Source organism: Rhinopithecus roxellana, chromosome 11, assembly GCF_007565055.1.
Source record: "Rhinopithecus roxellana isolate Shanxi Qingling chromosome 11, ASM756505v1, whole genome shotgun sequence".
NCBI lineage: Eukaryota > Metazoa > Chordata > Mammalia > Primates > Cercopithecidae > Rhinopithecus > Rhinopithecus roxellana.
In genome coordinates this window covers 83396535-83539992 of record NC_044559.1, presented here as the reverse complement: position 1 = coordinate 83539992, position 143458 = coordinate 83396535, and the positions used below count along the sequence as shown (strand labels likewise).

General features: G+C 44.4%; 1 protein-coding gene across 2 annotated transcripts; it reads left to right on the top strand.

Moving 5' to 3' along the window:
* The first annotated feature begins 21768 nt into the window (after nucleotides 1–21768).
* Nucleotides 21769–124756, top strand: ITIH5 (inter-alpha-trypsin inhibitor heavy chain 5). Of its 2 annotated transcripts, XM_010389373.2 has the most exons (14): nucleotides 21769–21958; nucleotides 33211–33255; nucleotides 46958–47121; nucleotides 48176–48277; nucleotides 51519–51769; nucleotides 70542–70711; nucleotides 71729–71845; nucleotides 101918–102086; nucleotides 108314–108623; nucleotides 111341–111900; nucleotides 114809–114862; nucleotides 118301–118417; nucleotides 121182–121559; nucleotides 123786–124756. In XM_010389373.2, the coding sequence occupies exons 1-14, from the start codon at nucleotides 21869–21871 to the stop codon at nucleotides 124085–124087; spliced, it is 2829 nt and encodes a 942-aa protein (XP_010387675.2). In that variant the 5' UTR covers nucleotides 21769–21868; the 3' UTR covers nucleotides 124088–124756. The 2 variants fall into 2 exon arrangements, with proteins under 2 accessions (XP_010387675.2, XP_010387676.2); XM_010389374.2 differs by lacking the exons at nucleotides 118301–118417; nucleotides 121182–121559; nucleotides 123786–124756 and adding an exon at nucleotides 115563–116548.
* The last annotated feature ends 18702 nt before the right edge of the window (nucleotides 124757–143458 follow it).

Sequence of the window (143458 nt, the reverse complement as noted above, 5' to 3'; positions counted from 1 at the left end):
ACCAGACAGACTGAGTTTGTATTATTTATTAGCTGTGACCTTGGGCACGTTGCTGCACCTCTCTGGGCATCAGTTTCCTTGTCTGTAAAACAGAAATAGTCATACCTATCTCATAGGGTTATTTTAAACAGTCTTTGTGAAGCATTTCAAATATAGACTGGAACACAGTAAGTGCTACACAAGTGTCAGTCATCATTATAATTGTTTATTATGACATGGCTCTTCACTTTACAAAGGAACTCATTCATTGTAGGGTTCAATAAAACAAAAATGTGTCAAGTACCTATTATGTGCGAGACAAGGCATTGTGGACAGATCAAAGGACTATGAGAATGGCTAAGGTGTGGCTCCTGCCTTACAGGATCTAGGACTCTCACAGGGGAGAGGGATCACACAATTAACTAACCATGAAGAAATGCAAAGGGTGATGGTACTGATACAAATGACTGTGACAATCTGGAAAGGAGGAAATAGCGTTTGAGTAGAGCTTGCAAAAATGGGCAGGGTTCAGTGAGCGGAGGTGCCAGGAAGCATTTTCAGTGGGAGCAGCATGAGCAAAGGCTCCCAGGCTGGGCCATGTGGGTACTTGTGTAAGGTCTGCAGAAAGCTGGAATGACTCAAGTGTGGAGACGTGTGGGAAGATATGACTGAAAGCATGTCTCCGTAATGACCACTTCAATCATCTTCAACATTTTGAAATCTTTTTTTAATTTCGTTTATTCCGCCTACATTTTATTTCCTGGATTATTTTTATTTATTTAAATTTTTAATCATTAATTGTTTTAGAGATGGGATCTTGCTGTGTCACCTAGGCTGGAGTACAGTGGCATGAGCATAGCTCACTGCAGCCTCAAATTCCTGGGCTCCAGTGATCCTCCTGCCTCAGCCTCCTGAGTATCTGGGACTACAGGTGCATATCACCACAACTGGCTAAATTTTTGTTGCTGTTGAGACAGGGTCTTGCTATGTTGTCCAGGCTGGTCTCCAACTCCTGGCCTCAAGCAGTCCTGACTCCACCTCCCTTGGACCTGGGTCTATATGTGTGAGCCTCTGTGCCCAGCTTTTCCTGAAGTCTGTTAAAGCAAATTCCAGATATTGAGTCATTGCACTTATAAACACTCAAGATGCACCCTCAGCCGAGAATATCTTTTTATGTAACCACAACGTCATTATTACAGCTTACATAATGAATCATATTTCCTTAATATTACCTATTTCAAGTGGTTTTTGATTTGCTTTTAAGACCAAGAAGACAATCCTAGTGACATTGTGAAAAGATTAGAGAGGAGAAAAATTGGAAGAGAAACTAGTTAGGAGGTTATTGTGATAGTTGTTAAAAGCTTTGGTTTTAGACTTTGGCAGTGCACGAAGCAAAAGAGATGGTGGAAAAGCAGCAAGAAGTCAAGATTGTGTGGGAGGGAGTTTTTTTTTTTTAGGTTGAGTCTCACTCTGTCGCCTAGGCTGGAGTACAGTGGCGGGATCTCGGCTCACTGCAACCTCCGCCTGAGCCCCCTGAGTAGCTGGGATTATAGATGTGCACCACCATGCCCAGCTAATTTTTGTATTTTTAGTAGAGATGGGGTTTCGCCATGTTGGCCAGGGTGGTCTCGAACTCCTAACCTCAGGTGATCCACCCGCCTCGGCCTCCCAAAGTGCTGGGATTACAAGTGTGAGCCTCCACGCCCAGCCAGGAGGGAGTTTTAAGAGCGAGGGAGTATAAACTGAGGAACAGAGAGGGGCAAGAGGTGGGCAGGAAGATTTAATGGACTTTATTGGGAATTTAAATTGTATGTCTCCATTTAGACAGAATTGTCATATGCATTATTAGGGACATAGATGCATTGTTTAATTTCAACTTTTATCTTCAGTGGGTACAGGTGCATGTTGGTTACCTCGATATATTGTGTGACACTGAGGTTTGGTATATGAATGATCCCATCACCAAGGTACTGAGCATAGGTAGTTTTTGGGTCCTAGTTCCCCTCCTTCTCTCCTGCCTCTAGTGGTCCCCCGTGTCTATTGTGTCCACAATGTTTAGCTCCCACTTATAAGTGAGAACATGTGATATTTGGTTTTCTGTTCCTATGTTAGTTTGCTTAGGATAATGGCCTCCAGCTCCATCCACGTTGCTGCAAAGAACATGATTTATCTCTTTTTTATGGCTGTGTAGTATTCCATGGGGTGTATGTACCACATTTTCTTTATCCAATCCACTACTGATGGGTACATAAGTTGATTCTGTCTTTGCGTCTCTGAATAACACTTTGATAAGCATATGTCTTTTTGGTAGAACGATTTATTTTCCTTTGGATATATACCTGTTAATGGGATTGCTGGGCTGAATGGAGATTCTGTTTTAAGCTCTTTGAGAAATCTCCAAAATGCTTTCCACAGTGGCTGAACTAATTTACATTTCTGCCAATAGTGTATCCCTTTTCTCCACAACCTCACCAACATCTGTAATTTTTGAACTTGTTATCAAAAGTCATTCTGACTGGTGTGAGACGGTATCTCATTGTGGCTTTAATTTGCATCTCTCTAAAGATCAGTGATATCGAGCCTTTTTTTCATGTTTCTTAGCTGCTTGTGTATCTTCTTCTGAGAAGTGTTTGTTCATGTCCTTTTCTCGCTTTTAAATGGGATTATTTGGATTTTGCTTGTTGAATTGTTTAAGTTCCTTATAGATTTGAGATATTAGACCTTTGTCAGATGTACAGGTTGTGAATATTCCCTCTCATTCTGTAGATTGTCCGTTTCCTCTGTTGATAGTTTCTTTTGCTGTGTGGAAGCTCTTTAGTTTAACCAGGTCCCAATGTCAATTTTTGTTTTCACTGAATTGCTTCTGAGGACTTAGTCATAAATTCTTTGACAACGCTGATGTCCAGAATAATATTCCCTAGGTTTTCTTCTAGGATTTTAAGAGTTTTTGGCCTTACATTTAAGTCTTTAATCCATCTAGAGTTAATTTTTGTATATGGTGAAAGGTAAGGGTCCAGTTTCAATCTTCTGCATGTGACTAGAAAGTTATCCCAACACCATTTGTTAAATAGGGAGTTTTTTTTCTCATTGCTTGTTTTTGTCAACTCTGTTGAAGATCAGGCAGTTTTAGGTGTGTGGCTTTATCTCTGTGTTCCCTATTCTGTTCCACTGGTCTATTTGTCTATTTTTACACCAGCACTGTGCTGTTTTGGTTACTGTAGCCCTGTAGTATAGTTTGAAGTTGGGTAATGTGATGCCTCCAGCTTTATTTGTTTTGCTTAGGGTCGCCTTGGCTATTTGGACTCTTTTTTTGGTTCCATATGAATTTTAGAACACTTTTTTCTATTTCGGTGAAAAATGATCTTGGTAGTTTCATAGGAACAGTGTTGACTCTATATCTTGCTTTGGGCAGTATGGCATTTTAATGATATTGATTCTACCATTCCATTGAGCGTGGAATGTTTTTGCATTTCTTAATATCATCTACGATTTCTTTCAGCAGTGTTTTGTAGTTCTCCTTGTAGACACCTTTCACCTCCTTGATTAAATGTATTCCTAGGTATTTTGTGTGTGTGTGTGTGTGTGTGTGTGTGTGTGTGTGTGTGTGGCTACTGTAAATGGGACGTGTTCTTGCTTTGGCTCTCAGCTGGAATATTATTGGTGTATAGAAGTGCTACTGATTTTTGTACACTGATTTTGTATCCTGAAACTTTACTGAAGTTGCTTATCAGTTCTAGGAGCCTTTTGGTGGAGTTGTGAGCATTTTCTAGGTATAGAATTGTATCATTGGCAAAGAGAAATCATTTGACTTCTTTTCCTATTTTGATGTCTTTTATTTCTTTCTCATGCCTTATTGCTCTGGCTAGGACTTCCAGTACTATGTGGAACAGGAGTGCTGAGAGTGATATCCTTGTGCGAGAGTGGGTGTCCCAGTTCGCAAGGGGAATGTTTCCAGGTTTTACCCATGCGGCATGATGTTGGTTGTGGATTTGTCATAGATGGCTCTTATTATTGAGGTATGTTCCTTCAGTGCCTACTTTGTTGAGGGCTTTTAATCATGAGAGGATGCTGGATTGTATTGAAAGCTTTTTCCACATCTATATAGACAATCATATGATTTTTGTTTCTAATTCTGTTTGTGTGGTGAATCACACTTACTAATTTCCACATGTTGAACCAACACTGCATCCCAGGAATAAACCATACTTGATCATGGTGAATTAACTTTTTGATGTGTTCTTGGATTTGGTTCACTAGCATTTTGTGGAGAATTTTTTTGGCATCCATGTTCATCAGGGATATCTGCTTATACTTTTCTTTTTTGTGTGTGTCTTTTGCCAGATTTTGGTATGAGAATGATGCTGGCTTTGTAGAATGTGTTTTATAATAGTTTCAGTTGAATAGGTACCAACTCTTTGTAGAATTCTTCTACGTCTGGCAGAATTCAGCTGTGAGTCCATCAGATTCAGGGCTGTTTTTTGTTGGTAGGTTTTTTATTACAGATTCAATTTGGGAGCTTGATCTTGGTCTGTTCAGGGTTTCAATTCCTGATCCAGTTTTGGAAGGTTGTATTTCCAGGAATTTATCAATTTCTTCAAAACTTTTCAGTTTGTGTGCATGCAGATATTCATAATAGTTCATAATAGTCCCTGGGGACTTCCTTCCTTCCTTCTTTCCTTCCTCCCTCCCTCCCTCCTTCCCTCCCTTTTCTTCCTTTCTTCCTTCCTTCCTTTCTCTCTCTCTCTCTTTCTTTCTCTTTCCTTTCTTTCTCTCTCTTTCCTTTTCTTTCTCTTTCCCTTCCTTCCTCCCTCCCTCCTTCCCTCCCTTTTCCCTTTCTTTCTTTCTTTCTTTCTTTCTTTCTTTCTTTCTTTCTTTCTTTCTTTCTTTCTTTCTTTCTTTCTTTTTTTTCTTTCTTCTCTCCTCTCTCTCTCCTCCTTTCTCTCTTTTCTTTCTTCTTTCTCTCTCTTTTCCTTTCTTCCTTCCTTCCTTTCCTTCCTTTCCTTCCCTTTTCCTTCCTTCCCTTCCTTCCTTCCTTCCTTCCTTCCTTCCTTCCTTCTTTCTCTTTCTCTGTTGCCCAGGCTGGAGTTCAGTGGCAAGACCTTGGCTCCCTACAACCTCAGTCTCCTGTGCTCAGGCAATCCTCTTACCTCAACCTCCCAAATAACTAGGACAACAGACATGCACCACCATGCCAAACTAATTTTTTTTTTTTTTTTTGGTAGAGATGGGGCCTCATTTTGTTGCCCAGACTGGTCTTGAACTCCTGGGCTCAAGTGATCCTCCCAAAGCACTGGAATTACCAGCATGAGCCAACATGCCCACTGGGATCTTTTGTATTTTTTGAACACAGCCACATTGAAAAGGATCGTGTCATGTCACAAATTCTGAAACCTGACATTAAACAAATGCATGGATGTGCACACACACACAGGCTTAAATTCATAGGGCTTAAATAGTATTTTGGGTAGGAGAAGAAAAACAAAGTAAGCCTACCTTGGACTTCCACTTATTAGCCATGTGAGCTTGGGCAAGTTCTTAACCTCTCGTTGTCTCTGCTCATCTGTAAAGTCAGGATAATCACAGCCTCTACCTTGTAGGGTTGTTGAGAGGATCAAGTGAGATAATGTTAATAAAGCACTTAGAATGATACCTTGTACACGTAAGCAAAATAGAAGTGTTTGCTATCATTAGCATGCAAACTCTCGCTGCCTTTATTCTGCATTGTGGACTTAATTGATGTACGCATTTAATTTCAGTTAAAGTCCCTGGATGCAGCCATATAGACCTCTGTTAGAGTTTCTATACATCTTAGGAATTAACATCATCAACAAGACATTTAAGATATTTTAGTAGAATTACACATTTGCACCTGGGAATTGCAGGGGTAAATATCTTCAATAAATTAAAAAATCTTGAACTGCTTTGAAGATTTCATTCCACAAAAGAACTGTCCTCATTTAAAGAATGTTCATGCCATTGAAGCTCATTATTGGCTGCTGCAAGCCGCTAATAGACGGGCCGCCACTGTGGAGCTCCACCGTCAGATTGTCTCAGAAAACACACTCTTCTGTTATTTTCCATTTATCTCTGTATCTCCATCCCAGCCTACTTGCAACTGTTGCAAATTTTAAAATCCGAATTGCTGTGTCCGTTCACTGTATTAGTACTATTAGAGTATGAAAGGTTGGTTTTTGTTTTAAAAATAATTTTTAAACATTGAGGCAAAATTTATATAACATAAAGTTAGCCATTTTATTTATTTTCATTTTTTATTTTAAAAGTATGATTTTTTTTTTGAGACAGGGTCTTGCTCTGTCACCCAGGCTGGGGTGTAGTGGCACTATCTCAGCTCACTGCAACCTCTGCTTCCCAGGTTTAAACGATTCTCCTCCCCCAGCCTCCTGAATAGCTGGAATTACAGGTGCCTGCCACAATGCCTGGCTAATTTCTTTTTCTTTTTTAAGTAGAGAAAGGATTTCACTATATATTGACCAGGCTGGCCTCGAACTCCTGACCTCAGGTGATCTGCCTGCCTCGGCCTGCCAAAGTGCTGGGATTACAGGCATGAGCCATAGCACCCAGGCAACAAGTTACTCATTTTAAAGTGAACGATTCAGTGGCATTTAGTACCTTCACAGTGTAGTGCAGCCACCACCTCTATTGAGAATGGAGAAATTTAACACAGAATTCAGAAGAAGCGTTGTGGTTCCCAGAGTCCTTGGCTTATACACTGACCAGTGTTAGGCTGGGAGCCCTCAGCGGGGGTGGGTGCATCTCTTCTTTTTGTTCTCCTCACTCTGAGTCCTCCTCCCTTTTACTAGGTGATATGTTTTGGATGTGTCCCCACCCAAATCTCATGTTGAAATGTAATCCTCAGTGTTGGAGTTGGGGCCTGGTGGGAGGTGATTGGATCATTGGGGTGGATTTCTGATGAATAGTTTAGTGCCATCCCATTGGTACTGTCCTAGCTCCTGCTCTGCCCGTGTGACTCACCTGCTCCCCCTTTGCCTGCCACCATGGTTTTAAGTCTCCGGGAGCCTCCTTAGAAGCCAAGCAGATGCCAGCACCACGCTTCCTGTACAGGCTGCAGACCATGAGCCAATTAAATCTCTTTTCTTTATAAATTACCCCGTCTCATAGCAGTGTGAGAATGGGCTAATACATCAGACACATTCTGTCGAGAAAGAGAGGAAGGTGAGGACTGAGAAAGAACAGACACAACCCAGCATTGGGGGTGAGATAGTTAATTTTATGTGTCAACTTGACTGGGCCGCAGTGCCCAGATATTTGGTCAAATACTATTCTGTTTCTGTGAGGCTGGCTTTTGGGTGTGATTTACATTGAAATGAGATGAGGAAAGCAGATTTTCCTTCATAATGTGGGTGGGCCTCATCCCACCAGTTGAAGGTCTGAATAAGACAAAGACTGAACTCCCCAGAGCAAGAGGAAATTCTCCAGCAGATGGATGGCATTTGGACAATACACATGGCTGCCAAAAACACCAGGGACAGCAGGCAAAGACCTTTGTCTCCCCTCCCTGCCCCACCTCCACATAGACTCCCATCTTCCACAAAGATGTAGACATGAAAAACTTTACTTTTTAAAAATTTTATTTTGAGATGATTCTAGATTCATAGGAAGTTGCGAGAGTACTCTCTAGAGGTTTCCTTACCATTTACTCAGTTTCCCCCGGTAACATCTTGCACAACTATAGCACAATACGAAAATCAGAGAGATTGACATTGTACAATCCACAGACTTACTCAGGCTTCAGCACCCTCTGGTGCACTCCTGCCTCTGTGTGTGTGTGTGTGTGTGTGTGTGTGTGTGTGTGGAGGGGGGTGTAGTTCTAGGCAATCTTATCACATGTGTAGTTTTGTGTATCTAACGCCACAGTCAAGCAACATTTCATCATCTCAGAGATCTCCTTCATGCAAATAATGCTTGATAGCTTCACCAATCCTCCCTCCCTTCCCCCTCCCTGGCAAACACTACTCTTATTTCTATAATTTTGTCATTTCGAGAGTGGTGTACAAATGGAATCCCACAGTAGATAACCTTCTGGGACTGGCTTTTTCTTTTCTTCTTTTCTCTTATTTTTATTTTCATTTTTTTGTTGGAGTCTGGCTCTGTTACCCAGGCTGGAGTGCAGTGGTTCAATCTTTGGCTCACTGCAACATCCGCCTCTCGGGTTCAAGCAATTCTCCTGCCTCAGCCTCCTGAGTAGCTTGGATTACAGGCGCCTGCCACCACGCCCAGCTAATTTTTGTATATTTAGTAGAGATGGGGTTTCACCATATTGGCCAGGCTGGTCTCGAACTCCTGACCTCGTGATCCACCTGCCTCAGCCTCCCAAAGTGCTAGGATTACAGGCATGAGCCACCACGTCCAGCGGATTGGCTTTTTCACTCAGCATAATGCCCTTGAGATGCATTCAAGTTGCCACACACGTCGATGGTTTGTTCTTTTTTAATGCTGTGTAGTAGTCCACGGGCTTGATGTACTCAGTTTGTTTTTGTTTTTGTTTTTGTTTTTTTTTTTGAGGCGGAGTCTCGCTCTGTCGCCCGGACTGGAGTGCAGTGGCCGGATCTCAGCTCACTGCAAGCTCCGCCTCTCGGGTTTACGCCATTCTCCTGCCTCAGCCTCCCGAGTAGCTGGGACTACAGGAGCCCGCCACCTCGCCCGGCTAGTTTTTGTATTTTTAGTAGAGACGGGGTTTCACTGTGTTAGCCAGGATGGTCTCGATCTCCTGACCTTGTGATCCGCCCGTCTCGGCCTCCCAAAGTGCTGGGATTACAGGCTTGAGCCACTGCGCCCGGCCGATGTACTCAGTTTGTTTAACCATTTACCTACTGAAGAACATTTCAGTTATTTCAAATTTGGGACTATTACAAATAAAGCTCCTATAAATATTTTTGAACAGGAGAGGTGCGTTGTCTCACACCTGTAATCCAGTACTTTGGGAGGCCAAGCGAGGAGGACTCCTTGAGTTCAGGAATTGGAGACCAGCCTGGGCAACAGAGGGAGACTTCATCTCTACAAATAACAAAAAGTTATCTGGGCATGGTGACATGCGCCTGTGGTCCCAGTTACTTGGTAGACTAAGGCAGGAGGATTACTTGAACCTTGGAGGTCAAGGCTGCAGTGAACTGTGATTGCACCACTGCACTCCAGCCTGGGCAACAGAGCAAGACCTTGTCTCAGAAAAAAAAATTATGTACAAGTTTTTATGTAGACATGTTTTTATTTCTCTGGGATAAATGCCTAGGATTGGGATACCTGGGTCATATAGTATGCATATGTTGAATTTTTAGGATTGTTTTCCTTAAAGAAACTATTTTCCAAACTATTTTCCAAACTATTTTCCAAAATGGCTGTTCCATTTTACATTTCCACCCTCAATTCTGAGAGATCCAACTTTTGGTACCCTTGCCAGCTTTTGCTATTGTCACTGCTTTTTGTTTTAGTGATTCTAACAGGTGTGTAGTGATATTTTCACTGCTGTTTGAATTTACATTTCCCTAACAGCTAATAAGATTCACCATCTTTTCATGTCTTTATTTGCCATCTGCCTATCCCCTCTGGTGAAATATCTGTTTATGTCTGTTGCCTATTTACTAATCAGATTGTTTATTTACAGTTGAATTTAGAGTTTTTTTTTTTTTTTTTTTTTTTTTTTTTTTTTTTTTTTTTTTGATGGAGTTTCGCTCTTTTTGCCCAGGCTGGAGTGCAATGGCACAATCTCAGCTCACTGCAACCTCCACCTCCCGATTTCAAGTGATTCTCCTGCTTCAGTCTCCCAAGTAGCTGGGATTACAGGTGCACGCCACCATGCCTGGCTAAATTTTTTTTAATTTTAATTTTTTTAATAGAGACAGGGTTTCACCATGTTGGCCAGGCTGGTCTCGAACTCCTGACCTCATGTGATCCACCCGTCTTGAACTCCCAAGGTGCTGGGATTACAGGCGTGAGCCACCGCGCCTGGCCTAGAGAGTTCTTTATAGTTTCTTCATGGGAATCTTTTGTTAGATACATGGTTGGCAAATATTTTCTTCTGGTTTGTAGCTTATGTTTTCATCCTTTTAGCAGGGACGTTTATAAGCAAAAGTTTTAGATTTTGGTGAAGTCCAATTTATTGATTGTTTTCTTCTATACATTGTGCTTTTGATGTCATGTCTATGGACTCTACAACAAGCCCTCACTCCTGATGGAGAAGGAAGGAGCCCAGGTTCTCCTAGGTGACCAAGGAGGTGGGATGTGATATAGAAAATTAGTCATCCTAGAGAGGTCCTGCAGGTGGGAGAAGGGGTCTTGGGTGGACAGGGATAATCCTTATAACTGGTGGCCAGATGGGCACTTGTGCCACTGTGTGGAGTCCAGCACAGAGGCAGACATGGTTCTAAACCAGATGGGATGGTGCCCAGACCAGCCTGGACGGATCGTATTGGCCAGTTCAGCCTTCTATAACAAAACTCCACAGGCCAGTGGCTTAAATAATAGACATTTATGGCTCACAGTTTTGGAGGTTGGAAGTCCAAGATCAAGGCCCCAGCTAATTTTGTTACTAGTGAGGTCTCTCTTCCAGGCTGGCAGACGGCAACCTTCTCTCAGTGGTGGGGGAATGGGGGAGGGAACAAAGGGAGACAGAGACAGAGAGTGTGAGAATGACAGAGAAAGTGTGCAGACAAGAGAGGCTGAGAGAGAGAGAGCGAGAGAGAGAAAGAGAGAGAGAGAGAGAGAGAGAGAAACGAGCTCTTTGGTCCTCTCTTCCTCTTCTTATTAGGATGCTCATCCTATCATGAGGTCTCCATCCTCCTGACCTCATCTAAGCCTAATCACCTCCCCAGAGCCCCACCTCCTAACACCATCGCAGTGGGGGTTAGAGCTTCAACACAGGAATTTGGAGAGGACACAAACATTCAGTCCATTAACACAGGTGATGACAAGACCAGTGGCTCCTCCCTCACCCCCACCCTATTCCCTGATGACTTCATGGAACTTAGAACCAACTCCATGGATAGGTGGGAAGGCGAGGAACCCTGAATTGATTAAGAAAGCAACACTCTGATTTTTGAGAAAACCCATATTGATGGTTTATCATGCATTGGGCAAGAGTAAATTTTGTTCTGCTCAAGGGAATGGGAACGCAGTATGGAGATAGCTCTGATATGTAGGGGAAAAAGGATTACATATTTTGTTCAACATATTTGTTCCTGGGAGATGCAAACTTGCCACATGTATGGCAGCAAGAAGAAGCTTTCCTCCCTGCCAGCTGGGCAGCCTGCCCATCAGTACCACCTAAAGAACCCGATGATGCCTCATTGTTAGGGTTTGGTATCTCTCAGCATCAACCACAAAACCAGCACTGCCTGACGTTAGCCAAAACCCTTCCAAAGACATGCCTGCGGCTTTTGGCAAAAACTCTCTGGAGATTCCCCAACATCTGTCTGAAACACATCTGGCAACTCTTCAGGGAGAAAACACACCCTGGGGGTTAGCTTTATGTTTTTCTGGCTTCTCTGTCTTCATGCCTTGGAGTAAAAGAAAGTACAAGGGTGGGGGACTAGCATGGGGTGTGGAGACAGGTGGAACTGAAGCTCTATCTTATTCCATAGTGTTAGCACATCCTCTGTCCTATCCCCGGTGTTCTGTGATCCCAGGTTAAAGCCCAGAAAACTAGGATGCAACTTGTTGCTCTGGCATCTTCCCCAAAGAAAATAAAAAGGGTCCTTGAGTTTGGACTAAGATTTTTTTTTTTTTTTCAGTATTTAAGTATTTCTGTAGAAAGAAATCATCTCTCAGCTGATAAATATTTCTTCAGAACTGTTTGCCTGGCACCGAATTACACATTAATTCAGAACAGCAAAGATGAACCCAAGTGCTGGCTTTTTGTGTGTGTATGTGTGGGTGCACTTTTAGGAAATAAGACAAAATTAATGCTAATTGTGCCTTCTGATGACTTCAGGAACATAATAAACATATTAGTACATATTATGAACCCTAAATTTTTTCAATGGAAAAGTATTTTTAGTGTGTTTGGAGGATGGTTATACCAGTTTTTAAGAGCAGATTTTTCAAAACGGGGAGAACCTTGAAGAGGCGAGGGTTTGGGATAGAGAAATAGAGATGAGGAAGGGGAAATGCATGGATTGGAACTTGCTTCTTCTGCCACAGAGGATTCAAGACCATGGGAATCCAGTGTTCTAAGAAAAGATTGAGCATCAATATAGTATTATATCTAGTGTCTAAAATTTAGTTGCTTTTTTTCAGTTTTCGTAATTATAATTCCCACAAAATGAATAAATAAAAAAGAGAGATGATTGTGTCCTAACATGTTTTTGGCAATGGAGGAGTCAATATTCTGCTGCTCTTTAAAAATACTCCCCTTTAGAGAGGTGCACACTTGGTCTAAGGTCTCGCATCCAGTCAATGCCTTTGCAGACTGATGTTACAGGAATTTCAAAGGAAATCACAACATGAAAAGCATACTAAGTAAACTAAGTCTAAGTCTACCATACTAACTAAGTTTCCTTTATTCATTCAACAAACATTTCCCAAGCTCAGGTACATGCCGAATGTGGACAAAGCACACAAAGATGAAAAGAAGATAGCTAGGCGTATTGGCTCATGTCTATAATCCCAGCACTTTGGGAGGCCGAGGCAGGTGGATCAGGAGGTCAGGAGATTGAGACCATCCTGGCTAACATAGTGAAACCCTGTCTCTACTAAAAATACAAAAATTAGCCGGGCATGGTGGTAGGCGCCTGTAGTCCCAGCTACTCAGGAGGCTGAGGCAGGAGAATCACTTGAACCCAGCAGGTGGAGATACAGTGAGCCGAGATCTGGCCACTGCACTCCAGCCTGGGCGACAGAGCGAAACTCCGTCTCAAAAAAAAAAAAAAAGAAGAAGAAGAAGAAGAAGAAGACAGAGCCGTCTGCTGGGTCTTGGTTTAGTGAGAGAGACACATAAACAAACAGCTGGGTGCTCTATTGGAGGCATTTATCAACCTGATGAGATCTGGGAGACACCGTGCTGGAGGAGGTGACATTTGCAGGGTGGGGTGGGGAGGTAGAGGCAGACATTCCAGAAAAGAGAAGAATCCATGCAAAACAAGGGGCAAGAAGGAATGGGGGTGCTGAGGAAACCAGAAGGAGTTGAGCATGGCTGGCGTGTGTGTGTGTGTGTGTGTGTGTGTGTGTGTGTGCACAACTGAGCCCAGGAGGGGAAGCTAGAAGAGGATAGTGCAGTTCCTTCCCACCGTGAGCCACTGAGTTTTGTATCTACCCAGCAAGCCCAGGAGAGATAAAGTCTTCAATAAGAGAGACCTGAGGGGTCAGCCGTTCTCCTCTGCCTCCTCCTCCGCCTCCTCCTCTTCCTCCTCTTCTGCCTCCTCCTCTTCCTCCTCTTTCTCCTCTTCTTCCTCCTTGTCCTCCTCCTCCTCTTCTTTTGGCTGTAGTTTTAAATTAATTTATTAACCCTGAATATGTAGTACATTCACTGTGGTCAAAAATAATCAAATATTTTAAAAATACCATAAATATATAATACAGTAACACAACAAAACCCATCCCTTCCTGAGATCAAATCTGTCCTGTTCCCATCCTTTAGCACCCTGTCCCCACAAATAATTTTCTTCATGGTTCATGTTTCCTAGAATTTCCTTATGCAAAACATGCAAGCAAATATGACTATGCTTTCTTATTTTCTTTCTTTCTTACACTAAAGGCAGCCTGCACTTGGCTCTTTCTTCCCTCACTGCATGACGTTTTCTCTTCTCCACTTGGCTTTCAAAATCAAATTCATGCAAATATTAACTTCCACATCCTTCGTGAAGCCTTCCAGACCACAACTACAATCACCATCTTGTCCCTTCTCCTCTTAGGAAATCACTATTGAGTTCCAATTTTGTCCATTTTGTTAGCTCCATCTTTCTGTAGCAAGACATAGAAGCCTTCCTCATTCTTTCGTACAGCTTCACAGTACCACATTGTATCTAATCAGACTTCATAGTACCAAACTGTATCTAACCCGGCTTCATAGTACCACGTTGTATCTAACCAGACTTCATAGTACCAAACTGTGTCTAATCAGACTTCATAGTACCACGTTGTATCTAACCAGACTTCATAGTACCAAACTGTATCTAATCAGACTTCATAGTATCACGTTGTATCTAACCAGACTTCATAGTACCAAACTGTATCTAACCCGGCTTCATAGTACCACGTTGTATCTAACCAGACTTCATAGTACCAAACTGTATCTAATCAGACTTCATAGTACCACGTTGTATCTAACCAGACTTCATAGTACCAAACTGTAACTAATCAGACTTCATAGTACCACGTTGTATCTAACCAGACTTCATAGTACCAAACTGTATCTAATCAGACTTCATAGTATCACGTTGTATCTAACCAGACTTCATAGTACCAAACTGTATCTAATCAGACTTCATAGTACCACGTTGTATCTAACCAGACTTCATAGTACCAAACTGTATCTAATCAGACTTCATAGTATCACGTTGTATCTAACCAGACTTCATAGTACCAAACTGTATCTAATCAGACTTCATAGTACCACGTTGTATCTAACCAGACTTCATAGTACCAAACTGTAACTAATCAGACTTCATAGTACCACGTTGTATCTAACCAGACTTCATAGTACCAAACTGTATCTAATCAGACTTCATAGTATCACGTTGTATCTAACCAGACTTCATAGTACCAAACTGTATCTAATCAGACTTCATAGTATCACGTTGTATCTAACCAGACTTCATAGTACCAAACTGTATCTAATCAGACTTCATAGTACCACGTTGTATCTAACCAGACTTCATAGTACCAAACTGTATCTAATCAGACTTCATAGTATCACGTTGTATCTAACCAGACTTCATAGTACCAAACTGTATCTAATCAGACTTCATAGTACCACGTTGTATCTAACCAGACTTCATAGTACCAAACTGTAACTAATCAGACTTCATAGTACCACGTTGTATCTAACCAGACTTCATAGTACCAAACTGTATCTAATCAGACTTCATAGTATCACGTTGTATCTAACCAGACTTCATAGTACCAAACTGTATCTAATCAGACTTCATAGTACCACGTTGTATCTAACCAGACTTCATAGTACCAAACTGTATCTAATCAGACTTCATAGTATCACGTTGTATCTAACCAGACTTCATAGTACCAAACTGTATCTAACCCGGCTTCATAGTACCACGTTGTATCTAACCAGACTTCATAGTACCAAACTGTATCTAATCAGACTTCATAGTACCACGTTGTATCTAACCAGACTTCATAGTACCAAACTGTAACTAATCAGACTTCATAGTACCACGTTGTATCTAACCAGACTTCATAGTACCAAACTGTATCTAATCAGACTTCATAGTATCACGTTGTATCTAACCAGACTTCATAGTACCAAACTGTATCTAATCAGACTTCATAGTACCACGTTGTATCTAACCAGACTTCATAGTACCAAACTGTATCTAATCAGACTTCATAGTATCACGTTGTATCTAACCAGACTTCATAGTACCAAACTGTATCTAATCAGACTTCATAGTACCACGTTGTATCTAACCAGACTTCATAGTACCAAACTGTAACTAATCAGACTTCATAGTACCACGTTGTATCTAACCAGACTTCATAGTACCAAACTGTATCTAATCAGACTTCATAGTATCACGTTGTATCTAACCAGACTTCATAGTACCAAACTGTATCTAATCAGACTTCATAGTACCACGTTGTATCTAACCAGACTTCATAGTACCAAACTGTATCTAATCAGACTTCATAGTATCACGTTGTATCTAACCAGACTTCATAGTACCAAACTGTATCTAATCAGACTTCATAGTATCACGTTGTATCTAACCAGACTTCATAGTACCAAACTGTAACTAATCAGACTTCATAGTACCACGTTGTATCTAACCAGACTTCATAGTACCAAACTGTATCTAATCAGACTTCATAGTACCACGTTGTATCTAACCAGACTTCATAGTACCAAACTGTATCTAATCAGACTTCATAGTATCACGTTGTATCTAACCAGACTTCATAGTACCAAACTGTATCTAATCAGACTTCATAGTACCACGTTGTATCTAACCAGACTTCATAGTACCAAACTGTATCTAATCAGACTTCATAGTACCACGTTGTATCTAACCAGACTCTTGTTAATGGACTTTTTAGGTTGTTTCCAATCTCTGGACATTACTAACGAATTCACGCTGTAATGTGTAATCTCGTACCTACACCTTTCTGTACGTGAGCAGGTTTGTTCATATGATAAATTCTCCAAAGTGGGTTTGGTGGATCAAACAGTAGATGCACGTGCAGTTTTGATGAGATTGCTGCCAGAGGCTAGAGTTTCTTTGGCATTTCATGTTAGGCATATCACATAATCGTATAGAGCTCTTGACGTATATGACTCTGGACAGGTGTCACAGTCTGGATGAATGCTGGATAGAGAGCCAACAGCACTGATGTCATTGGAAAAGTACTCGTGTTCAACTCCTCACTTTATAGTATTGGTAGTGGCAACCAGCATGGGGAACAGAAATAGTAATAATTGTTATAAGTTGCATGTGTATGCTACTGCATCTGTGGGATATGTTAGCAGGATTTCTATATTATCAAGAACGTTATTCTTTTCTGCTTTCTTTTTCTTCCTTCCTTACCTTCCTCCCCCTTTCTCTCTTTGTCTTTCCCTCTCTTTCCCCCTCCCCTTCCTTCCTTCCTTCCTTCCCTCCTTCCTTCTTTCCTTCCTCCTTCCCTCCTTCCTGCTTTCCTTCCCTCTCTCTTTCCCTCCCTCCCTCCCTTCCTTTTTTCTTTTCTTCCCTCCCTCCTTCTCTCTTTCTTTCTCTTTCCATGCCTCCCTCCCTCTTCCCCTCCTTCCTTCCCCCTCCCTCCCTCCCTCCCTCCCTCCCTCCCTCCCTCCCTCCCTTCCTTCCTTCTTCCTCCTTCCTTCCTTCCTTCCTTCCTTCTTTCCTTCCTTCATGTTTTTCTTTCTTGTTAGTGGTCTTGCTATGTTGCTCAGACTGGTTTCAAAATCCTGGTCTCAAGTGATCCTCCTGCCTCAGCCTCCCTAGTAGCTAGGATTACAGGAATGAGCCACCATGCCCAGCTAAGCAGGTTTTCCACTGTCTTCCTGAGATCCTGCTTTACCATCCCCTTTCCAACATACATACCTCCCATGGGGACATACATTTTTCACTCTCTACCCCACAGGCTCACAGTGAGGCAGTGTTATCAATATTGTTATTGATCAAGGAGTAACAAAAACCTTAGAGCACAGCAAAGGACAGTTCTTTAAAGTAAGAAGTTGGTGGGGCACGGTGGCTCACATATGTAATCCCAGTACTTTGGGAGGCTGAGGTGGGTGGATCACCTGAGCTCAGGAGTTTGAGACCAGCCTGGGCAACATGGTGAAACCCCATCTCTACTAAAAATACAAAAATTAGCTGGGCATGGTTGAGGCTGAGGTGGGAGAATTGCTTGACTTCGTGAAGCAGAGGTTGCAGTGAGCTGAGATCGCACAACTGCATTCCAGCCTGGGAGACAGAGATCTTGTCTCCAAAAAAAAAAAAAAAAAAAAAGAAATACCACATGATGACTTCAGTTTTCTCCTTCCACAAGCAGATGGAGAAAATGGGGTCAGGCATCTGCACTGGCTGGCAGATTTGTGTTTGGGATCACTGTGTTACACTTTCCCATTTTTCAGCCCCCACCCTCCACCAAATTCCACAGGCAACTGCCCAGACTTGAACCTCAGAATTTTATATTGTTCCTTCCCCAATGTCAAAGCCTTTTCCACTCGTGTTCCCCCTCCTTCTCTGTCTCCTTGATGTTTTCTCTTCTGCACTTGGCTTTCAAAATCAAATTCATGCAAACATTAACTTCCACATCCTTCGTGAAGCCTTCCAGACCACAACTACAATCACCATCTTGTCCCTTCTCCTCTTAGGAAATCACTATTGAGTTCCAATTTTGTCCATTTTGTTAGCTTCATCTTCATATCTAAATGGTAACTTCTTCAAGGTCATGGACTCTGTCTAAAACTTGTCATATCATACACAACTAGCACAGGGTAACATAATGGCAGATATACATTTTTTCATTCATTCATCAAACATACAGCACGTCTTCTCTATTCCGGGATGTCAACACAAGAATGACATAATCCTTGACCATGAAGAAATCAGAGTCTAATTTGGGTCTCAAATCTGCAAGCCAATAATTAAAACATGGTAAGTGTTACATTTTGTGAACAGTTGATGAGTTCAGCAATCACCAAGCATAAATTTGAAAACTGCATTCCCTATTTCTTCCTTCACAAATCTCTGTGGACAAAACTCAGTGCTTGGTGAAGCAGATGAAAAGTGGGTGTATCTAGACTCCTGACAGGCTGTAACTGGGCTTCTGAGAAATCATCAAGTCAAAGTCAAAAGGAACCCATTTCCTCCCTAGTAGTCCCCTCTAATCAAGAAAAAAAAAAAAAGCCAAGGTTGTAAAAAACTGTAGCGATTCTACATAGTTGTCAGGGGGCCAAGAGAAACACACAAGGCCATATAAGTAGATAAAAAAGGAGCAGACCAAGGATGGGGAGAAAGAGCTGGCCCAGAACAGAACAATGGCCTTACAGAGGCTCAGAAGGGAGGATGGGAGAGGGGAAGAGGGAGAGGAGGTGGAGACCAAAGGACTGGGTGGTGGCTTGACTCTAACCATAGCTGGATTTAGGAGCTATGGGGTGTCAGGATGTAAAATCAAGGGAGAGGTTTAAAAGAAGAGAAATATGCAGCCTGCTTTCAACTCTTTAATCTCTTTAAGTCATGGTTGTTTTGACCATGATTTTGGGCCCATCCATTGGTAGTCTCCAGTAGGAGACCAGGATAAAGGGATAAAGCTCAGAAGTGTGATTCGACAATTCTGGAATACTTTGGCCCATCGTTCAGTTACTTGTGGGAATCATTTCCTAGAAGTGGCGTGGACAGAGCAGCATCTCTGGCCCAGGAGAAACAGCTCCTATTCATTTTTGGACTCTGAATTCCTTGTCACTGAGCTCTGCATCTAGATCCTGTCCGTGAACACCAGGGCCCTTCCCTGTGATTTGTCACTCATGGCACGTGGACCTGGTGAATGAATTGAGCTAGACATCCTGTAGGGTCTTTTCTAGCTTTGAGATTTTATGTGTTCAGTAACCGGAAATTCAGCTCCTCCTGGAGGTAAAATGAGAAACGTGGAATCAAACGACAAATGTATGTGGGGACACCTTGGCCCTTATTTATAAGACTGATATAAATCACTGCCTTTGCTTGTTGGCAATCTTGGAAAACTTTCACTAGGTCTTATTTTTATCACACCTACCTAGATTTTACAGATCATCATACAGATACACAAATGTCACATAGAGTACTGAACTATTACAGCTTGAAAATAATAGAAAGTTCAGAAACTCTAACAAGTCATACAGCTCAGTAGCGGTCAAGTTTGCACTCTAGCCCAGCCCCACCTCCCTGGCACAGCCTGGCTCTACCCTCCACACTCATTCCTCCCATCTACTAATCTCATTCATCAAAAGGCCGTTAAGTGCTAACCATATATTTAGTACAGTACTAGAAGTTGGGGGAGATGCTTGTCCTCAAAGAACTGATACAATTGGAGAAACTGGCTTTATATTAAACAAACAACACATTAGCAGCACAGTCTAGGGTAGAATCAGAGGGTCCTCCGAGGTGAAGAAAATAAAACTCACTTTTCTGAATGTTAGACTGCTGTAAAACCCAATTAGTATGAATTTGAAAAAAAAAAAAAAAAGAGAGAGAGATCAGCTATAAAGGCAAAAATAGTTTAATACGGGCCCTTTCAACATTTCAAGAGAGAGGGACGGTAGGGCAGGAAAGACGGTGGAGTCTGTTCTGTTGCAATCATGGATTGAAATAATGGTGGCTCTACGGTTCCCCACTGCAAATAACCTGGCTTTGTCCAGTCAACTTCTGGTTCACAAATAGTTACTTTCCTCTCCCGGGAAAAATAACCAGCTACGGTTGTTTCCTATTGGTTGCATGCTGACTAGTGGTTAGGCTACTAAAGGGTTAACTGCTGATGACAATAATTTTCCTTCCATTTATTTCATAGTAGCAAGGTGTTTGCTTTTAACCTCTCCTAATTTGTTAAACAAACAGCATTTCAACAAGAATAAATGTTTTCGAGGATCTCACCACAAACTCACCTACCCACTGTTTTCATGTTTCATGTTTTTTCTGGCTATGTCCATTCATATGTATTTCTACCTAATTGAAATCACACTGTTGATACGATTTGGTGATGTGATTTTCTCTTTAGATCACACTATCAACATTCTCCATGTTTCTGGAGACGTCGCAATGATTATTTAACGGCCCCATAGTTACCCTACACGGAATAATATTCTCTATTCCATGGTCCAAAGTTAGCTACTTCTCTGTTTTTGGTCCTTAAGGTCTGTCACTCACCTCATCCGTTTAGATGAAAGTGTCACAGAGACATAAAAAACATCCTTTGCAAGATGAAATGAACAAGTAGCCCCAACTGCAATGTGTATCACCAGATAAAAAGGACGCACTCAGCCTACAGAAGGCCAGGTGTAGACGACTTGTGGATAAGAATTCTTCCAAAGGCAGGATGGAAGTATCACCAATAGTTTGTAACTAAGATACATAATGGCACTCACTTTCATGATTAATAACCAGAAACTCAGAAACACTACACGCTGCCAAGACGCTTCCCTCGTCTCGTCTTTTTCTCCTTGGTCCAGAACGTAAAGGACGGCAGCCTTGCCAGTCCCTCCTGCGCTAGACTGCAGGTAGCATCCTTTGTCCTGCCTGCTAAGCGTCGGTGGCCAGTGCAGAGGGGACGATCTGCCGGCTTCAGGCTGGCAGGTGCGGGGTGGGCTGTGTGCTGAGGGCCAGGCTGGCCTTCCCGCGTCCTCTGGCGACAGAAATTAAGCAAGTCCACAAAGAAGCGTCTTGCACCTTGAGGCAGAGGAAGGAAGAGTTGTGGGGCGGGGGAGGCAAGAAACGGAGTAGGAGGCTCGACAGAGGAGACTGGTCCTTAGCAAAGTGTCACAGCCGCAGGATGGGAGGGTGTGTGTGTAGCGGGGGGTCTGTGGGGACAGCACAGGTGGCCTCTGCTGTGCGCGGCGAGGCAGGCTTGGAGTGCCTTCTCTCCGAACAGAGCTAGCCCGGCGTTGGGGGCTGGGGAGGCGCGGCCTCTGGTGGGACGCAGGCGGGGAAGGCGGCGCCCGGGGCGGGGTGGGGGCTAGGGAGGCGGGGCCTGGCGTGCGGGCGCGCAGGGAGGCGGGGACTGGTTTACGGGGGTGGCGGTAGGTGGGGTCCGGGAAGTTGGCCTCGGTGGGGACGGGGACGGGAGAGGTGGGGCCGGGACGGGGGAGGTGGGGGGAAATGGGGGCGTGGAGAGGCGGGGCTTGGGGCTGGGGACCTGGGGAAACTGGGTCCTGACTGGGGCCCAGGGAGGCGAGGCCCGGGCCAGGTGGGGGTCCAGGGAGGCAGGGTCTGGTCAGCGGGCGGGAAATGAGGGGCCTGGATTGGGAATGGGCGAGGAGAAGGCGGGGCCCGGATTAGAGGGGCGGGGAGTGGGGTCTGGGCTGGGGGTGGGAGAGTTGAGTCCAGGAGGGGACTGCGGGGTGGGCGGGGTCCGGACTGGGACCGGGGTAGGCGGGGTCCAGGAGGGGACCGCGGGGTGGGCGGCCCTGAGCGCGTCCCGCAGTGGCAGGAGCCCTGGGCGCTGCAAAGCGCGTCCCGCCGGGTCCCCGAGAGTCCCGCGCCCTCGCCCCGCCATGCTCCTGCTGCTGGGGCTGTGCCTGGGGGTGTCCCTGAGTGTGGGGTCGCAGGAAGAGGCGCAGAGCTGGGGCCACTCAACGGAGCAAGTAAGTGGAGCCGCTGGGAGCCGGGGCCCGGGCGCGGCCGCCCCTTCCCTCCGCCGCCCCGGCCTCGGGGCTTCTGCCCGGGCCCCCTTCGGCCGTAGCCCAGGCCCCCACCAAAGGCCCAGGGGTCCCCCTCTGTGGGTCACTTGTGGGTCACCTCTGTGTGAGCCGCGGTGCCTGATCTGGCCTGAGGCTTCCTGCAGAACTGTGCCCGGGACTTGTCATGCGGAGCCGCGTTTTTCTTCTTGGCTCCTGTTCATTGTGCAGATTTCTGTTCGTCGTTGTTAATTTCTGAGGCAGCTCCAAAAGTTATTATAATTACAAGTTTTTTTCCTTACCACGCGTGGGGGGCAGTCTGCTGTTATCATCATTCCTGGTTGATCCAGGGAGAAAGGCAATCTGAGAGGAGTTCTAGACTCCTGGAAGCCTCAGCTTTTCCCATCTGAAGACGGGGAGAACACGACTTTCCCATTTAGTGACTACCGGTGGTTTAGCATTTAAAGGTGGCCAGCACCGAGAACCAAAGCGTCTGAGTTCTTTGAGTTGCTGGTCTGTGCGTTTGTCAGGATTTGTGTTTTAAATGTCTTAACCTTACAGGCGAATAAAACCTGCAAATATGAAATGTCAATAAAATGATGACTAGACAGGCAATTTGTCTTTGAAAAGTATGAAACGGGTTCACACAAATAGCATTGAGATCTAATGCGCAACATGACCCTGTCATAAAGTAGAAGTGCTGTTCACACGCATGCCATTTAGATATTTAAGCCGTTTAGCTTCCAGCGTGTTCCTGCAGGGTGGGAGGAAGATACAAGTAGGCGGACCTTTTCTCCCTTTTCCAGGCCCTGTTTTGAAGAGCAGTTTTGAAGACCAACTGCCTAAACATGAAGATAGTGATCTTCATGCTCTCTGTCTTGTGAATGTGCTTAACAGTAAAGTGGTAGTAATGATGCTTCCCTCTAGGGAGGGAATAGCTAATGAAAATCCCAGGAGGCATCGTAGTGGTGTTGGAAAAGTGCAGGCTTTGGATGCAAAGAGACAGGCTGGGCTCTACTTAGTTGTGTGTTCTGGGCAAGACCTTTAATCTCTCAGAGCCTTCATGTCCTTGTTGGTCAGGGCAGGGAATGCAGCTCTTTTTGAGCAAACTTGCAAGGACTCAGCTAGTTTGTGTTAAGCACCTGGTATACAGTGGGTACTCAGTAACTGAGGGATGTTTTAGTAGATGGCTGAAGGCATGGGCTTGGTGCCAGGATGTCTGCGACCACTTGATTCTTGATCCTGTCACTTATCAGCTCTGGGACCCTGGGCAATGTCCTTTCGGCCTTACATTCCTCTTCTGTGAAATGTGGAGAAATGATAGGGTTGTGAGGACTGAATGAATTATGACACCCCAGTGCTTAAAACGTTGTTAGCACTTAATGCTGGCCGTGGTCTTAGACTCCTGCTGCTGAAGTGCTGAGTGAAGGAATTTAGGCTAAAGATCTTGAAACTTTTTTGGGGGTGTGGAGACAGGAGAGTGTGGGATGGACTGAAACAAAGATTCTGTGTCTAAACTAGGAAGACTGTTTAAACTCTAACATCTACAGGCTCAAGTAGGCTTCACAGTCTCTGGGCTTTCCGTCATAGAAAAACATGGCTTGGACTTATTTTAGTGATTTCATGCTGTCTTCAACCCAGCACAATATCTATTTATCTTGAAAATGACTAAATCAGGAAAAAAAATCCAAGGTATAAAATTTTATGGACTTGCAATTTTACCTTTTATCCCTAATCCATTCTTTTTTATATTTAGTTTTTGTGATATAGGGTTTGAGGGCATGGGCTTTGGCACCAGATTTCTGGGTTCAAATCTTGGGTCTGCACTTACTGAAGAGTCACTTAACATTTGCGAGCCTCTATGTCTGTATGGGGACGATGCAATAACTTAGTTAGGATTTTGAAAGGTGAAACAATTATATACTTACATCTTAGAACAGAACCTGAGAATGTAATGAACACTCTATTCTCAATCATTATGGTCTTAAAAATTGTATGTAAACTTAATTTTAAAAATGTAAGTCTATGCAAATCTTATGCAAATTTTAATATAGCTGAATATGACTATTAACTTGCATTGCAGTTATTTGTCATTCACCTGTAATTGGAAATATACCAGTAACACCTTAGATTCAAGTTCCTTCACCTCTCACCCTCCACCCCATCTGTAGACAATGGGCACTTAGTCAGCCGTAGTGGAATGACTCCTAAAAGCAATGGTTTTCACCCTTCCGGTGGAAAAAGTCATTTGGGGTGTTCATTAAACTCAGCTTCCTGAGTTCCACTTCCACTGGTTTAGATCCATTAGGTTTGGGATGGGGCGCAAATGATTCTGAAGCAGGTGGTCCATGGACCACACTTTTTTTTTTTTTTTTTTTTTTTTTTTTTGAGACAGAATCTCGCTGTGTCACCCAGGCTGGAGAGCAGTGGTGGGCTCTCTGCTTTCTGCAACCTTTGGCTCCCGGATTCAAGTGATTCTCATGCCTCGACCTCCCAAGCAGATGGGATTACAGGTGCACTCCACCACGCCTGGCTAACTTTTGTATTTTTAATAGAGACGGGGTTTCATCATGAGACGTTGACCAGGCTGGTCTCAAACTCCTGAGCTCAAGTGATCTGCTTGCCGTGGCCTCTCAAAGTGCTGGAATGACAGACATAAACCATTGTGCCCAGCCGCACACTTTGAACCGTAGTATTTTTAAAGGATATTTTGGGAAATTAGTATTTAAAAGAAAGTCCCTTGTATAAACATTGTCTGCTACAGAGTTATCTGTTTTGTTAGCTGACATTTATATGGTGTCTTTAAATAAAGATAGTTATATTCCCATTATTATCAAAGCAGCTTTAGATTGACAAAATAGCAAAAGCTACCACTTATTGAGTATCTGTAATGTCCCAGTGTCTCAGGGAGCTTGCTAGGAGCTTTATGTGAAAATAATAAGAGGCGATAATGTATTCTGGTTGAGTACTCCATGTGGTGCCAGACTGCTTGGGTTCTAATCTGGGTGTCATCACTTACAGGCTGTGTGTACCTGGGCAAGTCACTTAACCTCTCTGGGCCTCAGTTTCATCATCTGCAAGACAGAATTGTTAATAATTCCTACTGCATAGGCAGGGGTGGATCTAGGCTTTGGGAAAAGGGTAAAGTACACAATCTGCAGGGCCGTCTTGAAGGAAAAAAGTATCAAATTATGACTACAAAATTAGGTGCTTAAAGGACCATTTATTTAGAATGATAAAGAAAGCACCACAAATTACACATTTTGACAATCTGACAGGCACCACAAATACCACTCATTTTTAGAGGCTTGCACAAGTGAGGGGTCCTGGAGCTTATGTTTTATTAGCGTCTAAATAATAATTACATTTTTATAAAAATAACACACTTCTGGATTGGAGTGCAGGTGTGCCGAACACCAAAGCTGGTGCTCTCAGCAAATCCTTCAAAGAACAAGCCACGTTCACTTTTATAATTTAGTTGAACTTGTTTAAATGTGATTTGTATTTAAATCACCCATGGCACACCGGTGAGGTGCAAAACATGCTAGTTGTAATTCAAACATCTATTGTGGTGATACATTTCTCATTCCCTGAATTGGACATTTCCAGATTTTTAATTTCTTATAAATTCTCACTCGGAAGCAAATCTTTGCATTTTTTGGGGGGGAAAAAAAGCAACAAAAATCAAGACAGCTATTTTTTTTTAACTCTTTAAAAAACAAAGCCAGTGAAAGATTTTGTAAGCTTCAGGCCACTCAATAATGCCTCCCTTATGTGCAGGGCTGGATTGTTGAAATGAGTTTATAGGGCAGAGTGCGGAAGGAGTATGCTGTGGGAGAAATTCCAGAGATTTGGTCACTCCCAAAGCAGCCATTTGCCATTTCTTGAGGGTGGAAAGGAAGGGTGGGGAAGTCCTGAGAACTGGGTGATGAGCTGTGTGTGACTTGGTGTTCGTAACTAGCACTTTCCCCAGTCCTTGGATGCTCAAATATAAGGAGATCTCGCTTATCATGTCCTCAGGGTGGCTGCTGGGAATGCCAGCCGGGTGTTTCTGGATGTGAGGAACAGTAGAGTAGGTCGATTTAGGAAGATGGGGGCCAGAGGATGAAGACCTGAAGTTTTTTTTTAGGAGGAGGGTTCCGAATGACTCACTATTTTCCCACAAGCAACATCCAGTTCCCTGATTTTTCTTCTCTCTCTCTCTCTCTTTTTTTTTTTTTTTTTTTTGAGACGGAGTCTCACTCTGTTGCCCAGGCTGGAGTGCGGTGGCGCAATCTCTGCTCACTGCAAGCTCCGCGGCCTCCCGGGTTCACGCCATTCTCCTGCCTCAGCTTCCCTAGAAGCTGGGACTACAGGCACCTGCCACCACGCCCGGCTAATTTTTTTGTATTTTTAGTAGAGACGGGGTTTCACTGTGTTCACCAGGATGGTCTTGATCTCCTGACCTCCTGATTCGCCCGCCTCGGCCTCCCAAAGTGCTGGGATTACAGGCGTGAGCCACCGCGCCTGGCCTCTTTTTTTTTTTTTTTTTTTTTTTTTTAGACAGTCTCACTTTGTTGCCTGGGCTGGAGTGCAGTGGTGTGATCTTGGCTCACTGCAACCCCTGCCTCCTGGGTTCAAGTGATTCTCCTGCCTCAGCCTCCCAAGTAGCTGGGACTCCAGGCATGCACCACCACGCCTGGATAAGTTTTATATTTTTGTAGAGATGGGGTTTTACCATGTTGGCCAGGCTGGTCTCGAACTCCTGATCTCAGATGATCAGCCTGCCTTGACCTCCCAAAGTGCTGGGGTTACAGGCATGAGCCACCATGCCCGGCTCCTGATATTTTATAGGTAAAGAAAACAAACAGGGTGACTTGTCTAATGGCAGTTGCTTTTAAAAAATTTTAATCGGTCGGGCACAGTGGTTCACACCTGTAATTCCAGCAGTTTGGGAGGTTGAGGTGGGCAGATGGCTTGAGCCCAGGAGTTCAAGACCAGCCTGGATTACATGGTTGAAACCCCACGTCTACTAAAAATACAAAAACATGGTGGCATGCACCTGTCATCCCAGGTACTTGGGAGGCTGAGGTGGGAGGATCACCTGAGCCCGGGTAGTCAAGGCTGCAGTGAGCCATGATCACACCACTGCACTCCAGCCTGGGTGGTGTGAGTTGAAACTCTCTCAAAACTACTTAAAAAAAAATCTTCCTGGAAATTGGAATTTTAGCTGGAATATCAAGTTTCTTCTTCCATTACCAAGGTGATAGGCACCCCAAATTGCAAATGGTTAATAGCTAAACAACTGACAGCAACATTACTTTCAAGGAAGAAAAATTTTGGGTGAGTGATATAGAATTACCCAAACGGGAATATTCTCAGACTGACTGTTCTCAGCCCACACGATAAATGGCATCTCAGTGACTTTCCAACATCTAGCCCTTGGTTCTGTTCCAGGTCCTGTAGCAGATCTCTAAGGTAATTGGCTCTTCAGTTTCTCGGTTTGGTTTCAGCATTTCAGAATGTCCTCAGAAGAATGGGGCCAGGTGGTGGATAAATTCCTCACACAGACCCCTCTAGGAACTCATGACTTCAGTCAGTTGAAGGTGTTTGGCTGAAGCTGGCCTCAGTGTAATGGCTCTTGAATCCGCTACGGCAGCAGTCCCCAACCTTTTTAGCACCAGGGACTGGTTTCGTGGAAAACAAGTTTTCCATGGACTGGGGTTGGGAGGGATGGTTTTAGGATGAAATTGTTCCACCTAAAATCATCAGGCATTAGTAAGAATCTCATAAGGAGCACGCAACCTAGATCCCTTGTGTACACAGTTCACATTAGGGTTTGCCTCCTATGAGAATTTAGTGCCTGAAGCATTAGGAGGCAGAGCTCAGGGGAAATGCGGGCTCACCCACTGCTCACCTGCTCTGTGGCCGATTCCTAACAGGCCACCAACCAGCACCTGTCCACGCCCCGGGGACGCCTGTGTTATTGGACCTAGACTCACAGATACAATGTCACAGCTCAAAAGGAAGAGTGGATGATGTGAACCTTGCCTTTACATCTCTCTTTAAGTCAGCTGGGTCATTAAAGCATCCATACCAAAGGTGGAGTGTCTATACTCAAGAATTAGGTTTTGTTTCTCTCCTCCTGCCTCCCATTCTTTCCCGTGGATGGACTCTTGAGATGACTCAAGTACCTATCTCTCTTCCTCCCTCAGTCATGATCTGATGCTCTGATGGATTCTGGGACAAAGAACAGAACTTCTATCAGTCAAATTATAAACACTTAAGCAGCACTGGCAGGTTTTTTTTTCCACCTATAGTTGCACTAATTGATAATGGGGTAGGTTTGGAGATTCCACCCTCCACAGCTCTGTTGATGTTACTGCCACATGCTTGTGCTAAGGAAGCCTTTACCTCACCTTCTGTTTCCTGGTGGTAATGTTGCTGGGTCCATTTGTGGTAGAGGCAGGTGCAGGTCTATGAAGCTGATTTTCTGAGGATTGTTCCTGTGTTGAATCTGATTCTCTTTAACGTTCTTCTTCCCTTTCATCCCACTCCAAGACACATCTCCACAGCTAAGCTCTAGCCCTATCTCCTTCATAAATCCTTCCATGGTCACTCAAGAGCATAGTGATCTCTTCTTTCATCTATTTCTTTTGTAACTTATAAAACTCACTTCGTCTATGGTGCTTTTGTGAGTATATATATTTTTGAAAATTAGAAATCTCTGCCCTAATGGCAGAGATGGTGGCTTACGTTTTTCTTAATAAATGCTGTAGTCTGGATATCTTCTGTTCTGATGCTGGAGAAATAACCACAGCTGGGTAGCACCATGTCTTAAGTCCGTGATTTGGGGCCTCCAGGAAGTCAGTGGAAGCTCTAAGATGATTATTTACGGTAGTTTTGCCCTGAAGCTGAGAGTCAGTTACTTTTCTGTATCCAGACTCCACCCCTAGTTTCTCAAAAGGCACCGGGAAAACACTCAAACAATAAAAAGGATCAGGAATTCTTAACTGAAAACAATGATGATATTAATGTCATTTGCACTTCCAATCCTAGCCTGCACCAGCAACATATGTGTACTGGGAAGTTTTGATTCTGGGTCAAGCTGAGTTGAAACTTGGACTGAAGTGTGGCCGTAGTGATACCCTGGGACATGAGATAGTCATCTCAAAAATGAAAAACCAACTTCTCTTGTTCTCCTTGAAGCATGCTTATTTTCTTGGAAAACTTATTTTACAAAAGAGAAAACTTCAAAGAAAATACTTTAGATCAATCAGGGAACTTAATACCTGAGAGGGGCTGGGCTTTCCTTCTGACCATGGTTATTTTAAGTGGTCCCCAGGCTATTCTATAATTTAGGGAGGGAAGGGCCAGAGACGATCCTACAGGACTGATAAAGAACTTGCCCAGGGTCCCTATTATGGCCTTCCTTTCACAGTCTCTTGTACATCTCACCTCATTTTATTTTATTTTATTAATTAATTTACTTTTACTTTTTATTTTTTTTTGAAATGGACTCTCACACATTGTTGCCCAGGCTGGAGTGCAGTGGCATGATCTCGGCTCACTGCAACCTCCACCTCCCGGGTTCAAACGATTCTCCTGCCTCAGCCTCCTGAGTAGCTGGGACTACAGGCGTGCACCACCACGCCCAGCTAATTTTTGTCTTTTTAAAGCAGAGATGGGGTTTTGCCATGTTGGCCAGGTTCGTTTTGAACTCCTGACTTCAGGTGATCCACTCGCCTCAGCCTCCCAGAGTGCTGGGATTACAGGCGTGAGCCACCGTGCCCAGCCTCACCTCGTTTTAGAATTCCAAAATCAATATACTCCTAGGAAGTGTTTGGTTTGTAAACCAAGAATAAAATTTGAAGGCCCGACAACCATCTGGATGGATTTCCTCCTCTAGGCCAGGGCCCTCTAAGTTTAACCTGAAAGACTAGTTCAGACCATCATGGGAAGTGGGGGTCCGGGAAGTGGGGGTTCCACATGCCTCCTCGTACCCCTCCAGCATGAACATCAACACAGACCTTTAGTCTGATAAGAAACATTCACAGTCGACTCTCCCTGAAGCCTGCTACCTGGGGGCTTCATCTGCCTGATAAAATTTTGATCTTCACAACCTCTTATTATAACCCAGAGATTCCTTTCTGTTGATAATAACTCTTCCAACCAATTGCCAATCAGAAAACTTTTACATCTAAGTATAACCTGGAAGCCCCCACCACCTTCAAGATGTCCCGCCTTTCTGGACAGAACCAATGTATATCTTACATGTATTTGATTGATGTCTCATGTCTCTCTAAAATGTATAAAACCAAGCAGCTCCACCCCGACAGCTTGGGCATTTTTCTCGGGATCTTCTGAGGGCTGTGTCATGGGCTGTGGTCACTGCTATTTGGATCAGAAAAAATCTCTTCAAATATTTTACAGAGTTTGACTCTTTCATCGATAGGTTCTTACTTGGAGTCAGGGTGGATGTCAGCCTAAATCCTGTACTATTTTTCTCCATCCCATGTTTATTGAAGAGTAGACTCTACAGTGGCTTAGAATGGCAACTTACAATGTATGTATATTTTTGGGTGGGGAGATAAATCAGGGAATGAGGTTAAAAGAGTTTCTCTTATACTTTTAGTCTTCAAGATGGAAGTATCTGCATTTTGTTAAGACTTGAGGTAATACAGAAAAGTTTAAAGAACAAGATGTCAGTCAAAGTAACAGCCATTGATTAGTACTTTGATGCACATTCTATGCATAAAAACACTTACACTCACAAAAATGGGATCGTGTTACATATAGTGTTTTGTTACCTGATTTCGTCACTTGAAATTGTGTCAGGAACATATCTCTCAGGATAGACTAGGTTATGCTGTGGTGCCCAACAATCCCCAATTCTCAGTGTCTTAAATAACAAACTCTATGTCTTGCTTATACACCTTGTCCATCTTGGGTCAGCAATGGGGCAGCTCTGCACCTGTTGGTCACTGTGAACTTGGGCTTCATGGAGCAGCCATTACCCCAAACATTACTAATTACTGTGCTGAAGAAAAGGCAGCTCTGGAACACTGAACATTAACTTAATGCTTGGCTCAGAAGGGACTAAAGTTACTTACATTCATAACTTATTGGCCAGAACTAGTCACATGACCCTATCTAGCCATAACGACTAATCCCTCTGGCAGAGAGCTAGGAAGATATTTGGAGAACAACATTGAAGTCCAGTAAAGTGAATGTTGATTCATGTTAGTAAATATAGGTGCAGTTCCTTATTTTCAGTAGCTGTGTGGTAATTAATCAATGTATCATAGTCTACTTAACTGAACCACATTTTCAGGGCATTTTAGGCTATTTGTAATTATGAGCAATTGTTTTAGAAGTTGCCAAGAATTTTCTTTTGTGTTCATTTTTTTTTTTTCTATCAGTATTTTCCTCCCTTATGATGCTATTATGTAAGTAGAATTTATAAATTAGAAGATTGCATACTGGTGGGAATGCAAAATGTTACAGCCACTTTGGAAGACAGTTTGGCAGTATCGTAAAAAGTTAAACTTGGCCGGGCACGGTGGCTCATGCCTGTAATTCCAGCACTTTGGGAGGCAGAGGCGGGTGGATCATGAGGTCAGGAAATCCAGACCATCCTGGCCAACATGGTGACACTCCGTCTCTACTAAAATACAAAAATAAAATTAACCAGGCGTGGTGGTGCGCATCTGTGGTCCAGCTACTCAGGAGGCTAAGGCAGGGGAATTGCTTGAACCTGGGAGGCGGAGATTGCAGTGAGCCAAGATGGTGTCACTGCACTCCAGTCTGGGCAACAGAGCAAGACTCTGTCTCAAAAAAGGAAAAAAAAAACAAAAAAACAAAAATAAACCCAGCCAGGCACAGTGGCTCACACCTGTAATCCCAGCACTTTGGGAGGCCGAGGCAGGCGAATCACGAGGTCAAGAGTTCGAGACCAGCCTGGCCAACATGGTGAAACCCCATCGCTACTAAAAATACAAAAAATTAGTGGGGCATGGTGGCAGACACCTGTAATCCCAGCTATATGGGAGGCTGAGACAGGAGAATTGCTTGAACCTGGGAGGCGGAGGTTGCAGTGAGCCGAGACTGTGCCACAGCACTCCAGCCTGGGCAACAGAGGGAGACTCTGTCTCAAAAAACAAACAAAAAACATAGACATGAAGTCTAGGCATGTTTCTTACGTTTTTGATCTACATTGTAAAACTGCCCTCCAGAAAGGAAGGAAAACTTATTACTCCCAGCAATAATAGTTTACACTTCTATTAGTTAATGAGATTTGCCATGAGTGATGTCCATATAACCAGCTAAGACCTTTAAATTAGTCCAGAGGGGCTAGTTAATTAATTATTAATGAGTTTTTTAAAATATAATTTTTGGCTGGGCACAGTGGCTCATGCCTATAATCTCAGCACTTTGAGAGGCTGAGGTGAGAAGTTTGCTTGAACCCAGGAGTTTGAGACCAGCCTGGGCAACATAGCGAGACCCTGTCTCTACAAAAAATACAAAAGTGAGCCTAACGTGGTGACTCATGCCTGTAGTCCCAGCTGCTTGGAGTCGGGGGATGGCTTGAGCCAGGGAGGTTGGGGCTGCAGTGAGCTATGATCGCATCACTGTACTCCAACTTGAGCTGTAGAGCGGGGCCATGTCAAAAAAAAAAAAAAAAAAAAAGATGATTTTTATCACTTTCCCACATCCCTCCCCTGCATGCGGAAGAATATAAGAAATCATCCAGAAAAGACACAATGAAGAAAATTCAAGCTAAGTTCAGTTTTGCTTGCAGAGTTTCCTGGAGTTTTAAGTTGAATAGTGAGCCCATTGGAATTAAGACTGAATACCTGTACTTATTGTAATAGACACAGTAGCAAAGAGTTTAACTTGAAGCCCTAAATAAAATGAAGCAGAATACAAATACTCTATCTTTTTGTTCCTGTCATTTCATCCATCTCCTCTTACAGATAGAAGAATGAGGTGACGAGGTACAATGACGTTATGGGTTAAGAGTCAACCAGATCTGACAGGGCTGAATTCTAATTCTGGTCTGGAAACAAACTCCCTGATAAAAAGTCAAAACTGCTTTTCAGGACAGATAGGGCTTTTGGTGAATCTGAATAGGGTTTAACCCCCTTGTATAACTCATGTAAGAATGACCTCACAATCATATTTCATGTCTCTTCTCTTTTTTTTAGATCACCTTTTTAACAGTCTCTTCTTTTTTACAGGATGGACTCAGGGTCCCGAGGCAAGTCAGACTGTTGCAGAGGCTGGTAGGTATATTCATGGTGCATCTTGAAAGTCCATTCCCTCATTCTTCTATTTATTTTGAACCAGGTATCCACTTTGCCTGCAGATCCTCCAAAACATATAAAGTTGCTTGTAGAAAAATTCTGAGATGAAGCAGCATAGCTGAGTCTTCTATAAGGCTTTCTTTAAGTGGATTTTTGTTTTTCTTTTTTCTGGAAGGAGACCTGATTATTTTGGTAGGACTATAAACACAAAGGTCTTTGCAGGCTTATTTTTTTTAAAGCCTAAATATAACTTTTATTTATTTTTCTGACATCCTTACCCAGGAAGTAAGAGCTTTGTTGCGAAGTAAACAACTAAAGCAACCAAAGAATTCACATTTGTAGGCTAAAGCATCACGTGATGAAAGTTGGACAGGCTCTCAATGCATGCTGGAGGCTAAGAGATTGGGACTTGGGCAAATGGTCAGTAACTCTAAGAGCTTATTTGAAACGACCTCAGTTCTTCCTTACTACTGTGCGTGGAGCGAAATATCAAAATGTAGAGACATGCCTTTAGACTCTGCTGAGGCATTTATCCTAGCTCTCTCTGCACCTGGCTGGTGTTTGAGTGAATTCAGATTTCTTGTCATTACCAATATCACGATCATGACCATCTTTGTTTGGATTGAGATTTTGGATTTCAAAAAAAAATTTTTTGTTTGGCTTTCTTATCTCCTTTCCTTCTTCTGATCCTCCCAATCTTGCCTCCTGTTACCCCAAATTCATTAGCCTAGTATTCCTTCTTTCACATGTTCTCCATGTTCACATAATCCTAGACAATCATATATGTACATAAACATGTCAAGAATTGTTAAGGGGCTGAGATTAAAGCTACTTACAAGCTAATAAGCTAGTTTGTTACCATTTCATGGATGCTAGCAGAAAACAGGAGACTCCTGGGTCAGAGACAAAGGGCAATTTATTACTCACAGTAATAGCAGTAGTCAAAGCATGTGTGCCATTCCCCCAGCCCAGTTCCCAGAAGGTGATGGAGATGGCCAGATGACACCTGCCATGCAGTGGGTTTGCATTGTGTGAAAGGAGCCCTTAACTTAGGGAACTTGACTCTTTAATAATGAGCACTAAGCCTGTCTGGGCTTTGCTCCTCAAGGGAGATATTTTCTGTACTATTCTGCACATTAAGCCAATCTGTCTTCTTCCCTGAAGGGGGAGCCTGTCTTCTGAGGCTGTTCACTATATGTTTGTAATGTAAAGGTAGTTTCCAGCAAAGGCAGCTAGAGTCTCTGTTTGCAAATTGTGCGGAAACACCAGAGATTCATGGAGAATAGCCTCCCAGCAATATGTACATACATGTAAATTGTAAGCATACTGATAATTGAGACGATGACAAGTACCACTGAGAAACAGAATGCAGCAGGGGAACCCGAGGTACATTTGCACACGGGAAACCTCTGATCATTGCTCTAAAACCATGGGTGCATGTGACAGCTCATGTCGACTGAATGCTTACGGAGTCTCACTCTTGTCGCCCAGGCTGGAGTGCAGTGGCGTGATCTCGGCTCACTGCAACCTCTGCCTCCCGGGTTCAAGAGATCCTCCTGCCTCAGTCTCCCGAGTAGCTGGGATTACAGGCATGCGCCACCACACTTGGCTAATTTTTGTATTTTTAGTAGAGACGGGGTTTCACCATGTTGGCCAGGTTGGTCTTGAACTCCTGACCTCAGATGATCCCCCCGCCTTGGCCTCCCAAAGTGCTGGGATTACAGGCGTGAGCCACTGTGCCCGCCCCTCAATTACTCTTATAACAAGTACTTGAGGCATTTTACAGGTGAGAAAACAGAGTCAGAGAGAGTGAGTAACTTTCCCAAGATGACACAGCTGGGAAGAGGTGGTAGAGCCAGGATCTGAGTGCAGTTCAGTGTCTGAGTCCATGCTCTTAACTAATACACCAAATGGGCCTCTCAGTTGTATGTATTTAAATCTCTATTTATATTTATATATTTTATAATTTACTAAACATTCTGCTATTGATGAACTCTCAATTTATTTCCAGGTTTTTTCACCCTGTATACAATGCTTCAAAAAACACTTTCATTTCTTCTTTTATGTGGGTACTTTTAATTGTATGACTTTTATTTTCAATAGGAGGATTACTGATTCAAAGTGCATATACATTTTAAATTTTACCGGGCTCAGTGGCTCACGCCTGTAATCTCAGCAGTTTGGGAGGCCAAGGAGGGTGAATCACCTGAGGTCTGGAGTTCGGTACCAGCCTGGCTAACATGGTGAAACCCCGTCTCTACTAAAAAATACCCAAATGTGCCAAATGTGGTAGCGCATGCCTGTAATCTCAGATACGCGGGAGGCTGAGGCAGGAGGATTGCTTGAACCTGGGAGGCGTAGGTTGCAGTGAGTTGAGATTGCGCCACTGCACTCCAGCTTGGGCAACAGAGCAAGACTCTGTCTCAAAAACAACCTGTTTTTTTCTTTTTTGATAGATGTCAGATTAATTTTTGAATACAATTTCTCTTAACACTATCTGTATTCATACCATATCTATCAGCAATGATGAATACACACATTTCTGCAAGCAATTGATATAATTACTCTTTTTTTTTTTGAGATGGAGTCTTGCTCTGCCACCCAGGCTGGAGTGCAGTGGTGCGATCTCGGCTCACTGCAAGCTCCGCCTCCCGGATTCATGCCATTCTCCTGCTTCAGCCTCCTGAGTAGTTGGGACTACAAGTGCCCACCACCACGCCCGGCTAATTTTTTGTGTTTTTAGTAGAGATGGGGTTTCACTGTGTTAGCCAGGATGGTCTCGATCTCTTGACCTCGTGATCCACCCGCCTCAGCCTCCCAAAGTGCTGGGATTACAGGCGTGAGCCACGGCGCCCGGCCGGTATAATTACTCTTTTTAATTTGTCAGTCTCTTACTTAGGAAGTGATATCTCATTGTTCCTTTAACTTGCCTTTCCCTGACTATGTACGAATTTGGAATTTTTTTCTTTTATTGCTCAAACCATTCTCCACAACAAGGATTTGGACATGTTAAATTGTACTTGTTAGCCATTCAGAGTTGTTTTGTGAATTGCTTTTTTTTTTTTTTTTCAGGTCCTTTGCCCATGTTTCTATTGTGTTTTTTTATCTACCTCATTGTCAATTTATCAGAGACCTTTGTATGTTATAGATACATTCTGTCTTCTAAACTGGAAGATTTCCTCTCTAAATCTTTCTGTCTTCTAAACTGGAGGATTTCCTCTCTAAATCTGTCATTTATTAACTTGCTTTCTGGTATGTTTGCCACGTAAAAGTGCTCAGTTCCTAAGTAATAAGCAGTTTATGTTTTCCTTTCAAAGGAAAGGAAAAAGAGGCTTTGCACATTTAGCCTCTAAGTGTACAAAGATTTTCTTAACTCCTTGGCTTAGACCATTTATACAACCTCTTAGGTTTTTCTTAGAAATTTCTTAGAATTTTGAAAGTCTTACTTTTACAAGTATCATAAATTTTTAACATGAAACTTATTGACCATCCAGTCGGTACTAGAATGATCTTTCCAGTGGTAGACCTGGCGCATCGCTCTCTTGCGTGCATGTCTCCAGCGACTCCACGTCACCCGTGGGATAAGCTCCAAGGACGTGTGTGACCCTGCGTGATGCTCCTCCTGCTTGCCTCTGGAGCTCAGTTCATCCTATGAGTCTCCTTCTAGCCTGCATTCTTGCCATCTCCCTCCAGTTGTCATTCTCTGAGTATTCTGTGCTTGAATTAATGAATAGAATGTGGATGGCAACAGCTGGTACTCCCGTGACATTGCCAGGACCGCAGGAATTTGTTTGATTTTATTCTGAATTAATTAGATACCCTTTTTATGAAGCTCCCTGGCATCGCATACACACAAAATATTTACTCTTTGGACAGCAGGGGGATCTTTGTGTATGAGTTTCCACGGTGCTGAACGGATCCTGGCCTGGGTTTCTGAAGATGATTCTCTGCCATCATTTAACCTCCTGACTGCAGGGTCTGTCTTGGTGTCTGCTTTGCAGCTGGTGTTCTACAGTTTGAGCTCAGGGTTTGTTTCTATCGAGTGTGGTAAGATACACAGACACAGAAATGACTGGCGTGAAGGAGGAATTTCATACTCACAGATCCCTGGAGGCAGGGGCGGCAGCATACCATGCCAGGACACATGGGGAGGCGCCAGGGTGGGCCAGAAGCAGAAGGTGCAGAGGAAAGTGTGTGTCTCAGAGCCTACGTTGGGGTTTTCATGGGAAGAAACGGGCAAGGTGGGTAGTAGGTAGGCTGAGGAGGTTTAGGATTGGCTGTAGGGATGGTCCCTAGTTGTCAGGTACTTCGTCCTGGAGAGATTTAGGAGAGGAGGAGTATTGGCTTTGTATATGAGTTTTATTTTTTATTATTATTGTTTTTTTGAGACAGAGACTCACTCTGTGACCCAGGCTGGAGTGCAGTGGCACAATCTCGGTTCACTGCACCCTCTACCTCCTGGGTTCAAGTGAGTCTCGTGCCTCAGCCTCCCGAGTACCTGGGATTAGAGGCCTCCTGAGTACCTGGGATTCCAGGCGCACATCACTGCGCTGGGCTAATTTTCACATTCTCAGTAGAGATGGGTTTTGCCATGTTGGCCAGGCTGGTCTCAAACTCCTGACCTCGGGTGATTCACCTGCCCTGCCCTCCCAAAGTGCTGGGAATACAGGCGTGAGCCACCGCGCCCAGCCGAGGTGCGTGAGTTTGTTATGGGAGATGGTTGGATGTGTGACTCTGGATTGGTCAGTTTATGTATCAAAGGTGTGCTTGCAGCAGGGTTGTCTGCTGTTCCTAGGAAGGAGCCAGCCCTGGGAGGGACGATCTTTCCAGGATCAAAGCCCCAAATGTCAGAGCATCAAGAATATAGACAACAAGAAAATATGGTCAATACAGCAGGTAGCATGACTCTGGGCGTCATACCTCACTGAGAACTAGTCATATGTGTGTCTGTGCCTGTGCCCAACTCTGACCATTGTGGGGCCTCCTGTTCAGGAAGTGCATGGAATGGGGTGGGGGTGGGGGGCGTCTTTCTTATACAATAATAAAAATGGCATTTTGTTTTCCTTCTCCTCTAAATATAATGAAATATCACTAAGTAGACTTTATTAGCACAAATAGGTGATTCAGAACCGATGCCATTTCCTGTCTACAGAGGGGTAAAATGATTTCCCCGAGGTGGTAAATCCAGCAGTCAGGGAAGTGCCTTTGTCTCCTGTTTCATTCAAAAACAACATGGGCTGTATTTTTTTTTTTTTTTTTTTTTTTTTTTTTTTTTTTGAGATGGAGTTTTGCCCCTGTCACCCAGGCTGGAGTGCAATGGCATGATCTCGGCTCACTGCAACTTTCTCTTCCCGGGTTCAAGTGATTCTCCTGCCTTAGCCTCCTGAGTAGCTGGGATTACGGGTTCCTGTCACCACACCCGGCTAATTTTTTGCATTTTTAGTAGAGATGGGATTTCACCATGTTGGCCAGGCTGGTCTCAAACTCCTGACCTCCGGTGATCCACCAACCTCAGTCTCCCAAAGTGTTGGGATTATAGGCATGAGCCACCACGCCTGGCCCTGTATTGTTCTTCTTAGAAAGGAGAAGCATTAAGGGTTAGTAGAGATTTGGTGTGTGGAGTCAGCCAACTGCCACACTCCAGCCTTCTCTCTAAAACCAAGGAGAGCAAAGTTAGATGAGTTCTAGAGTTCTCTCCCACCTCCATAATGACTTTTTTTTTTTTTTTGAGGCGGAGTCTGTCGCCGGGGCTGGAGTGCAGTGGCCGGATCTCAGCTCACTGCAAGCTCCGCCTCCCGGGTTTACGCCATTCTCCTGCCTCAGCCTCCCGAGTAGCTGGGACTACAGGCGCCGCCACCTCCCCCGGCTAGTTTTTGTATTTTTAATAGAGACGAGGTTTCACCGTGTAGACCAGGATGGTCTCGATCTCCTGACCTCATGATCCGCCCGCCTCGGCCTCCCAAAGTGCTGGGATTACAGGCTTGAGCCCCCGCGCCCGGCCGGATATTCCTAGAATATTAACCTTTCATGGTTTTCTTTCAGTCTAGCCACTCTTTAGCAACCATTAGACGTCATTGGCCGGGCGCGGTGGCTCAAGCCTGTAATCCCAGCACTTTGGGAGGCCGAGACGGGCGGATCACGAGGTCAGGAGATCGAGACCATCCTGGCTAACACGGGGAAACCCCGTCTCTACTAAAAATACAAAAAACTAGCCGGGCGAGGTGGCGGGCGCCTGTAGTCCCAGCTACTCGGGAGGCTGAGGCAGGAGAATGGCGTAAACCCGGGAGGCGGAGCTTGCAGTGAGCTGAGATCCGGCCACAGCACTCCAGTCGGGGCGACAAAGCGAGACTCCGCCTCAAAAAAAAAAAAAAAAAGGAAGAGGCGCTGTGGCCTGAGCGCTGGCAAAGGCTGTCCCAACCGTTCCTCCACCACATTTCCAGATGGCATCTTGGGTGACTCAGGACGTCCTCGGGTGGCTTGATTTTAAGTGCCTCACATGAGTCATACCCAAAGCTTAGGTCCCTTGAGCAATTAAGACACTCCTTGCCTCAAATGACTTTTCTATCTGGATTGCCTTTGTAGGAAAAAGTCATGAAGAAATTATCTTATGTCACAGGAAGATTTTTTTTGCCGCTATTTTCCAGCGGACATCCCAAAACAAAGTTCTGCCTTAAATAGAAATATGGAAAGCATGTTGGACTTTTAAGAACCGTGTACTGGGAAAAAGTGAGGCCACTGTTTTATATCCTTCCTTTCATGACACATTTTCATGAGCCTCTGCCGTGCAAAGGCCTCGCTTGTTTTTCAGTGTTGGCCATTTCCTGTGTTACCTGCCTGTCCAATATTCTTCTCACAGCATGCTCTCCTTTCTAGTCATTGATTTGGGAATGTGCTGTGATTCATTTCCACTTCCATGTCTTCCGTGTTCTTAGAATGTTCTTTCTGTTCTTTCACCACATGTAAATACTACATCTGTTTTAAAACCTTTTCTTACTTTTGCAGACTTCACTGATTTATCTTTCTTCTCAACACTGGAAGGTCTTATAGTCAAGGTATCTATCTATCTATCTATCCATCCATCCATGTATCCATTCACCCATTCCTATATCCCCTATCTTTTTAGACATAAAAGATTAAATTTCATATATAGTTTTCCTCTATCTTGAGAGCTGTAGGTAAAAAAAGAACACTGTGTTAAGCACTATTATATCTCATGATCTAAATAGAAACTCTTTCTAATGCAAAGAAGAAGGAGGAAGAGGAGGAGGAGGAGGGGAAGGGAAAGAAGAAGAAAGAAGGAAGAAGAAAGAAGAAGGAGAAGGAGGAAGAAGAAAGGAGGAAGAATAAAGAAGAAAGATGGAAGAAGAAGAAAGAAGAAAGAGAAGGAGGAGAAGAAGGTGGAGGGAGAAGGGAAGGGGAAGGGGAAGGGGAACGGGAAGGGGAAGGGCAACAGGAATAAGTAGTAGTCATGGCTTCTGTTCTCTGTGTTTATAATCCCATAATCTACCAGGGCAGGGGTAAGGGTTGGTAACTGGGAAGGGGATAGACTTGTGCCTAATTGAATCTAGTAGATTCTGCACTAAGGGAACTGTAACAGAAGGGCCAGGCGGTGGTATGTCAGTTACAGCAGGGGCTCCTGGGAGAATTGTAGCTGGGCAGAAGCACAAAAACTAAAATAGTTTCTTGAACCTTTTTTCAGCCTGTCTCTTGGGCCCATAAACTAAGCTTCATGTTCTTGATGTAATATTGTGGAAAATTCTACTAAATCTATACACTTAATTTAAGGTATAAGAAGATACTGTAACAAACTTAATATTGCCAGGTATCTTCTAATTTTCACATTGTAAATTTAATGAAATTATTTCTTATCTCATAAATAAGAACAAATCACCACGACATTAAAAATAGTCTCAAGCATACCCAGTGAAGAAGATTTTGATCTATTTTTAAAATACTACTGAGCAAGAACTATTAGCAGAAGGAGCTAAATTTTACTTGGAACACTGTGCAGCTAGAGCTGTAAACTTCTGCTTATTTAAGATGTAAACTTAATACTCTCCCCCGACTAGTATTCTACTTTTATGTAAAAGAATTACATGATAAGTTGACCAGAAGAATTTTTGAAGTGTCAGAATATGACTACAGTTCAGAGAATACATTCAGTTTAATGTCCTCTATCTTCAATGTGTACAATTTAATGGATGATAACTGAGGTTCACAAGTAACTTTTGAATTAGCACCAAAGACTGAATTATATTTAGTATACCTTTGGAGTTCTATATTTTATGGGTTATCAAACAATTATCACTGCGAAAAGCCTTGAAATTAGCCAAGTAGTCTCTATGTTCTTTTTTGAAAGAGGGAGGACTGGAAATCAGGGCTTTGAATGGCTGTTGGGGATTGACTACCTTTTACCTGTGTGATCTGGCAAAGTCACACAGTAAATGACTTTGGCCTAGACTGGAAAAGTGAAGAGTTTAGATTTCAGAAGCTCTTTGTCTTTACAGTTTATCTTCATAATTTAACTTTTCCAAAAAATTTTCAAGGATATTTTTAATATGCTGAAAGTCTAGTTTACAAAATATAACAGTGTGTAAAGATCAGAAATGACATAGAGTTGGAAATAATGAATAAAATAAATTTCACTCACACTGCATAAATTTGCATAAATTTCAGCAAATCACACTGAAGTGGGCTTGCAAACTCAAATGTCTTCAGAGACTAGACAGGTGTTCCAGTTTTCTATTGCTGCACAAAAATTTTCCACAAAGTTCAGTGGCTTAGAGCAACAACCATTTTATCACATCATTTGGTGGGGGAAGAATTTGAACAGGGCTCAGCTTGGTGATTCTTCTGGCCTGTGGTGTTGCTGGAGGTTGCTCTGGGGTGTTCAGGTGGCAGATAGCTGCTCTGGAGCGGGCAGTGCAGCTTCCTTCATGAGCCGGGCTCCTTGGCAGGAGCAGCTGGGCTCAGCTGAGTTATTCTCCATGTTTTTCCTGCGATTGTAGCAGAAAAGCAGCCATAGACAGTATGTAAATGAATGGATGTGGCTGTGTTTCAATAAAACTTTATTTACAAAACAGTGTGGCCTGCCTGACATAGCTTGCCTACTCCTGCTACAGATGAATGAGAGAGCAGGGACATCTGAAAGGACTTTCCAAAAATGATGAAAAATGATTACAAATGGATGATGGATGATGGGGGAACTGGTTAACTAAAATTTAATGTATCCACAAAATGTAATACTATGCAGCTATTTTTAAAAAGGAAGGAGGTAGATATTTTTTGTTCAGTGGCAGATTGCATTTTCCAAAGATGGCGACTTGGATGTGCCATTCCTCCCATGGAGATGGGGGCCTGTGCCCTCCGCCTTTGAAACTGAGTGTGCCTTTGTGCCTTCTTTGACCAGTAGAGTATGATAGAAGTAAGGCATTGTGATTTTTGAGGTCAGTGCGTGACAGGGCATCTAGCTTCCACCTTGCTGTTGAGAAAGCTACCAGGTGACCAGTAGAGCCTGTGGCTACCAGGTGACCAGCCTGACTCATGTGCAGTGGCCCATGATGTGAGTTCATCTACACTCACCCATTTGGAAGGACTATATAGAGGGGACTGAGGGACAGCATGAGATGGAGAGATGCCAGCCTTGGCTGCCTCAGCAACTCACAATTCCAGCTTCAGCCACCCTTTGTAGAGAAGCCAGACCTCCCAGCCAAGCACTTCTGGAATTCATGACCCACAGAAACCCTGAGAGAAAACACAAGGATTGCTGCTGTTTGAAACCACTGAGTTTTAGAGTGACTTGTTAAGCAGCATGAGATAGCTAAAACACAGATAAAGAAAGATGAACTAACTATATCACTAGGTGAGATTAAGCAAATTAGTACAGTATGTATTTATGGAAGGATATACAAAAGTTGTCAAACATTGTCTCTGAGAAATAGAACTGTGAATCTGGGGTGGGAGGGAGACTGCTATTTTCATTTTATATTCAGCATAATTAGAAGTTTTTACCATGTGCATATGTTACTTGATAATTTTTAAAACACTAGTTTAAATTTTAAATAAAGCAGAGAATGATCAAGCTAGAACATACCGAGTTCGTAGGATTTTTTCATAATGCGTTGATTCCTATTTACTTTCCAATGCATCTATAGAAATCAGAGCTGTGTGCAATGGTATTTTAGATACTTTGCAAATTCACAAGATCACAGGCATGGGGCATTTCTTATACACCAGCTTACATTTGGAGATAAAAGAATATATTTAATCATGGATAATTTAGAAAGAAAACCTCTTTCCGGAAATAACACAGATCAAAGTAAACACTTCATCTCAATTCATGGTCTTATTAACCTTGGGGTTCTTTTTTTTGAAAGATAACGAGATACAAATTTTAACTTTAAAAAAACCCCTACAGATTGTCATGTTGTTAAGATCATTATCATTACTATTCCCAGCCTAATCCTCATTGCCTTTACTGAAATGTAAGAAATGTTTTTAATGAGATCTTTTAACAGAAACTTTTGGTAAAGCTACATGTTGGAGTCTCTTTTTTAATCCTAATCGCTTTGGAGGAGAGAGACAGATTTTGTCCTGAAGAGACTAGATTTCCATAAAATGATACTGTATAGTCCACCTTCTCAATTCAGACATGATTTCCTAAACCCGAAGGTTTTATTCCTCAGTTTCAGCTTTGCCTTAAAACTGTGGATCACGGATGTGCATGTAATTTTGGTGATTTATTCAAGCCCTCTTCACTTGCAGATGAAGAAATATATATTGTAAAGTTCAATTACTTAAGAGTCATTCTCAAACTTGATCAGGCATTAGAATGACCTGAAGGGCTCGTTAAGCCGCAGCTTGCCGGGCCCACCCTCTGAGTTTCAGATTCTGTGGATTTGGATGGAGTCTGGGAATCTCTAGCAAGTTTCCAGGTGATGGTGATGCTGCTAGTCCGAGGACCACACTTTTGAGAAGTGCTACTTTGAAATAATTCCTTCTCAAACTAAACTGGAAGCTTTCTTTTCCTCTTTTAGGCAAAAATCTTTCAACTATGCTCAGATTGTTTTTAAACTTAATCATTACTTAAATGAACTGTAAATGTTTATCCCTTCTGTCTCTTTAAGAAAGATGCACATCCCCTTCACATTTTCCTTAAGCTGTTCCATTTGTCTTTGGCTTTTTTGAGTTACCAAGACTGGAAGTTCTTGCACAATCTGCCACGAAGATGAACAGCCCTGACACCTTTGCATGGAGTGCTTGCTCATTCTCTCCCCTTGCTCATGTGCTTGGCTCCGACGCTTGCAGCTCCCTGTCTTGTGGGTGTTCGAGTCCATCCTCAAGTGTGCTTGATATATATATATATGTGTGTGTGTGTGTGTGTATATATGTATATATATATTATGTATATATATATTATGTATATATATATTATGTATATATATATTATGTGTACATAACATGTATATATACATACATATACATACATATGTATGTACATATATATATTTTTTCCTGTGACAGGGTCTTGATCTGTCATCCAGGCTGGAGTGCAGTGGCACAATCTTGGCTCACTGCAACCTTTGCCTCCCTGCTTCAAGCAATTCTCCTGCCTCAGCCACCTAAGTAGCTGGGACTGCAGTCATGCACCACCACACGCAGCTAATTTTTGTATTTTTAGTAAAGACATGGCTTCACCATGTTGGCCAGACTAGTCTTGAACTCCTGAACTCACATGATCTGTCCACCTTGGCACATCAAAGTGGTTGGCCTCCCAAAGTGCTGGGACTACAGGTGTGAGCCACCGCGCCCAGTTGGTGTGCTTGATATTTATAGCCACTTCTCTAATACATCATAGAAAATATCTCTCAAGGTTTTGGTGGTTTGCATGCAGATCATGATTTGACACAAACATTTTGAGTACGTATTTGTTTAAATAGAATAACCCTCTGTAGTAACCTTTTTGAAGCAAGGTTTGTGATGACCTTTGTATGTCACAGCAGGAATATGTCTTTGATAGCAATAGGTCACAACCTTATATCTGTTTTGTAAACAGGCCTAGGACTGTAAATAAATTAATAAAGCACATGAGGGTTGAAATAAACTTTGCCCAGTTAGGTCATAGTTCCTGAAGGAGAGCGTAGAATCTTATCAGAGTAAGCCAGTTGCATTCAACATGTTCTGAGAGCCTTTGTGTGCCCAGGACCAGGATAGGGGTTGGGCACACAATGATGAGTAGGATATGTCTGCAGAGGGCAGCCAGACAGTCTTGCATAATAGTGGCCAGTGCAGACTTTGAAGTAAGTGGGATTAAGTTCAAGTTCCACATCCATTACTTGCTGGCATGGACCAATATGTGCCCTCATTAAGCTTGACTTCCCTCCATCTATGAAATGGGACTAAAACACCTACTGCATATGTCTCCCAAGACCGTCATGGGGTATTGTCTTGTTTTAGCTTGCTCAGGCTTCCATAACAAAATTCTATAGACCATGTGGCTTAAACAACATACATTTATTTTCTCACAGTTCTAGAGGCTGAAAGTCCAAGACCCAGGTTCTGTAGGGTTTGGTTTTTGATGAGGGCTCTTGTCCTGGCTTGTAGACGGCTGCCTTCTCAATGTGTGCCCACATGGTCTTTCTTGATGTATGCACATGGAGAGAGAGAGAGAGACAGAGAGAGCTCTCTTATGTCTCCTCTCTTAAGGGCATTAATCCCATCATAGAGACCCCACCTTCATAACCTCATCTAAATCTGATTTCCCCGAAAGGCACTCATCTCCAAATACTGCCTTCCCCCCAACCCCACCACCTCCCAAAGTGGGTTAGGGCTTCAACATGTGCATTCTAGGAGGACACAGCCCATAACATGCTTGTCAATTGCTTGGCCAGTTCCTGGAGTTAGATAATCACTCTGTTAGTAGTGGCTTGTGGCTTTCCTTACAAATGTTGTCTTCCTTCTTCAGGCCTCTGCTACGAGCTATCACCAGATGTAGCTCTGTTGTGAGGACTAGAAAAACCCTGAAGAGTTTTAACAGGCTTTTCATTTGCACCTTCTAGTTACTGCTCTTATCGGGATAAATTTAGTTAGCACAGACTTAGGCGTTTTTTTTTTCTGGATTCTAAATTCTCCAGATACTCTTCTGAGTTCAGTATTGATTCCTATTTCACAGTAATGTGCCTGTAATACAGATAGGGAAGTTCTAGTGTATTGTTTCTCTAGGTGGACATTGAAAGTAATTTTAAAACATGAGGTTTTTGTTAGTCATGTTCTGGTTTTTGGAACATTTCAGTAGTCCTGTAAATGTGATGTAAAAGTGATAACAGAAGAGTATTATATACAGCACATACTTTACTTCTAAAATTCCAATAATTGATTCAACTATTTAAGGAATGTGTATTTTCTGCAAAATTGGACATCTTCACTGTGTTCACTTGTTAAAGTTAGGTTAAAAGATTTGTTTATGTGTTACTAATTGTTTATGCAAAACAATCAAGGTTGTTTTACAAAGGAAGGGAGTTAAAAATGGGGAAATCAGGACAAGATGAAGAAAGGAGATAGGAATCACATGCCAAAGGCTCCCAAACTGAAGATTACTTCCCTTGTAGAAAAAAAGACGTTCCCCTACCACCAAAATGCTTTCATGCATCACCGATAATACTGTGTGTTTTCATTCCTACAGAAAACCAAACCTTTGATGACAGAATTCTCGGTGAAGTCTACCATCATTTCCCGTTACGCCTTCACTACTGTTTCCTGCAGAATGCTGAACAGAGCTTCTGAGGACCAGGACATTGAGTTTCAGATGCAGATTCCAGCTGCAGCTTTCATTACCAACTTCACTATGTAGGTGACACGCTGGTCAGGGTCGAAGATTTCTGTGTGGGGTGGTCAGGTTGAGCCTGAGATGATGTGAGGTCCACAGCCTTGTAGCTGGGAGGATTTGTATTCTGGTAGGTGGTATATGGATCAGAAGGTTGATTCTTTTGTTCAAATTCATTGGTTGGTTCATTTATTCATTCATTCCTTTTCTTCTTCTCTTTTTCCCTCCCTCCCTTCCTTCCTTCCTTCCTTCCTTCCTTCCTTCCTTCCTTCCTTCCTTCCTTCCTTCCTTCCTTCCTCTATCCCTCCCTCCTTCTCTCTCTCCCTTCCTTCTATTTTCTCTTTTTTATTCAATTTTTTTCTTTCTTTCTTTCCTCTTTCCTTTCTTCTTTCTTTCTTTCCTTCCTCCCCTCCAACAAATGAATGACCATTATGGGCCAGGTACTTTTCATGGAAACTGGTGCACTTCTCTGAGAAAGACAGTGTCACTCTGCTGCACAAATTCCAGTGGGGAGAAACAGTCAATAGATAAATGAACAAAGAATAAATGAGATGAATTTCAGACAGTTGCAAATATGATAAAGATGGCAGGCCAGACCAAGAGGGCCTTCCTCACTTAGGGAGATCTGGGAAGAGCTTTCAGGAGGCTCTTCCTCCTCCATGGTGAAGTTGAGGGCTGAAAGACAAGGCAGCATAGAACCTTTGATATGCTAGATTGGATATCTTTCCTCCTTCTCTGAGCCAAGAAGTAAAGATATGTAAAACAGAGTAGGTGTTGGATTTAATTTTTGGCCCAGGTCAGATGTTAGTTCGTGAGTCTTCATGGAAGTGTGAGCAGATCTTTCTCCTGGAGAATCACAGAGGCACCATGGGTTGGGTCTTGCTATTTGGACCTGTTGAAAATTGCCCTAGAATAAAATGAATGATTCAAAGGTAGTGCCCTAGTCTGGAATGCATTCTTTCTCCACATCCAAGAGGCAAATAAAAATATTTCCTGGGGTTGTCATGGTTATAAGATCCATGTCTGAATTTGTCTTGGAACTGCAAGCTGGTAGCACAGCTGTCTCTTGTGTTTCAGGCTTATTGGAGACAAGGTGTATCAGGGCGAGATTACAGAGAGAGCAAAGAAGAGTGGTGATAGGGTAAAAGAGAAAAGGAATAAAACCACAGAAGAAAATGGGTAAGTATTGATTAATCAAGGAATTAAAAACCCATTTTAGCAAAGTGTCAGGTTTTCTATGCCTTTGTCTACTCCTCTTGTTGTCTTACTTTCTTCCAAGTATTTTTCTTTCTTTTTTATTTTTTATCAAAATAATAAATATATCTGGTGAATAACATAGTAGATAAGTGTTTGTAATAAAAAGGAAAATTTTACCTTACCTATCCCTCATTCTCACTTCCTACACATATCTCTTTCTAATATTTCTATATGTAGTTTGTAGTTTTCCTTTTTTTTTTGAATGAGGTCTCACTCTGTTGCCCAGGCTGGAGTGCAGTGGTGCAATCATGGCTCACTGCAGCCTCAACCTCCTGGACCCAAGTGATCCTCCCACCTCAGCCTCCCAAGTGGCTGGGATTACAGGTGTGCACCACCACATGCAGGTAATTTTGATTGATTGATTGATTTTGTAGAAACGGGGTCTTGCTATATTGCCCAGGCTGATCTTGAACTTCTGGGCTCAAGCAGTTCTCCCACCTTAGCCTCTCAAAGTACTGGGATTACAGGTGTGAGCCACTATGCCTGGCCTCTACATAGTTTTTGTGTGTGTGTGTAGTTACCTCTCTAACTCTAAATATTATGATAGTCATACTTCAAACATTTTTTTTGATAAAAATAAGACATTATCTGTTGACTTTTTGCTATAAAGAAAGGGCATATGGCAAATTAACAATATTCCTACTTTTACTCTGCATTCAGATTTTTATATTATTATTTTATTTCTTCTTCCATCAATCCAACAGTGTTTAGACTATCTTGGACTATCCCTACTATCTTAAATGATGATATTCCCTCTCCTAACCTCCACTGTCTCTCTCCTTTCTCATTTCATGAATGTTACCTAATCATTGTTTGAGTTATTAACATCTTGATTCTGACTTTTAATACTTTTATTCTTTCTTTTGTCTATAAACTGAATCTAAACATTGAAACCAATACACAGCAATTGCTTTTTAATGACTATAGAAATAACATGAACTGCATGCAGAGCCACCTAGTACACTAAGATTATTTTTTCCTCTCCACCAGCCCAATGTGTAGGCCTTCATCCCCTTGGCAGAAAAATGATCTTTATATCTAGATAAAATGGTATGAACCTGGTTACCTGGTTTTCCTCATGAATAAAAAGACATCGTTTTGAGAAATTTAGTTCTCTAAAATTATAGACTGCCAGAAACTTTGCTGTTGGAAATTTTATTAGTGACAAGGGAATGCCTCACTCTTGTCTGGAAGACATGAGCCATGAGTTCGCTTTGATACAGAAAAACAACCAAGGTCCAGAGCTTCAGATAAGGGATTTTCAGGCACAAAATTCCACATTTATCTTAATGTCGTAGTTTCTAAGGACACAGTGAATCTTTAGTCTGCTTGTCAGTCCAGGCTGAAACGATGGTTTTACACACAGCCTTTGCTTTGAGACTGTCCAAACCCTGCTCTATTTAAATTTAACCTATACTCCATCCTTCCCCTAATTCTGTAATAGCCCTGTCTCTTCCTTTGATGAGTCACCTCATGGTGCCTCTGGTATGTGGTCTCCCTTGCTGTGGCAAGTTATTCAGACCTCACTCTGTTAGACTGTAGATTTATCCCAAGTGGTCTTTATCACAATTGTTCAGAGTCACGCTACAGATTAGTTTAGTTGAATCATGACGTATGTTTCTGTTTTTCCTGGAGTTTCTAATTGCTTTTGTTTTTTCTTATGATATAAAATGACATAACATCTAGCAACACACATAACTCATTTCAAATCATAACAAAATGAACAGCTATGACCAAGTTTCTGCAAGCAGTGGCATCCTTATCACCCTTGATATCTGGCCAACAGCAGTTGAAAGACATCACTGATTGGGAGACATTCTGATTTCAGAGCTGTTAAAACATGGATGTCTTTATATCCATGAAATACTTTCATTGCTTTTCAGCCTTGATGCAGAACTTTTACCCTGGTATCTCTTTTCATTTTCTTCTGGGTTGGTTTTTTTATTTCGTGTATTCCACATTTTCTTCTTTTTTGCCTTTCACCTTTACTTTGCAGAAGTTATATTCTGAAGTAACTTTCTCAGAATCGGTGCATGAGAAGTAAACTTTCTGAGATCTTGATTAATATTTTGGCTGTGTATGACTTCAAGGTCAAAATACTTTTCCTTTCGAACTTTGAGGCATTGTTCCAATGTCTTATAACATCCAGTATTATTGATGATACATGTAATGGGATCAGGCAACACCCCTTTTATGTTTTCTCTATGTGATGTTCTGAAGTTGTACAATGGTGGGTTTCAGTGTCAGTCTCTTTTCATTCATCCTGCTCAGTGCTCAAACTTTTCCATTTCAATACTTGTGTCTCTTTCCAGTTCTGGGAAGGAGGAGTATAGAAAGCCTATCAGCTTAGTCATTCATTGACACTGGACTTGGAATTACCCTCTCTATACTGGGTCCCTCTTCTCCCTTCCATCTTGTGGTGTCCTGAATTCAGAGCCTTCACTCTCTCTCAGATTCTACCACAGAGCTGGGTTCTCTTCTTTGCTGCACCCCTTTGCTGCATGTTCTGAGCTATAAAATTCTTGCTCTACTGAATATCCCAAGCCTTCTAGAAACTTCTTGAAATGTCTTACCTACTAACGGTTGCCACTCCCACTTATTCCTCTGGTGATCAGTCTACCATTTTGAATAAGAGAACCCTCACTCCAAGTACTGAAAGCATCTGGAGTGTGTTTTTATCACCTTTGGAGTCCTTTATTCCCTACCTTTCCTGCTAAACATATCCACCAAACTTTACCAAGATGTGAAAACCTAGTATGTTAGCTATTTTAAAGTTATGTAAAATGCCAGGATTCATTGGCCATCCTTGTAAAGGGAGAGCACAACTTACAGCTTCACTCCAAAGCTCTCTCTTCAGGCAGTTCACCCACTCCACGTCCTTTCCCATTGCTCCCTTGGGTCTGTCTCAGGGAGATGTAGGACAGTATTCTTAGAATCCTCTCTTGGTCAGTATTCTTTGACCCTTGGTGACCTACGTCTAGCACGGGTTTCACTTCTTCTAATATTAATTTTTATTTTTCCTTTCTTGGGACCCACACTCACACCCATGGGCCGCCCTGGCAGGCTGGTTGGGAGGGTGTGACTGGTGCCCTGTGGGGACTGAGGGAACCCGGCTGTATCCTCTTCTGAACCTCCCTGGGGTCATTTTCTTTTTTCCGGACAGAGAGAAGGGGACTGAAATATTCAGAGCTTCTGCAGTGATTCCCAGCAAGGACAAAGCCGCCTTCTTCCTGAGTTACGAGGAGCTTCTGCAGAGGCGCCTGGGCAAGTACGAGCACAGCATCAGCGTGCGGCCCCAGCAGCTGTCCGGGAGGCTGAGCGTGGAGGTGATCATCCTGGAGAGCGCGGGCATCGCATCCCTGGAGGTGCTGCCGCTTCACAACAGCAGGCAGAGGGGCAGCGGGCGCGGGGAAGGTGAGTCCTGCGTGCTGGGTTCACTCAGATCAGCGGTGAAAACGCCCAGCTGGTACTTGGCTTCGGAGAAATCTACAGGAGATGGCACCCCTTCCTTTCAGCGAAGCCTTTGCATTTTTGTAGGAATTGGAATGATAGCAATGAAGCTAAGACAGCACCTGGTACTTTTTATTTGAAACGAAGTCTCTGTCACCCAGGCTGGAGTGCAGTGGTGAGATCTCCACTCATTGCAACCTCCGCCTCCCGGGTTCAAGTGATTCTGCTGCCTCAGCCTCCTGAGTAGCTGGGACTACAGGCATGCGCAACCACCCCGGCTAATTTTGTATTTTTAGTTGAGAGGGGGGTTTCTCCATGTTGGTCAGGCTGGTCTCGAACCCCTGACCTCGTGATACACCCGTCTCGGCCTCCCAACGTGCTGAGATTACAGGTGTGAGCCACTGCACACGGCCCTTATTTTTTATTAAAGCCATGCTCTATTAAAAATGTATGAGTTATTGACGCAGTAATACCACTTCTGGAAATCTATCCTAGGTAAAACATCTAACATATTGGGAATGTCATATGCACGAGCTTGTTTGATAATGTTTGTGGTACCAAAAACATTCCATCAGCCTAAAGATTCAATTCTATGGAAGAGATTAGTAAATTACTATTATAAGACAATTCAGCATGTGGCAGAGAAGAAAAGGCAAATTGTGTATGTACTATAATGTTAAATATGAAGCTGATAAAATACTAGAAAGTTATAGAAAATAATCATTTTTTATCAGGGGCATGAGATTGTGAGGCCATTTTCTAAAAATCTGTTTTTTAACGTTCAGCAATATGTTATATTCTTTCTGAATTTAAATAATGAAAAATGCTTAGTATAGATGTTAAGATACAGGCAACCTGATTCATTAGCAGAATCATTCTGATTTTTAAATTTTCTCAAATTCTGATTTTTAAAATAGCTCTTCATTTATTGAAATGAAAAATTACAGTGTAATCTAGTTTTAATCACTGTATTTTTTTTTCCTTTTTTTTGGGAGGGGACTTTCTGGTTTTTACAAAGTGTAAAAGAGCAACTTTAGTTACTATATGAATTTCAACTAATAGTATATATTAAATATTTCCTTGTGTTGGGCTGTATACTTAATATACGAGTAAGCCTGGTCAGTGTTGAATTGGATGAGACAGGAGAATGTTCAAAAGTTGCACCAGGATTGGAATTTCAAGATGTCAGAGAATTGTGACATTGAGGGTGGAGAAATGGTAAATGGTGAGCAGAGAATGTGGGAATCTGTATTCAGTGCCTGTGGCTGCACAATCATAGAGTGACCCAGGAAGGCTTCTTGGACCAGGATATTTAGGGATGAGATCAGCAGGAGAAGAGAGAGAGATGCCTCAACAAGTGGAATCAGAGAATGTTGGTATTCAACATAATACAAAAATAGCCAAGGCCTAGAGCTGGTCTGTGGAAGGGCAAACAGTGTGGAAAATACGCTTCCTCCCCCAGCATGCAGTTGAGTTAATGACTTTGTGAGAGGCGGCTCACTCTCACAGACTGAGGGTTTCCTGGCTCTGCGAGAGACCCAGGTCCTTTGTTATGTGTTGGACTCAAATCCTTTGTTATGTGTTGACTCCAAACAATGAGCTTGACATTCTTAATCCAGATCTAGCTGGTATCTAGAAAAAGCGAAAATATTGTCAAGGTACCTGGCATTTAGAAATGGTGTGAGATCCAATACACCATTCTTAGGTCATGCAGGTAGTTATATGGTTAATGGATTTTAGTTCAGTTGTTAATTGTAACCTTGCAAAAAACGCAAGGCTGTAAGACTCAGCTTGCACATCTGGGAAACGGGGGTAATAACTAGTTCATGGGTCATTGTGAAGTGCTCATGTATGTAAAGGGCTGGCCGCAGAATGAGAGCTTAAAAATTATTATTACTAGTGATCACATTATATTGACTTTTTTTCTGTGCAAAACTTATCTCTGTAATAAGATCATCAGGGCCTTTGAAAGCACTGTGTCTGATTAACCTGCATCTCCTTAGCACGTAACACAATGTTAGGTAGGTAGCTAATTGAGTGTCTTTGAAGTGCAGAAGAAAAGCAGGCCAGGGATAGTGGCTAACACCTGTAATCCCAGAACTCTGGGAGGCCAAGGTGGGAAGATCCCTGGAGCTCAGGAGTTCGAGACAGGCCTGGGCTACATAGTAAGACGTCGTCTCTATGAGAAAATAAATAAACAAATAAAAAGAAAAGCAAACACAAATGACTAAGAATGTTTTAAATTTTCATTTCTCTCTAACAACACCTCGGAAGAAAATTTTCTCATGTGCAACTGTGGGAAAGAAGTATTTTCTCAGGGGGGCAGAGTGTCAGGATCTTGTAAGGAGGGTAGAGTATCTGTTAAGTGTGTCTGAAATGAGAACACATTCAGTAGCTGTGTCAGTAGAAGGTTCAGAGGGGAGTCCTGTTGCAGTAATGAAATGTGTTTTGCCCGATTTTCAGAATCATAATGACTCTTCAGAGATGTGTACGTGTTGTGGGGTGTGTGTGTGTTTTGTTTGGAGGCAATATGAATTATGACTGTTAGCTAAAAAAGTTGCTTACTGTTTATATTCAGGGCCTGTTAGTATCTCAGAGGAATTTTTCCAAACGGTTGATCTCTTGGGATCTGTTTGTTTTTAAGGAAATTGTTTTCCTAGCTCCTTGTACCAAAGCAGATACTTTGCCGTCCAGAACATGAAGCTTTTACAAACACGTCCCAGAGCCAGGTGCAGTGGATGGATTCCCTTTTTGCTGCTCCCCACTCCCATCTTTCAGAGCTCAGTGGTTATTGTTCCTGCAAAATGGCAGCCTTAGCAGCTTGAAGCACAGGATGTTGTGATTTTGTCTGGACATCGCTGCGTGTTTCCAGAAGAAATCCAGGCTAGAGATCAAACTGGAACTGGGCTTGTACCAGAACTATGATTGTGCGAATGAGGTCCAAGCCAGTACATTCCGCTGACAGATCTGGCTGTGTTAAGAAATCTAACTTCTGGAATTTGTCTAAGTAAATCTCTCACCATGGACCCATTTTCATCTTTAAAGATGCGATTCTAGATAAGGATTACTACCGTGTGCTAGATCCTAGACTAAGCATTTGCAGAGTGTATTATCTCAGGCAATTTTTATAACAACCCTCTTAGCTTGTATTTTTCCGTCCCCATTTGAATTATGAAGAAGCTAAGAAACCTCACTTACTTACAGAAACAGAGGTTCAGTAATATGGACAAGGTCTCATATTTAATTATGGATAGAAATAGAACTTAAGCATAGATCTATTTTATTCCAAGTTATACCCTTAACCACTGCACTATCTACCTCCTCATTAAGTAAACTGTACATTACTGTGGGTGGAGTTCAAATTCCACCTCTCTCCCTAAGTATAAAAATAAAAAGAAAGACTAAGAGCAATATAATCCACCTTTGCCTCAGTTTACTTTCTGGTGTATCAGGATTGAATCCACATCAGTTGAATTGTAAATTAATGGGATCTTTCCCAGTGTAAAAGGCAGTCCTGTGAGATGTGTTTTGGAAGATGAAACATTATAATTTCTGTTTATTAAAATAATTAACACAGGTACGTGGTTCAAAATCTTAAGCATTACAACTTGGTATACAGTGAAATACAAGACCCCCTCTCCCTCTGTCTCTCCGTTCTCCACTTCCCCAGTTCTTATCCTCTGCAATATTCTCATGCTTTACGAGCTCAGTGGAAACAGAGTATTTGAAATGAATGCTTTCCTGGAACATGCCTGGGATGTGTGATTTCTGAAGGTATATTCTGACTGATATTCCGAGACAGATATTCCCACTGTGTGATTGTTTTAAGGCTGGTTACTCTACTCTCTTTGTTAAACTCATAAATTTCCTACTGTCTCACTTATGGCACCTAAATTACTACCCTTGCTATGATTCTAATACTTTTTTTGGCAGAAAATTTTCATTTATGACAAGATCCCCAATGACTAGGGGTAAAATAAAATGAGAGAAATCAAGTGATAAAAAGGATACCTTACTTATTTTATTATCATTGTGGTTTTACATCAATGACTCTCAATCCTGACTAGACTCTCTGGTAACCTAGAGGGGTTTAGAAAGAATTCCAGGCAACCTACTCTAGACAAGTCCTACCCTGGCCTAGAGAAGTGATTTTGAATGTATTAGGGTGGGGCTAGGGAGCTGTACTTTTGGGTGTGATATTCTTTTTTTTTTTTTTTTTTTTTTTTTTTTTTTTTTTTTTTTTTTTTTTTTTTTTTTGAGACGGAGTCTCGCTCTGTCGCCCAGGCTGGAGTGCAGTGGCCGGATCTCAGCTCACTGCAAGCTCCGCCTCCCAGGTTTACGCCATTCTCCTGCCTCAGCCTCCCGAGTAGCTGGGACTACAGGCGCCCGCCACCTCGCCCGGCTAGTTTTTTGTATTTTTTAGTAGAGACGGGGTTTCACCGTGTTAGCCAGGATGGTCTCGATCTCCTGACCTCGTGATCCGCCCGTCTCGGCCTCCCAAAGTGCTGGGATTACAGGCTTGAGCCACCGCGCCCGGCCATGGGTGTGATATTCTATAAATGTATATTAAACACTTAAAAATCTATGAGTGATTAAAAATTTTTAGTTATTTGTGAAGTTAAGAATAATGCTGACTATTTTTTCTGCCACTTGACAGGGGTGGTCGTATGATTTTCATGGTTTATCCTTTCTATTCCTTGCTTTTTAAAAAGTTTTAGGGAAGTTTAATTTACACACCATAACATTTGCTCATTTTCAGTGTAAAATTTAGTGATTTTTAGTACATTAGCAGAGTTGTACAACCATCATCATGGTCCAATTTTAGAACACTTCTACCACCCCAAAAGAATCCTTGTACCCATTTGCAGTCACATCCTGTTCCTACCCCAGCCCCAGGCAACCACTGATCCACTCTCCATCCCTGTAGACTTCAGCTACATTTAAAAAATCACCACAGGTAATTCAGATGCTCAGTAAAGGTTGAGATCTATTCCCTTGGATTTTCCAGCAGACCTTAGGAATGTTAACTATGTCGAAATCTTGACCTACAGAAGCAACTTTTAAATTAAACAAGATTGGGCCGGGTGCAGTGGCTCATGCCTGTAATCACAGCATTTTGGAAGGTCAAGGCAGGTGGATCACCTGAGGTCAGGAGTTCGAGACCAGCCTGGCCAACATGGTGAAACCCTATTTCTACTAAAAAACAAACAAACAGAAAAACCCAAAAATACAAAAATTAGGCATGGTGGCATATGCCTGTAATCCCAGGTACTTGGAAGGCTGAGGCAGGAGAATTGTTTGAACCAGGGAGGCAGAGGCTGCAGTGAGCCGAGATTGTGCCATTGCACTCCAGCCTGGGCGACAGAGTCAGACTTGGTCTCAAAAAAATAAAAAAATAAAAAAAAATAAACAAGGTTGTTTCTCAATTTCATGGGGCCCTCAGATTACTCTGACTTTGGATCCTTGTTAAAATGTATTTTGAGGCCGGGCACGGTGGCTCAAGCCTGTAATCCCAGCACTTTGGGAGGCCGAGACGGGCGGATCACGAGGTCAGGAGATCGAGACCATCCTGGCTAACACGGTGAAACCCCGTCTCTACTAAAAATACAAAAACTAGCCGGGCGAGGTGGCGGGCGCCTGTAGTCCCAGCTACTCGGGAGGCTGAGGCAGGAGAATGGCGTGAACCGGGGAGGCGGAGCTTGCAGTGAGCTGAGATCTGGCCACTGCACTCCAGTCCGGGCGACAGAGCGAGACTCCGCCTCAAAAAAAAAAAAAAAAAAAAAAAAAAAAAAAAATGTATTTTGTTCCTCTTTCCACCGACAAGTTTTCACTCTCAGATACAGGCCAACATAGAATTATGTGGTTGGTTGAAACAACCTCTTCCCATCTCCTGCTTCTCCTCTTCCACATGGAGACCTGAGATGGAGAAATCCCAACAGGCAAGCTCAATGGGCCGATGCAGTCTTTGTAATACAGTCTTAAGCTCATTAAATTAGGTATCTCATCTTTTGGAGAAAAGCATGATCGTTCAGGACATTTGGGTGTCAAAAAAGAGCTTCTCAAATGTACTCAACTCCCTCTCTGGCTTCTTGGACTTGTGGGACTTGCCCCTCCTGCAGTCCTCCCGCTCCAACCCCCACCCCACATTGAGAGAAGAGCCTCCAAGTCTGGCTTAGCGTCAGCCTTCATCCCTGTGGTTTGACGGCTCCATTGCCAATCTCAGTGGTTCCCAAACTTTGCCGCCCATTAGAATCCACAGGGAGCTTTTATAAATCTATTGCTCAAGTCTCACCCATGCCAATGAAATCAAATAGCTGCGGATGGAAACTAGGTGTCAGTATTTTTATTAAAAAGATCCCGTTGTCATTGCAACGGGTAATAAAGTTTGGGGTCTAGACGGTGATATCCTGTTTTCTAGCAATATTCCGCTTTAGTTCCTACCCCTTTGTTTTCTAAACTCTTTTTTTCCCCCCTCGGCTGCTTGAACCCATTTCCAAGCTGCCACCTGGGGTTCCTGGGTAACCTCAATTCCTCATGTCTGTCAAAACTGAGGGATTTACGAGACCTTGCGCTAACCTAACATTAAAAGGAAATCTTTTTTTTTTTTTTTGAGACGGAGTCTCGCTCTGTCGCCCAGGCTGGAGTGCAGTGGCCGGATCTCAGCTCACTGCAAGCTCCGCCTCCCAGGTTTATGCCATTCTCCTGCCTCAGCCTCCCGAGTAGCTGGGACTACAGGCACCGCCACCTCGCCCGGCTAGTTTTTTTGTATTTTTTAGTAGAGACGGGGTTTCACCGTGTTAGCCAGGATGGTCTGGATCTCCTGACCTTGTGATCCGCCCGTCTCGGCCTCCCAAAGTGCTGGGATTACAGGCTTGAGCCACCGCGCCCGGCCAGGAAATCTTAACTCTAGGAATGGGGAGACCTTTGTAACTGTTTTCATGTTCTCCTGCCATCTGGTTCCTCACCGAGAAGTGTTTCGCACGTAAGGACACGAAAGAAAGAGATAGAGTATCAAGTTATGCTCTTAAAAAAAAAAAAATTCTAAAAAGACAACCTACAGAATAGGAGAAAATATTTGCAAATCATATATTTGATAGAAGTCTAGTGTCCAGAATATACAAAGAATCCTTACAACTCAACCACAAAAGGATAAATAACCCAATTAAAATATGAGCAAAGGGCTTGAACAGACGTCCTTCCAAAGAAGACATAACGAGTGGCCACAAAGCATCAGAAAAGGTACTCAACACAATTAGTCATTAGGAAAATGCAAACCAAAACCACTTCACACACGTTATAGGATGGCTGTAATGAAACAAAGGAAAGTTACACGCCTTAGGGAAGATGTGGAAAAATTAGGGTCCTCGTACATTGCTGGTAGGAATGTAAAATGGAGCAGAAAAACATTTGAAGGTTCCTCAAAAAGTTAAAATGGGCAAGAGATCTAGCAAGACCCAAGATCTGGCAAAATTTACCAATGTAAGTCAAGAAAATGCTGAAAACCTGATAGCACTGTCACCACCAACAGCTGTTTCCCCCTCAGTTCCTTCAGCAAACACGTACTGAGCACCTATGCCAGGTACACTGTAAATTGTACACTTAAAATGAGTACATGTTATGATGTATAAATTAAACTTCCATAAAACTGTTTTTTTTAAATGCAAGGAATAGAAAGAATAAACCATGAAAGTCATATGACCATACCTGTTGAGTGGCAGAAAAAATAGTCAGCATTATTCTTAACTTTACAAATAACTAAAATTTTTAAAATTACTTATAGATTTTTAAGTGTTTAATATACATTTATAGAATATCACACCCAAAAGTACAGCTCCCTAGCCCCACCCTAATAAATTCAAATTCACTCGTCTAGGGTAGGACTTGTCTAGAGTGGGTTGTCTGGAATTCTTTCTAAACCCTTCTAGGTTACCAGAGAGTCTAGTCAGGATTGAGAGTCATTGATGTAAAGATGGAGCAAGTCCTCTGGGTATATATTCAAAATAACTGAAAGCAGGTACTTAAATACTTGTGCAGGTATGTTCACAGTAGCAGTATTCACAGTAGCCCCAAAGCGGAAACAACACAAATGCTCCTGAACAGGTGAATGGAGAAACAAAATGTGGTCTATGCATACAGTGGAATATTATCCAGGCATGAAAAGGAAAGAAACACAGATACATGTTACAACATGGACACATGCTACAACATGGATGCATGTTACAATATGGACATGTGCTGCAAGATGGACACATGCTACAACACAGACACATGCTACAACATGGATACATGGTACAACATGGATGCATGCTACAACATGAATACATGCTACAACATGGATGCATGTGACAACCCGGGCAACATGGACACATCCCACAACATGGATGCATGCGATAACACAGATACATGGTACAACATGGACACATGCCACAACATGGATATGTGCCATAACACGGATACATGGTATAACATGGACACATGCCACAATGCAGATACATGCTACAACATGGATACATGTTATAATACAGACACATGCTACAGCATGGATACATGCCACAACACAGATACATGCTACAACATGAAGGAGCCTTGAAAACATTACGCTAAATGAAAGAAGCCAGACGGAAAAGGTCACATGTGTGTGATTCCATTTCGCTGAAATGTCCAGAACACACAAATCCGTAGAGACAGAAAGCAGGTGGTTTCTGTGGTGGTTGCCTGGGGCTGGGAGGAGGGAGAAATGGAAAGTGGCTGCTGGATGGTTACAGAGTTTCTTTGGGATGATGAAGATGTTTTGGAACTTGATAGAGGTGGTGTTTGCATAATGTTGTGGATGTACTAAATGCTATTTGTTTGTATAATTTAAAATGGTTAATTATGGCTGGGTGCGGTGGCTCAGGCCTGTAATCCCAGCACTTTAGAAGGCCAAGGTGGGTGGATAACTTGAGGCCAGAGTTTGAGACTGGCTTAGCCAACATCGCGAAACCCCATCTCTACTAAAAATACAAAAATGAGCTGGGCGTGGTGGCGTGCTAGTAATCCTAGCTACTTGGGAGGCTGAGGCAGGAGAATCGCTTGAACCTGGGAGGCGGAGGTTGCAGTGAGCTGAGACTGCATCACTGCACTCCAGCCTGGGTGACACAGCAGCGAGACTCTGTCTCAAAAAAAAAAAAAAAAAAAAAAAAAAAAGGTTAATTTCATGTTCTATGAGATTCACCTTGACTTTTGTTAAAAATGAAAAAATTACATTCTAGGTTGTCAGAATCCCACTCCCTCCACATGCCCTGGAAGTCAGTTTGCTATGTTCTCTGGCAGTTCCTGTGGGTCCTTCACATGCATGGGAAGGCAAATAGCAGGACTGGATACCACCCAATTTATGGCTTGCTTTTTAATCATATCACTCCTATGTAAGTGTCCAATCAAATGTCAATCTTCAAATAATCCTAAGAACTGCGGAAGCGTCATTGGAACGAAGAGAACCACTGGAAATACAGCTTTATGACCTTTTATTTGAAGACCTGGTGGCTGACACTGCAGCTCTCTTTGAGGACAGGTTACTGACCAGCCACATATCCCGTAAGGCCAAGTCCCCTTGGCCAGAGACTAGCACAGTGTCCTCCATTTCACTTGATGCCCAAGAACGGCTTGAATTGAATCCATTTGAATTTTTTTTTTTTTTTTTTTACTTTATGTTCTTATTTGCTTTCTTTCTTTTTTTTTTCTTTTGCTTTAAGTTCTGGGATCCATGTGCAGAACATGCAGGTTTGTTACACAGGTGTACATGTGCCATGGTGGTTTGCTGCACCTGTCAACCCGCCATCTAGGTTTTAAGCCCCGCATGCATTAGCTATTTGTCCTAATGCTCTCCCTCCCCTTGCCCCCACCTCCTGTTTTTAAAATTATTCTGATGTCTTTCTTTGCTCTGTGAGCATCTTGACTCTGCCTTTGCTGTGAAGTCTTCGCTTGTCTTCGCAGCCACTTGATGTGGCGCCTGGCATGGAATGGGTGCTCAGTACGTGTTTGTTGAAGGAACTGAGGGGAAATAGCTGTTGGTGATGACAGTGCTATCAGGTTTTCAGCACTGTCTTGGCTTACATTGGTAAATTTTGCCAGATCTTAGGTGTAGCACTTATGTTGTCATGAAGCAGGGGTTAAGAGACAAAAGTAATAACTAACTTTGGTTCCAGAAGACTCTGGTTACAGAAAAATCTAGATAAATCCCCCTTAGCTAGGGTTTCCAGATGAGATATAAGATGCCCAGTTTCATTTGAACTCAGAGAAACAATATGTCCTGTGCAATATTTAGGATATGCTTGTACTAGGAAATTATTCATTGTTTATCTGAAATTCAAACGTAACCAGGCATTCTGTATTGTAATTTGCTAATGGGACAACTCTGCCTATTAAAGGACTGCATTGTGACTGGCTGTGAAACCCCCAGCTCCAGGGTCCCGGCCTGGGTTCAGTCTCTGCTCTGCAGCTGGAAGGGCAAGACCCTGTGTGGCCTCTGCAAAATCTCTGTACCTTTGCCAGGAAACAATCTGGTTGTTATGTGAGGGTTTCCAGCATTGTTCACACAGAAATTACTCAGGTATGAATCATTTGGCCCCATAGTTGGTTGTGTTTTGGTTTTTAATCCGATATGGAAATCCATGTTATCTTGTTTGTTTTGACGTTGGCTGTGGCTCGGTCAACCCAAGAGTGTGGCACGGAGGCTTTGGCTTTTTCTCTGTAGCCCAATACTGGTGAGCCACCCTCCTCTTTACTGTGGGGTTTCACTCCTTTTCTTCCTTGTTCCTGCTGCCTTGGCTTGCTGTGGGAGGTGGATGTTGTCAGTGCGTATGACCTGGGCCACCACAGCTGTGGCTGAACCAGAGGTGGGTCGGGGGACGTGATGCAGATCACCAAGAGCATCGGCCACACCCATGAACCCTTTCGGGAAGAGAAACATCACTTCCCTTGAAGCGCTCCTCCCTCCATCTGCCCAGCTACGTGCTAACGCGTTTCGTCATTTTCATCCTCTACGTTCCGCAAGCTGGAAGTGAGCTCTCACATTTCTGGCGCTGTGCGAGGTTCCTGGAATCTACAGACGTCTAAGATGTTGTCACTGCCTTTGCAGAACTTAGAATTGGCAATTAAAAAATGGCAACCTGTCTCCTGGGTTCAAGTGATTCACCTGCCTCAGTGTCCCCACTAGCTGGGGCTACAGGCTCACACCACCAGGCCCGGCTAATTTTTGTATTTTTAGTAGACACAGGGTTTCACCCTGTGGGCCAGGCTGGTCTTGAATTCCTGACATCAAGTGATCCACCTGCTTTGGCCTCCCAAAGTGCTGGGATTACAGGTGTGAGCCACCATGCCCAGCCCATCTTAGTCATTTCTAAGTGTTTGGCAGTGTTGAGTTTATTCAGACTGGTGTATTGCCAATCTCCTGAACTTTTTCATCTCCCAGACTGAAACTCCGTACCCGTTAAACACTGACTCCCCATCTCTCCTTCCCCCTGGAGTCCCAGATAACCACTGTTCTCCTTTCTATCTCATCTATGAGTTGGACAACTTTGCATACCTCATGTAAGTGGACTCATACAGTATCTGTTCTTTTGTGTCTGGCTTATTTCACCTGACCTAATGTCCTCAAAGTTTATCCCTGTTGTATCACATGTCAACATTTCTCTTCTTTTTAAGGCTGAATTATATTGCACTATGTGTCTGCACCAAGTGCCACTCCACTTTTCTCGGTTATTAGCCCCTGCTCTGCCTGCGGGCCAGAGAACACTGTAAAGGCATTTAACCAAAGTCTCTCAGTCTCATATTCCTTGGCTGCTATACCATTGTTTCTGGTGGGCTTCCATTTGGTTGAGTTTCAAATGCTTGGAGCAGCTAGTATTTGAGGTCTCCAATGGACACAACGTGATGGCAGAAGGGATAATGCATATATATATATATATATATATTTTTTTTTTTTTTTTTTTTTTTTTTGAGGCAGAGTCTCACTCTGTTGCCCAGACTGGAGTACAGTGACACAATCTTGGCTCACTGCAACCTCCGCCTCCTGGGTTCAAGCGATTCTCCTGCCTCAGCCTCCCTAGTAGCTGGGACTACAGGCGTGCACCAGCATGCTGGCTATTTTTTGTATGGACGGGGTTTCACCATATTGGCCAGGCTGGTCTGGAACTCCTGACCACAGGTGATCCGCCCACTTTGGCCTCCCAAAGTGCTGGGATTACAGGCGTGAGTCACCGTGCCTGACTCGATAATGCATGTATTATTTATTTATTTATTTATTTATTTATTTATTTATTTATTTATTTATTTTGAGATGGAGTTTTGCTCTTGTTGCCCAGGCTGGAGTGCAATGGCGTGATCTTGGCTCAGCACAACCTCTGCCTCCCAGGTTCAAGTGATTCTCCTGCCTCAGCCTCCCAAGTAGCTGGGATTACAGGCATGCACCACCATGTTTAGCTAATTTTGTATTTTTAGTAGAGATGGGGTTTCTCCATGTTGGTCAGGTTGGTCTCGGACTCCCGACCTCAGGTGATCTGCCTACCTCGGTCTCCCAAAGTGCTGGGATTACAGGCATAAGCCACTGTGCCTGGCCTGAGAATGCATATTTTTAAGGGTTAACTTTTAGAATGTGTGCTTGCTGGGTGAGGTAGTTGTACTTGTTTTCATGCATAGTCTCTCTTGGGAAGTTTTTCAAATATGGAAACTGAGAGTTGGGAATCTATTATTTTAAGAAGGAAGAGCATTGAATAAGCAGCGAAGAAAGCTGATTTGCTAAGAAACCTGGGCAAACATCTACTTAACTATAGAATACTAGAGTTGAGTTTGAATCCCTTCAGCTGTAAATTTGAGTTAGTATTCTGTGCTATGTGTTGCTATCATATCTTTATGACACTGTTTTCCAAAAGGATTTAAAATACCAAACATTCATGTAAGGGGAAGAAAAATCCTTTCCCAAAAGAAAACTGTGGATAGTGAGAGACTTATGAAGGCATTTAACCAAATTCCTTCTTGTCGTCATTGCCTCTGTGTTACCAGTTTTTCTTTCAATCCTCTGATGATTTGCTTGAATTTTGTCTTTATTTGCTACCCTCAGAGCATAGTGCTCCAATTATTCACAGTATTTTTGACCTCCATATATTTAAGAAATTGCCTCGTTGGATCCCAGGTGAGCAGGGTTCATAAACAAACATAGACAATTTAAGCTTCTTTCTAAAGAGGAAATGAGCAGGCAGTGTGTGTTGGGAAATCCTTTTGTCAATGCACCAGGTGTTGGCTGCTTTTCTCCCGCAGCAGCCAAAACCCAGACCCTCAGGAAACAGAGGCCAGGAAATCCCTCTGCCCATCGACCCAGAGGGTGGCGCTTCCAGCCCATGGTTGTGAGCACGGGGCTCTGCTCCTCAATCTTTCACCTTTAGACATTTTACACAGCAGTTGGCTGCCAATTTTCCCCACGTGATAATTGTCTAGGAAAAGACTGTATGTTTGTGACCAACATCTGTGTATCAGGACATCGCTAAGGACATATGTTTTGTTCTCAACTTTCTCTTCAGCTCTGATGCACAAGCTATAAATTACTTTGTCATCACCCAATAAGATCAGTCAGAGGAATATTTAATGGCACTTATAGGCATGGTTCTTAACTTTCTTTAGAGTCCTTGGAGAATGTGGCAAAATTAATGCATCCTTTCTTCAGAAAAAAAATGTACATTTACGCTTACGTGCAAAATTCTGTATATGATTTTAGGGGACCTTCAGACAGCTACTGACTTCATTATACTTTGTAAAGATTTTTTTTTAAAGATTATTCTTTATGTAAGTATATTGACATATGTATAATGTGTATATATATTGAATTTCCTGTTATGAATGTTTATTATGTGTCTGTCCTTTTGAAATATTACTTGTTTTTATCAAGCTTTCAGTGGTATAGAGAAAACTCTCATGACAAAATGTGAACTGTATGTTATCAAAGAGCATTTTTTTCTTTATAAATTGCCTTTCATAATGGACAAAGAGTACAAGAAACTACTTCTGAAGGGGAAGAGGATGGAGCTAGTATGTATTGAGCACCTGCTGTCTGCCAGGTACCACGCCCGGCACCTTACATATGAGATCTCGCTTCATCTCAACAATGATTCTATGACTGTGGAATTGTTCCCATGTAACAGACGTGGCACTGAAGCTCAGGAATAGTAAGTCAGTCGTTTTGATTCAGTCACACTCTAGAGCCCACTCTCTTTGGTATTGTGTAGTTTGCAAAGATAACACAAAGCTTCTTGCTCAAAAATACTGGGCTTTAGAAAAGAAGAGAGCCCCCTGGGAACCCTGGTGGCCTGAGAGGCAGGGAAGAGTCGGTGAGTGGAAGAAGAGCATGAGTGAATTTTCCTAAGGGCAGGAGGGGCAGTTGTGTATCCCTGGGGTTTTCTTGTATGGGACCGCCAATGCCTGCATGAAGACAGGAAGAAGGCATTAGAAAACTTGACCTCCCCCAAATCGGAGCAGCTGCTCCAGTTCGCCCTAGAAGTTGGCAGGAAGGAGAGAACATGAAGGAGCAAAGAGACATGGGTTCTCATTAGACAAGTGGGTCAGATTCTTCCTCTTTTTTGGTCTGCACCAATCTCTTTCGTTGTGGTCTTCATTAACCTGCGACTCTGAGGATTTTGCGGGTGACAAAAGTCAGCAGGCTGAGCTCCCATTCACAGCAAGGAAACATGGAGTCATGTTCTTCTGCTCTGGGATTTTGGTCAGTAACAGTGGAACAGCCCATACAAACCTACTTAACAGATTTTTTTCCCCCTTAATAAAAAGACGATTCTATTTTCCAGAGATGCTCCTCTGGAATTGCTCCCAGTAAACTTAAAAAAACAAACAAACAAACAAACAAACAAAAAAACAACGTAGTGAAAAATTTATTGGGTCACATTTACTGTCTGATTCTTACTGGGTGGTGATTGGCCTCAGGAACCAGGCTCCTTGGTGAGTAACCAAACTGAGAATCAACCCACTCTTTGGGTGTGTAAAATAAGCCCATTTAGATGAATCTCATGAATTTTCATCATGAACTAGTAAAACCAGAGGTCACTAGGAAACCAGCATAATCATACAGTATCCTTCCTCATGGTCCATATCAAAGAGCCTAGTCAAGTGAATGATGACGAGAGAAATTATACTTTCTAATCCCCAGTGCTTTTACTCAGCCATGAATGCTATTAATTCAGGGAGCTTGTGAAAAGCATTTTCACAAGACAGATTGGAAGCAAGACTAAGTAGGTACATGCTGGCAGCATAAAGAGAGTCTAATCTAATTATTGTAGAATCTTAGAGATAATCTAAGTGCTGCCTAATTGAGTACAACACATTTTATTGACTCTTTTCTATGTGTAAGGCACACAGACCCTGTGTGGGGTACATACCTATTTTCTATGGGCAAAAACCGGAATCACCCAGAGGGCTGGTTAAAACACAAATGGCGGCGTCCCATCCCCAGAGTTTCTGACTCCCAGTTTCCGGAGTGGGCCTGAGAACTGGCATTTCTAGCAAGTTCCCAGGAGCTGCTGCTGATGCTGCTGGTTCAAGATCACACTGTGAGAACTGCTCTACACCCTCATGGGGGAGATTATTCCAGGGTTCACTTGAGCCCTTCTAATGGGATGGGTTGTGAAAGTGGCCGATCCCAACAGGACAGCTTTCTTAGGGTTCACCCACACTGTGCTGAAAAGTGCCTCCCAGAAACTCTCTCCCTGGTCCTAATTCTGCCGGCCGGAATTGCTCTGGACACACCTAATCCTCATTTAACACATGCCCATGCACGTTCATCCTAAGGAGGACAGAGAGGGGTCGGTTTGGCAAATAACATTGTTATGTTCCATGCCTGTTTAATCTACTTTGCTAACAATAAATTTAAATGTTAATAACTGGGGTGTACATACACCATAAAGGGTACAAATGTCATGGGTACAGCTTGATAAAATTTTACATAGGTATACACTCATACAACTGCCTTCCACATCAAGACATAAAATATTTTCACCCTTCCTCAAAATTACCATGTCCTCTTTCCCAGTCCGTAGCTGGCCCTCAAAAGCCAGCACTGTTCTATTCCAGTTGCCATGGATATTTCCTGCTCCTCTTGAACTTTATGCAGATGGAAGCAGAGAGAACATGCCCTTTTGTATCTGATATTTTCAAGAAGACTGTGAGGTTTAACCATGTTTTAAATAGCAATATTAGTTCTTTTGTTTTTATTGCCTTGTGGTATCCCAAGTTTGACTTGTGTTTATAGTTGTATATTTAATTGCTCCTTCTATTTTTTTTTTGCGGGGATGGGGGTGTTGTGGGGTGGAATTTTGCTCTTGTTGCTCAGGCTAGAGGGCAATGGCGCAATCTCAGCTCACTGCAACCTCCGCCTCCTTGGTTCAAGTGATATTCTCCTGCCTCAGCTTCCTGAGTAGCTGGGATTACAGCCACCACACCCATCTACTTTTTTGTATTTTTAGTAGAGACTAGGTTTCTCCATGTTGGCCAGGCTGATCTTGAACTCCTGACCTCAGGTGATCCACCCGCCTCAGCCTCCCAAAGTGCTGGGATTACAGGCATGAGCCACCGCGCCTGGCCCCTCCTTCTATTTTATATAGTTAAGGTTGGAAATTGATATGGTTTGGCCCTGTGTCCCCACCGAAATCGCGTTTGGAATTGTAATCCCCATGTGTCAGAGGAGCGGCAACGGAGGTGAATTTCCCCGTTGCTGTTCTCGTGATAGTGAGTGAGTTCTCACGAGATCTGATGGTTTAAAAGTCTGGCGCTGCGCACGTCTCTCTCTCTCTCCTGCCGCAGTGGAGACTTGGTCGCTTCCGCTTTGCCTTCCGCCATGATTGTAAGTTTCCTGAGGCCTCCCCAACCATGCGGAACTGTCCATGCACTGTCTGGATTTTCCCAGCTCCTTCAGATGAGCAGATCTGTGGATGCATGTTCTCTCTTATGTAACTGTCTCCCTACAAAAATAAACTTTTCTTTTGCTGGCTCTCTGATCACTTCCAAAATCCCTGTCCTTGATAAGTGCAAATAATAGAAGAATCTGTTCTACCTTGTGGTTCCTGTTAAGGTTACACCTAAATTGTCTCTGAAAAATAATTGTCTGTTTTGTTAAAGGAAATGTTTAAACTTCCTTTGACTTTTGTGTCTAATAAACCCTCAGCAGAAGGAAGTTTATTTTTAAATACAAATTACTGTGGCCACTTAACGCCTCATTTCCTTTTTCATTCTGCTAATTGGAGATGGGAAATTGCTGGTCAGCCTATTTCATGCTATCAACTTGAGTACATTTAAAAAGATAATCAGGCTTTGCAGCAGTTTTAAGTCTGGCTTTGATTCAATAGCTGGATAAAAAGCCTCCACATGCTCTTATGATTAAGAATTCTTGTTTATGTTTTCATATTTTCCGTGGTGCATGCAGACCTCATCCTTTGGGTTTTTATTGCTAAGTACATACATATAGTGTTGTTTGGGTTTATAAACGTGAGTAGTTTGCTAAATAATTCTCTGTGTTCTAACAGGAAATGAAGGTCAGGAGTAAAAGATGGGATGCTCTTTGCTTAATCTGTCATTGCACTAGGTTTTCATAAATTACATAACCTCCATTTATCTGTTTATCTTTCTGTAATTCAAATTTATATCCTAAATTTCATGTTTAAAAGCTTTGAGAATTTTTTTTTTTTTTTTTAATGAGCCACAGGCTGGGCATGGTGGCTCACGCCTGTACTTGTGGAACTTTGGGAGTCCAAGGCAGGAGGATAGCTTGAGTGTTGGAGTTCAAGACCAGTCTGAGCAACATAGCAAGACCCTGTCTCTACAAAAAAACGACAACAAAAAATTATCCAGGTATGCTAGTACATGCCTGTAGTCCCAGCTACTGGGGAGGCCGACATGAGAATCACTTGAGTCCAAAAGTTTGAGGCTGCAATGAGCTGTGATTGCACCATTGCACTCTGGGTGACAGAGTGAGACTGTCTCAAAAGAAAAAAAAGGAATACAGAAAAAGAGAAATCCTGTAGGACAAATGACCAGCGATTTATCACATATATGTAGCATCAGAAAAGAGGTGGAGGCACACACTGGTGATTAAAAGAAGCAAGAAACAAAAATGGAATGCGATTGGGGACTCTGTTCTGATCTTGATTCAAACAAATCAGCCATACCAAGACCCTGTCTTTAGGGAATCAGACGAATTTAAATACAAACTGAGAATTAGATAATAATAGGGCATAGAGCATTAATTTTGTCACTTGTGATAATGGTTTTGTGGTTATGTTAGTAAAAGAGTTCTTACAGGTAAAGGCATACTGCAGTATTTATGGATGAAATAATGGTGTCTGGAATTTGTTTTTAAAATACTCTAGGAAAAAATGGTCGGGGAATAGATAAAAACAGATCCTAAAGATTGGTAACATGCTGATGCTTGTTAAAACTGGGTGATGGATACAGGGATTCGTTTTACTATTCTCTCTACTTTTGTGTGTTTTAAAATTTTTCATAAGAAATGGTTCAAAAAGAGGCATGAGAGGGGAGCTACATGATGACATATTTGTCACATTGTGATATATGAGTACAGTCTTACAAGTTCCTGTGAAATACAAGCCTGTAATAAAATGAAATCTAGAACTCTGTGTCTGCCAAACAGTTCTTATTTGTTTTTGGAAAAAATAAATTATTAATTATGTTTCTGTCTTGTTTGCAGATGATTCTGGGCCTCCCCCATCTACTGTCATCAACCAAAATGAAACGTTTGCCAACATCATTTTTAAACCTAGTGTAGTACAACAGGCCAAGATTGCCCAGAATGGAGTTTTGGGAGACTTTATCATTAGATACGACGTCAACAGAGAACAGAGCATTGGGGACATCCAGGTAGTGGGATTGTTGTTGCTATTTCATATTGGTTGGTCGATACTTTGGATAGACTCAGACTGTGGATTCCGGTATTTACCTAAGGGAGAGAGAACTTTCTGCTTCTTAGTAAATTTGTCTTAACCCAAAATATTTCTTCAAAGAGACTAGTGGTATTTTTTTTTGCTGAGGGTACCTATTTCTGGCTTCAGTAATCTACAGAGCAAGTGAAATCTGTAATATCAAGCTCTCTGTGGTGTTTTAGATGAAATTAGAATTTTAGTTCATGCTCCATTTCATTTTATTTTTGAGACCGAGTCTCACTCTATCACCCAGGCTGGAGTGCAATGGCTGATCTTGGCTCACTGCAACCTTTGTCTCCCAGGTTCAAGCGATTCTCCTGCCTCAACCTCCCAAGTAGCTGGGATTACAGGCATCCACCACCACGCCCCACTAATTTTTGTATTTTTAGTAGTGATGGGGTTTTGCCATGGTGGCCAGGCTGGTCTCGAACTCCTGACCTCAAGTGATCTGACCGTCTCAGCCTCCCAAAGCTCTGGGATTACCGGCATGAGCCACTGCACTTGGTCCATGTTCTGTTTTAATTAAAAGAGACTGCTCATGTTCCTTTAGGTCTTATTGTTCCAGAGACAGGGTGGGAATATTAAAACCTATTAATTGCATCCAGAATGTAGAGAATCTTGATGTCTCAGCTTGTAAGATACTTGGTAAAAAAAACACATAGTGAAGGAAGCAGAATTCTCAAGTAGCAAAGGTCCAGGGGATGGATAATTAAACTTGAACTGGTAGTCATCATTGATTAATTTTAAAGGGAAGAGTCTACCCTTATACAGATTAAATTAGCAATTAGTTCTCTTGGAGGGATCAGGGGCTTAGATAATTCTACTCCAGGTGTGGAATCTGACCCTAAGCTCTGTGTCATGCTTTAACTTTTAGAAATTCCATAGAATACCCACTTCAGATATTTTCCTCCTTACTCTATGTACTACCGTTTTTACTTTCTTTTCCCTCCACCAGGTTCTAAATGGCTATTTTGTGCACTACTTTGCTCCTAAAGACCTTCCTCCTTTACCCAAGAATGTGGTATTCGTGCTTGACAGCAGTGCTTCCATGGTGGGAACCAAACTCCGGCAGGTGAGTGAGTGCCAACCGCCCATTTATTCCTCTCTCACTTTTGCCTGGGACAAAGACTTGCTTTGCGAATAAAGTTCAATAGATGCCAAACGTCAGCTTTACCATCCAGCGATTCCTGCCTATGGAGAGCCTGCCTGAGCGGATTCAGTTAAGTCATTGACATGAACTGTCATTTCAGCATGGTGGTTTTAAGAGAGCAGAGGGACGTGCTGTAGAAACCCCTTGGAAATAAAGGGCACTGGCAGAGTGGATAAAGTAAGTGAGACAGGAATACGTCGACAGGGCCAGTCCTCAGCACGATCATTGATGGAATAATTCTGTTCAGTGATGATCCCTCTGAGAACAGTGGAATAGAATCACTGGAAGCCTCCTTAGAATAAAGAACTCAGGTCTCAGTAAATCAGGACTGATGTTGTCACGAAATTTAGGATGAATCTTAAAATTCCTGGGTGGTGGGGAGACATTCGGGGGTCATGTAGTTTATGTTGAAAAATTAGATTCCTGAAAATACGACTATTTATACTTTTCTTGCAAACCACTGGAAAAGACTATTTCTTATCTTATTTTGGTATCATAAATGTCAGAATCTTGCATTTGCAATACATTTCAAACTCACATAATAGAAAACAGAGCTACTGGTTGCCAGACCAGCTAATATCTTTACATTCTTCGAAAACGTAAATCTCTTAGTTTGTCTTTTAAAATTCATTATCTATTTTATTTTATTTATTTTTTTGAGATGGAGTTTTGCTCTTGTTGCCTAAGCAGGAGGACAATGGTGCGATCTCAGCTCACTGCATGCAACCTCTGCCTTCTGGGTTCAAGGGATTCTCCTGCCTCAGCCTCCTGAGTAGCTGGGATTACAGGCATCCACCACTGCGTCTGGCTGAGTTTTGTGTTTTTAGTAGAGACAGGGTTTCATCATGTTGGCCAGGCTGCTCTCAAACTCCTGACCTTAGGTGATCCACCTATCTCAGCCTCCCAAAGTGCTGGAGATTATAGGTATGAGCCACCACGTCCAGCCTATTTCATTTTTTTTAATCAATTCACAATGCATTTGTGATTTACTGAGTGAGATACTATCTCGAATCTCGTAAAATCTCTCTATCCCACCTGTGTCCACCTCTAGGTCCCACCTCACATGCTGTTGAACCTACTCCTAACTGATAAACTATTGCAACTATTTTTTTTCTCAATCTACTACTTTATAAATGGCTTCTTTGGCCATTTATGTTTTAAAAATCCAGCAGTGAAATCTGTATCTTCTACATGGCATCTGGTTTTCCTACACTCCAATAGAGCAAAAACATATTCCAAAATATGATGTGAGACTAGGGTTTAACTGTTTTCTTTCAGAGCAGGGATATCCAATCTTCTGGCTTCCCTGGGCCACACTGGAAGAAGAAGAATTGTCTTGAGCCACACATAAAATACACTCACACTAACAATAGCTAATGAGGTAAAAAAAAAATCACACAAAACTCACAATGTTTTAAGAAAATTTATGAAATTATGTTGGACTGCATTCAAAGCCGTCCTGGGCTGCATGTGGCCTAAGGGCCAGGGGTTGGAGAAGCTTGTTTTAGAGGATAGCCAAATATAATGTCTAACTAATGTAGGGGGAATATAAAATAACCTTGCTTTGTGAATCAGCTTTTAGTGGTTCTTTAACATCATGTGCTTGTCCAGAGCGCAACTGGAAAACTGCTCCATTTTTGACATTTTCTTCCTTCTGCTTTCTTGACTTTCCACCTGGGGTTCCTTTTCTTTTGCATGAGGAACGTCATCCATGAGCATATTTTTTAAAATAATTCTCTATCTTTGTCTGAAAAGGATTTATTTTACTTTTATCCTTTAAGGATAGTTTTTACCAAGTACGGTATTCTACATTGGCAGTGATCGAATGATGAATATAATATTTGAAAATCTGCTTGTAGAAATAGTTTGAGGCCTAGGATGATGGTGTCTTCCTCTAGAGAAGGTTTGGGCTTGTTTCTGTCAGGTCCATGGGGGAATTAAAATCTGGGATTACTGTAGTCCAGTTTCAGGGGTGGAGGTGTTTGGGCAGCCCAGATGGCTCGAAGCTGGACTGCAGTCCTTTTAGGAGCTGGTGTATTTCTGCTTTGCACACAGTGTAGAAGGTTTGCCAGAGCATCCCTAAGCTGCAAAGGGGATGTGCAGCCTCTCAGGTATCTCTTTGGCCGTGACAAACATCCTTTAGACACAAGTGATCCCAAATGCTGAGCTTACCTCTTAAAATTTGCATCTTCTCTCAGATATTTTTTTCTCACGGTTTTGTTTGCTCTCTGCTCCTTTAAAGATTTTTTTAAAACCCCTTTTGTTTAGCTTTTAGTTCTTACTGGGAAGCTAAAGAAAATGTTTGTTTAAATTATTTTTCAAATCTCTTCTGTGATGTTTTAGGATTTTCAGGTTTTTGTCTGTGTCTGCGAAATCCAAACTAGAGTCCCTTAGGGCTCAAGTTACTTGTAGGTTTCCCAAAGATTTTCCTAAAGTTTTCGTTACACCAAAGTGAAGCTTTCTCTTATAGTGGCTGATATTTATTGATGTTTTAGAGGCCACACAGCCTTTCCTTATTTACCAAATACCCTGTGAAGTTATTTGCATTATGTACTACAAGTTCTTTTTTCTTTTTGAGACGAAGTCTTACTCTGTCACCTAGGCTGGAGTGCAATGGCACGATATCGGCTCACTGCAACCTCCACCTCCCGGGTTCAAGCAGTTCTCCTGCCTCAGTTCCCCCAAGTAGCTGAGATTACAGGTGCTCGACGCCATGCCCAGCTAATTTTTGTATTTTTAGTAGAAGTGGGATTTCACTGTGTTGGCCAGGCTGGTCTCGAACTCCTGACCTCAGGTGATCTGCCCGCCTCAGCTTTCGAAAGTGCTGGGATTACAGGCTTGAGCCACTGCGTCCGGCCCTATGTACTTACAAGTTCTGAAGTGCCATTTGTTGATCAAGTTGTTTTGTGACATTGATGACTGTATGATAGATGCTGACAGAAGAATAATCATGGCTTCTTTTAAGACCATTGTGGGCCACAGAATACAGTGTTAATTAGGCTGACATGTGATCAGTATGATAATTCCCATTTGGATTTTGAATCACTAAACACTTACTGAGTGGGTGCCCTGTACTAGGTTTCCCCAGGCATCTCATTTAATTCCTAGGTACCTATGGATCTTCAGATGTTCTTTCTTTTGCTTTCTAAAAAAAAAAAAAAAAAAAAAAAGCTTTTTTTTGGGGGCCAGGGTTTGTGTTTCCTCTGAACAAACATACCTTGCTGAAGATATTTATCATTAAATTAACTGCAACCAATCTGAATTCCTGTGACTACCGAATAGTTTGTATTCTGATGTTTTTATTCACCCCCATATCATGAATGTATCTTATGGTGTTAAATATTCTTTAAAAACCTGATTCTAGTGGTCATAGAGCAATACTGTTCACTAGAAGCTTCTATGAGAATGGGAATGTTCTACACCTGTGCTGTCCAATACAATAGCCACTAGTCACATATGGGTGTTGAGCTAGTGAAGTATGGCTAATGCAAGTGAGGAACTGAATTTTTAATTTTATTTAATTTTAATAAATTTAAATTTGGATAGTTATATGTGGCTAATAGTTACTATATGGGAGTGTGTAGCTGCAGAGCATTTATTCACCCTACCGTCCATTAGAGACTTTTCAGCCATTTCCATTTTTTGCGATTATAACCCCCATTGGGATGACTGTCTTCATGTAGAAATCTCTGATGCATGCCCTGTCATTTTCTTAAATTAGATTCTTAGAATTGGAATTACTGGGGCAAAGAATACCAGCTAATTTGTGGGTTTGGTACATTTTCCAAAAACATTCTCTATAAAGTCTGTGCCAATTTATAACATTTAAAACTGTTACCAGGCTAAGAATTCCAAATGTATTACGAGGCTAAAGGTAATCAATGAGCCACATTCCAAAATATGTTAAAAAAAAAAAAAAATACAGGTGCTTATTTAACTGATTTTCAAGTGGGAAGAAACTTTCTAAGCCTAAAAGCAGTATAATCACTTTTAAGCCTAAAAGTAATTACAAAGGGGGAAAATCAGTAACTTTAGCTACATAAAAATTTTAAAGTTTTGTTGTAAACAAAAGTAAACAAAAGTCTAGAAAATTGCATACAGGAAAAAGACAGAAGTGTATCCCTAATATGTAAAGAACTGTTCCAGATTAATGAAAATTAATCCTATATAAGAAAATGAGCAAAGGTTATAAAACAAACTACTAGAAAGAAATAAGAAGATTCAATAAACTTATGAAAAAATCATCAAGCATATTAGTAACTAACGAAATGCATCTCAGATGCCAGAGTCACTTCAGGGTTTAGCCCCAAAACTAGTCCAGTCCAGTGCCTCAGGGTTTTCTTCCACTTCCTGTGGGAGAATGATCAAGAATCTTCTTGCCAAATAACCCTCAGAAAAATAAACCCTGCCCCAAATTGTCCAGAGAAAAACTAATGAACTAAATCAGGGTCTCCTAAATGTACCTTTAATCATAAAATAATTCGGGCACTTCTTAAAAATATGGCATGGGAGATTTCCAAAATAGCTAAGAGTATTATGTGAATGATTTAATACAAGAATCTTCAATCTTTAAAATAATTTGGTTGTCATCCCCATTTTACTGATGGAGAAACTGAGACTTTGCAAAAGTAGATGAGTTGGCTAATAAATGGTGTCGGCAGCCTTTAGTCCCAGGTCTGAAGTCTGAGAACCAAGCCATGCATCGTGCAAGTAACGGTGTGGTTGCAGTAAGAAGGCACACGTGTGCAGCTGGCAGAAGTGCAAATGGATATAAGGTCAAGGCAGTCTTACATTTCAAGACCCAGTTGAGAAGGCTGCATTGCAGAAGGCAGGGATTTCCTCGCATGATGCAAGAGCAATGTAATAACAGATGTCAGATCATTTGTTATTCTCCCCTCTTCCTTCATTCCTGGATATTAAAATTGCATTCCTTGCTAGCCGCTGAAAGTCTGGCATGCACTCTGCTGGCTTCGAAGCTTCAGCATGGCCTCTTTCCAGGAGAGCCACCCTAGACCAGCCAAACACGTGTCTGAGCAATTTCGAAAGCCCCTCGCTGCCTTGAGTGGTTTTGAAAACTGCCGACTATTTTTGCAATTCTCAGCTTCTCCAAGGCCACAGTACTCAGTGAAAAGCTTAGCTGGCTCTTCTAAGAGTCTTGTATATGATGTTATGTCTCTTGGTGAAGAGGACAATTACCCCAAGCAAAGGGCTTTCATATTGTGTCAACAGGCTTGGCAGTGTGGGACATTTGTCATGCATCCACATGGATTCTATTAAGAATCATTCAGTTATTCCCGATGTTCTTGACTCCTCTCATGTTTGACGGGCCTGAAAGACCTCGCTGCATTTATTGCAATGTAGGACACATAGTTGGCATTTAATAATTACTTGAACCATTGGTTTAGAAAAAGTTGTAAAAACCATTCAACCTTAAAAACATATACTCAGTAAGGGGTATATTGGCACCTCGGGAGTCCCCAAAGCTGTGTGCCTCTGGCATTTTCTGGTTCTTGTCCTACTCCCAGTGGGAACATGATCCTGGAAGCCAGGACCTGCTCAGCTTGGGAAGAGCAACAGAGCTGCCTGAGGTTTGCTGGCACGTGGCTTTGCTGTTTTCCCTCCCGGGTGCTTTTGCAGGTAAGTTTGTTGAGAGATGGCTCTGGTGTCGGGTCAGACAGGGTTTCTACCTCCCAATTTGAGCTAAAACTTCTCGGTGAGAATGGGAGCTGAGAAGAGCCAAAAAAAAGAAAAAGAAAAAAAATGGGAGAAAAATGTAATCAGGGAAGGCTTCTTTTCTTGTTAGTTGCATGCTTAAAGTGTTGACATTTGCAGACAGACATGTAGTCCTTGGGAGCATTAAGAGTATGTTTTTCCTTGACCATGGTGTCCACTTTCTTGTCTTTCCTTTTCCTAATCTATAGAATTCGATCTACCACTTTCACATTCATATTAAAGAACTTGGCTAAGGGACCCTCTTTGGCAACCAAGCAGTGACGAATGGATCACTTACCAGATGTTTTCCATACTTTAATGGTCTCCAAACCTGTTCCCACACTCTGTGTCCCTCTGTGCCAATTCTGGGTTCCCATATAGCCTTTGAAGCTTGTCTTCCTTTCTCCATTTTATTTGGTTGACAATTTTAGAGGGTAAAGAACAAGCTTGTTTCTTATCTGTAATCGTCAAGTTAAAATGAGGGCAAACATGAATTAGTCAAGTTAAAATGAGGGCAAACATGAATGAACAAGTAGGAGAACTGGGATCTGCATGTCAATTTTGCTTCACTCACAGGCTTGCTTTATGCTCTAGGACATTGGTTTCTCCCTCACTGTCCAAAATTGGGTTCCCAAGAGCTATTTGGATATTTCGTATGTAATCTTACAGGTGAATAATTTGTAAGCTCCATGAACTTGGGGAGCATCTTGTGTTTGATCATTACAGTATGCATTCCCAACTCTTCACACATAGTGGGTAATGACATTTGTTGCCAAACTACCAGCCCACAAACAATAAATGTATCCTGCATTTTTCTGAGGCACAGTAGTTACCATTGAGCGGTCAGTGCTCTGTATCAAGTGCTGTGAGGGTTTTACGTACATTTCTTCGTTTAATCTTTCAGCCGTCCAGTGAAATAGATATTGCTATCCCCATTTTATACATGGGAAGGTGGAGGCCAGGAAGATGATGTAATTAGGCTGAAATATACAACATTATAAGTAGGAAAGTTAGGATTCAAGCCCAGGTCAGCCTTACCTAAAGCACTTCACCATAACATCGTATGTGGACCATAACACAGTGGTGGTCTATAGATCACTTCTCAAGCTTTGAGCCTCTGTTTTTGTCACCAAGTAATGTGAAGGACAGTGCTGCCCATCTCAGGTGAGTGCACACAGATGTCACCTACTCAAAGAGGTGCCAGCGAGCAGGCTGGTATTGTGAAAAACTCATGAAGCTATTCTGCTTTGATTCATAGAATTATTGAGCAACATTTTATTATTTAACATTAAGCACACCTTAGGCGTGTGTAGGGAGGCAGACTTCTTTCCCTTTTATGATGTGGGTTGGGCAGATGCTGTCCGAGTGTGCGTGCAGAAGGCAGAAATGTAGACTGAGGCAAGGTGACTCGGGCAAGCTGGGTGACTGTCAAGTCCAATGATGTCCAACAGTGTGTCATTATAGCTGCCCTCTTCAAACTATGTGGATCTGCCACATTTCAAAAGAGAGGATCCAGGCCAGGTGTGGTGGCTCATGCCTGTAATCCCAGCACTTTGAGAGGCCGAGGCGGGAGGATGGCTCGAGCCCAGGAGTTCGAGACGAGACTGGGCAGCATAGTGAGACCTCATCTGTACCAAAAAGAACAAAATGAGCCAGGCATAATGGCCCACACCTGTAGTCCCAGCTACTTAGGAGGCTGAGGCAGGAAGGTGGCTTGAGCCCAGGAGGTCGAGACTGCAGTGAGCTATGATGGCGCCATTGCACTGCAACCTGGGCAACAGAGCAAGACCTTGTCTCAAACAAACAAACAAACAAAAATTAAATGATGGAGATCAAAGAAGGCAGTCAGGTTCACTGAGCAGCCTGGAGGAAAGCTCAGCATGAGTTGTGGGACCCAGAGGGCCTCTGAGGGCTTGCCATCTGGTTAGAGGCGAGAACTCCCCGAACAAATGAAGGCACTCAGAAAGCAGGAGGATGCAAGCTTGCCCCATGAGAGCCTGCCTGAAAGACTGGGGGAAGGGGTCTCAGAAGGCAAGTGCTATGTGGCTATCATGCAACTAAAAATCGACAACAGAGAACATTGGGTCCACCTGCTTTGCCTGTTCAGGTCTAGGCCTTGTTTAAGCACCTGAAAGCAAGGCCCCAGGAAATATCAGAACAGCCTAGCTTCTTCCCTTTTTGTCTTTCTGGAGCCAGTGTCGTCAAAACTCTTTTGTAAAGGGGCAGATGATAAACATCTTAAGTGTCGCACACCAGATGGTTTTTTTTTTCTTCTTTTGAGACTGAGTTTCGCTCTCGTTGCACAGGCTGGAGTGCAGTGGCGCCATCTCAGCTCACTGCAAGCTCCACCTCCCGGGTTCAAGCAATTCTCCTGCCTCAGCCTTCCGAGTAGGCTGGGATTACAGGCATGCGCCATCACACCAGGCTAATTTTGTATTTTTAGTAGAGATGGGGTTTCACTATGTTGGCCCCCTGACCTCGGGTGATCCACCCGCCTCGGCCTCCCAAATATAGGCGTGAGCCACGGCGCCAGGCTGAAGATTCATTTTTTTTAAGCTTTCTCCCCTCTCCCCCCTCTTTCTTTCTGTAGAAACAGGGTCTCACCCTATGTTACCCAGGCTGGTTTTGAACTCCTGGACTCAGGAGATCCTCCCACTTTGGCTTCCAAAGTGCTGGGATTACAGGAATGAGCCACCGCGCCTGCCCGGCCCCCAGATGGTTTCTGTTGTAACCACTCAACTCTGCTGTTGGAGATCAAGGTCTTCTGTCTTTCTTGTGAAAAGAGCACAGCCACAGGCAATATGCACAGAAATGGGTGTGGTTGTGTTCCAGTAAAACCTTATTTACTAAAAGCAGGCAGCAGCAGAGGCCCCTGAGCCACAGTTTGCTGACACCTGTCTGGAGCAAGGACTCATCAAAATGACCTTGAGTTACATGCCGGTTGATGGTGTTTATTCTCGTCTACTGGGCTGCCCTTGTCAAGACGTTGCTACCAGCAGCTGTGTGTTTCAGGAAAACATTGCAAAACAGAGATTTGAGACTTGAGGCAGGAAGCAGGAGACAGTGGGGAAAAATGGTTTTTGTCCCTGACTCACAATATGAGGTAAATGATGGACAGAGGGCAAAATATTTTTTCCCTAGGCCATGAGTGAAAGCTTGAATTTTTAGTTTCAGGAAAAAAATTGATCCCCAACGATAATAATACAGATAATTTAAAATAAATTAGAGGCACCCATTTAAAAATGTATTGCTGTTGTTGAGGTAGTTAAGATTTACCCAGATGAAGTATATCTTAAAGGTAAAATGAGGTCCTATTTTATTTATTTTTCCTTTAAACTTTTATTGTAGGTTTAAGAGGCACATATACAGGTTTGCTAGATGGGTAAATTGTGTGTTGAGGGGGTTTGGTGTACAGATGATTTCATCATCCAGGTAATAAGCATAGTACCTGATAGGTAGTTTTTTGACCCTCACCCTCCTCCCACCCTCCACCCTCACGAGGCCTCAGTGTCCGTTCCCTTCTTTGTGTCCATATGTACTCAGTGTTTAGCTCCCACTTGTAAGTGAGAGTATACAGTATTTGGTTTTCTGTTCCTGGGTTAATTTGCTTAGGATAAGGGCTCCCAGTTCCATCCATGTTGCTCCAAAGGACATGATCTTACTCTTTTTTATGGCTGCGTAATATTCCATGGTATATTTGTACCACATTTTCTTTGAGTCCACCACTGATGGTCATTTAGGTTGAGTCCGTGTGTTTGGTCTTGAGAATAGTGCTGCGATGAACATATGTGTGTGTGCGTCTTTATGGTAGAATGATTTCTATTCCTTTGGGTATATACCCAATAATGGGCTGGCTGGATTGATTGGGAGCTCTGTTTCCAGTTCTTTGAGAAATCGCCAGACTGCTGTCCACAGTGACCGAAGTAGTTTACGTTCCTGCCGGCAGTGCAGAAGCATTCCCTTTTCTCTGCAACCTTGCCCACATCTGTTATAAAATGAGGTCATGTTTTTGAAATGTGGAGTATCTCTGAATGTGGGCACTCTGTTACTGTCATACAAAGAGACACTTGTCAGTATAGAGCTTGGGGTGCTCCTGCATCACCTGCTCAGATTGCAGCCTTGCTGTGAGCATCGGAAAGTGTGGCGCCAGGAAATCACAGAAAGGCCTAGTTTCCCCCTTTCTGGTTTCCCAGTTTTTCACTTAAGTCCCAAATTGGAATTGGCAGACTTTTTCTGTAAAGGGCTAGATAGGGGCTGAAACAAAACTTTGCTACAAGTAACAGCGAGATAAACACTACAAGTCAGAGAGAATTAAATGAGATAACAAACGTGGAAGTGCTTATCAGAGTGTCAGAACGCTTTGTTGCTCAGGGATTGTGTAGTCTTGGCTGGCTGATTGAAATTGCAACTGGGTAAAATTCCTAAGCGCTGGTGTTGCCTGATAGCACAGCCACCCACTTCTTGGGTTCGGGACACCTGACTCTCACTCAGCTTTCCACTTTGGCTTTAACTCTAGAGTTCAGATTCTCCAAACATGAAACAAAGATGGGTTATAGGCTGTGGGGGAGGCACTAGGTATGGGGGACACAGAGATAAATGAGACACAGCCTTTCCTTACAAGAAGCTCAAAGAAGAGAAAGTCAGGCAACAATTATATAGGGAGTGTTCCGTGTAATAGGGTGTTTGTAAGAGCCAGTAGTTGCGCGATAGGGTGGTGATCAGTTCTTTTTAGTGGTGGGAGAGTAGGGGATGGTGAATGATTCTCAGAGGAAAGCATAGTTGGGTGAGTCTCAAAGGCCTCTTAGAAGTTAATTGAGTGGGTAGCATGAGAAGGGGGGGATTGGATGCAAGCAGAAAGAGATGCATGACATGTACAAAGCGTGGAGGCAGGAGAAAGCGTGTCTCCAAGGGCATCAGCCCTAAGTCACTTTCACTGAGAACTTTAGAATTTTGCTGGTGAAAAGAAACACGGAATAGACAAAGCCCGGTGGCTCCCGCCTGTAATCCCAGCACTTTGGGAGGCCAAGAGGGGCAGATCATCTGAGGTCAGGAGTTCAAGACCAGCCTGGGCAACTTGGCGAAGTCTCATTTGTACTAAAAATACAAAAATTGGCTGGGTGTAGTGGTGGGCACCTATCATCCCAGCTACTCAGGAGGCTGAGGCAGGAGAGTCCCTTGAACCTGGGAGGTGGGGGTTGCAGTGAGCCATGATCACACCACTGCACTCCAGCCTGGTGACAGAGAGAGACTCCATTTCAAAAAAGAAAAAAAAAAAAAACGGAACAATCATACGTTATTCAAAACTAACATAGATAGTGGAAAGGATTGTAGGGGAGAGAAAGAACTTGAGATAGTCAGGGAAAGATTAATGATGGAGATGGAAAAGGAACTGGTTCTTGAAGATGGGATACAGTTTTCTTGGCAGGAAAAGAATGAGTGAATTCTTGGTTGGGGAAAACCACGAAGCATGAAAGAAGGCTGAATATGCTCTAGTGTGAAGGTTTGGGTCGTGTTTTGGACTGGATAACTTGAAAACCTTCCTGATACGAACATTTAGAAAAGGAGGTGAATTGGAACAGGTCTTTTAAGTGCATAGCTGAGCTGGTAAGCAAGACACAGTCTAAGAGTCTCAGAATGAAAAGAGAACAGGGAAGGAAAATGCTGAGTGCGTGAGTTAAGTGATATCCCCCGCGAGAGTTACCAGTCGCTGGGTCCTCGGGCCTGGAGCTTTAATGACCCTGTGGGAACAGCAGATGAGAGCTTGGGCACTCTGAGGTGGGGGTTGAACCTGAGACCCCCGATAAAGCTGGTTCCATCAAAGGACTGCACCCTTAGGGGAGTAGTAGGCAGAGGAAACCTCCACCTGCTGATGCAGGAAGACAACAAAGAAGGTTGCTCAACTCTGTTTGACTTTGGGGGTTGTGGGCAAGGGAAGACTTCCCTTATAACCATGGGACCCAAATCAGATAGCCTGGAAGCATGTGAGCAGGTGACTGAATGTAAACTACCATGCAATCCAGGAACTCTCTGATAATCCACCCATCAAGGGGTTCTGGGCCAGGGAGAACCTGGAGGTGCCTGGGAAGCCCCTGCAGGGCCGTGGCACCGACTTATGCTGCAGGGAATTCCCCCAGATAAAGCCCCTCTGAGAAGACGCTCATGACACAACCGCACAAAATACACAAGGAGGCAGTCCACGCAGACCAAGGGACAGCCATGCAACGCACTTTTAAAAATACCCGTGTCAGGCTGGGCGTGCTGGCTCATGCCTGTAATCTTAGGACTTTGGGTGGTCGAGGCGGGCGGATCATGAGGTCAGGAGATCGAGACCATCCTAGCTAACATGGTGAAACCCCGTCTCTACTAAAAATACAAAAAAGTTAGCCGGGCTGGTGGTGGGCGCCTGTAGTCCCAGCTACTCGGGAGGCTGAGGCAGGAGAATGGCGTGAACCCGGGAGGCGGAGCTTGCAGTGAGCCAAGATCTGCACTCCAGCCTGGACTACAGAGCGAGACTCTGTCTCAAAAAACAAAAAACAAAACCGTATCAGCGTTGTTCAGATAGAATTCACAGACCATAAAAGCCACCCTTTCAAAGCATGCCATTCAGTGGCTTTTAGTATTTTCGGAGAGTTGTGAAATCGTCACCACTATCTAATTTTAGAACATCTCATCAACCCCCAAAGAACCCCCATACTTATTAGCAGTCATTGCTCATTCACCCCTTTTTCTAGCCCCTGACTACTACTAGTCTCCTTTTTGTCTCTATGGATTTGCCTATTCTAGACATTTCGTATTAATAGAGTTATACAGTGTGCAGCCTTTTGTGCCTGGCTGCTTTCACGTAGCATGATACCTCCCAGGTTCAGTCATGTCATAGCTTGCATCCGTACTTCGTTCTTTTTTACTGCTGAATAGTATTTCATGAGATGGATATACCATGCATTTTTTAGCAGAGATTCTGAGAGCATGAAGTGAGTTTGAACTTGTACAGAACTATGTGCTAGAGCTGCAGCTAAACTCAGAGGTGGGATTTAGTTGTTTACACCATGCTAAGGTGTAGGATTTCTTCAGTGGCTGATGGAAGGAGCCATGCAGCTGGAAGTGCTGTAGGAACGTAATTTGTGGGCCACAGCTGTTGGTAAGACAAATAGGACCCAGAAGCTATGAGACATGGGGAGCCTGCATGGAATGACAGCATATGCCCCACAAGAAGGAACTTCAGCCAGAGTGGTGACTATGAATGTGAAAGAAGGAAGAACTATGGAGCTGCTCCTAAAGAAGAATCAGTGTGGCATGGTAATTAGCTGGATAGAGTGGGAAAAAAAAAGATTCTTGAGACTTTGGAACCATGAGTGGAAGTAGGAAATCCAAGAGGAGGAGCTGATTTGGGAGAAAAACATTCTATGAGTTTGTTCTTACGCTGCTATGAAGAAATACCCGAGACTGAGTAATTTATGAAGGAAAAGAGGTTTAATTGACTCTCAGTTCCACATGTCTGGGGAGGCCTCAGGAAACTTACAATCATGGCAAAAGGCAAAGGAGAAGCAGCCACCTTCTTCACAGGGCAGCAGGACAGAGTGAGTGCAAGCAGGGGAAATGCCAGGTGCTTATAAAACCAGCAGATCTCATGAGACTCATTCATTATCACGATAACAGCATGGGGGAAACTGCCTCCATGATTCAGTTACCTCCACCTGTTCCTGCACTTGACATGTAGGGATTATGGGAATTAAAATTCAAGGTGAGATTTGGGTGGGGACACAGGCAAACCATACCAAATATTATGTATTGAGTTTTCAGCAGATTAAGACTGAAATGACAGTGGGGTGGTGAAAGTATTCAGATGGAGAGCCTGGAGGTGTGGACTTGACAGACCCCAAAACAGATGTGGTAGCTGAAGAATGCATAAAACTCCTTCAGGGAAGAGTAGAGAGGGAGGGAGGATAAAAGGCCAAAAACTGAGCCTTAGGCCAGGTGCGGTGGCTCATGCCTGTAATCCTGGCACTTTGGGAGGTTGAGGCAGGCTGAGGCAGGCAGATCACCTGAGGTCAGGAGTTCGAGACCAGCCTCGCGAACATGGTGAAACCCTGTCTCTACTAAAAAGGCAAAAAATTAGCCCCGCGTAGTGGCACGCAACTGTAGTCCCAGCTACTCAGGAGGCTGAGGCAGGAGAATCGCTTGAACCCGGGAGGTGGAGGTTGCAGTGAGCCGAGATTGAGCCACTGTACTCCAGCCTGGGTGACAGAGGGAGATTCCATCTCAAAAACAAAACAAAGCAAAAACTGAGACTTAGAGTGTATCAGATTTGGTAGGAGGAAGAGAGGGTGATGTGCATGTGATCAACAATTCTACAATCAATGAAGAGAAATTGTGGTGAGCGATTCAGTATCTTAAGGTTAGCCCTTGTTCTGAGCAAAGCTGCTGTTCAGGGATGGCTGTTGGCCCTGTGTGGTGGCGTTCCCCATCACGGGGTGTTCACACGCATTCCTGGGGCCACCTGGAAGGAGATCAGATCAGATCTCCTTCTCTAGAAGCAGATCACACAGAGGTTGGAGATATGATCTGCTTGATGCTGGCTACTGGATACCAGGAGGGAGGCTGATGCTGCTAAGATTGTCAGACTTGAGACACTGAGACTAAGTGTCTGAATGCAGACTTGTGTCATTGAGAGAGAGAGACAGGCTTGGCAAAGCAAAGCCTCAGCTAGTCCTCAGTGCAGTAGTGTTTATGATTTAAATGGCCTGGCAAACTCTCCTTGAATTTGGCTCTGGAAGATCTGCTTCTGTGAGGACAAAGCAGTCACCCTCCCCAGATATGAACTTGGCATTTGGCATTCTTGACCTCCAAGAACCCAGTTGGGCCGGCCCTCTCTCTGAATTGGGGTAAAGAAGAGGAAGTTCTCACAGTGACTGTTTTAGACACTGTTCCTTTGATTCTCTGAAATCTCCCACTTTTGCTTAGATGTGGTCATCGTGCACATTTCTACAGTTTGCCAAATGACATCAGTTGCTGATGTTTCAAGAGTGGTTAGAAAGATGGATAAGTAGGCCGGGCGCGGTGGCTCAAGCCTGTAATCCCGGCACTTTGGGAGGCCGAGACGGGCGGATCACGAGGTCAGGAGATCGAGACCATCCTGGCTAACACGGTGAAACCCCGTCTCTATTAAAAAAATACAAAAAAACTAGCCGGGCGAGGTGGCGGGCGCCTGTAGTCCAAGCTACTCGGGAGGCTGAGGCAGGAGAATGGCGGGAACCCGGGGGGCGGAGCTTGCAGTGAGCTGAGATCCGGCCACTGCACTCCAGCCCGGGCGACAGAGCAAGACTCCGTCTCAAAAAAAAAAAAAAAAAAAGAAAAGAAAGATGATAAGTAAAATTTGTGGGGAGAGGGGAGCCAAATTAAAATTAATAACAATTAAGAGCTCTTTCCCCACTGGTAGCAAAAAATGTTATATTTAGTGGTGCCGTAGTCTGTGTCTTAGTCCATTCAGGCCACTATAACAATCTGCTATAACAATCTGCCATAGACTGAGTAGCTTATAAACAACAGACATCTGTTTCACACAGTTCTAGAGGTTGGAAAGTCCAACATCAAGATGTCAGCAGACTCTGTGCCTGGGGAGGGCCCACCTTCCGGTTCATAGACACAACTTCTCCCCATGTCCTCCCATGGTGGAAGGGAGTAGCTAGCTAGCTCACTGGGGTCTTTCATAAAGGCACTGATCCCAACCATGAGGGCTCTAATTTCATGACCTAATTACCTCCCAAAGTCCCCACCTCCTGGTACCATTACCTTGGGGGTTAGGCTTTCAATCTTTGAATTTAGGGGGACCCAAACCATCCCTCGTGTACCCCTAGGCTATGCCAAATTCTTAGCTTGAAGAAGGATGTTCCCATGAGCCAAATGTAAAGTCAGATAATTAGTGATTTCCGAATCACCTCTCCTAGGTGCACGTGTAACTCGGAAGGGAAGGCAAAGGCTGAGGTAACAAGACAAACATCCAGGAGAGACCGCACTCATTTCTGGTGGGCTGGGCAGAGCTGGGTTGATGGCAGCAGTGGGCTGGAGGGACCTAGTGCTCAGAGATGTTCAGGAGACAGTTGTGGTCATTTGGAGAATGTGCTAGACTGAAGGAAAATACCTAGAAGAAGACACAAGCATGTTTCAAGGGGCCAGGTGGGAAAATGGGGTTTCAGAGGTCAGATGAAGTCACAGCATTGGAGTTGTTCTCCCCCCAGCATCCTGTCCACTGGCTCATGTTTCTGACACATGGAGCACATCTGAAACTTCAGCCAACCTACACCCTTTATGACTGGCTAGAACTTAGTTTGGAGGCCATTTTGCTTTTCTTCCCCAGGTAACGGAGCCAGACAGAGTAGGAAGAGATGTGAGGTTTCTACTTAACCCTCCTTCCCCATAGATCTGAGAAGCCTCTACTGCCTTCTCTGCTCTGGACTCTCTAGCTATCCACATCCAATCTAGCACAAATAAGGAAGACAAGAAAAAGGAACCAGAGCACCTCTCAATCCCCAACAGTTAAGTTCACCTGTTTTTATAATTTCTTCCCTCTTGCAACAGAAACCTCCCTTTCCAGTCTCATTGGTGACCCTAACTAAGAGTCTGGGAAGATGGAAGGAGACCCACCTGCCTGGTGGAGGGGGCTCCACTTCCTCTAAATATTTTCTTGTATATACAATCTACATTTGTGGATATGCTGTGTTTACTTCTTACATAATTGTTCCGTGATTTTACGTGGAGAATGGCTTTTTCCTAGCCTCTCCCTATCTTTGTGTTTCATGTTCTTGATGTTTGTGAAGACACATCTCTGGAAATTTATAGTGAGAGGCATAGGATGGACCAAAGCCAAGGAGAAAGGAATCATGAGAACTTCAGGGAAAAGGAAAGGTGATCAGGTCAAAGGCAGATGGAGAGTCCGACACCAAAACACCTGTAGAATGAAACTTGCGGGCATCTAGAATCCAGACCCGCAGTTGGACAACATAAACTTCAGATTTAGACCAGGAGTGAGAAACCAAGAACTCAATCATTTTATCCGTTAGCGTGTCAGAACGGCGGATGGGAGACACCAGTTACACAGAGAGCTGAACCTCTCTTGGTCAGCATCATCCTCTTACTTACTTCCTATTAGAGCAGGCAGCCGTGCCTGGGGTTCATCTGGAGCCTACAGTTAGAGGTAGGCTGGGTTCTTGTTAAGGCTGTCAAGCCTGTGTGCTAAGGCTGTATTCTTCGCTAGAATGAGAAGTATGGAATTGACAATGAATGTAAATCCTCCGAAGTACTGACCTTCCACATGAAGAGAAGTGGGGAAAAAAATCTGTTTCAAGCCCTGAGTTACTTACACATCAAGTATAAAAAATGGATTTGCCTACTGTGTCGTAAAGAATAGCAGAAATATTATTGGCAAAGAGCTTTTCAGAAAAACGTACAATGACATGATTAGGTAAATGTTTGGTGCACTTGTCAAAGCAAAGTCAAAACATTAGGTAACTAATCTTAACATAAGCAGAGGGTTAAGATGAGACATAGTTCGCTTCTCAAGTTAGAATCATGTTATGCAAACACAAAGATTAATGGAATTAGTTTTGTTTATATTGCAGAAAATGTTTTAATATCTAAACCTATTCGGCCTTTTTTTAAAAAAGTTAAGGCTGACTTTAGGCAGAATTTAGTCTGTAACAGTCTTTCTATTTTAGAACCAGTCTTGAAGTGGTATCGGCATTTAGAAACCTTACAATAAAAGTGCTTTTTATCTTGCTATGAAGAAATAATTTGTTTATATTTTTACATATATCAGGTAAACATATATGCAAATAAGTATTTTGAATCAGAGTTGCGATATTATGTAGCACAATACTGTATTCAAAGAGCATTTGAAAGGAGAATTTAGGCAGTAAATGAAAGTGTAGTGGCTTAAAATAATATATTTTAAAATATAGGAGCCCTGTGATTTTGCTTAATTGAAGAAATATGCTTTTCTTGGCAGTGTGAACGTTAAAATGTTGAGACCAAAGAAAAATGTTTTCTACTTTTACTTCTAAGTGAAATTTCATTAAACTTTTAAAGTTTTGGAAGATGTATGACTTCCATCCCAAATTTTCCATTTATATGAAGAAAGCTAATTAGTTTCTGCCATTTTTCCAAAAAATATTTCGGCCAGTAGAAAAATCATTCTAGTTTCTTGCAACAAGATCTCCCAAATTTGACAGAGACACCTTTTTTGGTTATCTTCTGTTTGTTATAATTAAACATTTTTATTTTTAATATGAATATATAATGTGGTTCATTTCAGGAAGTATTTATAGCAGAGGAGCAGAAAAAGGAACTTGGCATTGCACGATGGCTGATTTCCTTTAGGCGTGTTCATAACCTCCTGAAGTGTTACTTACACTCTTACACTATAGTCAGTGGAGTAGCATTCTTTTGTAATGTTTTGATTTCTTCTTGGGAGCCAATCTGTTGCTAGATTTTTAAGAAGTACAACAATGATACGGACCCAAATACATTATGGAGAACTGGTTCTTCTTGCTCAATTTATTGCCTTACTCCTAAGACTGGGATTTAAAAAAAAAAAAAAATCTGATTATTTGGTGGGTCAGTCACAGTAAGATTTCAGAAAATCTTCCTTCAAATTACTGAACGACCTGCAGAGGGTAACATAAGTTTATGCTACCTTTTATAAAATAAGTTTTTGTAATCTTGTATGTGGACTTTGAATACCACCATTGAGGCTTAGTGGACACCCACGGCCTGGGGACATCCCTTGGCAAGTCATGGCTACTCTGGTCTCAGCCATGACAGTGACTCCAAGGTGACTTGGGACCATGCTGTGTACGGGTGTCTGTGGGGTATGGAGGGGGTGACTCTAAGGTGACTTGGGACCATGCTGTGTTCAGGTGTCTGTGGGTACAGAGAGGGTGACAGATCTGAGGCTGGGAAGGCGGACATTTCCATTCTCCTCACTGTGGGCTTAGGCAAGAAGTTTCAGGTTGCAGTAAGAATCTGTTGTGAACTTTGATGAAGTCACAGATGGTTTTTTATTTTGGTTGGTTCCTTCAGATGGCATGATGACAGGGCCATCTGCCACCCACCAAGGGGCACTGAGGACCTCCTGCCTGCTGGGTTAGGAAGGCCTAAGGACAGTACAGACACCTGCCCCCTCCCCACTGGTGTCCATGGCCTCTGCCCACCTTAGAAAGGACAAAGGCTGACCTGCCACTACCGCTTGTCTTGGGCATGTTTCATTTTCCAAAATTACCTTTCAGAAACTTAGCGTCGTTTTCATTTGCTGATTATGATTCTCTTCCATGGCTTAAGTCAGGCTTTCAGAAGGTCTTTGATTTCTTTGGTGGATTGTTTTTTTGGGATGGAGTCTCACTCTGCGCCCAGCCTGGAGTGCAGTGGCACAGTCTCTGCTCACTGCAACCTCCGCCTCCTGGGTTCATGTGATTCTCCTGCCTACGTCTCCCGAGTAGCTGGGATTACAGGCATGCACCGCCATGCTCGGCTAATTTTTGTATTTTTAGTAGAGACGGGGTTTTGCCACGTTGGCCAGGCTGGTCTCAAACTCCTGACCTCAGGTGATCGTCCTGCCTCTACCTCCCAAAGTGTTGGGATTACAGGCGTGAGCCACTGCGCCTGGCCTTTACTGGATTATTTTAATCCAGTCTTTAGTCTTTCTCTTAGGCTCATTCAAAAGAACTGTGTGGATCAATGGGAAGAAAAATGTCAACTGCCTGGTAAACATTTTAGACTGAGGCAAGTGATGGTGCCACTCAGGAGAACAGCACGATCATTGTGCAGGAGGCGTGGAGTGACTGATGCTGAGTTCCCTTGAACTTGGATTCATCTGTGATGTCATGGGTTCTCCTTGTCTTATGCCCAAAAACCTAGGGTTTGTGGCACAAGAGCCTTTTGTGTCAGGGTTAGTTCCCATCGAATATGGTTTGAGAAAAGCTGCATCGTGGGTACCCAATGGAAGTGGGAGGAAGTCGTGGGCCACAGCTGGCTCTTCCGTGGGCTCCCTTGACTTCCCCTCTTAGGGTCTTATTGGACGCGCTTCTATACTTGGGAAATGTTTACTGGTCATTCATGGCATGGTAGTTAACGCAATGGAATGCTTATCCCTTTGAGGGTTGGGCCAAGAGCCTGAAGCTCCTTGGGCTCAGCTTTATAGGAAAGAGGGAGAGGAAGAGAAGGGAAGGCCCCATCTCTTGTTCCCAGCACAGCTTCATGCAGGGCCCGTGGTGCACAGGACAGACACCATTAAAGAGACTCTGTAATCCTCCTTCCCAAAGATCGCTAGAACAAGCAAGACCATTGCCGACTGTACTGAAGGGCTGGAGAATCTGAAATAGAGTTTCCTTTTATTTATTTAGATGGAGTCTCGCTCTGTTGCCCAGGCTGGAATGCAGAGGCATGATCTTGGCTCACTGCAACCTGTGCCTCACGGGTTCAAGCGATTCTCCTGCTTCAGCCTCCTGAGTAGCTGGGATTACAGGCATGTGTCACCATGCCTGGCTAATTTTTTGTGTTTTCAGTAGAGATGGGGTTTCACCATGTTAGCCAGGATAGTCTCGATCTCCTGACCTCATGATCCGCCTGCCTCGGCCTCCCAAAGTGCTGGGATTACAGGCGTGAGCCACCGCACCTGGCCAGAGTTTACTTATGTTTATTTGTGTCCTGCCTTCTTGTGCCTGAAAGAATTTAAATAGAAAGAGATTAAAGGACTTACTTATAGTAACCCTAAGGCAGAGCTGGAACGGACTTCTAAGATAGTGTTTTTAAAGCAATAGGTTTTTGTTCTTTTAATCCAAGTGAAGTACATATAAGAAGTGGAATTCATCACCATAAAATAGTTTTAAACAGAGTAATCTCTATCCTTTGTGACTCTAGATAACTAGGGTTAGAAGGAATCTCGTGTAATGCCTGCATCCAGGCCAAGGTATATTGTCAGTACCCAAATAGTAAGAAATATATTATTTCCGTTTACTAAGTGTATCTGGGTATGATTTTCAAAATCTCCCTTGAGTCCAAACATAATCTGGTCTTTTTTATTTTTTCAATTTTCAACTTATTATTTATTTATTTACGTTTTAGAGATAGGGTCTCGCTCTGTTGCCCAGGCTGAAGTGTAGTGGCATGATTATAGCTCACTGCAGCCTCAAACTCCTGGGCTGAAGCCATCCTCCTGCCTCAGCCTCCTGAATAGCTGGGACCACAGCCATTGCTCCTAACCTGGAATTTTTAAAAGATCTCTTCTGATGACACATGGACCCATGTCTGCAGCTTGTCCTCTTGTGTTAGCAGAGATGACACCCATTAACTATGGACTGTGCTTTTAGGAACTGGCACGGACCCCCCCAGGGGAAACCCGAAGGGCCTCTTGCGGGTTGACCTCTGTAAGAACCTGTTTTCCTCCTCAGTGAGGCCCCACAGGTGCCCCTTATTTTTTTTCCTCTAGGCACAGGGGTTTGGTGTTCCTGCCTCTTCCTGATCCCCCACTCTCTCCAAGACTTGCTAACTCCTCCCCACTGGCTTCCCAGCCAGGAGTGGTCAGGCAGTGACCTAAGCCCCGTCCCCTTGGTTTCCACCCCAGATAAGCCCTTGTCCAAGAGCATAAAGACAACGAGTTGGAAACTTTTATGGCCCCAGAGAGCAGGTGTGGCTTTCTAAAGCCACACACTTAATCTCCTCGCGAATCAGGCCTGTACACCGATTGTATTCATCTCCATGAAAACTGCGATACATATCATCATACATTTTATATGCCTGTTTTAAAAGATCTCCAGGGAAGCCATTTCCACAGCCCCCTGTGGTCATCTTTTAAGGAATTAATTTCATGACTCCAACATGTATGTTTTGGGGGTCCCTGTCTCAAGCAGGTTAGCCCCTTTCTAGCATGGAAGGCCCCTAGAGGGAGCTTAGAGGACAGGAGTGTGGCTTCCTGGGGTGCCCAGTGTCTCTTCCTTCAGGCCTAGTTAGTTGGAAAGGGCGTTGAGGGTGAGTGGTGACCGGCTTTGTCCATCACCTGCACTGGAAGAATCTACAGCTTTTCCTAGCCATGATCATGCGGTCTCAGGATTGGGAAGGACCCTGAACGGGGGTCTTGGCTGCTCAGCCCTTTGGAGGTGGGAAGGCAAGTCAAGGGTTAACAGAGCCAGTGGCTGCAGTCTGCAGGGGTGAATGAGGTTGGGTGGCTGCTGCAGTCTGCAGGGGTTGGTGGGGCTGGGTGGCTGCAGCCTGCGGGGGTGAATGAGGTTGGGTGGCTGCAGTCTGCAGGGGTTAGTGGAGTGAGTGCCTGTAGTCTGCGGGGGTGAGTGGAGCTGGGTGGCTGGAGTCTGCAGGGGTGGGTGGGGCTGGGTGGCTGGAGTCCGCAGGGGTGGGTGGGGCTGGGTGGCTGAAGTCCACAGGGGTGGGTGGGACTGGGTGACTGGAGTCCGCAGGGGTGGGTGGGGCTGGGTGGCTGCAGTCTGCAGGGGTGAGTGGGCCTGGGTGGCTGGAGTCTGCAGGGATGAGTGGGGCTGGGTGACTGGAGTCCACAGGGGTGGGTGGGGCTGGGTGGCTGCAGTCTGCAGGAGTTAGTGCCTGCAGTCTTCAAAAGTTAATGGAGGCTGTTTGCCCCTATATGCCTGGCCCCTCTGGAATGAGCACAGGAGTCCATCCACACGGCCCTCCTCTGAGTGGGAATGGAGCCACCGGGAGGTGCCTGGGCTGCCTTCCCTGGTGCACGCAAGGACAAGTTGCAGCTGAGGCCTTACAAGGTCATAAGGAGCCTGTAGCTGCTGAGTTGAGGGAAGGAGGGTAGAGAGGTTGAATAACTCTTCCTAAAGCAGAATATCCATCATGTGGGAAAAAAAAAATGCCAGCTTAAGAGTGAGGCGGGTCCCTCTGGAGGTTCTTGGCACACTGTGAAGGATCCCTGAGGATGTCAGCAGCTAAAGCAGCAGCTCAGCCATGGGTGGCCTTCCTAGCAGGCCCCCGATGCAGCCTGACCATGTTGGGCCCAGCGGCGTGCAGCGTGGAGACTCTCAGGAGGGCCTGAGAACCGGGCCCAGCACTGCCCTATCACTGCCACTGCATGCTGCTGTCCCTCCCATCCCAGCCAGCACCTTCAGTCCTTCCTGGGTGGGGACTACCTGGACTGTGAGTGCGCAGGGTCCATCTGATGCTCACATGGGCTGTGCTGGCTCTAAGTGAGAGAAGGGTCAGGGATGAACCAGGGTGAGAAGGGCCCGGTGCCCTGGCTGAGGCCACCCCTGCCTGTGGAGTGCAGTTCTCTGAGTTATTGATCATCACTGCAGCTTGTCCATCAGGCAACTTGGAGCTTCCTGCACATCCTCTTTCTCAGTAGTGTCTCTCTTAGGTTCTCAAGGGCTGGGTTGTGTCTCATGTCCCTTGCATTCACCAACAGGACCTCTCTGTCTGTCCTTGTCCTCCCCTCTATTTTCCTCTTTCCCTCACTCTTTCTGTCTCTTTCTCTCTGTCCCTCTCTGAGTCTTCTGTCTGTCTCTGTCTCCTCTATCTCTGTTCTTCTCTGTCTCTGTCTTATTTGTTTAATAATACAATGGATATTTACTAAAAGCCTACAATGTACAGAGTGCCACCACGTTGGGAGGGTGGTGCAGGGCAAGGGGATAGCTGTTTTGAGGAACTCCCTGTCCAGTGTCACAGATGGATCATTTATTCACTGCTTACTTATTCAGGACACATTTGTCAAGCATCTCCGATGCGCCAGGCAGTGCTGGGTATTAAATATAGAATGATAAATATACAATTATAAACCAGAAAAAGTGGCTGGGCGCGGTGGCTCACGCCTGTAATCCCAACACTTTGGGAGGCTGAGTTGGGTGGATCACCAGGTCGAGAGATTGAGACCATCCTGGCCAACATAGTGAAACCCCATCTCTACTAAAAATACAAAAATTAGCTGGGCATGGTGGTGTGTGCCTGTAGTCCCAGCTACTCAGGAGGCTGAGGCAGGAGAATTACTTGAACCCAGGAGACGGAGGTTGCAGTGAGCCGAGATCGCACCACTGCAACCTGGCAATAAAGCAAGACTCTGTCTCAAAAATAAATAAATTAATAAAATAATAAATAAAACAGAAAGCTCCTGCACACAGAAGCATAGACTGGAGATGGACAGACCAGTTAATGCACAGAGAGAGAAGGACATTCTGTCTATCAGCGTGAAAGGAGACAGCAGGGGTCCATGCTTTGGGGAATGGTGGGCAGGGCTGGGAGGCAGGTAAGAGCTCTCTTGGAAGATCATGTGTAAACCCAGGATTGCAGGATAAGAAGGGACCTGCAGCAGCAAAGACTGAGAGAAAGAGGAAGGGAGCTCCAAGGAAAGGAAACAGCAGGTGCAAGGGTCCTGGGGAGGGAAGGAGCTTGCAGGAGTCGTGGCAGCACAGCGTGGACTCCTGTAGCTGGGGTACGTGTCAGCCGGTGCAGCATCGGGGATGGAGCTGTCACCTATCTTCACCGTTGAGTTAGGAATGGCCTCACCAAGGAGGGGACATATCAAGTGAGTTCTGAAGGGTGGCCGTAGCTCAACATGTAGGGAAGGTGGGGAAGGAGGGCAGCCCCTGGTGCCACCACAGGAAGTCACGAGAAAGCAGGGTGGGTTTAGGGAAGCTGGGTGTGGGCGAATCAGACCTTAGAGTCGGTAGCCGGGGCAGAGTAGCAGGAAATAAAGACAGGGATTTGAACCGGGACTATTTATTTTAATGAGGATTTTGTATCCAAAAAGAGACATTAGGCCAGGTGCAGTGGCTCACGCCTGTAATCCCAGCATTTTGGGAGGCCGAGATGGGCGGATCATGAGGTCAGGAGATTGAGACCATCCTGGCCAACATGGTGAAACCCCATACAAAAAATTAGCTGAGCGTGGCGGTGTGAGCCTGTAATCACAGCTACTCGGGAGGCTGAGGCAGGGGAATCGCTTGAATCCAGGAGGTGGAGGTTACAGTGAATGGATACCATGCCACCGCACTCCAGCCTGGTGACAGAGCAAGACTCCGTCTCAAGACAAGACAAGACAAGAAAAGGAAAGGAAAGAAAAGGAAAGAAAAGAACAGATGAGGGGAGGGGAGGGGAGGGAAAAGAAAAACATTAGACTTTATGCTGAGGGCAGTGAGGGGCCATGGAAGGCTTTGAAGAGAGGAGGATTGAAAATCTATGCTGCAGTAATGCAGGGCCACGCTAGGTCCTTCCTAAAGCGCAAGCTCTTTGTCGCTCCACTTCCACATATGGAAATTTATCCTAAGAGAAGAGTCATGCGCACAAAGACTTAGGGATAATGAGCTTCCCAGCAGCGCTGCTCAAATATTCCAAAATATTAAAACATGGTGGATGCGTGCAGGAGGATGTTGGGTTGCTGTTAAAATGATGTGGCAGACATTTCTCCATTGATATGAAAACCGTATGTGATATGTTACAGTAAAGAGAAACTTTACAGCACGATATATGTATTATATGATCCCACTTCCTTTAAAATCACGTGCACACGCACACACCCGCGGATGTTTCTGAAGTGGTATGTGGCACACCAGAGTTTTAGTAGTGGTTGTCTCTAGGTAGGCGTGATGACGTGAGTTGTATATGTTTTTCTTCTTATCTTTCAAAAAATGAGTAATATTTTTGTATTAAGAAAAAATACAAAGGAAGAAAAGGAATATCAGTTTATGGTCACAGGGATATTTAGGGAGAGGAGTTGGAATTCCAGGGTGGTGGCGAAGGATGTGAGGGTTGCAGATTCAACATGACGTCCAGGCTTCTGCCCTGGACCACGGGTGAAGGTTCCAGTGTCCTCTGTCCCAGGACAGAAAGCAGCAAAGGAGAGGGAGATTTAAAAAGATGAAGGTTCCATTCTCCACCGAGTCGATTCTGAGCTACCCGTGGGACACGCAGGTTGGTCTGGATGGAACAACAGAGGCCAGCTCCAGAGATGAGCCTGGAAATTCACAGATGACGATGGTAGTTGGCACTATGGGGGACGGATGATGTCACCTGGAGCAGTGTCTGGTGTGAGAGTGGAGCTGAGAACCTCAGCTGAGAAAAGGACCGTGTGACTCACCCTGAAGGGCCAGCAGAGAGGGAGACACCAGCAAAGCCCAAGGGAGGGGCCGGGGAAGCCAGAGCAGGAGGAGTTTCAAGAAGGGAACAGCATAGACTTGACAATGTCTTCTGGAGAGTGCTGGCACGTCTTGGGTGTGGGTTCTGTTTATTTGCATGGGATACTTTGACATATTTCCCGAGGATGGGAGCCAGGCATGGGAGAGGAAAGGAAACTGCTGCGGAGAGCCCCTCTGAACAAGTGGGGTGTGGGGGGGTAGGAGGAGGGAATAGCCGAGAAGAGAACAGAAAATAGTGGAGGTCTCCGAGCCCCGGGAATGAAAAGGAGCATTCCATTGCTGTTCTTTTCTCCCAGAAGAACCTGTTGCATTCTTCAGTAGGATGAGAAGGTAGATTTAATGAAATACGTTCATTGTTCTTGTCCCCGGGCAGGTACAAAAATCCTGCAGTGCCTTCCTTTTTTTTTTTTTTTTTTTTTTTTTCCTGTTTTGAGGTAGAGTCTCGCTCTGTTGCCCAGGCTGGAGTGCAGTGGCATGATCCCAGCTCACTGCAACTTCCATCTCCTGGGTTCAAGCGATTCTCCTGCCTCAGCCTCCCAAGTAGCTGGATTACAGGCGTGTGCCACCATGTCCAGCTAATTTTTGTATTTTTTTTTACTAGAGACAAGGTTTTACCACGTGGGCCAGGCTGGTGTTGAACTTCTGACCTCAAGTGATTTGCTGGCCTCAGCCTCCCAGAGTGCTGGGATTACAGGCGTGAGCCACTGTGCCTGGCACCTGAGTGCCTTCTGCAAGGATGTTACAGGAGATGGATACATTAATTGATGCCAGAAATGAAGCAAAAGAAACAGAAGTAAACAGAGCCCATCCACATACAGGGACTTGGAAGAGATCACCAGATTTGCTGCACATTAAAAGGGTGACAGCTCCGAGTAATCTCGGCTCCAGTCGTCCTGGGGCTGCAGATTCTGCTGCTGTTTGTGCGCGTGCTGCCCCTGAAGTCAGACTCCCTGCATTTTAATCCAGGCTCCCATGGGGCATGATGCTCAGCCCTTCCATGCCTCAGTTGCCCCATCTGTTAAATGGGACTACTAATAGTTACTTTCTCTCAGGTGGCTTGTAAGAATTAGAATTGATCACCTCAACATAGGAAGAGCCTGTCCACTCAGCATATGCCTGGGGAGTAGAAAGCTCCCAGGAAATGCAAGCTGTTAATATCGTCAGCATCGTCATCATCATCCTTCTAATGATACCATGGACTCCATTGCTTTCTCAACCTGGGAATGAAGAAGTGCTGGGAAGTGGAGGAATATTACTTTAGCAAAAACCCATGGGGAGTGAGTTAGGCGAACATTTGCTCAGCCTAGAAACTCTTAGTTCACTAGCCCTACAGAAAAAAATATAATGTGCAGATGTGTTTTATTTTTTTGAGACACAGTTTCACTCTGTCACCCAGGCTGGAGTGCAGTGGCACGATCTCGGCTCACTGCAATCTCCGCCTCCCAGGTTCAAGTGATTCTGCTGCCTCAGCCTCCCGAGTAGCTGGGATTACAGGTGCACCACCACATCCAGCTAATTTTTGTATTATTATTATTATTATTATTATTATTTTTGAGATGGAGTCTGGCTGTGTCGCCCAGGCTGGAGTGCAGTGGCAGTGCGATCTCAGCTCACTGCAAGCTCCGCCTCCCGGGTTCACGCCATTCTCCCGCCTCAGCCTCCGAGTAGCTGGGACTACAGGTGCCTGCTACCACGCCCGGCTAATTTTTTGTATTTTTAGTAGAGACGGGGTTTCACCGTGTTAGCCAAGATGGTCTCGATCTCCTGACCTCTTGATCCTCCCGCCTCGGCCTCCCAAAGTGCTGGGATTACAGGCTTGAGCCACCGCGCCCGGCCTTAATTTTTGTATTATTAATAGAGACGAGGTTTCACCACGTTGGCCAGGCTGGTCTCAAACTCCTGACCTCAGGTGATCTACCCACCTCAGCCTCCCAAAGTGCTGGGATTACAGGTATGCACCACCATGCCTGGCTAATTTTTGTATTATTAGTAGAGACGAGGTTTTGCCATGTTGGCCAGGGTAATCTCTATCTCCTGACCTCAAGTGATCCACCTGCCTCGGCCTCCCAAAGTGTTGGGATTAAAGGCATGAGCTACCACACCTGGCCTAATGTGCAGATTTAAAAATAGATGCATTGAGAATAGTTTTCTGAGGCAGAATTTGAGGTTCCTATAAAATTCAAGTTGGACAGTTTGATATGGGATGAGCAGTTGGATCCAGGATTGAAAGGAGGCTGAGGAGTGAGGAAGAGGGAAAATTCCAGAGGAAAGGATACAAAAGCAGTGGTTATTTCACCTAGCCAGAGAGGCCGATGGGGCCATCCGTCTGAACCTGGGGAAGGAGGAAAGGCAGAGAGTCATGAACCGGGGAAGAGAGCCACAGCTTGTTTTGAGAGTATTCCGGAACTCCTCAGCACATGTCCTTCTGGAACTCACCATTCCCGACTTCACTGTTTTAAGCTCTGCTGGGGCTTTCCACCAGCAAGTTACAGCCACCAGCAAGTAACAGCAAACCCATCTAGAACTCCGATTGTATGCCTGGCCCTGCTCGGAGCCCTTTTCGTCTCGATCCTTATTTAATCCTCATGACAACCTGATGAGGCAGGTACTATTACTGTCCTGATTTTATGGATGGGGTAACTTGGGCGCAGTGATATCAGAGAGCGAGTAAGTGAGGGAGCTTACTGCTCAGGGCCTCACAGAGAGTTGGGGGGGTGGGAACCCAGCCTCAAGGGTGACAGCTGGCCCTGAAGCCTGTGCTCTTCACCTTCGTAACGGTGCCAGCTGTCCTTTCATGGTCGTTATGCAATGAAAGTCCCTGACCGCCTATGCTGAGCCTCTTTAAGTGTCTAACAACCGTGCTACTTGGGAAGCCGGTGTTTGCTCACAGTGTCTGCGGATTACTATAGAAACCTTTTCTAAGCTCCTAGAGTATTTCTGGTTTCAGGTCATATGGCTTCTTTCTGCTTTCCATGCGTCACAGCTGACTTTAGTGCATACCTGTTATCACTTAGCATCCGCGATCTCACCTGTATTACTTCCCGGTTTTGCTCAAACCGCCTTCCTTCTCTTCAGAATGCCCTTCCAAGCTGGGTGCAGTGGCTCACACCTGTAATCCCAGCACTTTGGGAGGCTGAGGCAAGTGGATTGCCTGAGCTCAGGAGTTCGAGACCACCCTGGGCAACATGGTGAAACCCTGTCTCTACTAAAATACAGAAATTAGCCGGATATGGTGGCTTGCACCTGTGATCCCAGCTACTCAGGAAGCTGAGGCAGGAGAATCGCTTGAACCTGGGAGGCAGAGGTTGCAGTGAGCTGAGATTGCACCACTGCACCCCAGCCTGGGTGACAGAGCGAGAGTCTGTCTAAAATAGTAAGAAGAATGTCCTTCCAGTTCTTTCAAGGTATTCTTTAAACCTCATCCTCAAATTCCTCTTTCTCTTTAAAGCCTCATGTCACTCCAGTCCACAGTAATAATCTTTTCAGTTCCTATGGTATTTATCATTTGGGCCTTTAATTTTATAATTCATTAGACATTCATTCATTCACCTGCCTCACCTTTGGCTAGCACGTCCTCCTTGTCCCTAGGTGCTAGGAAGCTGAAGGAGACCCACCTGCAGAGAACTCACAACCGAGTAAGGGAAGGAGATGAACAATCATCATCATGGTGTGATGCGTGCTTTCTCATAGGAGTGCGTTGAGGGCTTTGCCAGCCTAAGGGAGAGAATGATCAGCCCTCTTCAGAGAAGTTAGAAGTATTTCGAACAGAGAATTTGCACACTTGCCTGGCTCGTAAGCATGAGGAGGGGCTTGTCAAGTGAAAGATGGAGGTAGGGCAGTGGGGAAGAACATTCAGGATCAAGAGAACAGCAGTGGTGGAGATGCGGGGGCCCAAAGCACCGTGGCGGGATGCAGCTTTCATAGTGACTCACTCATGTCTACAACCGTATCATCTTTATAACATTCTTTCCAGTCAGGTAACCAAGTCCTTGACATTCAGCCAAGTGTCCTTTACATAGTTGACACTGAATTTGAACCCTAACATTGTTCCCGGGGGTGACGGTTTCCCGAACAGGGGATAAGTGGACTCACGTGAGTGGCTGTGACTGGTTTTGCTTTTGTGTTTGCCTAGACCAAGGATGCCCTCTTCACGATTCTCCATGACCTCCGACCCCAGGACCGTTTCAGTATCATTGGATTTTCCAACCGGATCAAAGTATGGAAGGACCACTTGATATCAGTCACTCCAGACAGCATCAGGGATGGCAAAGTGTACATTCACCATATGTCACCCACTGGAGGTAAAGATGACACCTTCTTTTCACATTGGCTTGGCTTTGACATAATACGTGTTTTTTTTTTTTTTTTTTTTTTCTGCTGAGAGACAAAGATTTGAAAGCTGGGGTTGATGGCAGGAAAGGAGACTACGGGTGAGAGCTTTCTCAGCAGCCTAGGTTGCTCCGAATACCAAATCCGTACTCTCCTTTCCCAGTCTCCAAGTGAGGCTGGTGAAGTTCTGGGGGAAAATAACCTGATAGGTGTTTGGAGGCTTTCCTGGTTCATCTCATGGATCCTGTTACAAAAAGTCTTGCTGATACGAAAACAATACTGCTTTTGTAAAGGTTTGGGGGTGGAGAATTAAAGCCACATGGACCAGCCAGTGGTTCATGCGCAGGGACAGGTGGAACTGCTTTGCAAAACAAGGCGGGGCAGGGGCAGGTGGAACTGTTTTGCAAAATAAGGAGGGGCAGGGGCAGGGGCAGGGGCAGGGGCAGGTGGAACTGCTTTGCAAAACCGGGAGCCCTGTTGGTAGACCTGCAGCAGAGTGAGTGAAACCTGTATCAGGTGGCCTGGGAGGGTTGCGGAGGTAAAATGTGATGGGGAGGATGTGGGCTCTCAGCCACTGCACGCTTGTCTTCGGTGGTGCCCAGGTAAGGATGCAGAATGTTAAGAGAGGAAAGATCATAAAGAATTCTGAGAAGAGTGGAGAATCAGAGCAGTGTGTTACCCAGCTGTCCTAGATGTTAAGTTCTCCCAACTCAGGACCTGTGCCGTGCTCTTGCTGTTCTCTGTATCAACAGTGCAGTGGACACAGAGGAGGTGCTCAGTATTGGAGCATTTAGAACAACTGGACCTACTCCCTGCCTCCTGCCTTACAGGCTCTGTACAGAGACAGCACCTCCTGGTTAATTCCACTTCAGTTATCTGGAAACCTATAAAACACTCTGTTCAGTCTTTTCCCATCTGGAATTTTCCATCTTTCATATATTCATGGTTTCCCAATCCAAGACAAAGCCCTCATTTCCCAAATGAACTTAATTTGGAACTTGATCTTGCTGGGCTGGTACTTTCATTTACACTGGGATTTCCTACTAGCCTCCAAAACAGTATAATCTCGGAACTCTTTTGGTGTTTGATGAGAGAAATAGAATATTAGATTTAATATGATAGTGATAATCTATGGCAAGAAATCCAAATCCACAACACCGTAAAATTCTTGAAGGAACAGATTTATCTTCATGTTAACATAGCTCCCACCTCCATGCACAGTTCCTGACACAGAGGGCATGCTCAATGGATATTTGTAGATTGGATTTATTTTAATGGTCCTGCTTACTAGAAGAATGATGTGTGTGTGCTGGTGGAGTGGGGTCCATGGAGTAATAAACAGCTTTAGAAAATAGCTGGGCCAGGCCGGGCGCGGTGGCTCAAGCCTGTAATCCCAGCACTTTGGGAGGCCGAGACGGGCGGATCACGAGGTCAGGAGATCGAGACCATCCTGGCTAACATGGTGAAACCCCGTCTCTACTAAAAACTACAGAAAACTAGCCGGGCGACGTGGCGGCGCCTGTAGTCCCAGCTACCCGGGAGGCTGAGACAGGAGAATGGCGTGAACCCGGGAGGCGGAGCTTGCAGTGAGCTGAGATCCGGCCACAGCACTCCAGCCTGGGTGACAGAGCGAGACTCCGTCTCAAAAAAAAAAAGAAAAGAAAAGAAAATAGCTGGGCCAAGGTGGGGTGGCTCACACTTGTAATCCCAGCACTTTGGGAGGCCAAGGCAGGTGGATCACCTGAGGTCAGGGGTTCAAGACCAGCCTGGCCAACATGGTGAAACCCTGTCTCTACTAAAAATACAAAAAGTTAGCCGGGCGTGGTGGCAAGTGCCTGTAATCCCAGCTACTTGGGAGGCTAAGGCAGGGGAATTGCTTGAATCTGGGAGGCAGAGGTTGCAGTGAGCCAAGATCACGTCAATGCACTCCAGCCTGGGCGACAGCAAGGCTCTGTCTCAAAAAAAAAAAGAAGAAAGAAAATGGCTGATGTATGTTAGGGTCTTTTGGACTCCAAGCCTTAGAAACCCCGTGGATTTCCTTTATTTTTCTTGACACCGCCTTGCCCTAGCCTCTGCAGGTGAACAGCAAATCAGCCTGCTTCTCTCTAAGATGCGTAGCGTCAGGACTGTGAGCATGGATTTGGAAGCCAGGCTGCCTGGGTTTGAACCCAGCTCCACCTTCTCTGTGCCTCAGTTTCCTCATCTGTAGAATGAGGATAACAGTGGAGTCGTTATCAGGATGGAGTGAGCTAAAGCATTTCAAGTGGTTAGAATGGTCCTGGCACATAGAAAGTCCTCTTTAAGCATCAGATGTGGCCATTATTTTCGGGTAACCCCTCTCACTGGTGCTTGTGAGTCCTTTGATGACAGCTCCTCTCTGTTTTCAGTGGGCAAGAGATGCCCCCCTTAACATGGGCTTGATGCCAATCCCTGCAGGGCCTCTGGTGGCTGTGTGCCATCGGGAAAGCTAATCCATCCCTCTGCCTGGGCTCTCCTTGGCTTTAAAGTGGAGTGAGAGATTTGGCACCATTGCTGAATACAGACAAGAAAAAAAAAATGCCAGTTCATCCTTGCTCACACATCCAGGGGCACTAAGAAATTAGACTGGGCCTTAAGAAAGGCAAATTAGGCCAGGCACAGTGGCTCATGCCTGTAATCCTAGCACTTTGGGAGGCCAAGACGGGTGGATTGCCTGAGCTCGGGAGCTTGAGACCAGCCTGGGCAACACGGTGAAACCCCATCTCTACTAAAATACAAAAAACTAGCTGGGCGTGGTGGCTTGCACCCATAGTCCCAGCTACTGGGAAGGCTGAGGCAGGAGAATTGCATGAATCTGGGAGGCAGAGGTTGCAGTGAGCCGAGATCGCGCCACTGCACTCCAGTCCGGTTGACAGAGTGAGATTCCATTTCAAAAGCAAACAAAAGAAAGGCAAATTAGTGATTCCAATAAAATGTTAAATAACTTTCCTTCCATTTGGACTCTGCATCTTAGCAAGAATTAAGAACATTTGGTCATGGACATAGCCTTATCTACTTTTTTAGCTAGAAAATCTGGAGGATGTAAAGCCATGGGGGAGATGATCTGGTTCTCTCAGATGTGGTACATTTTAATTTTAATTTTTAATTTTTGTGGGTCCAGAGTAGGTCTATGTATTTATGGGGTATATGAGGTATTTTGATACAGGCATACATTGTGTGGTAATTACATCGGATAAATGAAATATCCATCACCTCAAGCATTTGTCCTTTGTGTTACAAACAATCCAATTATACTCTTAGTTATTTTTAAATGTATCTTGAAATTATTATTGAATATAGTCACCCTGTTGCACTATCAAATGCTAGATCTTCTTCATTCTTTCTAACTACTTTCTGTACCCATTAACTATCTTTACTTCTGCCCCACCCTCTACTACCCTTTCCAGCCTCTGGGAACCATCCTTCTCCTCTTTATCTCTGTGAGTTCAATTGTTTTGATTTTTAGTTCCCACAAATAAGCAAGAACATGGGAAGTTGGTCTTTCTGTGCCTAGCTTAATTCACTTAATATAATGAGCTCCAGTTCCATCCATCTTGTTGCAAATGACAGGATCTCATTCTTTTTTATGGCTGAATAGTGCCCCATGGTATATATGTACCACAAATGTGGTAAAATTTGCAGGTAGAGAAAAGTGCATCCAGTCAGGATGATGGATGGTGGTGATGGTCATCAAACTCTTAAGTTTACTACAAATCATGAATTGGACACTTAGAATGGGTGATCTTTTGGTTTATAGATTTTATCTTAAGTCATTTTAAAAAAAAAGGAAATAGGTGTTCACACTACAGTAAAGACTCTGCTTTACTTGGTGATGGTGGGATGCTGGTAGCTTAGTTCAGTGGAATTCTTTGCTAACCCAGAAACCTCACTGTAGCTGGGATTTCAACCTCAACCACCCAACCACCTGTCTCTCCATCCACCAAACGAATACTTGTTCAGCTCCTATCAAAGACACAGGCCCCAACTTTATTTATTCATTTTGCTCCCAAACTTAAATTGTGTGATTTATTTTAATCATAAAGTAGTATATTTAAGAATACATGGGGCCAGGTGCAGTGACCCATGCCGGTAATCCCAGCACTTTGGAGGCCAAGGTGGGCAGATCACAAAGTCAGATCAAGACCATCCTGGCCAACATGGTGACACCCCGTCTGTACTAAAAAAATACAAAAATTAGCTGGGCATGGTGGCATGTGCCTGTAATCCCAGCTACTCAGGAGGCTGAGGCAGGAGAATTGCTTGCTTTAACCGGGGAGGCAGAAGTTGCAGTGAGCCAAGATCACACCACTGCGCAGACTCCAGCTCGGGCAAGAGAGCAAGACTATGTCTTAAAAAAAAAAAAAAAAAGAAAAGAAAAAAAAAAATACATGGGTGGCCGGGCATGGTGGCTCACGCCTGTAGTCCCAGCACTCGGGAGGTTGTGGTGGGAGAATTGCTTGAGCCCAGGAGTTTGAGACCAGCCTAGGCAACATATTGAGACCCTGTCTCTAAATAAAAAAAGAAGGAAAAGAAAACATGCGAACATTCTTTTTTAAGGAAGCAGTAACCTATAGTGTAACATACATGCAGAGAAATACACATGTAGTAAGTGTACAGCTTGATATGTTTTCATAAACTGAACAGAACCTGGACCCAGATCAAGAAACAGAACATTGAGAACTCCAGAAGCCTGCTCATGTTCTCACCCCATTTTTTCCATGGAAGTATCTATTCTAAAACATTTGAGGAGTAAAGAAAATCATCCAAAGAAAAAAAAGAGAGAAAAACCTCCTGCTGTCCACAGATACCTGCTAATGTCATTGGTGTTTATTCTTCCATCGATTCTCAGAGTTGAGATTTGTTTTCTATTTTGTATAGGTTTTCTAAGCCACATATTCCTGATAAAGTTTTTCTTCCCTGTCGTTCCCAACTTTATTTTATTTATACATGTATTTTATTTTTATGTTTTCTGTTGAGACAGCATCTCACTTTGTTGCCCAGGCTGGAGTGCAATGGCACAGTCTTGTCTCACTACAACTTCCGCCTTCTGGGTTCAAGTGATTTTCTGACCTTAGCCACCCGAGTAGCTGGGATTACAGGCACGCACCATCACGCCCGGCTAATTTTTGTATTTTTGGTAGAGACAGGTTTTTTCCCATGTTGGCCAGGCTGGTCTTGAACTCCTGACCTCAGGTAATCTGCCCACCTTGGCCTCCCAAAGTTCTGGGATTACAGGCATGAGTCACCGTGTCTGGCCGGCCCCCAACTTTAATCAGAGCTGTTGCTGACAAGGGCCTCTGAAGGAAAAAGGGTGGCCAGGAGGAGAAATATTTCATGCCCCCTTCCTCTGTGGAGTTCTGACAAGCTGAGGTGATCTGAAGAGACAGGAAGCCAGGAAAGGAGGGACGATGAAGGCAACAAATTCATTCTTTCATCAGCTCCACCCAGCCCTGGACAACGCTGGAAGGCATCTGAGATGTCAGCAGCTAGCCTCCTCTTCATTCCGTGCCCCTCCTCCCCTCTGCAGCTGTTTCTCCCTCCACATTCCTGCTGTCCTCTGTGCTCAGCACCTTCCTGTTCTTTTCAAAAGCATTCTCAGAAAAGGGCACAGAAGTCACTGAAGCTCAGGTGGCAGAGACTGCTAAACTAAGGTGTCGCCACACGCCTTCTGGAGAAGGTTTGTTACAGCGGGATAATCCCCGGTCACTTACATGCATCTAGTAAACAATTTGCATTTAGCAAGTTTCTGGATGGCTCCCTGAGATCTTACTCCTATGAGCACTTGGGTGGTTGAGTGTGAACTGCAGCTATGAAAGTGCAGTGCATTCAGGCTGGGCGCGGTGGCTCACGCCTGTAATCCCAGCACTTTGGGAGGCCAAGGTGGGCAGATTACTTGAGGTCAGGAGTTTGAGACCAGCCTGGCCAACATGGTCAATCCCGTCTCTACTAAAAAAAACAAAAATTAGCCAGATGTGGTGGCGCGGGAGGCTGAGGTGGGAGAATTGCTTGAACCTGGGAGGTGGAGGTTGCAGTGAGTGGAGATCGTGCCGTTGCACTCCAGCCTGGTTGAAAGAGCGAGACTCTGTCTCAAAAAAAAAAAAAAAAAAGAAAGAAAGAAAGTGCATTCAGGGTGAGGAGGTGAGTGTAGAGGCTTGAGCTGTCCCGTGTTGGTGTCCTGCAGGCACAGACATCAATGGGGCCCTGCAGAGGGCCATCAGGCTCCTTAACAAGTACGTGGCCCACAATGACATTGGAGACCGGAGCGTGTCCCTCATCATTTTCCTGACGGATGGGAAGCCCACAGTCGGGGAGACACACACCCTCAAGATCCTCAACAACACCCGAGAGGCCGCCCGAGGCCAAGTCTGCATCTTCACCATTGGCATCGGCAACGATGTGGACTTCAGGCTGCTGGAGAAACTGTCGCTGGAGAACTGCGGCCTCACACGGCGTGTACACGAGGAGGAGGATGCGGGCTCGCAGCTCATCGGGTCTGTGGTCTGTCTTCGTAGGCATGCGAGGCTGGTCGAGGGGCTGAGGGGTGGCTGCAGTGGGAACTCAGAGAGGACTGTGTTGCTGCATCCCAGACTTGCATCCACTGACAACGATCACAGCTCATTGCAATGGGAGGTATCACAATGTGTTTTGAAGCCCAAATTCGGATCCTCCTTTGTGACTTTAGGCAAGATTTTTTTTTTTTTCTTGTGATGGAGTTTCACTCTTGTTGCCCAGACTGGAGTGCAATGGTGTGATCTCAGCTCACCGCAACCTCCACCTCCTGGGTTCAAGCGATTCTCCTGCCTCAGCCTCCCGAGTAGCTGGGATTACAGGCATGTGCCACCATGCCCGGCTAATTTTGTATTTTTAGTAGAGATGAGGTTTCTTTCTCCCTGTTGGTCAGGCTAGTCTCAAACTCCTGATCTCAGGTGATCTGCCCACCTCAGCCTCCCAAAGTGCTGGGATTACGGGTGTGAGCCACTGCACCCAGCCCTAAGCAAGATTTTAAGACAGCCTGTACCTCTGTTTTCTCATCTGTAAAATGAGGATTATGGTTGGTTGCAGAATTTAATGAGAAAATCGCTATATAAAAACACCATGTAAAGCATTGGCACAGTGACCATCCCATATTAAGTATTTCATGAGCTCTTGTGGATCATTGACATCCTGATATTTCAAAGCACTTTTTAGTCAGTGTACTTTTATTCTACCCTGTGAGTAGTAGAGTACTGTTATCTCCATTTTGAGTACTAGTTAAAAGATACTTTTATTTAGAAGCAAAACCACCCGATACAACTGGTAAATAATCAGATTATTTTGAGGTGGAGAATAAATGAGATCTTTTAAATGAGAGGTTGGGGAAAACTTAGGTCTTTTAAAACAGAAATAGCTTTCCTCGGATATTATGTCGCCACACACAGTCTGCCACGTCGCTGTTGACTGAGTGAAGTGCCAACTCCCAGTGCAGCGTGAGGCCCTTGAATCTGCGTCGTGGCATGTGTGGTATCTACTAAAAAGCAAAGGGGAGGTTTGGGTAGATTTATGGGTGTTTAGTAGCCATAATCAAAGGACGTTTATTAATGATAAATGGAAGTAGAGGCCCCTAAGGTGTGCAGTAAAGACAGGTCCTCGGTTTGGGATTTGCCACCATTTCCTCCCGTGCTTAATGAAAGATGTAAATGAAAACACAGATTTGCTTCCCACATTTTAAAAATTATTCAAAGCTAGAGTCAAAGGGGAGAATCTGATGCACTGGATAATAGAATTGAGATTCAATAAGGCATTCAGAAGCAAAAGCAATTATGCTGCAACAAGTCAGCTGCACTGCCATCCCACTGAAACTGTGATCAGTACCCGGCATTTATGAGAACTTATGATACACCAGGAATTTCTATGTGCATTATCCCGGATGATGCTCACAGAAATCCTAGGAGATAGGTGTATTAGGGTAAAGGCTATGCTGCAGTACAGAGATGATGAAAGGCAAAGGCTGAAATAAGATAGCCATTTACTTCCCTCTCCTGTAATGGTAACAGGCTAGATCCTGCTCCCGAAAGTCATTCAGGGACCTAAGCTCCTTCTGTTTTATTGCTCTGCTTCCCTCAGGTGTTGTCCTTAATGCTATAGGATTGAAATTTGGTCACTATCACTCTAGTTTTCTAGCCACAAAAAGGGAGAGAGAAAAGAAAGCCAGCATGAATTTTAAGCAAATATTGAGAAGTTGCACATCTCACGCCTACCCATATTCCATTGGGAGGACATAATCACGTGGCCATTTGTGGCCTCGATGGAGGCTGGGAAATGTAGTTTGTAGCTCGATGGCCAGAGCTCAATTCTCATGGAAGAAGGGGAAAATGGACTTTCGGGGACAGCTAGCAGGTGACCAAAGAAGTACTGTTAACATCCTGATTTTATAGATAAGGAAACTGAAGTTCAGAGAGGTTAAGTCACATGTCCCAAGACACACAGCAAGGAAGCAACAGAGATGGAAGTCTAATTCTGCAGCCTATACTTTCTAGATCTTTTGAAAGGGAATTTTAATTGTCTCCGTACTTAAGAAGCAGTCATGTAACTTAACTACAAGAAAAGCAAATGCAAGCAAATGTTATATGCACAAACTCACACAAATCAGGTTTCTCAAGTAGAATGTGCTGCTTAAAGCTCATCTGGAATTTGTATTTGGTTCTAAGAAAAAGGTTTTTTAAGAGGTCCTTTGAGAAATGTAAGTGTGCACAAAGGAAATTTACAAAGAATAGCAAGGGAATCTCGAAACCGTATCACAGGAAGAATAGTTCATGAAACGGGATTGATCGGGCTCAAAGGAATCACAGCATTGGTTTTTAAGCATCCAAATGTCTGTTGAAATGGATTAGACTAATTCTGTATTGTTCCAGAGGCAAAACTGAAACCAGTGGGTGGAAATTTCAGGGAGGAAGATTTTAATCTCCTAGAAGGAAGTTCTTTCTCATCATGAGGGCAGTTGAAAAACAGCTCAGGAGCCGTGTGAGAGAATGCATCCCTCCCATCAGTGGCGTTCAGCCTGCTGCCTCGGACCTCCTGGCAGAAATATTGTGTGGGGGTGCCATGTTGGACTCGATCGCTTCTAGAATCAGACTCATCCCCCTGAGAGTCTGCATTTTCCTTTAGGACTGTCCTGTCTGCTGTCGGAGCAGGGCCCTGATCTCCCGCTTTCCCTGTGCTTCCACCGCAGGTTCTACGATGAAATCAGGACCCCTCTCCTTTCTGACATCCGCATCGATTATCCCCCCAGCTCAGTGGTGCAGGCCACCAAGACCCTGTTCCCCAACTATTTCAACGGCTCGGAGATCATCATCGCAGGGAAGCTGGTGGACAGGAAGCTGGATCACCTGCACGTGGAGGTCACCGCCAGCAACAGTAAGAAATTCGTCATCCTGAAGACGGATGTGCCTGTGGGGCCTCAGAAGGCAGGGAAAGACGTCACAGGAAGCCCCAGGCCTGAAGGCGATGGAGAGGGGGACCCCAACCACATTGAGCGTCTCTGGAGCTACCTCACCACAAAGGAGCTGCTGAGCTCCTGGCTGCAAAGTGACGATGAGCTGGAGAAGGAGCGGCTGCGGCAGCGGGCCCAGGACCTGGCCCTGAGCTACCGCTTCCTCATTCCCTTCACCTCCATGAAGCTGAGGGGGCCGGTCCCGCGCAAGGACGGCCTGGAGGAGGCCCACGGCATGTCGGCCGCCATGGGACCTGAACCAGTGGTGCAGAGCATACGAGGAGCTGGCACGCAGCCAGGTACGAGGCACCTGTACCAGCCAGGTGTGGGGGGCGCAGGCCTGAGATGCCACTCACCTCCTCCACAGGGAGCCCCAGCAGCAAGCTGTGTTAGTCCATCTTGCTATAATACTTATAAACAATAACCCAGACCGGGTATAGTAGCTCACGCCTGTAATCCCAGCACTTTGGGAGGCTGAGGTGGGATCGCTTGAGGCCATGAGTTCAATACCTTGGGCAACACACAGAGACCCTGTCTCTACAAAAGAAAAAGAAAATGTAATTATCTATGTGTGGTGGAATGCCTGTAGTCTCAGCTACTCAGGATGCTGAGGAAGGATCAGTGCAGCCCAGGAGTTTGAGGCTGCAGTGAGCCATGATTGTACCACTGCTCTCCAACCTGGGTGACAGAGCAAGACCCTGTCTCCAAAAAACAACCAACCAAAAAGCAGTAACCCTGTAGAGAGCTCATAGTCTTCAGAGAGTATTGTACACTGTTGTACGCACATTGCTATACACTGTGGCTGTCTAGAGAAATGAGAAAAAGGTGGCATTTGAGTCAGAAATACCACCTAGTGAGGTCAGTCCATCAATAAACCATCAATAAACTGAGTGCTTGCCAGGTTTCAGGCATGGGCAGAAGCACTGAAATGAACATACCAATGCCCATTTTCAGTGCCTTTCTATATTTTCAAGCACTTCAGAGTTTTGTAGTATAATTTAATTGTATGCTTGATTTTATCTCCCCGAGAGCACGTGGGAAGGACCAAGGTACGGATTCTTACAAGAATCCAGTCTTTACATGTCAGTCTCTGAGAATCTGAACAGAAGCAGGCACGGTCAGTCTCGGTGCCATTCTGCTGGGTGTGTGAGTAGAGACCAGAACAAGAGAAAGGAAACACAGTTAAACCAAAGCAGGGCATTGTATTCCTGGCAGATCTGCTTGTGGAAAATCGCGTTTCATATGCATCACATTTTTTTGGGTTCCTGTCAAGTTCTGTCTCCTAGGAGAGGAAACAGGTTGATCAGGCCCTACTCTGTACCCTACCAATGCTGTCCCATTTATTCCTCACACTCTAGAGTCTTAGAAAGACCTGGGTGTGGAGAAAGCATGCAGTTAGGATGCACCAACCTTCCTGACCAGCTGTGAGGCCTGAGGCAGGTGTCTCAACCTCTCTGAGCTTCCGTTCCAACTCCCCAGCCCTGAACGCAGAGCTAATCATAATTTCCCTGCAGGGCTATTGTAAGGACTACCTACATACGGAATGCCATGGGCACACAGTTTTGCACAAATGTCAGACACGCCTTCCATGGAGACACGGAGTACCAGAAATTTATTGATAAGTTCAGACCCCGATAGCGAGGTTACAATTAACGCGGCTATTTCAGAAAGGATGGAGCTTGTCTTGGCAAAACTTACACAATTTTTGCTGTGATTAAAAGCATGTGGCAGGATGCTATCACTTTCTACTCATGAGATCCATGCCACATCCAGGAAAAATGGCTTTCTGAATAAGATCTTGATGACAGGTCATCAGCGCAAATCTCCACAGCTTCAGGAGAGATCAGACCCAGGTGATACAAGACTCGGGGCTAGAAAGACAGACAGAGGAGATAACCAACTGATTACTCAAAAGGGGTTTGTTTTTTTTTTTTTTTGAAAGATTCTTCCTTTCCTTAAAGCTCTGATGGTTTTTAAATTTAAATTTTTTTTGAGAGTTGGTGGCAGCTGCCACTCCTCAAAGCAGTCATCCATCCTCTTTCCTGTCAAATCTACGTTCTGCCCAGATCATGCTGGTCAAGACCAGTCTTGAGAAGTGGGTGCCTCAAGAACATTTCGAGACCTCACTCGTTAATTTCTGTGAGCAGTAAAAACCAGAGAAGAGAAGCACAATTTTGCTAGTACTAACAATTTGACATAAGTTATTGATTTTATTTATAGATATTAATTACTTTTAGGTTATTCTTTCATTGAATATTCAGAGCACCAGTACTTTGAAATACAAAGTGTTTCAAAATCTTCTGCTTTGTGAATTCCGCCGCACACGTAGCTACAGACACTGGATTATAACTGTACCTCTTTTTTTACATTGTTGTTTGTTTTTGTTTTTGTTTTTATCGTGAGCGTAAAACTTACCACCTTACCCATTTTTAAGCGTACAGTTCAACGCTGGTAAGTGATGTTAAGTATATTGACACTGTGGTGAAACAGATCTCTACAACTTTTCCATCATGCACATCTGAAATTCTACAGGCCCACTGAACAACTCATTTCTCCCTTCCCCTGTAAATATATCTCCAGTGTGATAAAATATTTTCCCCTATAATATACACAAAAATAACAGAATAGTATCTAATTCATAGAAGAATAAAATAATTAATCCTGCACACTTTACACTCCACTTGTGTAGCTTCTATTATTTTCTTTTCTTTTCTTGTCTTTTCTTTTTTGAGACAGAGTCTCACTCTGTTAACCTGGCTGGAGTGCAGTGGTGCAATCATGGCTCACTGCAGCCTCAATCTCCTGGGCTCAAGTGATCCTCCCAACTCGGCCTCCCAAGAAGCTGGGACTACAGACGTGTGCCACCTTGTTGGGCTAATTTTTTTTTTTTTTTTTTTTTTTTGTGAGACAGGGTGTCACTATATTGCCCAGACTGGTCTCAAACTCCTGGGTTCCAGTGATCCTCCCACCTTGGCCTCCTGAAGCACTGGGATTATGGACATGAGCCACCATGCCTGGCTTTACTTGTGTGTTTTGAGGCCAAGCTCCCTTTTTGAGACTGATGATGGTTTAAAGGGTTTTTTGATTCTTTAAGCTATTACAAATGTACCTAAAAGCTGTGTTTTAGTCATTTCTGCTGTCTCCCTTTGTACTTCTCTCTTCATCTTCTTTAATGAATGACCATGATGTTCTCCTCCTCCTTTTTAGGACCTTTGCTGGAGAAGCCATACCAGCCAAGAATTAAAATCTCTAAAACATCAGGTAAAGAAAAGGATGCGGTTGTGTGTGGATTGAGAGTAAGAGATGTTTAAAAAGTCTGAAACCAGGCCAGGTGTGGTGACTCACGCCTGTAATCCCAGCACTGTGGGAGGCCGAGGTGGGTGTATTGCTTGAGGTCAGGAGTTCAAGACCAACCTGGCCAACATGGTGAAACCTCGTCTTTACTAAAAATACAAAAATTAGCCAGGTGTGGTGGCAGGGGCCTGTAGGAGAGGCCGAGATAGGAGAATTGCTGGAACCTGGGAAGTTGAGGGTACAGTGAGCCAAGATCATGCTATTGCACTCCAGCCTGGACTACAAGAGGAAAACTCTATCTAAAAAAAAAAAAAAAAAAGTGTAAAACCAAGAATTCCTTGAAGTCAGTTAAAAATACCAGCTCATTCAGCAACGTATCAAGCCCACAACGTGAGGCAGAGCCTGAGAACCGCAGCTGTCATGAAACCATCACATAAACACTGTGGAGATAGCACAGTCCCCAGGAATCCTGGCAGGAAACCCAGTGGAAGAATAGATGGGTGGCAGAGGCACATTCTGACCCTTATTGAGTTTGGAAGACATTTGTTTTAGAGATCCGGAACGTGCATCCTTCCAGCCTCTGCTATTACAAACATAAAATGGTGCTACCAAAATAAAAACGTCTGGTGTGACAGGCAGGCTTTGTTTTTGTTTTCATTTTTTTCAGTTCGTGGCTTCAGAAGGGAAGAACAGATTTTTTTCAAATGTCATGACATTTCCTTTTGCCAGCTTCCTGGGACTATAATAAAAATTCAGAGGGAAGAACAACCTATGACTGGGTTTTGTTCTGCTGTGTCCGCGTCATCCTCTGGAAGTCTTGATCATTGCCTTTCTGCTGCTGTGCTATACGTGCAAGCTCCTAAAGCCAGGGACATCCCAGAGATTAGCCGTGGATATAGAGTCTGCACCGTCTCCAGGAGACGGACTGTAATTCCTTTGAACACACACGTAGGCTTTTTGGAATGCCAGAAAAGCCTCCTCTTGGATGCTACCTGGAGTCATGCCTTTTTGACCCCTCCCCACTTTTTTGGATCAAGCACTATCTTTCCTTGTAAAGAGATTTGGACGATTTGAGTAGAAATGGTGTGGTATGTGCACATAGAAATTCTCAGAAAACTGTCAGATGAGCTAGACAGTTGCCCTCTGTCTCCATGGGTCCTGCATCCCAAGGATCAAACCAAGAGCAGATCGGAAATACGTGAAAAAGGAATTGCACGTGTATTGAATGTGTACGGAATTTTTTTCTTGTCTTTATTCCTTAAACAATATAGTGTAACAACTATTTACATCGCATTTCCTTTGCATTACTTGTTATAAGTAACCTAGAGATGATTTAAAGTGTATGGAAAGGCTGTGCGCAGTGGCTAAAGTCTGTAATCCCAGCACTTTGGGAGGCCAATGTAGGTGGATCACCTGAGGTCAGGAGTTCGAGACCAGCCTGGCCAACATGGTGAAACCCCATCTCTACTAAAAATACAATAATTAGCTGGGCATGGTGGTGCATGCTTGTAATCCCAGCTACTCAGGAGGCTGAGGCAGGAGAATCACTTGAACCCAGGAGGCAGAGATTGCAGTGAGCCGAGATTGCACCATTGCACGCCAGCCTGGGTGACAGAGTGAGCCTCTGTCTCAATAAATAAATAAAAATAAATTAAAGTGTATGGAAGGCTCTGCGAAGGTTATATACAGGTACTACACCATTGTATGTCAGGGACCTGAGTACACATGGATTTTAGTATCCATGGGGGTCCTGGAACGAATCCCCCATGGACACCAAAAGACAACTGGGTGCGTGCCTGAAAAAATGCCGGCAATGCGGGTGAGAACTTGGATCTCCTCTGGGGGCCAGTTTTTCCCCAGCAGCAAAAGACCAGCACCTTGAATTTCTTCATACGTTGCAATTTTCCGGGAAGTTGAGGCGCTTCCCAGGGAGAGCAGCCAGATCCTCTCAAGGGCCCTTCTCAGGGATGCTGGGCCAGAAAGGGTTTCTCAGCACTGAATGCAGGGATGTTAGTTTGTTGCAGCATAAAAGCCAACTCTGTCTGGCTCATGCCTATACTGTGCACAGAATGCATGCAGACACATCCATGTGCACGGAAAGCAGAGGGGCATTCAAGAAACAAGTTGTAGGCTGATGCGGTGGCTCACGCCAGTAATCCCAGCACTTTGGGAGGCTGAGGTGGGTGGAATGCTTGAACCCAGGAGTTTGAGACCAGCCTATGCAACATAGTGAGACCCTGTCCTTACAAAAAATAAAAAATTAGCCCGGCATAGTGGCACCTGCCTGTAGTCCCAGCTACTCAGGAGGCTGAGGTGGGAGGACCATTTGAGCCCAGTAGTTTGAGGCTGCAGTGAGCTATGATTGCAGCACTGTGCTCCAGTCTGGTCAGCAGAGTGGGACCCTGTCTCAATAAAATAAAATAAAATAAAATGAAATAAACAAATTGCACGTGGAATATAAATTAGAAGATAAATCTCCAATCTAGTAAGAGAATTGATACAGATTCTCAAGAAATCTTTTATCCGTATAATAAAAGGCAAGGCTGTTCACCTTTAACAGAGGTGAATATGAGAACAGACAAGAACTGTCAGCTGAACTTTGTGGTCTCATCTGTGGACAGAAATTTCAGAGCAGTGAAGTGTGTGTGACCCAAAGGAGGGGTTTCCGCCAGTACCCTGACTGTGTGCCTGGCCGCCTACTCACTTTTTGCTTCCCTTGCCCCTGCATCTAAGCTGGGCATGGCTCTCAGTGCCTGCGTGCAGGGGTGGCATACAGCTGATGCTGCGAATGAGCCTAGGATAGCCTGTGGCTTTCTGGGAGAAGCAGCGCCATAGATCTCCCGTCATAGGAGAGGAAAGTCCTCTGCGTCTGTGCCAGTAAAGGAGAAAGCAAATAGCAAGGGATGTCTGCCTGGGGAATGGAAGCATGGGAACTGAGTACCAGTAGAGGGTGTGTAGGGATCTCTCTTTCCTTCTCCTTTCACCTCTGGAAGCTTAGGTGTCTATGCTGAGCTTAGGTGTGATGAAAGGAGCATTATATTGGAATTTGAAAGACCTGAAGTCAAATATTGACTGCGAACTCACTGGGTAATTCTGGGGAATCGTTTCCTTCCCACTCATCTTCCTCATCCGGAAATTGAGGATACCTCCTTCCAGTATCGTTTTCAGGATTCAATAAAGTCATTCATTGGCGTGAACCTGGGAGGCGGAGTTTGCAGTGAGCCAAGATTGTGCCACTGTACTTGAGCCTGCAACCTGGGTGACAGAGCGAGACTCTGTCTCAAAAAAAAAAAAAAAAAAAAAAAAAATTACATCATTCATGAGAAAATAGAGAGTAGCACCTACACAAGGAAGGTACTTAATACGTGTCTTTCTTTTTCTCTCCTTTTTCTTCTGCTCTGGCAGTGGATGGCGATCCCCACTTTGTTGTGGATTTCCCCCTGAGCAAACTCACTGTGTGCTTCAATATTGATGGGCAGCCCGGGGACATCCTCAGGCTGGTCTCTGATCACATGGACTCTGGTAAGTTCTACTTTCCACTGTAGCATCTGGGCAAGGACAGGTAGGTGCTGCATCCGCCTCTGTTCTTCAGATGGATGTCCAGTGATCTGAGGGCCACCTGATAGATGCTCAGTGAGCGTTGTCGGTGGTTAAGGGAAGTGCACGGCGCTCCTGGACTTACGCATCTGACTCCCTGCTTTATGACAAGTGCCGCCTGGCCTGGGGCACGTGCCTTCGGAGTTGTTTGCCTTGTGAAATGGAAATAGGCACACTCTGTTGGCCTGACAAAGCTATTATAAAGTGGATCAAATGAAACTGGATGTGAAGTTGTTTTGTAAATGCTTAAGTGCTTTAGAAATCCACTGTGTAGGCTGGGCACGGTGGCTCATGCCTATAATCCCAGTACTTTGGGAGGCCGAGGCGGGCGGATCACCTGAGGTCAGGAGTTCAAGACCAGCTTGGCCAACATGGTAAAACCCCGTCTGTACTAAAAAATACAAAAAAATTAGCCAGGCATAGTGGTTGGCACCTGAAATCCCAGCTACTCAGGAGGCTGAGGCAGGAGAATCTCTTGAACCCGGGAGGCGGAGGTTGCAGTGAGCTGAGATCACTCCAGCCTGGTGACAAGAGCGAGACTCTATCTCAAAAGAAAAAAAAAAGAAATCCACGATGTATTAGGATGTATTATTGTGTATTATTGTCATAGTGTCTATCCATTCAAAAGCTGTGATGTCAGGGAGGCCAGGGTTCTAAACTCATGTCACTTTCTTGATGACTTATACAGGACGCTCAGCTGTTAATCCACAGCTCTGTCTGTGTGCTGTGAACGTGTATGGTCAAAGGGGCTCTGTGGACCCTGTCGGTCTGTAGAGGGCCTGGGTGAAAGAGATTAGCACAGAGAAGGCTTATTCCAGTTCAATGCAGGTAACAGGCCATGTCCAGCTCTGTGAGGACAAGCTTTGGAGTGGGCACCCTGGCACTTCTCACTGCCAAGAATGTGAGTGTCTTGGAATGTTGGGTTGCACAGGGTCCCCCGGCAGGTGACATGTGTGATGCAATTACGTAGAGTTTGATCCTGGGGTTCCTTCAACACATCGTTTTCTTACGGGACTTTATAGCCTCGGAGCTAAATCTCTACTGTTTTTCGAAGGGCTCAGGAGCAAGATAGGACCTAACTGTATATGTCCTTGGAAATACCTCCTATTCTAGGAGCAGTTCCCATGGTTTCTGTCTTCTGCGAGATGTCCGTGATGGGAACTCAGCCCGAAAATGCTTAGGACTTTGAGGCTGGAAGAGCATAGGCTCTTCTCATGCTGGGATTTCTCCCCTCCCCTGACCCCTTGCCCCAGAGAAGGCCCTCTTTTCCTTGAATGTCTAAGAAGTTTTATTGGAAAGATTATTCTCAAAGCAGAGAAAACAAAAGTTAATTATATAGCAATCTTTTCTTATTGCAAATTGCAGCTTTGCCTGAGAGCAAAACACATTTTTAACGTGCATCGCCTAATTCAGCCCCAAACATCTCTAGTGCAATTGCCATCTGTTTGCTATTCAGCCATACAGCACGGAACCCTGGGGCTTGGTTCACAGGCCTTGCTCAAGTCCGGAAAAGCCCCAGTGGTGTTCAGAATGATGAAGAAAAAAAGAAATGATTTGATTTGATAGCAGCTTACAATTTACACAAATGCTACCTCCTGGGATCCTCACAGAAATTCTGTTAGGTTTTTTATCTGTCCATCCATTTTACAGATAAGGAAATTGAGGCAGGTTTTTGTTTTTGTTTTTGTTTTTTTTGAGATGGAGTTTCACTCTGTCGCCCAGGCTGCAGTGAAGTGGTGCCATCTTGGCTCACTGCAATCTCCACCTCCCGGGTTCAAGTGATTCTCCTGCCTCAGCCTCCCCAGAAACTGGGATTATAGGTTTGTTTTTTTTTTTTTTTTTTTTTTTTTTGACTTGTCTAAGGATGAACACCCAAGTGGAGGAAGAACTTGAGTTTTTGGACTAAAAACAAAACAAACAAAGCTAACTTTGCATTCTCCCGCACTGCTCAGTGGCATCGTAAGATGTCCGAATTAGGATCAGCAGCCTCTGGTGGATACGAAATACACATCAGGGTCATACAAGAGTTGTTATCACTATAGCCACACTGGAAGGAAACCAAACGAACATGGTAAGCTGTGTGTAGATGCACAAATACTTAGCTTCGTGCCTCCTTCTACGGTATCTTGACCCAAACCTACATCCTCCCTCCTCTATCCCAAGATATTGGTCAGACAACAGTAAAAAATCCACTCATAACTTTACGCTTTCCCTCATTCGTTCACTCACTTAGTAACCACTGAGTGGCCTCTGTGTGTAAGTCCGACAATGTTTTTGGTACTAGAGATACAAAGATAAGCCCAAAGGAGGAGGGAAATTCTAACTTGATGTGTTGGGCAGGGATAGATTTTTTCTTCCTTTTTTTTTGTGTGTGAGATAGGATCTTACTCTGTAGCCCAGGATGGAGTGCGGTGGTGTACTCACAGCTCACTGCAGCCTTGAACTCTTGGGCTCATGGGAACGCCTGGACTCAAGCGAACTAGCTGGGACTACAGGCATGCACCACTATGACCAGCTGATTTTTTATTTTTAGTAGAGACAGGGTCTCTCTGTGTTGCCCAGGCTGGTCTTGAACTCCTGGGCTCAAGCAATCCACCTGCCCTGGCCTCCCAAGTGCTGGGATGACAGACGTGAACCACCACTCCCGGCCAGATTTTCTAACCTGGTTTTTTTCCCCTTGGCCTTTGAGGTGTGACAGTGAACGGAGAGTTAATCGGGGCACCCGCCCCTCCAAACGGCCATAAGAAACAGCGCACTTACTTCCGCACCATCACCATCCTTGTCAACAAGCCAGAGAGATCTTACCTCGAGATCACACCAAGCAGAGTCATCCTGGATGGTGGGGACAGGCTGGTGCTCCCCTGCAACCAGAGTGTGGTGGTGGGGAGCCGGGGGCTGGAGGTGGCTGTGTCTGCCAATGCCAATGTCACAGTCACCATCCAGGGCTCCATAGCCTTTGTCATCCTCATCCACCTCTACAAAAAGCCAGCACCCTTCCAGCGACACCACCTGGGTTTCTACATTGCCAACAGCAAAGGCCTCTCCAGCAACTGCCATGGACTGCTAGGTAGGAAGCGGTGCTCTCCTCACGCTGGGTATAGAGGACAGAGTTAAATTTCCCAAGCAAAGCCGATATTGCCAACACCTTTAGTTTGATTGAGAAATTCAATAGGAATGTGGTTTTTATTATATGTGCAGTCAGCATATGTATGTATGTGTGTGTGCATATATATACAGTCTATACATATACATAATATACATATATGTATACACAGACTGCATATGTGTGTATGTATAGTCTCTATATAAATACATAATATATATACAGTCTATGTACGTGTGTATAGTCTGTATATGTATGTATGTGTGTATATATATAGTCTACATAATGTATTATTTATAATATGTATACATGTATATATGTATTATATATACAGTCTGTATGTGTGTATATACATATACACAGACTGATACGTATGTATGTATATATACAGTCTATACATATATATGTCAGTCTGTATATGTATGTGTGTATATATATACAGTCAGTGTATATGTGTATGTATGTATACAGTGTGTATGTATGGTGTGTATATATACATATAGTCTGTATGTGTGTGTGTATATATATACAGTCTGTATGGTGTGTGTATATATACACAGTCTGTATATGTATGTGTGTGTATATATACAGTCTATATATGTATACAGTATGTATGAATGTGTATATATATGTATGTATACAGTCTATGTATTTATGGTGCATGTGTGTGTGTATATATGCAGCCTGTGTGTGTGTATACGCAGTCTGTATATATGTGTGTATATGCAGTCTGTATATGTGTGTGTGTATATATATACATGTATATGCAGTCTGTATATGTGTGTGTATACGCAGTCTGTATATGTGTATATATATATACAGTCTGTGTATGTATGTATATATGTATGTGTACAGCCTATGTATGTACATATATATATTCACACACACACACACGCCTTGCTTAATGACAGGGATACATTCTGAGAGATGCATCGTTATGTGATTTGGTCGCTATATGACCATCTAGAATATCCTTACACAAACCTCTCTAGATAGTGTAGTCTACTACCCACCCAGCTAGGCTCTGTGGTGTCTCCTGTTGCTCCAAGGCTACAAACCTGTACAGCGTGTGACTCCATGGAATACTGCAGGCAATTGCAACATGATAATAAGTATTTGTTCATCTAAACATATCTAGACATAGAAAAGGTACACTGAAAATATGCTATTATAATCCTATGGGACCATCATCATATTTTCAGTCCATCATTGATTGAAATATCATGATGTGGTGCATGACTGTATATGTGATATAAAAATTACATATGTAATATGAAAATTAGATTGCTTCCTGGGCTTTCTGGGCTAAGAATGGGCTTTATAAACCAGTAGTTCTCTTTAGCCTTCTGGGAAAATGAATGAGGAATTGGAGTGTAGTCACCTGAGGGTCCAGTTCCTTTGCTCTCAGCAAGAAGACACAGAACCGAAGCAGCTCTGCCCACCGCCCAACCTGAGCAACACCCCACCAGGGGAGGCATCCACGTGGCCGTGCGCAGCACGCGGGCCATTCTACCCAGCTTTCTCCAACGAGCCATTTCGCATGGGCCCCTTGCCCAAAAATAAAAAGCAAGCCATTGTCAGGGCTCAGTTTAGTAGGCAGGATTTCCTGACTCTTGAACTGGCTGCATTTCGTGGGGCCTGGCGGCCCAGTGTGACCTCTCTTTGCAGACACAGCTCTTTATTCCCGTGGCCTGAGCAGTGCTGCCATCTGACCCGGAGAGTCCTGAGGACGAGGGTCAGAGATGAGCTGAGCTGACTGCTTTCCACCCTGCACCCAACACAGACCTGAGGCTGATAGAAAGGAGGTGGGCCTGTGACTGGGGAGAGGACAGAGGAAAGACAGAACACTTCTTCCCTCTTTATCTGCCCCATCCTGTCCTCTGGACTCAGTAGGAGACCATGGTTATCACTATTTGTAGGTTAGGCAACTTTCTAGTGTTAGCAACTGGGAAGCTTCCAGCAGTCGTGGGTAAATCCCATGGTGTGGATAAATCCTCAGCTGTCTCCTCTCTGCCCCCAGAACACATGTTCTTCCATGACACCAGAAAATGTCTCAGCTCCTGCTGGGAGAGTCCAGTCTTGGGCTGTGGCCAATTGTAAGCCTTGCCGCCACTGACAGCACTGAAGTTGGATTTCAGTACGAGGTTTCTGCATTTGACTGAGACCCGATGCTTTTCTTTGTCCTCCCAGGTCAGTTCCTGAACCAGGATGCCAGACTCACGGAAGACCCTGCGGGGCCCAGCCAGAACCTCACTCACCTTCCGCTCCTTCAGGCGGGAGAGGGGCCTGAGGCCGTCCTAAAGGTGAAAGGCCACCAAGTCCCAGTGGTCTGGAAGCAAAGGAAGATTTACAATGGGGAAGAGCAGATAGACTGCTGGTTTGCCAGGAACAACGCCGCCAAACTGATTGATGGGGAGTACAAGGATTACCTGGCATCCCATCCGTTTGACACAGGGATGACGCTTGGCCGGGGAACGTCCAGGGAGCTCTGAAGCTGGCAGCCTTAATGATGCAAGTGCATGAAGGACCGTGATGTGGGGAGGCCATGGGGCAGCTCTTTTTTTTTTTCATGGCTGTACATGCCTCAGCTCCTGGCAATTAGCTGGACTCCATGACCCACCCCTGGTGCAGAGTAGATCTGACATCTCTCTGGGCAAAGGGTAGGGGCGGGAAGCCTGAATGCAAATGTCATTTCTCTCTACTCCCTCTTCCTGCCTCTCCCTCCCTACCCTGTCCACATCCACGGAGGGGAGAAAGGTCGTAGCTAAATGCCACCAAGTCTGTGTCTTGTCCCAGCCTGCTTATCTGTTCTGTTAGCCTGTCATAAAGTAAGCCTTTCTGGTGAAGGAAGGTTGCTATGAACCTTGTTTTCTTGGTGGAAATGGCCCAGTTTGGGCACTCTGCTTTTTGCCTTACACTAATGCTTAGAAAGCTGTCTTTTCAGTGGTGTTGCAGCCCCCAGATGTGTGCCAGCCTCTGCTACAAAGGAATCTCTCACTGAGTCCAGGCCACCAATCATGCAAATAGCCCATACATTTGATCGTTGTAAACCATGAAGTCTTTTCTTACGAGAGGTTTTTCTTCTGCTGTGGTATCTTGCCCTTAAAAATTAGTTTTCATTAAAAGGAAATTTGATTGAAAATAGAAACATCTACAGCTCAAATACTGATCTCTTTCTAATGGGCTTTGTAAACCACGTGACTTTGTCAATGGCTGTTCTCCAGTTTGTTCCAATAAGCTAAAGGCTTTTAACACACAGGACATTTTACTGGCGTGTTGTGGTGCTGAAGAGTTGGCCAAGTGAATGATGCATCTTTTACTTGGAGCTCTCCAGCCTTTGTCATAGTTCCCAGACCTTTTTTCCTTGTAGTCCTCCAGGAGGTAATCAGTTACATGTGCAGTGCTAGGACGGGAGGCAGAGCCGGCTCAGAGAAAGTCCACCAGCCCACCTATCGCAGGAAGCGTGTCGGTGCTTAACGGGCAGATCACGAGGTCAGGAGATCAAGACCATCCTGGCTAACACGGTGAAACCCCGTCTCTACTAAAAAATACAAAAAACTAGCCGGGCGACGTGGCGGGTGCCTGTAGTCCCAGCTACTCGGGAGGCTGAGGCAGGAGAATGGCCTAAACCCAGGAGGCAGAGCTTGCAGTGAGCTGAGATCCGGCCACCGCACTCCAGCCTGGGTGGCAGAGCGAGACTCCGTCTCAAAAAAAAAAAAAAAAAAAGCCAGGAAACCAGCATGAACAGGGGCTCTGGTTCCAAAACTTGGACAAACCTGATGCCCTAAGGAAAAGGTTAAGATCAGAGGGTGCTTCCAGAGCCGATGAACGTCACCCTTCAGCAGACGGATACTGGGAGCGCTTGGGCAGAGAAAGACTGTGGTCAGGGAAGTGGAATGTTTCTATGCAGGCCAGAGTTTAAGGCTCGGGCTGGCCTCACAAGAGGCTTCTTCCATGGGGCTTGACACCAGAGCAGCCCCCGTGTGAAATGCGAAGGCATGCTTAGCACTGGGAGGGAAACCTGAGTTAAGAAAATTGTTTATCATGTTTGCCTTCCCTGGGGAAACATTCTGGCAGTAAAATGACATCCACATGTTCCTGTCGGACGCAGCGGCTTCGGAACGGGTTAGCGCTAGGGGACTATCCGGGCTTGTCTCTCTCTGCTTTGTGAACCCATCACACCAGGGCCTGTCTGCTGTGCTGTTTATTTGCCTTCTGTCTTCCCAAACTCAGCTGCCTGTGTTCATGCCAGAGGTGCAAAGGCTGCCAGCCAGTGCTGCTGACATGCTTTCAGATTGTAGAGCTCAGAGAAAGGGAGCGGGAGCTAGAGGTAGCCAGGGGCTGGCCAGGCTCCCTGAGGCCTTCCTATTATGTAAATCCCAGCCGGACAGACAGCCCTGGAGCCAGGTGGCCCTGTCCCCTGTGGAGCACTTGGAGCAGTGATCTGTTGTTCCAGGTGTTTAAGTCTTGACACTGCAGAAAAGAGGACGTTATTAGGAAAGACCAGTTCCTACTGCCTGTGCTGCTACTTTAAGAGCTGAGAAAAACATTCCAATGAGATACCCATAGCTAACTCGCTTGCTCAGAAAAAAAAAAGTAACAAAGTTGAGCTTTTATTTTTAAAAATTATATTTTACTTTAGACAAATATCACCTTTTTTCCTCTTCTTCTTTAGGTGTAGATTTTTTTTTTTTTCCCTGCAAATGGGGTCAGTACCTGAAAGCCCCAAACCCCATACTGAGGTAATAGTTAGGAACTTTGCATTTGATTAAAAAAAAAAATAGCATTTTCTGTTGTCCACGTGTGTTGTAACAAGCTCTTTAAATGCAGGGGAAGGGAGAAATTCTCAGATAGGGAAACTGAGGCAGAGAGTGCCACGGAGTGGTTTGTGCCAGGTTATACAACATACTTACTGCAGGGCTATCCTGAACCTCCAGAATCGTTTTGTTTGCTTTGGCACTGTTTCACCATCTGGGCAATCATTGACTTTCCTGGAGCATTTATAAACCAGGGTGAGGGTTGTTCCTAAATGAGAGATTGAATGAGATGAAGAAGTATGTCATAATTAGAGGAGATACATCTCCTTGTTATCACAATAGTTAATGTGTCATAATCACTGACTAACTGGGACCTTGAACAAGTCAGCATCTCTGCCTTTCAGTCCCCTCCCTTGTCTAAAATTGAGAGGCATCTGGATGAGTCGTCTTGAAGGATCTTCTCATTTAAAGGTTCACATTCCTAAAATGAAATGGACTGAAAATGAAGGAACGTTGTTCTTTATCCTCCCCTGACCCCCCATGACCCCATGCTAGGTGCACCATCTTCCTCCATTTGACTTTTTAATGCTTTACAACTTCAGGCTAAAGGGAGGGGATATTGGGAGGAGAAACCATCAGGAGATTCCCTCGGTGCTGCAGCTGTGCTCAGGAGGCCAGGGACTGGGAATCGGAGTGAGCGCCTCTGTGTTTCTTTAGGGAGTAACATTCAACATTTAATTGAATCATGTATCCTGATAGGTGGATTAGGAAAGGATTCGTTCCTTTAAATTTATGTTTTGGCTAAACTACATGCCTTGAATTGAGTATATATGTCTTCCCCAAATCCATATGTTGAAGCTTAAATCCTGAATGTGATGGTTCTTGGAATTGGGACCTTTGGAAGGTTATTAGGTCTTGAGGGCAGAGCCCTCACAAATGGGATTAAGGCCCTTATAGGAAGAGACTTGGGGCCGGGTGCAGTGGCTCATGCCTTTAATCCCAGCATTTTGGGAGGCCGAGGTGGGCGGATCATGAAGTCAGGAGATCTAGACCATCTTGGCCAACATGGTGAAACCCTGTCTCCACTAAAAATACAAAAATTAGCTGGGCGTGGTGGTGCATGCCTGTAGTCCCAGCTGCTCGGGATTCTGAGGCAGGAGAATCGCTTGAACCAGGGAGTCGGAGGTTGCAGTGAGCCAAGATCATGCCACTGCACTCCAGCCTGAGTGACAGAGCAAAACTCCGCCAAAAAAAGACATGGGAGAGATGGTCTTTTTCCTCTTCACTGTGTGGGGGATACAATGAGAAGATGGCCCTCACCAGACAGCACGTCTGCTGGTGCCTTGATCTTGGACTTCCCAGCCTCCAGAACTATGAGAAATAAATGTGTTTTGTTTAAGCGACTCAAGTCTGTGGTATTCTTGTTAAGGCAGCCCAAACTAAGACATCAAATCATTCAAAACATTAATAATTTTTATGTTCTTTAAGCTTCCCAGAATGTACACAAACAATGCCGTTATTAAAATTTAAAGGACTCTTGGAACCGTAGGACATGATCCAGCTAAAATAAACAACAAAATAACACAGCTAAGCAAATACTAAGAAACGTAGCTTTAAATATTTATTTTAGTCAGTTTTAAATAGTGGGGTACCAGACAGTTCACATTCAAGAGACATTTTACTTAGACAACAATTTGTAAGAGAATGATGCGTAAAAACAAACAACATATTGGTCTGTTTATTTTTTTAAGGGAAAAAGGAATCAGGGCTGTTGAGAATAAAACTTGACGAATCTAACTGCACTGCTTGTTTGTAGGCATTTCTGAATTACACACAATGATATGTAAATGAGGAAGCGACACTGGAAGAATAATGTTAAAGTAACACAAATTATTGTAGAGAACAACAAATTCACAGCAGTCATTCCTGTGCTCTTCTGAAATTGTCGGATACACTGGAGGATCTTAAACCTCTCAGTCCATTCCTGCCTGGGGACTCTGGCATCCCAAACTTTGATCATTATTGGGACCAGTACATTATTGGGTACTCTTTTGCACACACTATGCCCACCATCTTCACTGGTGCTGCTTCCACTGGGCTCGGTCATTTCCCTCCTAGGTGCCATTTCTAACTCATGGTTCTGGCATTCCTACCTCCAGTTCTCAGTGGTTTCACTGGATCGCGTTTAGATTTCAGTTGAGCTATATTACAAGCTGAGTGGGATGACAGCTGCTTAGAACCAAAACAGACAGGACACAAAGGAGGCATCACTGGTGGGCTGTGTTAAAGAGAAAACCAGTGAACAACTGATGTCAAGGACTCAAGTTGACTTATCTCTGCTTTTGGCGTCTTCTGTGGCTTTAAAATGAAGGGACTGGCATGGTGGCTCACACCTATAATTCCAGCAGTTTGAGAGGCCAAGGCGGGTGGATCATTTGAGCTCAGGAGTTCGAGACCAGCCTGGGCAACATGACAAAACCCTGTCTCTACAAACAAATACAAAAAAAGAAAAAAAAAATAGCCAGGTGTGGCAGCATGCACCTGTAGTCCCAGTTACCCAGGAGGCTGAGTGGGGAGGATCACCTGAGCCCAGGAGGCTGAGGCTGCAGGCAGCTGTGATCATGCCACTGCACTCCAGCCTGGGTGATCAAGTGAAACCCTGTCTCAAAAATAAAATGAAGGAACTGGAGCAGGTAACGTCTACAATCCTGGGATCTTTATCTTCTGCCTTCAGACAAAGATGCTTCCTGAGCTGCCACGTGATAAATGCTAAATTATTCCTTCAAGGACTCCAGTATGTATTTAGTTCCATTGTGCCAGGCCCAGGGATTCCAAGGAAAACAAAATTCATGCCTCTATGGAATCCTTAGTTTAGAATGGGATGTTGAAAGAATGCCCAGACTGGGCAACATAGGGAGACCTCACCTCTAGAGAAATTTAAAAAATAAGCAGGGCATGGTGATGCATGTCTGTGGTCCCAGCTACTTGGGAGGCTGGGGTGGGAGGATTGCTTGAGCCTGGGAGGTTGAGGCTGCAGTGAGCTGAGATCGCGCCACTGCACTCCAGCCTGGGCACCAGAGTGAGACTCTGTCAAATAAATAAATAAATAAATAAGAATGCAAAGCTAGAAAGAGTGTGTTCAATACTTCAGGAAACTTGCTGACAGCTATCTGAGCTCAGAGGAGGGACAACTGCAAAGGTAGGAAAAGGGTCAGGAAACCCCTACAAAGATAGAGAGTTCAGTCAGCTGCAAGGAAGAGGAGCGTGGACAGAGGCAGCCACATGTTTCCTATGATGTCAGGCAGCCAGGGACTTCTCCCACATTGAGGCAATCTTATTCTGTAAGGTTTCAGGCATGGCACTGGTGAGTTGGTGGCCTCTGAGAACCCACCACGGAAAATGCTTGGTGGAACCCTTGCCCCATGCCAGATGGGTCCCCAACATGGCATCCCCGTCCCCTCTCCCTCTCCTGAGATAGGAAGAGTGCCTGGGGACAGTCAGAGAACTCTGCCATGGTCATCCCACCCACAGGGCTCCTGCCAGCATTGGGCAGAACTGATCGGTTTTTTTCCATGCATTGCCTCGATGGCCACTCCATTCCCCTTCAGCTGCCTATGACACCGAGCCTCGTAGCTTCCTTCCAAGGCCCTGCCTCTTATTTTGCTGAGAAAACTGAGGCAGGAACTCCTTCCTTTACTGTTTCTCGTATCAGAGGGTCTGTGTCTTTGCACGGCTCTATCAGCTGGTACCCCCTTCCCTCCAAGTACAGCTGTCACCCTCCACTCTGGATCCCCTCTCTTCCCGTATCCTCAGGTGGTTGCTTCAATTATTCCCTCTGGATTCTTGTTTTCCACCAGGTGCTTCTCTCTTGATTTCAGATATGGTTCCAAAAATGTCCTCTAGTCTGTTGTCCCTTGCTTGGACTCCCTTGGGGCTTCTGCCTTCTCTTTTATTTCCTTGTTGAGTTTGCTCTAGTGGTTGGTATGTGAACCCTTATTTTTTTTCCCACCCTAGACAGTTGCTTAAGTCATCAGATCCAGCTTCTGTCTTCACCCTACTAACAGAACCACATCTTAGAGGTCACGTTGCCATCTCAATGGCCCCTCCAGTGATCAGTGTCTTCAAGGTCCACTGTGTGACTCTGTTGAGTAGTTTGACTTTGTCTCTTTTGTTTCTTCTGTTTCTTTTGTAGAGTGACTTTGTTTCTCTTTGATGAGATGCTGGATCCCTTTGCTGCTTTGGTGTGAATCTTACTTTTTTTTTTTTTTTTTTTTTTTTTTGAGGCAGAGTCTTGCTGTGTCGCCCAGTTTGGAGTGTAGTGGTGTGATCTTGTCTCACTGCAAACTCCGCCTTCTGGGTTCAAGTGATTCTCATGCCTCAGCCTCCTGAGTAGCTGGGATTACAGGCATCTGCCACCACTACACCTGGCTAATTTTGTGTTTTTAGTAGAGATGGGGTTTCACCATGTTGACCAGGCTGGTCTCAAACTCCTGACCTCAGGTGATCCTCCCACCTTGGTTTTTAAAAAATCTTTCCTAGTCTGTTTTGATGAATTTCTTTCTTCCTACCAACCTATAGGCATACCCTAAGGTTTTTCTTTGGTACTCTGCACTTTCCCCCTTAGTGATCTCATCCATGTCTTGGTTTCCACATCTGCCTCTGCACACACTGGTGGCTCTGAACATACATTTGCAGTCCGGACTTCTTTCAAAGTCATTTCCCTTTAGCTATTCTGGAATCATCCCAAAGTTAGGAGTTAAAGCAAACTTTCTATCTTCAAAGTGACTGTATTTATATTATAGGTATTTGAGGTTGGGGTTCTGGGATCCAAAAGGAAGGAGACATTCCAGCACCATCCTTTTCTACTTTGGATGTTGCAAATAAAGGTGAAAAAAATGCCTCTCTCTAATATAAATAAATACACACACACACACATATATATGTGTGTATATATATATATACTGGGTATATTTCATAGGAAGCCAACCCAAATTTATTTTTATCGACACAGTGTTCTTCCTGAAAATTCTCTGTTAATCGTATTATGTCCTCAAAACAACAGCTGTGTTTGTGCAAGAGAAGACCCAGTGTTCTGATGGCTTCCTGGGAATTTCTGGTTATATAAGCTGAAAAATCACATGTACTAAGTTCATTTACATGCCCATGAAATAACTTCATTGAACTATGAGTACAAAATTCATTGTACTTGCTTTCTTGTATGCTTTTTTAAAAAATAACAAATCTTATTAGAAGTGAGTAAGGGCATGTAGAAAATATAGCACTGCAGATATTTGAGTGTGAATGAAGATCTCAATGCTACATTCTTTATTTGGTCCAATTTTCCACTGGAAGTCTGCCCCCATTTCTTGAATCTTTCAGCCACAAAATTAACATAAGCCCTATAAATGTTAGAAAGTAAAATGTCACAAAAGGCCGAAGTCCGGCTTCTATTCTGAAGGTTCACAGGGAGAGTTACAGAAGAAAACAAACCTTTTCATGGGAAGGCAAAAGCAATTTAAGGCTCAGCTCAAAACTGAAGAGGGCTGGAGCCTAGGAGTATTCTAGAAGCTGAAAGTTCTAGAACTTGTAGGCAACCGCTTATCCTTTCAATTTCTTTATCTGTCTGTCCGGGAAACTAAAATGGAGCACTCTGGAAATTAAATGATGAAAACAACATAGAATAAAACTGTGTGTATCATTGAATGACAATAGCATTCTAAATTGTTCATGCAATTTTCCCAGCAGAGTAAATACTTCAAAACAAACACATTCACTTATTCATTCATTCAACTAATCTTCAGTGGGCACTGACGATGTAGAGGGGACAGAGCACACCTCCTGTCCTTCCCTGGAGATAATGTTTTGTGTCATTAGTTATGATAAGAGGTGGACAGCTGCCTGTCTTAGAGAGGTTCTGATAAAAGGATGGGGGTTTCAAAAGGAAGAGATCGTGCTCATCTGGGGTGTGAGAGGAGCTGGTCTTGGATCTGGGTCTTACAGCAGCAGCCAGCGTTGGAGAGGAAGCATGTCTAGGACCATTTAATCTAATAACTTACTTCTTTATCATAAAAATTCTTGGCCGTGGGCAGTGGCTCACGCCTGTAATCCAAGCACTTTGGGAGGCCGAGGTGGGTGGATCATGAGGTCAAGAGATGGAGACCAGCCTGGACAACATAGTGAAACCCCATCTCTACTAAAAATACGAAAAAATTAGCTGGGCGTGGTGGCGCGTGCCTGTAATCCCAGCTACTTGGGAGGCTGAAGGAGGAGAATTGCTTGAATCCGGGAGGCAGAGGTTGCAGTGAACTGAGATCACGCCACTGCACTCCAGCCTGGAGACAGAGCGAGACTCTGTCTCAAACAACAACAACAAATCTCTCCAAGGAAAAGGAAAATAAATTGTGTAGGGGAAGAGCCATCCCCTGCCCTCATCACAGAGCTAACGTGCAGGATGGGATCAGGCTGGCCTGGCTGCGAGGCCCTTCCTCTTTTCATGACTCTGGGAGGCTCTGGACTAAACAAGAGCAGCTTCTACAGTGACTGCCATGGGCTGCTGCACCCGAGTCCAGGATCCCACCTGTGTCTACCCCGTGTGCATCCCAGGCCTTTCTTCACCTCCAGAAGTGGTGGTTTCGGAGCTGCTTGTTTCCGTCTAAAAGTGGCGTCTGCGGTAGCCCATGTTGTGCTGCTGCTGCCAATGGCCAGGATGGGTGTGGGCAGGGACTCCTGATGGGTGGACTTGACGGGGCCACCTTAGGAAATCCACCACCCCCTTCCAAGTGTTCATTGTTGGACAAGGCTTTTCTTTCCCTTCTTTTTTTTTTTTTTTTTAAAGAAACCTGGCTAGAGAAGGGGAGAGTGTGGGGCCCACGGTGGAAAAGCCTTGGCCGGGCAGCCAGGGCTCTTTGCTGGGCCCGTGTTTGCTGTCTTGATGCCTCAGACCCCAGGAAGCCTGGAGACCACAGCATGGCTCCAATTTCACGTTTCTCCCTTTTCCTTAGACATGACATCCTTGGAAACATCTCGTAGTCAGCAGCTTTCTGAAGCAAATCTCTGTGAGTTGGAAGGACGGGAAACACATCTGGGGAGCTGGGGTTGGGGGTGCAGAGCCTCTTGGGGGCAGCGGTGGGGTGGGTGCCACCCCCCAGGTGGGAGTGAAATAGAGAGAGACAGAAATCACATGCAAATGAGTGGCTTTTCAATGTCACTCGTCTTCTTGGGAGAGACGGAGACAATGCAGCTATGGATGTGATTAATGAGCTGCCGGCCACACCTGGCACAGCAGTGCAGGTGGAAGCCAGGAAACTTCCCTTTCTCCTTATCAGTTACCCCGTGCTGTGCTGGGAACATGCCCTGGTTTCTGCAGAGGAGATAAGCTAGTCCTGGGGAGAACATGGACGTTTGGCGGCCAGCGAGAAAGGAGGGGAAGGTAGACTCGAGATGGGGCCTGGGCACGGGGGATGAGCTCCTGCGGGTTGCAGAGAAGGGAAGCGGTGAGGGTGCCGCAGAGAACCCAGGACCCAGAGGGGATGTCGTTTTGGAAAAGTTTGCCACGTCATTGCCCTTCCTCCTCTGCAACATCCTCGGTCAGCAGCGTCACCCAGATGAAGGAAACCACGTCAAATCCGGCACTGCCCGTCCTTGGGAAGGGTCATTAGTTTCTGAGGTTTGCTGAGGATTGCTGAAGCCTCCTGAGCTGAGTTTCCCCTGCGAGGCGGGGGCCCCCCACCCCGTGCCCTACTTGTTCGTTCTTTTGTGTCCGTTGTCTGGGAGATGGTATAGATCCCATACCTCTGGCCTGCTGGCTCATGTCCACCAGGGCACCTGGTACTGGAGGGCGGAAAGCAGGGCAAAGGGTGATGGGAGGAAGGAGTGGCAAGTTATAGATAGCCAGGGAGCAGGAGCGGAAGGGACCCTGGCAGATGAGAGGCTTAGTCCCTGTGGGTCCTGGACACTTTGAGCATCTGATGAAATACCAAATCGAGGGACTCCTCTCTCAATCTCTCACTCTTTTGAGATAGGCCCTTCCTCTGTTGCCCATGCTGGAGTGCAATGGTGTGAGCATGGCTCGCTGCAGCCTTGACCTCTGGGACTCAGTGGATCCTCGTGCTTCAGTCTCCAAGGTAGCTGCGACCCCAGGTGTGTGCTATCATACCCAGTTCATTTTTGTTTTGTATGTTTGTGTGTTTTTTGTAGAGACGGGGGTCTTACTATGTTGCTCAGGCTGGTCTTGAACTCCTGACCTTAAGTGATCCGCCTGCCTTGGCCTCCCAAAGTGCTGGGATTACAGGCATGAGTCACTGTGCCCGGCCAACTCTCTTTCTTAAAAAAAGAAAAAGACTAACTCCCAGGCGTAGGTCCTGAGCCATGTGATCTCCTTCTAAAGCTTCTACCACGGAGGGTGCTTTGCTGCTCTGTCCCGGGGCAGCCAGGCTGTCTCACCAAGCCTCCTGCCCTCCGGCTGTGACTTAGGCCTAATTCATCCAGCTGGGGGCCTGGAATGACCCCGCGCTGCCGGATGACTCCCAACGGCCCACCCCTTGCAGTGAGCAGAGTTTTGGGCACAATATCCAGGATTGTTTTTTGGTTTTTGACCTCCTGTGGCCACAACTCTTCAATTACTTTCCTCTGCACGACTTTAACATTTAGGCCAAAGCAGTTCTCAAGACCTCCCTGTGAGGTCGGGGAGAGGTGAGCCTATTCTTTCTTGCTTAGGGGGGTCACAGGGAAGCTCACACCCAGTGACCCGCTGCCGACCACACGGTCAGCACAGAGCCAGGCCTGAGTGATTGGCTCCCAGCTGGGCTCGGTCCTCCCTGAAGCAAACACCTTGGCGCCCCTCTTTGGCGGGGCCTGCTAGGGTTACAGCTGAACAGACTGGTAAGAAAGGGAGAGAGAAACCCAGCAGGTTAAGTACAGCCAATTCCTGTCCCCATGCGGTAGGGCTTGGCTGCTGTCGCCACCGAGAGCTGGGAAAGAATGGAGCTTATTATGTGGGGGGTGGAGGGGCGGCCCAGGGAGGTGTTAAGCAGAGAAAACGGGTTGAAATTCAAGTCGAGGCGATGCTGCCAGCCCGGCGCCTGCTGTGAGACAGTCCGATGAACTCTGATAAACCCGGAGGCACCTTTTCCACACCCCGGTCCAGTCTGGAAACTTTAGCACACTGTGGAGAGGGAAGGGCACGCAGGGAGGGGTGCGGGGAGATGGGGTGGCAGGCCGTGTTGCTGGAGAGGCAGGAGAAGAGGGAGGCCCAATTTGCTCAGGACCCCCAAGGTTGGGCCACTCAGCTTCTGGCTCTGGGGACTTGGGGGGGGGTTTGTAGGGGGAGGCTACAGCATGCAGGGCCCTGATGCAGGGGTGAGAAGAGGAGGGAAGGAGTAGGCATGGCAGCAGGGAGGGTCCAGGTCCAGGATGCTGTCAATCAAACCGCTGTGGCCATGAGCAGAGCCCTGGGATTGGCCCCTGTGCTGGGACATTGCTGGCTGCCAACCACCCCCCAGACAAGCTGGTAAGAAACGTCCTCTTGGGAGATCGCAGCCAGCCTCACAAATGCCCCACATTTCCCTTTCTAGGCCTGGAGATTGGGGTGACAGCCCTTCTTGGTGTCATTGAAACGCGTGTGGTTAATCTCAGTCCTTGGGGTCCACATACAACCACACGAATGTGCTTCTCATCTATAATAAATTATATACTAAGGATGCTGAAAGCAGGCCCTTGGAGAGAGATGTGTATACCCACGCTCATAGCACCATTCTTCCAATTACCAAGAGCTGGAAGCAACCCAAAGTCCATTGATGGAAAAATGATAAGCAGATATAGTATTAATAGATACAGACAGTGGGATATTATTCTGCTTTAGAAAGGAAGGAAATTCCGATACATACCACCACATGGATGCACCTTGAGGACATTATGCCGAGTGAAATAAGCCAGTCACAAAAGACAAATATTACATGATTCCACGTATGTGAGGTCCCTAGAGTAGTAATGGAGACAGAAAGTGCAATGGTGGTGGCCAGTGATTTCAAGGAATGCAAAAAGGAGAGTTACTGTTTAATGGGTGCAGAGTTTCCATTTTAAATGACAAAAAGTTCTAGAGATGTGTTACACAAAGAGTGTGAATGTGCTCAATGCTACTGAACTGTACACTTAAAAATGGTTCAGATGGGCCAGGCGTGTACAGGCTCACGCCTGTAATCCCAGAACTTTGGGAGGCCCAGGTGGGCAGATCACCTGAGGTCAGGAGCTCAAGGCCAGCCTGGCCAACATGGTGAAACCCCCATTTCTACAAAAATAGAAAAATTAGCTGGGCATGATGGTGGGTGCTTGTAATCCCAGCTACTTGGGAGGCTGAGGCAGGAGAATTGCTTGAACCCGGTAGGCGGAGGTTGCAGTGAGTCGAGATCACGCCACTGCATTCCACAGAGTGAGACTCTTTCTCAAAAAAAAAAAAAAAAAAAAAAGTCGAGATGGTAAATTCTATGTCATATGGTTATGAAAAAGCACAAATGGATAATAGAACCAAAAATAAAAATTCTGAAGGGCAATAGCTAGTTTCTCTGTTGAATGGGACAAGGTAGCTCTTCTCTTTTCCTTCCTCTCCTCCTAATGAGATTCCCCTTATGAAATCCTTGCAAACTGCACCTGCTCCCATCCTTCTTAATAAGTCACCCAAATGCTTGCACAGAAGCCATGCAGCATAATTTTTCAAATCTCTGCTTTTGTGATCCAGCTTAAAGGGCATGACTGGGTTGACACTCCAGTGAAGGCAAAGTTTCCACGACATGTGTCCTTGGGACCTCCCGTTCTCATCTATAAACCCAGAACACTAGGACCCCCTTGCCCACAGCAAGAAGCTCAACCTTGATGAAAAAATATCTTAATAACTGGTCTTTGTCATCATTCAAAATAATCAAAATGGACCAAATGATGACCTGAACATCAGATCATTATATCAACAATTTTACATTTTTTCTTTTTTAAAAAAGTTTTTCTTTTTAATTTTAAGTTCTGGGATACATGTGCTGAATGTGCAGGTTTGTTACATAGGTATACATGTGCCATGGTGGTTTGCTGCACCTGTCAACCCGTGATCTAGGTTTTAACCCCTGCATGCATTAGGTATTTGTCCTAATGCTCTTCCTCTCCTTTCCCCTGATACAGAACAAAAAAAAAAAAAAAAAAAAAAAAAAAAAAAAGAAAGAAAGAAAGAAAGAAAAGAAAACAAAGAGCCCTTATAGTCAAGATAATCCTAAGCAAAAAGAGCAAAGCTGGAGGTATCATGCTACCTGACTATACTACATCAAACTATACTACAAGCCTACAGTAACCAAAACAGCATGGTACTGGTACCAAAACAGACATATAGACCAATGGAACAGAACAGAGCCCTCAGAAATAACACCACACATCTATAACCATCTGATCTTTCACAAACCTGACATCTTTTCTTTTAAAAGAAAGATAGGATGGTCCTGGATGGACACAGGTCTATAAGATGAGACCCAAAAAATGTTTCTACTTCCAAAGTTGCTTCTAAAATTACAGTGCAAATATATCCAGCTTTCTATTCTAATATTTCAACAATGAAACGGACTTTGAAAAATGTGAAAGTGCTTTGTTCCTTGTGTGGAAGACCTTGAATGAGCATCCCTCATTAGGGGAGCCTCTGGGTGGGCATTACATGAAGCAGACGCCCCAAACGTGGTGGGGAGAGAGAACAAATTCTGAAATACCACTCTGCTTCCAGTGGTAGCTGGGCTGATAGCCCTCTGTTGTCAATTACAAGCAAAGCACAACTGGTATCTGATTGCAAAATAATACATATTCATTGTTAAAAAAATGAATCCTTGGAAAATACAGATGACCACAAAGAGTCTATTTCTTTTTAATTCAGTGTTTTATTTCCAGATTATCAATAAGGAATAAAACACCTCTTCCGACAGTTTCAGGAAGCTACGCCAGGACACAGCAAGAAAGGTATTCTCAGAGATGAGATTCAGGACATTTCACCAAAATAGAAGACGTCTGGGCCCCCATAGTGCAATATGACTGGATTTTCCGCTTACTACGAAGGGAGCAGGATCCTACCCTCATGAGCGAATGTCTGTCTGATCCTCAGGAAAGACAACACGATGTCCTATTGCCAGAAAACTGGGAAACACCAGAAAACTGGGAAAGGTATGTGCCTCCCAGAGAACACTCTGAAAAACAAGTAGGGCCAGACTCCTGCCTGGAGCCTCGGAGATACAGACCTCGTGCGACCCACCCTCTGCCTTGCAGACACAGTCAGTGTTCTTAGTCTGAAGGACATATTATTTTATTGCTTTGAGGGCTCCTTGAGGAAATCCACATCTCTGAGAGAACCTTCTTTGTGAAGGATGACGCACAATTCTGTTTGCCTCCACCCCATCCTGAGTGGAGGTGGTTCCGAGGCCAGTTTCCTGCCCCGGCCTGCATGCCTGGCTGGGCAACTCTGTACTGTTTTCAGGAACCCTTTTGGAGACACTTCTGTTGACTAGGACAGGCACGCTCTGCATCCCAGGACCAGCTCCAGCTCAGGATCTGGGATCAAGTCCAAGAAAACCTCCTGAGGCCGTTGGGAGAAGAGTCACAGTCACCATTTGACGAGAGTAGCATCAATCGCGGGGTCTTAGGCACGGGAAACCCTCTCTCAGGAGCCGAAATTCCCTTGCACTCCTCCCCATTACCAGGAAACACAAAGGAACCTGGGTAGTAACGATATAGCTCAAAATCGTGTATGGGAGAGGGCGGAACGGGGCTTTGAGGACAGAGAATGCAAGTGCAGTGGAGGCAACACTTAAGGATTCGTGGCCACAGAGCACAGAGCAGAGCCTCCACGTCCACGAAATTCCTCCAGCCTCCCAGTGCAAAGGGAGCCCTAGCGAGGTTTCATTTTCTGCCCTAATACATGTTTTGCCAAAACTGCTTCAAGATGAGTAACATGGACAGGTTTATGTTCCTCTGGAGGACCAGAAAAACGGCGCCACTGTCAGTGGCAGCTTAAATCCACGTAGTCAGTGCTTGGACAGCCAAGAGCTGGCTACACAGTCTTCCAGCGTGGTCCCCACATAATTAATTACACATGGATGATATCATTGTTTCCAAAAGAGAGGGACACACGCCTCCATTCTTTTAGGTTGTATACAGACACAAAAATCAATAACATGGGCTCTCGCTGTCAAGAATTTATTCCCCATTGAATTATTTTTCAATCCTTCTGATTCTGACAAGGAAAAAGAGAAGTCCCAGATTTTCTGACTGTGCATTTCACACGTCTTGAATGTCTACTTCCATCAAGAAATCTCTGGACCTGGGCTCCAAAACCATCAGCAGGCCACGATATCCATCGGCAACTGAGAAACGTTTCCTTTTGCAAATCAGTGAGGCTAACAGGCTTACAGGAGTGACTTAAGTCCTTCTTTGCATAATAAACTTAAAAAGTTTACTAAGTCCACTTCGAGGAACATATTGTCAATTATCATCAGGGTAGTAAAGTTTATGGCAATAAAACCTCAAGGGTGGTAGAGGGATGACTTCAGACTGGGAAAGACTTGGGCGAGATCTTTTCCTTCCTGACACCACCCGCTGCTCTCCCCTGCTGGCCTCCCTCTCCAGGACTTGCCCGACCATTTCAGAAAGGTCGGAACACCAGCGGAAGATCAAGCCGGGGGTGGGCATGGCTCAAACGGATGCTTTCCGCATCAACACATCGTTTCTGCTCTACATCCTTGCACTGATGAGGCCAGTCTGTGGGCCACAGTGAAAACCTCAACCCCTCATTAGTTTTCCCTGGGGTTCCCTCACTTCACAATAAAACTCTGAGCCAGGCTTAGCTCTGTGGAATCTCATTCATCAGCAATCATTCTAAGCCTAAGCAGGCCGCTGCCTGGGCTGCATGTGGGCAGATCAGATGTCCGGTGGCTGCTGATGTGGTGAGCATTGGCACAGAGAGACATGTGGTGACTTAAGGCCTCAGGAAAGAACTGGGGGTTTCCATTATCCTGGGCTTCCTGGGTAATGCAATCTGAAAATCAATTCTCATTGAACACAAGTGATACTAATACCTCTGACAGGTTACATCTTAAATGATAATTAAAAGCATATTTCCTGACACTTGGCTGCTATGAAATGCAGCCCTACTTATGCCACCGAGGAGGCCTCACACTGAGGCCCTGTGGACTGCTCCCCCAGGAAGCCTCTGAGGTCCTGGATTGTCACTCATTATTTTAATCTGATTTTCTTTACTTAAGTGAAATAGAACCTGGCATTGGTGCTTTCTTTCACCACTTCCACCAGTGGTCCTTAAAAAACAATTAACGTTGTAAACCAAGGAATGAGGACTTCATCTTCCACTAACACAGTCTTTGGTTCTAGCCATGGATAGTACTTATTAATAAGTGCAACTGCATCCCACTAAGTTTTATAAACCTTTACAATTCATGATAGCCATGGCAGCTGAGATGTTACATCCTTGTTTGAGTGTCACGGTGGAAAGCATCTCAGTGTCTGGGGCCATGGAGTGAGAAGTGGAGCTGTCAGGGGCCTCATGGACACAGACTTTCAGGAAAGTGTCAGAGTTTTTACAGTGACCAGTCACAGTTACTGATTTGGCACTTTTGGTATCACAATGTCAAATTTTATCTCAAAAACTTTCTATTGGGAATAACGGAAAGGTTCAATGTCTCCTACATTTGAAGTGGACTTATGGATCATTACAACATATCATTAAGACAGAGGAACAGGCAACCAGACGCAAACAAGAAAAAACACATCCATCCTATGTTACATTAGCTTCCCAGGGCTGCCCAAACAAAGTACCACAAACGCGGAGGCTGGAAAGAGCAGAAATTGATCATCTCACAGTCCGGAGGCCAGAAGTCTGCAATCGAGGTGTTGGCAAGGTCATGCTTTCTCCGAGGCCTCCAGAGAGGATCCTTCCTGCCTCCTCCAGCTCCTGGTTGCCCCACACATGTGGCTTATGGCTACATCACTCCAGTCTCTGCCTTTGTTTTAACCTGGCTATCTTCCTTGTGTTTTTTCTTCTTCTTAAAAGACATCAGTCATCTTGGATTGTGGGCCCACCCTGCTCCAGTATGACCTCATCTTAACTAATCACTTTTCTTTTTTAAGATGAAGTCCCACTCTGTCGCCCAGGCTGGAGTACAGTGGTGCAATCTCAGCTCACTGCACCCTCCGCCTCCCAGGTTCAAGCGATGCTCATGCCTCAGCCTCGTGAGTAGCTGGGATTACAGGTGTGAGCCACCGCACCCGGCCAACTAATTACGTCTTTAACCACCCTATTTCTAAAAAAGGTCACATTCCCAGCTGGGCGCCATGGCTCACGCCTGTAATCCCAGCATGCTGGGAGGCTGAGATTGGTGGATCACTTGAGGCCAGGGGTTCAAGACCAGCCTGGCTAACACGGTGAAATCCCCATCTCTACTAAAAATACAAAAAATTAGCTGGGCATGGTGGTGCATGCCTGTAGTCCCAGCTACTGGGGAAGCTGAGGCCTGAGAATCTCTTGAACCCAGGAGAGGGAGGTTGCAGTGAGCCAAGATCATGCCACTGTACTCCAGCCTGGATGACAGAGTGAGACTCTGTCTCAAAATAAATAAATAAATAAATAAATAAATAAATAAATAAAAGGTCACATTGTGAGTTACTGGAGGTAAGGACATTAACATATATTTTTAGGTGACACAACTCAACCAGTAAGACAGGTGGAAAGAGAGATTAGTTGATAAATGACGTTGGGACAACTAGATAACCATTTAACCTCTGGAGGAGGGGGACAGATCCGTTAAGTCTTTACCCCGTTCCTTACACTGAAATGCCAAATGGATCCAAGTTTTAAATGTGAAAAATCATGGAAGTATTAGAATGAGAACAGCCAACTCATACGACTGATGGGCTGCCATGGTGTGAAAGTGCTTTACACACGTCAAAGCTGAACCCTCACAACAGCCCTGCTCTTATCTCCAGCTGAGGAAATGGAGGCAGGGAGAAGTTAAATAATTGGCCTGAGATCACACAGCTGGGGAGTGCTACAGCTGGGTTCAAACAATGGCAGTCTGTGCTCTTAATCAATTCCATATGATGAGTACAATCTCGGAGGAAGGCAACTCTCAAGTCTGGTGCTTACTTTATGCTCTTACGTAGTGCCTGGAAATCTTATAATGCGTCTAGGTTACTTGAAAATTTATAAGAAGATAATTTGCGCCCTCTCTTTCCTCTTCCTCCTGCCCACCACGGCCTTCCTTCCCAGGCACCCTCTTGGCAGGGCCTAATTAGATGGTTGATCTGCCCCAGATCTGCAGCTGAAGGAGCCTGGTAGCTTCTATGGTGAAACTTGCATTGGAACTACACACCCTATTTCCATATCCTTCTGAAATTTTCCATTGATACGGTTTGGCTTTGTGTCCCCACCCTAATCTCATCTTGAATTGTACTCCCATAATTCCCACATGTTGTGTTGTGGGAGGGACCCAGTGGGAGAGAATTTGAATGGGGGGGGGGTGGTTTCACCCATATGGTTCTTGTAGTAGCAAATAAGTCTCACGAGATCTGATGGGTTTATCAGGGGTTTCTGCTTCTGCATTTTCCTCATTTTCTCTTGCCACCACCATGTATGAAGTGCCTTTCGCCTCCCACCATGATTCTGAGTCCTCCCCAGTTACGTGGAACTGTAAGTCCAATGAAACCTCTTTTTCTTCCCAGTCTTGGGCGTGTCTTTATGAGCAACGTGAAAACGGACTAATACATCTGTTTTCTGTGGTGCTGAGCCAGACGGCGGCCTCTGATTGGGACAAATGCATACCCCCTTTCCAGGCTCTGCAGACAGCTTCCTGAGCTTTTGTCTCTATCAGTCTTCTCAAAGGTGGAAGTGCTTGTGAGTCACCTGGAGTACGTGGTGCCATGTCAGTTCTGGTGTTTGCGGGTGGGGAGTGAATCTGAGATCCTCTATGTTCAACACTCCCCCAAGGGAGGCCCACGCAGATGCCTGTGGACTGTGCTTGGAGTAGCACATGCCTAAATCTCTTTTCTCTATGAGCTGTAGCTGGTACATCTATGTCCTTCTGA

What these genes read in the sequence shown, in the direction of transcription:
- ITIH5 (XM_010389373.2), top strand. Translation starts at nt 21,869, where the DNA reads ATGCTCCTGCTGCTGGGGCTGTGCCTGGGGGTGTCCCTGAGTGTGGGG. An exon ending in GGGCAGCGGGCGCGGGGAAG is followed by an intron (nt 51,770 to 70,541) that starts GTGAGTCCTGCG and finishes TCTTGTTTGCAG; the next exon opens with ATGATTCTGGGCCTCCCCCA. An exon ending in CCATATGTCACCCACTGGAG is followed by an intron (nt 102,087 to 108,313) that starts GTAAAGATGACA and finishes GGTGTCCTGCAG; the next exon opens with GCACAGACATCAATGGGGCC.